Source organism: Staurois parvus, unplaced genomic scaffold (genome assembly GCF_062004578.1).
Source record: "Staurois parvus isolate SC_StPar_1 unplaced genomic scaffold, SC_StPar_1.0 ptg000665l, whole genome shotgun sequence".
In the NCBI taxonomy this organism is placed as follows: Eukaryota; Metazoa; Chordata; class Amphibia; order Anura; family Ranidae; genus Staurois; species Staurois parvus.
In genome coordinates, this window is record NW_028318461.1 from 222,306 (window position 1) to 344,201 (window position 121,896).

Genomic DNA, 121,896 nt, shown 5'->3' on the forward strand with positions numbered 1-121,896 from the left:
TGAAAATTCTCACTGATCTTTCAGTTCCATATAATCCTGTGGAGGTTCCACTAAAGCATTGAAATGCAGTCTTCCACTGGTTTGTCCAGAAAATATATAGAGAATTCTCTTTGGCAGATGGCATTGCAAACAAATTTTCAGATTCAAGCTCAACCAATCACAGCCATACCAGGAGCTGTGGGAGTAGCCTCACCAGGGTACAAAAAAGCTGAAAAGAAAAGCCAGGAGCTCAAACCTTGAGCTGCACCACCAAAAATGGAAATAACAGCTTCTTGCCAAGAGCAAGTCTGATGACAGTTGTGTTATCTTCTATCCTGTAGTTGAATACAGTTAGTGCACCACACCCATCTTTAATATTAAAGTGTCATGGGAGGCAGTGGAACTGGATAGGACCTGCAGCCTATCAGAATAGAAATGTGGCAATAGAAGCTGGCAATGCTGATTTAGGTTTAAAGGGGCAAACTTGGGGGCTGTCATTCTCATGCTTCCTTTCTGATGGCACACTGACTTAAAACAAGCAGAAAACTCCTGACTGTCATGCCTCTTCCAGTCACTGATGCTCAAAGCAGTGAATCAAAGATGAGGATGGAAGCCCAGAACCTGTTCCTTCACAAGCTAGAAAAGGCTGTCTCTATATTTTAAAGTTGCAAGGCTTTGCTTTGGTATCACTGGTAGAAGTAGGTGCCCTAGGGTATACCAACAGCAGACAGGGGGAATGTATCTCCTAACTATTATGGAAATGTCATGGAACACCCAGGAAGGCTCTCTAGTCAGTGGCTAGGTAAAGGAAATCCAGAAAATCTCAAGTGGAAGAAGTGGGATGAAAATTAGTATAGCTAATGGTTAGTATAGCTGGTTTGGTTACTAGAGGTTCCAGGATAAACCAGTAATGTACATTATTGTTCCCACAATCCATCAATATGCTACAAAACAAGATTACTAATTCAAAACAAAGCAGCATTTCATTGCATTTTTTCCTTGACGGAGTTCCTGGTCGACTATTTTATAAGCTTGCTAACAGTCCCCCAAAATGTTGTTTGGAAATTGTGGTTCTTTATCAAAAAATATAAAATACATAATTTTCTGATACAGAAGAACTGATTCATCTGGTATCCAGCATAGATAGATCGCTATGTAATACTAGGAGGCAGTGTTGTAGAGAGTGTTTGTCCCCGGATGTCACATCTTCTGAGATTGGCTCTTACACATTGTCAGGATCTGTTTAAGCACTTTCTGTACGTCTTCATCCATTTGGCTCTGAGGGGAGAAAACAGGAGAAGCTATGGTAAAGCAAGGATGAGTGAGAAATGTTCTATTCATGAAACACCCACCTTGCTACCCGCTATCAGGTCCTGCCCCCCCAGTGCTAAGCCTTACTCTTTAAAACCATGGCATCAGACCATAGCTAGGTGGATAACATCACTGTTGTGTCCGACACTGTCACTGTGTCACATGGTGATGATTACCTTTCCCTCTATAACTAGAAGTCCAAATCCTTTGGGGTACTGTTTGAGTGCCCCCAAAGTGCATTGAGCATGGGACCCAATTTGCCCTGGATCAACATCACGACTTGCCATGGTGCAGGCAGGCTGGCTGGTGTGTTAGGGGAACCTCTGATGGGAAATTAACTTCACCAAGGCAGCGGTGTGCATTGTCCCAAGCTCAGGTTTCCCACTGAAAAGCAACATTTACGTTCTATACATTTTAGACTGGGGTACCTGGGGATTTTGCATACTTTTAAAGGGTGCAACAACTCAAAAATGGTTGAGAAATACCGTCTTAGAGGAGACATCTATTGGGCAGAATAAAAAACCCAATTTATAATATTGTCTCTCCATGTAAGCTGTAGCTGATTTTGCCACTTTACATTGACATAACTTACCAGAGCAGACCTTGCAATTTTATGAGAATGGCAGCTACCATTTGCAGTTTTTCACACAGACATATTTTGCAGATACCCAATATTCCAAAGTCTTTACCTGAACTGCATACAGCAAGTGCATTCTGTAAATGGACACAATCTCTTGGTGTTGTTTCTATGTCTCCTGCAGCAAAAATAAAAAGGAATGAATACATAAGTATATTATTTTGTATATTTTTTATTATATAAAACCCAAGGTGTGAGTTTGCAGGTAAATAGTGCTGGACTGGGTCTAGACATCGTTGGTTACTAAAACTGCCTCCAGGTTTTATTGTCAAAGTTTAATTGAACAAGCTGAAATTAGAAGCTGATTGGCTACCATGCACAGCTGCACCAGATTTTTAACTGCAGATGAAAAATCTCATCCAACAGCACTGCACACACCTACTTATGTATATTCTGAGAGCAAGACCCTGTTGCTGTCAGAATAAACAAATCGGTGCTGCAGCTGAATGACATCCTCATTTCTCAAGCATGCTTTCTCCCCCTTTCTCAGATGGGTATTTACAAGCCGTTGGGGGAAGCCCCCGCAATTAGGTCGCACGGTGTCACATGCGCCAATTCCAAGATTGTACAAATGTCTAAATAGTGGCACGCGTGAATACAAATTGTTCATGTATAAGTGATACCCCATATGGAAAAAGGATGACACCAAGTCCCAAACTATCTTGCCACTGCTCCCCATGTAGTCTGGGCATCCAGGGGGCTATCTTTTCCCTCGTATATCCGAAACATATATGTATAGCCTGTTGCCCTCTCAAAGGTCTTATACATCTTGACCCCATATCTGGCATGCTTGCTGGGTAGCAAGTGTTTGAATGTGGGGAGTATAGACATCTGCAAATTTTTGGTTAAGGTGATTTACGAGGGGCCACATTTTGTGGAGCCAATCAAATTCAGGGTCACCCCGAGGATGACAGAGTGTGTTGTCATTGAAATGCATGAAACACATTATGCTCTCATATCTATGCCTGGCCAAGGCAGCAGAGAACGCGGGCATATGATGAATCGGGTCTGTGGACCAATTCAACCACAATTAATTTTTTTTAGTAATACCTATGTTGAGAGTTAGGCCCAAAACAAATTTTAATTCGGAAACCGTAATGGGCTTCCATGAGAATACTTTGGCAAGGTTTGAATTTGGGTTGGCGGCGATAAACTGTTGTGCATATAAATTGCTTTGATCCACAATCAATGCGTACAGATCTTCTGTGAAAAACTGCTCCAAAAAATCGAGGGGAGTAGTTAAATTTGCTATATCCACCTGAATTCCCAGTAGGGCACCAAAAAGTCCTCCAGTATGCAGTTTGGAACAGATTGCTATAATATTAGACACCTCTACTGTACAACAGCAGTTCTGGATGTGCAGTTAGGGCTCTTTCACATTTGTGGTGCCCTCTAAAAGGCGATCCACGCTTGGAATGCTTTTCAGAGAACATTTCACAGGCAGTGAGGAGGTTTTCTACTGCCTCCTCAAAACCTGATTTAACCTTGTAATGCCTACTGCTGTGCCACAATCTTGTGTATTGAATACTGCTGTAGCATGACCCCATTGGCCTTTATGGGTGAGTTTGATAAGCGGTACCACTTGACAAACTCTGCACCCCGAGATAAAATTGTCATTGCCATGAAGCAAAGCATTGTGGCTTTGGCATGCCCTGTCCAGCTGTAGTGTAAAAGTTTGGGTAGACGTCCGGGGGACAGTAAAATCATGGTTCAGCTGCCCATTTTACCATCCTCCGGCCGGCCATCTAAGAAGAACCCTTAGTCGTTGGGGTGTAAGGGAATGCTTTACATGGTTCCACCCACTGTCCTGAAATGAGGAAAAATCTTTCTATTTTTGGAATATGTGATGGAATGAGATGTGAATAATTTTTTCTATTCTGAAAAAGCCCTACTGTGCAATAAAAAGGAAGATGAAAGAGAAATTGGTGGAAACGGGGGTGAAGTTCCTCTTTAACAGTAAGATGATGCTGTGCAGAGTGCAGTAACTTAGAACAACCAGATGTCAGTTTCCGGGATAATACATACAGATAGGTTGGTACGAGTTACAGAATTTAGCATATTTCAAACCTTTGTCCTGATGAATAGATCTACAGTTGCAAGAAAAAGTATGTGAACCCCTTGGGATTACGTGGAGTTTTGCATGAATTGGGCATAAAATGTGCTCTGAACATCATCTAAGTCACAACAATAGAAGAACACACTCTGCTGAACATAATACTACACAAACATTAGATGTTGCCATGGTTTAATTGCACATAACATGTAAACATTCACAGTGCAGGGAGGAAAAAGTATGTGAGGCCCTAGCTTAATGACTTCTCCCAGAGCTAATTGGAGCCAGGAGTGAGCCAACCTTGACTCCAATCAGTGTGATGATATTGGATGTGTTGCTGACAGCTGTCCTGCCCTTAAAAAACACACACCTGTTTTGGGTTTACTGGTTTCAAGAAGCACTGTCTGATGTGAACCATGCCTCGCAGAAAAGAGCTCTCAGAAGACCTACGATCAAGAATTGTTGACTTGCATGAAGCTGGAGAGGGTTACAAAAGTATCTCCAAAAGCCTTGATGTTCATGTGTCCACGGTAAGACAGACTGTCTACAAATGGAGAAAGTTTAGCACTGCTGCTACTCTCCCTAGGCATGGTCGTCCTGTAAAAATGACTGCAAGAGCACAGCGCAGAATGCTGCATGAGGTAAAGAAGAATCCCAGAGTGTCAGCTAAAGACCTACAGAAATCTCTGGCACATGCTAACATTTTTGTTGACACATCTACAATAAGGAAAACATTAAACAAGAATGGAGTACATGGGAGGACACCAAGGAGGAAGCCATTGCTGTCCAAAAAGAATATTGCAGCACGTTTGAAGTTTGCAAAAGAGCATCTGGATGTTCCACCGCACTACTGGCAAAATATACTGTGGACAGATGAAACCAAGATTGAGTTGTTTGGGAAGAACACACAACACTATGTGTGGAGAAAAAAAGGCACAGCACACCAACATCAAAACCTCATCCCCACTGTAAAACATGGCGGAGGGAGCATCATGGTTTGGGGCTGCTTTGCTGCCTCAGGGCCTGGACAGATTGTTGTCATTGATGGGAAAATGAATTCCAGAGTTTATAAAGACATTTTGCAGGAAAATGTACGACCATCTGTCCACCAACTGAAGCTCCGCAGAGGATGGGTGATGTAACAGGACAATGACCCAAAGCATACAAGTAATTCAACAAAACAATGGCTGCAACAGCACAGAATACGCCTTCTGGAGTGGCCCAGTCAGAGTCCTGACCTCAACCCGATTGAAATGCTGTGGCATGACCTTAAGAGAGCGATTCACACCAGACATCCCAAAAATATTGCTACACTGAAACAGTTTTGTGAAGAGGAGTGGTCCAAAATTACTCCAGATCATTGTGCAGGTCTGATCTGCAACTACAGGAAACGTTTGGTTGAGGTTATTGCTGCCAAAGGAGGGTCAACCAGTTAAGTCCAAAGGTTCACATACTTTTTCCTCCCTGCACTGTGAATGTTTACATGTTATGTGCAATTAAACTATGGCAACATCTAATGTTTGTGTAGTATTATGTTCAGCAGACTGTGTTCTTCTATTGTTGTGACTTAGATGACGTTCAGAGCACATTTTATGCCTAATTAATGCAAAACTCCACGTAATCCCAAGGGGTTCACATACTTTTTCTTGCAACTGTAGTAGTGCCAACAGTTAAGATTGAAGCGCTACTCAGAGAAACAGATTCTAGCAGTGGCATCAGATCCTAATTTTATGATATGTGGGAGTGGGAGGAATTTAATTACAGAAAAAAATAACAAGCTGACATCATAGGACAGTGAAGTAGATAAGTCAGCACTCCGCAACACGGCTCTTATTTAAAGCCTAAATAACAAATGAAAAAACAAAAAACAGCACAAGCGTCTCTTGTGCTGCATTTTTGTCTATTAGCTGAAATCCTCCATCAATCTCTCCCTACCCCCGCCGCCATAATCTGCTGGTGTAGCAAGGGAGCTGGGACAGGCCCTCATCAAGAGTACCAACTATGCCTGTCCTTTCCACCCACTGCCTCTCATCATGGAAGCCATGCTAAAGCTCCTAGGAAAGAAACATGATCTATGAATGGAAGATGGGTGGATGAATGAAAGGTCCTCCTCCTTCATTCATAGAAGTTATTGTACAGCTGCTATGAATGGAGTAAGGGGGTAGAAAGGGCGGGTATACAGTGCATCCAGAAAGTATTCACAGCCCTTAATTTTTGCCACATTTTGTTGTGTTACAACCTTATTCCAAAATGTATTCTCTCTTGAGAAGAGGATATTAAGGGGGGATATGATCAACATGTATAAATACATCAGTGGTTCATATAGTGAACTTCGTGTAGAGTTATTTACCCTGAGGTCATCCCAGTGGACAAGGGGGTACACTTTATGTCTGGAGGAAAAGAAATTTAATTTCCAAACACGGAAAGGTTTCTTCAGAGTAAGAGCTGTGAAAATGTGGAATAGACTCCCTCAAGAGTTGGTTCTGGCCAGCTCAGTGGATTGCTTTCAAAAAGGACTGGATTATTTCTTAGATACACAGAATATAACTGGATACTAACATTTATAGGTAAAGTTGATCCAGGGATTATCCAATTGCCTCTCGAGGGATCAGGAAGGAATTTTTTTCCTGCAGGAGCAAATTGGATCATGCTTTGCTGGGTTTTTTACCTTCTTCTGGATCAACTGTAGGTATAGGATTATAACTTTTTTTTTTAATGGTTGAACTGGATGGAAAGATGAACCTTCGCCCCAATCTAAGGTCCAGAGTGCTCTGGAACAGGTTTTCATCAAGGATGTCTCTTTACATTGCTGCATTCATCTTTCCTTCAATCCTGACTAGTCTCCCAGTTCCTGCCGCTGAAAAACATCCCCACAGCATGAAGCTGCCACCACCATGCTTCACTGTAGGGATGGTATTGGCCAGGTGGTGAGCGGTACCTAGTTTCCTCCAGACATGACGCTTGGCATTCAGGCCAAGAGTTCAATCTTTGTTTCATCAGACCAGAGAGTTTTGTTTCTCATGGTCTGAGAGTCCCTCAGGTGCCTTTTGGCAAACTCCAGGCGGGCTGCCATTTGCCTTTTATTGAGGAGTGGCTTCCATCTGGTCACTCTACCTCACAGGTCTGATTGGTGGAGTGCTGCAGAGATGGTTGTTCTTCTGGAAGGTTCTCCTCTCTCCATAGAGAAATGCTGGAGCTCTTTCAGAGTGACCATCGGGTGCTTGGTTACCTCCCTGACTAAGGCCCTTCTCCCTCGATTGCTCATTTTGGCCGGGTGACCCGCTCTAGGAAGATTCCTGGTGGTTCCAAACTTCTTCCATTTATGGATGATGGAGGCCACTGTGCTCATTGGGACCTTCAATGCTGCAGAAATGTTTCTGTACCCTTCCCCAGATCCGTGCCTTGATACAATCCTGTATCGAAACATCTCAAGGATGATCAGTGGGAACAGGATGCACCAGAGCTCAATTTTGAGTGTCATGGCAAAGGCTGTGAATACTTATGTACAGTTGTGTTCAAAATAATAGCAGTCAGACATCACTAACCTGATCAATCACTGTTTTTGGTAGAAATGATATTTCTACATGGCAAATAATTTACTAGCAGGTGTAGTAGAGTAATAGAAATCCAACAGACCCAACAGTCATGACATGCATGCTGCTGATTCTGTTTAATTGAATCACTAATTGAAAGGGGCATGTTCAAAATAGTAGCAGTGTGGAGTTCTATTAGTGAGGTCATTCATTCTTTGAAAAACAGGTGGCAATTATTGCCTTTATTTAAGGAAGGAAGGCAGCAAATGTTGTACATGCTGGTTACAGTGCATTTCTCTCTGAAATTCTGAGGAAAATGGGTCGTTCCAGACATTGTTCAGAAGAACAGCGTACCTTGATTAAAAAGTTGATTGGAGAGGGGAAAACATATTTTGAAGTGCAGAAAATGATAGGCTGCTCAGCTAAAATGATCGCAAATGCTTTAAAATGGCAACCAAAACCTGAAAGACGTGGAAGAAAGTGAAAAACTACCATTCGAATGGATAATAGAATAGCCAAAATGGCAAGGACTCAGCCAACAATCAGCTCCAGGAAGATCAAAGAAGGTCTAAAGTTACCTGTGTCAGGAATGGACTGGCCAGCTATGGTGGGACTCACCTGCCTTTTGATCTGCAGTACTAGGGCTGGCCAGCGGGTGTTCCCAGCAATCCGAGACTCAACTTTGCAGCCAGCTAACACCTGTAACTGATTATGCTGGGGTATTTAAGGGATGGCCAGACCCACAGACTCTGCCTTGGTGTGTGTTTGTCCTGGGCCCTGTATCCTGTTTCTGTCCTGCATCCTGTTTCTGAACCGCTGCTGACTTCTCCTGCTCTGATCCCGGCTCGCTCCTGACCATCCCTCTGTCTGACCCTCTGTACCACGCTGCTTGCTACCTGTTCTGATCCCTGGCTTGTGACCCTGACCAATCTCCGCTTGCTCCCCCTGTACCTACCTGCCCTATTGATATTGACCCGGCCTGCCTGACGACGCTTGCTTGTATGTACTGTTATCTGTGGGTGGTTTGGTTTGGTTTGTTTGCACTGTATTATGTTTTAGTATTGCACTGCGTTTATGTTTGTATTGTTAGTGTTAATAAATTATATTGTTTATAACATATCTGAGGTCTGCGTTTCCCTGCGTCAGTCACACATCTCTGGTCACACCTGGGAGCCCTGACAACCTGTGAGTACTGTTACGACTAGAACACACCTATGTGAAGCCAAGCTATCTGCAAGAAGCCCCCGTAAAGTCCCACTGTTGAAAAAAAGACGTGCTGAAGAGGTTACAATTTGCCAAAGAGCACATTGACTGGCCTAAAGAGAAATGGCGCAACGTTTTGTGGACTGATGAAAGTAAGATTGTTCTTTTTGGGTCTAGTGGCCGGAGACAGTTTGTCAGACGACCCCCAAACACTGAATTCAAGCCACAGTACACTATGAAGACAGTGAAGCATGGTTGCGCAAGCATCATGATATGGGTATGTTTCTCATACTACAGTGTTGGGCCTATTTATCGCATACCAGGGATCATGGATCAGTTTGAATACATTAGAATACTTGAAGAGGTCATGCTGCCTTATGCTGAAGAGGAAATGCCCTTGAAATGGGTGTTGCAAGAAGACAACAACCCCAAACACACCAGTAAACATGCAACATCTTGGTTCCAGACCAACAAGATTGACATTATGGAGTGGCCAGCCCAATTCCCAGATCTTAATCCAATAGAAAACTTGTGGGGTGACATAAAAAATGCCGTTTCTGAGGCAAAACCAAGAAATAGAGAAGAACTGTGGAATGTAGTCCAATCATCCTGGGCTGGAATACCTGTTCACAGGTGCCAGATGTTGGTTGACTCCATGCAACACAGATGTACTGCAGTTCTCAGAAACAGTGCTTATACAACTAAATATTAATTAAGTGATTCAAAGGAAAGCAAAATCTTCAAACATTTTTCAGTTTATATAGTGAATGTTTGAATTTGTAAAGAAGAATACAAACACTGCTATTTTTTTGAACAGTCTAATATTCACTTTTCTTCAATTTTTGTAGAGGAACAACACAAATTTGATATATTTTTCTTCATGTTTTGATTTGGAATAGAATGTGTAGTGTTCCCAATGCAATTGTGTGTATGGAAATAAAAGCTATTAGAAGGATTTTGAGCTTTATTCACTTTTTTCAACACACTGCTATTATTTTGAACACAACTGTACATGTGATTGTTTTGTTTATTATTTTTAATAAATTGCAAAGATTTAAAAATGAACTTCTTTCACGTTGTCATTATGGGGTATTGTTTGCAGAATGTTGAGGAAAAAAATGAATTTAATCCATTTTGGAATAAGGCTGTAACATAACAAAATGTGACAAAAGTTAAGAGCTGTGAATACTTTCTGGATGCACTGTAGTCAGCTCCCCTTATGAGTGTCTGTCACAGCTCTGTTGGTCCCATTAACCCCCAACAGAAGACTATAGTAACTGGGGTAGGGGGGATTGGAGGAGGAAGATTTCAGCTAATAGAGGAGCCAGAAGCACAAGGGACACATCTGAGTCACGGGCCACAGCACACTACGGGTATGCCATTTCTTCAGAGCGCATGCACCAACTAAAAACAAATATCTCCTAAATGGTGCATGTTTAAAACGACAACAACCTCCTCGATCCCCTACAGTCCGGCTTCCGTCCCCTACACTCCACTGAAACCGCCTTACTCAAACTCTCCAATGACCTGCTAACCACCAAAGCTAATGGCCACTATTCAGTGCTCCTACTCCTCGACCTCTCCGCGGCTTTTGACACAGTCAACCACCCCCTCCTCCTCAAAAAACTACACTCCCTTGGCCTCAGAGATTCCGCTCACTCCGCTCGTCCTACCTATCACAACGCTCCTTCAGCGTTACCTATAACGCTACCACCTCCCCCTCACTCCCCCTCTCTGTTGGGATCCCTCAAGGCTCAGTCCTCGGGCCCCTTCTCTTCTCCATCTACACCTCCTCCCTTGGCCAACTCATACACTCTCACGGCTTCAACTACCACCTCTATGCCGACGACACGCAAATCTATCTCTCGACCCCTCGCCGCAACCCCTCAGTCTCCGCCCAAATCACAAGCCTACTGAACGATATATCAGATTGGATGTCGCTCCACTTCCTTAAACTGAACCTCTCCAAAACCGAGCTCCTAGTCTTCCCCCCAGCCCACACACCACCCCCCACTGACTTCTCCATTACGTCCAACAATGCCACCATCAGGCCCGCTCCGCAGGCCAGAGTACTTGGTGTCATTCTTGACTCCAATCTATACTTCCAGCCCCAAGTCCAATCACTAACAAACTCATGCAGACTCCACCTCCACAACATCGCCAAAATACGCACGTTCCTAACCACAGAAACCACTAAGCAGCTCATCCACTCCCTCATCATATCATGATTTGATTACTGCAACTCCCTCCTCACTGGCCTGCCTCGCCACAGGCTATCCCCGCTTCAGGCGATCCTGAATACAGCAGCCAGACTCATCCACCTTACCAACCGCTCCGTTTCCGCCACCCCCCTCTGCCAATCCCTCCACTGGCTTACGATTTCCCAACAGATCAAATTCAAAATCCTAACACTGATGTAAAAAGCTGTCCATCATACTGCCCCAAACTACATCACCGACCTAATATCCAAGTACCACCCTACACGCACTCTCCGCTCCTCACAAGACCTCCTTCTCTCTAGTTCCCTAGTCTCCTCCTCCCATGCCCGCCTCCAGGACTTCTCCAGGGCATCACCCATACTCTGCAACTCCCTACCCCAATCCATCAGACTATCACCTACTCTCCTCTCCTTTAGGCGCACCCTGAAAACCCACCTCTTCAGGGAAGCCTACCCCACCCCCTGCTAATTCCTGACCTCCTCCACTCGTCCTACCACTCCATCCCCCACAGCTATTTCCTCCTGTACCACTATCCCCTCCCTCCTAGATTGTAAGCTCCAAGGAGCAGGGCCCTCGAACCCCTCGTGTATCGCATTGTATTGTTATTGTACTGTCGCATGTTCTGTCTCCCATTGTAATGTACAGCGCTGAGCGAACTGTTGGCGCTTTATAATTACTGTATAATAATGTTTAGGAGATATTTATTTTATCTATAGGTAAGCTTTATTATAAGCTTACCTTTAGGTAAAAATTAACAAGGTGGGTTTACTAGCACTTTAAAGTGGTTCTAAAGGCAGCACATTTTTTACTTTAATGAATTTCCTGCATTATGGCAAAAATGTCTCATTGGTTATATTGCCCCCCCACCTCCCTAAATACTTTCCAGGGCCGGTGCTAGACTATTTTGCACCCTAGGCAAGACCAGCTACTTGCGGCCTCCCCCCCCACAAGAAAAAATAAACAATTTTAAAAACAGTAGAAAATATTAAATCAACAAAATGTGAAACTGCTACATTTCTTTTAATTTTCAAAGATAAGTGCCATATGATGCTGCCTGCACCAATATTAAAGACAAAATCTATATTAACCAAATATAAATTAACTGTATTATCCAATCAGACAGAAAAAAAAAAAAAAAAGAGACAGGGTTACAAAACTCCACAGTGATCAGCAGCCACCAGGGGTTTGCAGTAAGGGACTGAGTCTGAGAGGAACAGTGGAAGGAGCAGCAGCTCAGCTGCTACACTGGCCCCAGACACCCGGCATCTTCCTCTGTCCTTTCTTCCTCCCCCTCTACTGCCCCTCCCCTCAGCTGATGGATCATTCATGATGTGGTGGCGTCCACGCTCTTTTCAGATTGTGATTGCAGGTGCAGGGAGAAGATCCCCAGCCCACTGTCACAGGGACGGGGGAGCTGGGGGGTTCTCCAGGAGTGGGAACATGTTACATGTTCCACTCTCAGAATGGGTGGAACAAGCAACATGTCCCCAAAGGTGAACTGCTCCTTTAAGATCTCTGTTGTATCTCAGCTTGGGATTTCCTACAGCACAGGATGTTAGGAGCTCACTTTTTCCCAGTTACCAGTTCCTTTTTTCTGTGATTCAGCATTGAAGCTTTCCTCCATCCATATTCTTGGAACAATCTTGCAGGCTCACTCCTCAGCCTCAGTGGAACTCCATAGCCTAGCATGGCCTGCCAACCAGGTCCACTATGAATGTAGCTATAGCAGAGGGTAACAGGGCATGCTGAAACTTACAAATCCAAAACAAACTGTGAGCCACAGACGGAGGAGAGCTGAATTAAAGTGTGTAGCTCTCATCTCTTGTAAAAAAAGTAAAGCATGCTTGTTATACTCACTGTGGAACCTAAGGGGTTAATCCTCTGAATTGTGTAAAAAGGCTGTTTGATCCTGACTTCTCTGATCCTCCCCTTCTTCCAGTGCCCCCTCTTATCTCCTGATAAGACATATCGTGTGGAGACACTCTGCACATGCTTAGTTTGGTGTGTATTGCTAGAAAGGTTTTTCTTGGGAGAGCGTATGTGATCAGAACAGGGCCAATCAGCATTGTCCAGACAGAGGTCAGTCCATTTGCTCATAATACAGAGCCGTAAGAAACACTCTGCACATGCTTAGTTTGGTGTGTATTGCTAGAGAGTTTTTTTTTTTGGGAGAGTGCATGTGATAAGCACAGGACCAATCAGCACTGTCCAGACAGAGGGTCAGGGGTTCTGCAGCCTCATAAGACAGTCAGAGGAGAATGAAAACTTCCCCTACAAGTTTTTACCAGTGCTCAGCCTGATAGAAGTCGCAAGACTGCTCTAACTGCTGATGAGAAAAGGAATTTAGCAGTTTATATTTACTACAATAATTTGCATTTCCATGTTCTGAGTACTGTGGGAGACCAGATATAGTGAATGCCGGGTCCTGGGCTTAGTAACACTTTAACATTAAAGTGCATTGTAACCCAAACACATACAGTATATTATGAGTATGTTGTAATACTTTTATGATTATACTCACGTTCTTGTAATGTCAAAATGTTTAACCTCTTATTTATATGTTCTGCTTTAAATTAAATAAGGGGCATCCACAACTTTTTTCTTTCCTGGTGTGGCAGCACTCAATCAGTTCAGTGGAGGGGTTGTTACCTTTTCTTGCACCTTCCTGAGTAGGACTACAAGCATTGACACATTCTGATGTAGTCACCACAGTAAAACCACAATGATCAGCTGCTGCTGGAGCATCCACACATCCACAGTCAATTCCTACAAAAGGGTTGATGCAATAAAACTGGAGAGTGAACATCTGGTGCAGCTGTGCATGGTAGCCAATCAGCTTCTAACTTCAGCTTGTTCAATTAACCGCAGAAGTACTGCTATAGGGTGGCAGGGATGCGCAAAATCACACATATACCTGTATATACATGATTTACATCTCCATGTAGGGGGTACGCATGCTCCCTACCCACGCCGCTACTGGTTCCTCGGTATGTCAATCATGCCTGGCCGTGGACTCAGTGATCGTCAGTGGAGCTGACAAGGGAGAGCTCTGTGTGTAAACAACAGAGATCTCTCCCATCAGCACAAACATGCTGCTTTGCACTGCTCTGCACAGCACAGCAATACAAAGCAGCAAGTCTACATAGTAAAACAGCACACTGTTAACCCTTTGATCGCCCCAGATGTTAACCTCTTCCTGCCCAGTGTCATTAGTACAGTGTCAGGGCTTTTTACTGTACTGATCACTGTATTAGTGTCACTGGGGATGTCAGTGGAATTTAGTCAGTTCCCAACCAGTGTCAGAATGCCTGCTGCAGTCTCGCAGTCCCGCAATAAGTTGCTGGTCGCCTCCATTACTAGAAAAAAAAAATTCCAGCGTATATACCGCCATTTGTAGACGCTATAACTTTCACGTAAACCAATTAATTTACACATATTGGTGTTTCGTTTTTTAGCAAAGACATTGAGCAGAATACATTTTGGTCTAAATTTCTGAAGAAATTTTATTTGTAAAATTTTTTTACTGGATAGGTTTTATAGCAAAAAGCCAAAAATATTGTTTTATTTTCAAAATGATCGGTCTTTTTTTGTAGCGCAAAAAAATAAAAACCACAGAGGTTTTCAAACACCACCAAAAGAAAGCTCCATTTGTAGGGGAAAAAAATGACATAAATTTAATTTATGTACAGCGTTGCATGACCGCACAATTATCAGTTAAAGTAACGCAGCACCGCATTGCAAAAAATGGCCTGGTCAGGAAGGGGGGTAAATGCTCTGGAAGGCAAGTGGTTAAACTTTGACAAAAAAACCTGGAAGCTGGCTGGCTTCTGTGCAGAACTGCACCAGATTTTGCACTCTCCAGTTTTAGTAAATTAACCCCAAATGGTCTAACAGATGTGCACAGCACAGAGTGAGCAAATAATCAACCAAGTAAAGGGAACCCTGCATACATCTCTGTTCCATGTACAATGCTCTACAAACCTAGTATTCTATTGTGAAAGTCTATTTCTATTTAAGCCACTTGTGCAGATCTCATCCTAATATATTTACTTTCCTAGATACACAGGATATAACTGGTTACTAACATTTATAGGTAAAGTTGATCCAGGGAATATCCGATTTCCTTTCGGGGGATCAGGAAGGAATTTTTTTCCCTGCAGGAGCAAATTGGATCATACTTTGCTGGGGGTTTTTTTTGCCTTCCTCTGGATCAACCGTGGGTATAGGTTTATAACTTTTTTTTCCTTTTTTTTTTGGTTGAACTGGATGGACTTTTGTCTTTTTTCAGCCAGACTAACTATGTAACTATGTATGTGATTGTAATCTATTTCTTCTGTACTTATGGATCATGCTATACATCTATGCTGCAAAGCTTCTCCATTTCTTTTTTATACTTTCATTATATCAGCCTTTCAATCTTTTTACCCCAGAGGAACCCCTAAAAAATGTCCATATTTTACAGAAACAATTTATCAAAGATAAATGGGAAAAATGTCCCTGACATTGGTGGTCAATGGGAACAATGCCACCTTTTACATAGGTGGTCGGACAAGTGAAAATATCATTGGTGTCATGCTGCTGGCTCTGCCAGGTGGTGTTTGAACCTGGAACTGTGTAGGCACCATCAGATCAGGTCAATCAACTTAAGGAACGCAAAGCAACCTCTGGGAGGTACTCTAGGTTTCCATGGCATCCTGGTTGAAATTGGCTGCAGTATACTGTATAGGAGAGTGCTGTGGTCTCAGGACCTGGAAGCAATCCTGGGAAGCTATTTGCAAAACTGTCTTTATCCGTAGTGAACAAAAATAACATATTCAAGGTGGGAGTGCAGGGACCTGTCCCTATACTGCAGTACAGCACATACTCACTAAGTGCACTGCTCATACTGGCCAATCCACAGACTCTTCAACACCCACATAAGACATTTCTAAATGTGCTTAACCACTTAGCGACTGCCTGCCCACAATGCAGGCAAAGCTACGTACCTGTACGTTGCTACCTACTTCCCCGCAGCAGCACCTGCTGTGACTGTACATGGCAGGAGCCTGTCAACAAGTCCCAGCCAATAATTCACGGTCGGGGCCTGCTGATTGGCTGTGTAAAATCACAGTCCAGTGCTCTGTGTTGACAACCAACATAGAGCTCTGTACAGATGGAGCAATCTCTGAAACGTAGAGATCTATTAGTAAAATCAGCACACTTTACACAGTTAGGCACACATTTAACCCCTTGATTGCCCTAGATGTTAACCCCTTCCAAACCAGCGTCATTAGTACAGTGACACTGTACAATATTATAACTGATCACTGTTGTAATGTCACTGCTAATGTGGCAGTTATTCAGTCCCCCCCCCCAGTGTCAGTTAGTGTTAGATTGCCCTCTGCACTACTGCAGTCCCATTATAAGTTGCTGATCACTGGTGTTAGTAGTATAAAAAAAAATAATTCTAGTATACAGTATATCACCATACTTTGTAGGCCCTATAACTTTCACGAAAACCAATCAATATACCTTAATTGGGATTTTGTTTCTTTTAATCAAAGACATGTAGCAGAGTACATTTTGGCCAAAATTTATGAAGAAATTTGATTTACTACATTTTTACTGGATATGTTTTATAGCAGAAAGTAAAAAATATAGATATAGATTTTTTTTAATTTCGGTCTTTTTTCATTTATATCACAACCCCCCAATCCCCCCCCCCCCCGAAAAAAAAAAAAAAAAATGACCAGTGGTGATCAAATACCACCAAAAGAAAGCTCTATCTGTGTGAAAAAGGATATAAATTTTGTTTGGATACAGCAATGCATGATCACACAATTACTAGTTAAATTAGCGCAGTGCTAAATAGCAAAAAATTGCCTAGTCATGCAGGGGGTTAAATCTTCCAGAGCTCAAGTGGTTAAAGAACATCCACAGGTAGGTCTAAACTAAAAGGGTTCATTCAAACCACAACACACATCACAACAAATCTTACAATAACACACTGTATAGGCAGGCTGTGGTGCACTGCCTTGCCATTTATTGTGCATTGCACTACACATATACAGTACACTGCAGTACGCCTGCACTACAGTGCACTGTTGCAAACATTCTGCTCATTACATTTAGAAAAAACTATTTGTGCATTGAAAGTCTATTTCAAAAACATATGCTGAAGCACACTCCATTCTGGTGTCTGTGGGCCTAATAACCTCATGAACACAGGCACCTGGGATCACAGAATGTAACATTCAGGCATATTTCCCCCACCTTGGAGCCAAAGGTGCTGCATACAGCCACCCACAGAAGTCAATGATGGCACATGGGTAGACACTGGTACTTGCATAAATAAAATCATGTGTACGGACCTACGACCCTGGATGCATGATGATGGTTTCTGTAGAAATCCTCCTGCTCTTCGTTTTCACAAATCTAGAGGGGATCTTCACACACAAGCATCCAAGAAGTTAAGTCATGCAGCAGCATCAGAATTTCAGCACTGTGAAGAGGACCGGCATCAGTGAGGAGTGGATTTTTACAGGAACCATTCCCATGCAGGGCATGGGATAGACTTCTTTACAGGTAAGTAATATTCCTGGTGTTTTTTTCCCAAAGAATATTTTTTTCACTAAGCTTGAGCTTTAAAATGGTTATTAATGCACATTTAGAGCAGGGAGAATTATAGTGGATTGTGCGATTCTTAACTCCTGAACAAAATAAAAGATAAATCACCAAACATTGTTTATTATACCAGTACATTGATATACTGGGAGGAGCAGGAGGAAGAGGAGGAGGAGGAGGAGGAGGAGAAAAAGGAAAAGGAGGAGGAAAAGGAAAAGGAGGAAAAGGAAAAGGAAAAGGAGGAGGAAAAGGAGGAGGAAAAGGAGGCTCCTCTCCTGTACTAAAATTTCTTACTCTAATTTTACTGTACAATGAGCTCATGGAGGCTCAGTCTCATAATAATTTTGTAAAGCGCTCAGCAAACTGTTGGCGCTATATAAATCCTGTATAATAATAATAATAATAATATGCAAGCATTACCTAGTCTGGTCTTATTGCAAATGGAGTTTGCCTACAAACGTCCACTCCACCAGCCTGACATCCACCCATCAAGGCATTTGGATATTTGTTTAACTTCTGCCAGGAGCCAGCCCACGTCTTGATTCTGGGTTTAGGGGTTTTGAGATTAGTATGGAAGCCATGATCTGTTTGCAGTTCAAAGGGAAACACAGAGACCCAGTGATGATGTCATTGGATCTAAATAAGATATGTAGTGACAACAGAAAGGTTTTATTGCAACATTTATTTAGTATGTTGATAAGGGGAATAAGAACCAGGTAAGGAAAAATATAAACATATTAAACTTTTATTTTAAGTCCTGCTGAGACAATCAATACAGCTTCCTCCTCACAGTTGCAATTTTTTTTCTTGCTCTCAGTTGTCTCAGGAAACAGGTGCAAGTAGTTCAATTACATCTATATAACTGGATGCCTCAGCTGCTTGCTGCCAGACAATCACAAGAGAATTTAGATGATTATCTGCTTCATTGAAGGGAAAACTTGAAATCAAGACAAATCTGTATATGCAAGGAGAAACCTTTTAAAATCATTTTCAAGTGAGAAAAATAATTAAACATGTCATACTAAAGTTTTACTCCTCCAACAGTAGCTTCAGATGAGCCAGTATTTCATTGCCCGTAGACCATACACTTATGGAGGAATCAATTATTTCGATCTCCTTAGCAATACGCTTTTGCAGTGAATAACCTTCCCGCGGCATCGCAATATCTCCCTTCTTCAGGAAAGTTACCGGGCAAAGATCATTGCTGCCATCGCCAATATAAACTATTTTAGAATATTGAGCCCCATTGGTGGTCTGCTTGGCTACAAATTCTTCTAATACTTTCCTTTTACATAGGTTCTTGGGGCAGGATGAGCAGTGATGGACATGAAAATTCTGGACGGTGAGGTTCCCGAACCGATCAAAGGCTGCAGGGTTGGTAAATACTTGATCGAAAACGTTGTGAACATTTGCGTGCGTCAGAATCCAGTCAATAAAGATGGTATTTGAGTCAGAGATGATGATGCAATCGAAGTGATCCTTGTTCTCTCCAATAAAATGGAGAAGCTCAGTCATGCCTGGCGTATATGGTATGGCAATCATAATTCTTTTCATGTCATCTTCTCGAATACCCTGTTCTCCAAGGTAGGTGAAAATCCTGCCCATATACTCTGTCCATTTTCCCTTCTCATATGAATTTTGCAACACATTCGGGAGCGTTTTATCTGGGGCGCACTGGACAATCCATGTGTCGCTGTTATCATTTACAATTGTGTGGTCAAAATCAAAAACTAGCAGTGTCTTCATCTCTGTGACTGGGCTGATGCCTTTGAGTTGGCCTGCAGGAAAAGAAAAAACCACAACAAAGTAAACATGTTGTTGAATGGTTATCACTTTGTCTGTCACACAAGGTATAGAGCAAAATGCTTTAAATGCTTTTGTTACATGCCAAGCAGATTCTTTCAGTAGAGATGAGCTTGGGTTTGGTCTGAATCCGGAAGTAAAGCCTCGTGCACACATACCGAAACTCAGCCAGTTCAGCAGGACCAGCATGACCAGCTTCTAATGAACGGTCATGCTGGAAAACCAACATTTGATCTGTGTATTCTGATGGGAAGGGGGGGAGGGGAGAGAGTGCCTGCTGTCAGAATACAATAGCACTGCGGGGGAGATCTCTGCATCCACATCACTTATCAGGATGCAGGCATCTGTCACTTTGCTTTTCATTCAAACTACTGTCTAACCTATAAAAAAAAAACTGTGTGCATGTATACGCATCTTTCGCAGTTACTGATAGGCCAATAAGTTGCGGGGGGAAAAGTTCCCACCCTGCAGCTGCATGTATACAAAGGGATGGGAATGCGTACAACATCATTGACCTATCATGGCCTCATATGGGCCCTTAATCCTCATTGGTGGTTTTCTGACTATTTTTTAGTATCCAGCTGGATACTAGCAGTGACCTTAAAGCTGAATTACAGGAATTCCACTCCTTCATGAAACATGAAGGCACACTATGAGTTAAAGTGGAGTTCCACTCACCCTGTCAAAAAATAAAAGTCAGCAGCTACAAAAACTGTAGCTGCTAACTTTTAAAAAACAGCCACTTACCTGTCCCTCGGTCTCGCGATGTGTCCCCTGCAGCCCATTTTACCGGCCGTCCTGTATTCCAGGAGGCCGGCATCTTCAGTGTGGGCACCCGGCTGTGACAGCTTGCGGCTTCACAGCCGGGTACCCACTGCGCATGCGCAAGCAGCGCTGAGCTTCATGAATGGTCCTGTAGTCTTCTGGAACCTGTCACGTGTCCCAAAAGACTACAGGGAGGGAGGACACCTTCTGCTTCCGATCGCCTACGCCAGGGGTAGGCAACCTGCGGCTCTCTAGCTGTTGTAGAACTACATTTCCCATGAGGCATTGCAACATTAGAAAACTGACAGTTACAGCTATGACTTGCAGAGGCATGATGGAACTTGTAGTGCTGCAACAGCTGGAGAACCGCAGGTTGCCCACCCCTGGCCTAGGTGATTGGACCAGAAGTGGGAGCGGGTACCTGTCAAATTCGGGTACCAGCTCCCCCTGCCCCCCAAAGATGCCAATCCTTAATGGGGATCGGGGGAGCAGTCCTTAAAGCGGAACTTCCCCTTTTGGGTGGAGCTCCGCTTTAAGTCCAAGGATGTGTATGACACCTTCTGGACTTATCACTATTACTTATATCTGACAGGTTTATAGTACTCCTAGAAATCTGCTATTGCTGTATTTCCAGGAACCCAATACTCATCCTTCTGATCTCTGCATCTTTAACAGTCTAGTCGCTGCAGTTGCCTTGTCTGCCCCTCCTTCCTCCTGCACAATCATAGAATCCTTAGTATTATGTGAACACATTCACAAAATACAAAGTCTTCTGTGAATGGGAAGCAGAGGGGAGAGGAGGGCACAGCTGCTCTGTGTGCTTCTCTCCCCTCTCAGATCCCAGAGTGTCTCTCTGGCAGAGGAAGAAACCTGTCATCTGTAAATAATAAAGATAGATCCAGGATGTCATGCACCTCCTTGGACTCAACTCACAGTGTGCCTTCACTTTTTAAAAAGTGGCTGAAATCTTGGAATTCAGGTTTAACACAAGACCTATTAAGGTCCATTTAAAAAAAAAAACACCTGAAGAGAGACAGTTTCCAGAATGGTTTTACATTCACGACACAAAGAAATTAGGCATTTATAAAGGCCAAAGGGGGTTCCTACTAGACCAGGGGTGGGCAAACTTTTTGACTTGAGGGCCGCAATGGGTTCATATATTGGACCCGGGGGCCGGACTAGCTGCTGGCCAGCCCAGCCACTACCATGCCATCCATAGTAAGTATAGTAATATTCCCCCATAGTAATTCATCCCCCATATAGTAATTCATCCCCCATATAGTAATTCATCCCCCATATAGTAATTCATCCCCCATAGTAATTCATCCCCCATATAGTAATTCATCCCCCATATAGTAATTCATCCCCCATAGTAATTCATCCCCCATAGTAATTCATCCCCCCTATAGTAATTAATCCCCCATATAGTAATTAATCCCCCATAGTAATTCATCCCCCATAGTAATTCATCCCCCATATAGTAATTCATCCCCCATAGTAATTCATTCCCCATATTGTGTCAATTCACTTACCTTTGCTCCGCACGTTCCTCTCGCCGTGTTCCCGCGCCGTTTCGGTCTTCAGGGCGGACTGTGAGAGGAGAGGAGTTCGTCACGCTGCCCCGCCTACATCCTGACAGCCAATGTTTGCCACGCTCCGCGGGCCGGATTAAAAGGTCCGCCGGGCCGTAGTTTGCCCATTGCTGTACTAGACCCAAGATAGAAGTGGCAAAAGAGTGTACAGCTGGCCATTCACCAGTTGAATTTCACTCTAATATTTTTGCCTTGGGAACGTCTTTTCAATTTTAGTGGGTTAAACCAAAATTCATTTTCAAACCATAGTGATAAGAAATTTTAAAGAAGCAGGATGGATAAAAATCTTTCAAACTAAACTCTAACTGTGAATGTGGCTTTCATTCAGTGAAACAAAAACATACATATTGTAATAAACCTATTTTACACAGTTCTGGATGAAATTTAAAGGTATAGTTCACCTTTACCAAAAAATGCCTATGCAGGTAGATAAAAACAAACTGTGCAGCTCTGATGAAGTTGAATTAAGCCCTTCTTATATGTGTAGGCCATTTACTTACCTCATGTAGCCTGACTGAAAAATTCTCAGAGATTACATCATCCAATCCTGCCGTGTTTTCACTAGGATGTTGCTAAGACGCTCCCAGCTGTTACTGTTCACATCCACCATCACAGGAGTGAGATCTCAAACGCTTAGCTCAGACCTACTGGAGGAGATTTACTAGAGCTGGAGCACTCAGAATCTTGTTCAGTTGTGCACGGTAGCCAATCCGCTTCAGCTTTGACAATAAAACCTGGAAGCTGATCAAGATGGCGGCTCCAGCACCCGACAGCCGAATGAAGAATCAGCTCGGGGTGAGGATACCACTGGCCCTGGATACCTTACCTAAATACCCTAATATTAAAAGTCAGCAGCTACAGTATTTGTGGCACTGACTTTTAATTTTTGGGAGGGGACGGAACGGAACTCCTCTTTGACTTCAGCTTGTTCTGTTAAGCTTTGGCAATAAAACCTGGAAGCTGATTGGTTCCTATGCATAGATGCACCAGATTTTGAACTCTCCAATCTTAGTAAATAACCCCACTGTGTCAGGGGAGAGAAAAGAACATGTGAGGGGGTTTGAATCAGAGAAAGAACTCACTCCTGTGATGGTGGAGGTGAACAACAACAGCTGGACGTGTCTTAGCAACATCCTAGCAACAAAACAGAACAGGAAGATGCCTTCTCTGAGAGTTTTTTTACTCAGGCTTCTGAAGGTACCTAAATGGTTTACACCTATTAGGCCCCATCTACACGGGACACTTCTGAACAATGGAAACTGACTGCTGGAAAACGTAGGTTAAAAAATGTCTGTTTAGCCGCGTTTGCATAACGCATTTATAAGCGTTTGTGTTTAGAAGTATTTTTTAAAGATACGCACAGAAGAACCTCCCAAATGCCAAGAATACACAGAAAAGTGGTAAATTATTAACTATTTCAGACTGTTCCAGAGAAATACAGAGAGTAGAAGCAGAGACAGCAGTAGGTGTTGAGATTAGCTTAGGTGTGAGTTGCTCATTAACATTTCTTTTGTTTTCAAGGGTGGGAAAGGTGTCTGGTGGAGTCCGTCATTAAAGTCACCTGGCAGGGGGTCCTCATGAGGAATTTGAGGTGTGAATGTTCATTAACATATCTTTTGTTTCCAAGAGTGGGAGAGTTCTGATGTGTGAATTGGACGAGATTGGTAGGAACATCCTGTGTTCAGTGTTTTGTCCATCTGAGTACCTTGAAAACGCTTTGCATGCATTTTTCATGATAAAAAAAGACTCTGGACAGCATCGGTTTCAAACGCAAACCCTTATAAATGCGATTTGCCACGTTTACAAGCATTTTGCATTTGAAACGCTGATAAAATCGACTGCTGAACGCAAGTTTTCTGCGTTAAAAAAAACGACTGTAAACTCTAATGCCTGTAAACGAAGATGTGTACATGGACACATAGGAAAACATGAGGGTGAGTTCAGGGGCTGCTGAAAAAAATGCTGAACAGCTCCTAAATGTGAGTTTATCAACTGCAGTGTACATGAGCCCTAACAAAAGCATTATTCAGACCTATTCAGTTTGTTTTCATCTACACCTATGTGCCCCTTTCCTCCATAAGCAGTGTTTGGTAAAGATGATCTATGCCTTTCAGTGCTTTTGAACAAAATCATTTGACTCAGTGATAGCAATAATTTAACCATGTATTGCCTATTAATGTAGTCCATATAAACAACTGTGAAGTTCTGCAGCAGCGCACGTACAGTACAAGAAACAAGCACAGTATGTGTATACAGCATATGATCATTAGCATCTGACCTGGTAATCTATAACCAAAGCAGATCAAAGTACCTTAGGTAGACTGTAACCCTTGAATGATAATCTAACACATAGAAGATACCTGCTGCTTGGAATCATACAGCTCTGACTAATAAACATGGTATCAGTCATACACTAAAGTCACCGACGGGGATTCTACAATGACTTCTAATGCTAAAACAAAGTTTTCAGCTTGAAAATGCAGAACGTGTGCACCACAGGTATATACTTTTACAGCTACCCAAAAGGAATTCATGACAGTTCAGAATGTTTAATGACATGTTGCCATAACAACATTACATTGGTAATAATGATAATGTTTTCTAACCGATAACAGCAATAAATGTAACAACGTTTTGTAATATTACCTAATCATGGTGCACCACAACAGAAATACTCATACTGACTAGCATTAGATTAGACTTAAAGTGGAACTACACTCACCTCCTCTACCATGCTGTGATGTCCCAGAGCTTACCGCTGGACAATGACATCTTCAGCCTGGTGGTTACTGGGTATCAATCCCCAGCCACTTCTACTGGCCAAGCCACGATGACGTCATTCCTGTGAATGCGCAGGAGTCCTGTCATCTTGATATTGCCAAAATTCTTACACTGAGCTCCATGTCAACTAGATAGAAAAGGCCTCAAATGTGGCCCCTGACATCACCAAAGGGCCATTCACAATATTAACCTCCCTGGTGGTCTAACTAATCAATATTTTTGAATGTCAAAGCGGTACATTGTTTTTCATGGAAATTTGTTGTTTTATATTGTAGGCCTGTAATTCTTAGGAATAACTCACTTAAATCTGTCCAAACAAGAGTCTAGTAAACATCCCGGGTATGATAAAGTTTGAAACACGAAATCATAACTTATAATATAATACATAATTATAAAAAATAATAATATAATAATAATACATTTAAATTCAATAATATAATCAAACCAAAAACACTGAAATTTGAAATAGAGCGCCAAGTTCGTACATCACTGAGCTCAGTCACAGAATCGTTTTCAGTGTCTGATGATGAATTATCCCAAAAAATACCTATCGCTGAATTCTGCAAGCGATTCTAATTCACTAATCGCTGGTCTAAAACCGCTTTTGACCTAAAGGGACACTTTTTGGACGCCATGAACGTTTCTCACTTTCCAGGCAGAAAGAACAGTAAAAGTGCAGGCAGGGCACAGGACAAAGCACTAGGGACAAAATTTAGGTGAAATTGTTTGATACAGTAATGTATGTATGTAATCTTTTAAGATTACAGTGTATTGTGTGTATGTCAACTTTTTACTTTTTTTAATCTCCAGCTGGATCCGCCCCCGTACATCCCCGTGGGTCCGCATTTCTCTGTGCAGGTGGTGCGACTGCACGGATTTTTGTGCGGATCTGCAGTGGCACCACCCGCACAGATGTGAACCAGTGGTAAGATGGACTTAATTTACCAATTGAAGCTGAACTCCAGCTAACACTTTAGAAACAGTTACAGCAAAGTTTCTTTTTCCTGTTGGGATAAAGGTTTTATACAAATGAGTAAAAGATGACCACTGTGATCACCAATTTAACAGTTTCCCAAAACAGTCACATTCAAAGCGTTCCGTGAATGGTAACTGTCACAGGTGCTTGTGCTCTCAACCGCACTGGAGATCAGAGGCTAAGATGGCAGCTTCATTGGCAGTAAAGAATATGGGGGCTGAGTTCCTTTTTAAAGGAATTTAAAAAATAACGGACTTACTGGCTGGATCACCAGGTGAAAATAAAGGGAAAAAAATCCAAAAAAAGGAAATGAATGCAGTCACATCTAAGGACTGGTAAGCTGCAATGTATTACATTTGTGCCTTTGGGTTTCAATACACTCTAGGCTTCATGCACAATGGCTTGTGAAAACAATCAGCAGTATTTTCTGCCAGAATTTGGCAGAAAAAAAAACACCTATAATGCTGCAATATGTAGGCGTGTTTATGAGCATATGGCGTTTGCGTGTAAATGCATTGTACTGGCCAGAATATTAAAGTGGTTCCAAAGTGTCAAGGTTTTTTTACCTTTATGTATTCTATGCATGAAGGTAAAAAAACCTTCTGTTTGCAACAGCCCTCCTAACACTTACCTGAGCTCCCTCTTAATCCAGCAATGTCAATGAGAGCCTAGGTTGTCCAGGGACTCTCACACCTTATTGGCTGAGGCAGATTCGGGAGCCACTGGCTCCCGCTGCTGTCAGTCACAGCTGATCAGGAGAGGGAGGGGTGGGGCTAAGCTGCATATACACGCAGAGCCACGGCTTGGGAGCGCGCTTGCCTCCATAACAAACAGTTTGCTATGGAGGCACCTGACAGAAGGGAGGTGCCAGGACCACAAGAGAAAAGGAAGATCCAGGCTGTGCTGTGCAAAACCACTGTGCAGTGCAGGTAAGTATAGAAATGTTTGTTATTTGTATGAAAAAAAAAACAAGACTTTAACTCTGGGCAAATAAACCCAACCCAAACTCAACTCCGGGCAAATAAACCCAACCCAAACTCAACTCCGGGCAAATAAACCAAACCCAAACTAAACTCCGGGCAAATAAACCAAACCCAACCACAACTCCAGGCAATTAAACCCAACCCAAACTCAACTCTAGGCAAATAAACCCAACCCAAACTCAACTCCGGGCAATTAAAGCCAACCCGACCCAAACTCAACTCCGGGCAAATAAACCCAACCCGACCCAAACTCAACTCCGGGCAAAAAAACTCAACCCAAACTCAACTCCAGGCAATTAAACCTAACCCAAACTCAACTCCGGGCAAAAAAACCCAACCCAAACTCAACTCCGGGCAAAAAAACCCAACCCAAACTCAACTCCGGGCAAATAAACCCAACCCAAATACAACTCCAGGCAATTAAACCCAACCCAAACTCAACACAGGGCACATAAACCAAACCAAAACTCAACTCCGGGCAAATAAACCCTAACCCAAACTCAACACAGGTGCCCTGTGTTGAGTTTGGGTTAGGGTTTATTTGCCCGGAGTTGAGGTTTGGTTTGGTTTATGTGCCCTGTGTTGAGTTTGTTATTTGTATAAACCCAACCCAAACTCAACTCCGGGCAAATAAAAAATGTTCTTATGCAGTGGGGCTATGCCTGCACTGCAAGGGTTACTGCTTAATCATGTCTAGGGGAAAAAAAAAATATATACTTATCTGCTCCTCCCCAATGCTAGACCAGTCTCCGCAGCGTCTGCACCCCCACACTGCAGTGTTATAGGGTTCTGATGTCATCAAGACCAGAGCAGGGTCCACAGCCCTGCACTGGACATGCTGATGCCAAGGGACGGACCACTGTCCGGTTGAGGGGGAGCACTATCTGCTGGGGCAGTGGAGGATCAGATCAGTAAATCAGTGTCTGCTCTCCCCTAGACAGAATGAGAAATTAACCTGTACAGTGCAGGCACTGCCCTACTGTAAGGGATGATTATTTTCCTCTGGTACTGTTAATAATCAGTGCAGTGCCCATGATCCCAGCCATGGCCAGCAGAGGGGCGGAGGTCTGTGGAATCATCATCAGACAGGTGTTAGGAATCCCCTCCAGTCTAAAGGGGGAAGCACCCTAGTGATCAGGATGGTGAGGGATTGAGGAATTGTCTATTGATTCATCATAACCCTTCCAGAAGGTCTGCAGATTACACAGGGTTGATGGCACTCACCCAGATGAGATGATACAGGCAGAGCTGACAGTAATATGGATCTCACCCCCTCCTCTTCTCTCTCATCAGTTTGCTCCTTGCCAAGCACACTGGACTGTATTTGCCAACTCTGGCAATAATCCCCTCTTTATCTCCTAGGACCTAGGCTGACTACAGCCTCAGCTCTCTGATGATCCACAGGGCAAAGGTACTACAGTACGTCAATGGAGCATGTCCGCCATCTTTATTGTGGGCAAAGTACCAACACACAAATAGAACTATATTCCCAAACATAATGCCAGATCGAGTCATGATCACCCCGCCATAATAAATAACAATCCAGCGGCATTATTATCGATTTTTATCTTTTAGCTAAAGACTTAGTGAAATATAACCAGCATCGCTCTAATTCTATCCTTATGTCTCCTCGCTCGTTCATTGTGGTATCTATACTGTATGCCCCATTTTCAGTCTTGGCTCCACCCACCTTCTTCCGTCGAACGGCTGGCACGTGGTGTCCACCACTTTCCGCCCACTTCCGGCTTGGTAGCTAAGCAACGAAGACTCGTCCGTTGCCAGGCAACGAGGAGACGCGCCAACATCTTGGAAGTGAAGAGGAGCGAGCTGGGATCCGGGGTGATGGCGACGGCGTCCGCCCCTGTGGTTCAGTATGGCCGGAGGAAAGGCTCCAGCAGAGGACAGGCAGGTGAGCAGCTCAGGCTGGGCTCCATGCTGGCAGGGAAGAGGCACGGCTCTGGGCCCTGGAGAATGGAAGACATGGGGGTCACCTGTTCTATAGAGGAAAAATCATTTTTAGGCTAGGTTCACACCTCTGCAGTTTGCGTTTGATCCATTTCTGCAGTGCGTTTTGTGTTTTTACACACGCATTTTGCCACGTTATTGATGCGTTTTTTAATTATTTTTTTTTATTCTGCTAGGCAGATTTAAAACGCATAAAAAGTGGCAAAAAACGCATCAAAAACGCACTACATGCTTTTCAGCAGCATTTCCATTGAAGTCTATAGAACCAAAAACGCAACTTTTTGCGTTAAAAACCGCACTGGGTGAAAACACGGAGATGTGAACGTGTCCCATAGGAAATCATGGTAAATGGACTGTAGTGCGTTTCTGCAAAACGCTGCGGAAAATGCTGCGGTGTGAACCGGGTTATTGCTGATGTAGATCCGAAGAGTGATGGATAACTATATCTTCTGCTGGATGTTACCATATAATCCCCGCCTGTACTCCATACATAATAAACAGGACGCTCCACCCCTATTAAACACATGGATCCCGCCACACCCCGGCCCCCAGATCATATACAAGTGAATTCTAACTACTATGTGTGTGAAATGGGGGATCACCAAGTATTATCAACGTCTTCCTTCCCGGGACAATTCTCTCCTACATGGAAAAATCAGCATTTTTTTTTTTTAGAAAATTACTTAGAACTCCCAAACATTATTATTTTGTTTTTGGCACAGGCCCTAGAGAATAAAATGATGGGTGTTGCAATTTTTGTATGTCACGCAGTAAATGCACAGCAGTTTTTCAAATGCAATTTTTTTGGAAAAAATACACTAAAATGAATTTTAACCCTTTCCCACCCAGCCTATAGAAAATGCCAGCTGGACGTGTCTTTCAGTGATTCAAGGGGACGTCATATGACGTCCCCCTGGATCTTCGCCACGTTGGTCCTAGATCTGTCACCAGCTGTGTCCATCGGGCACAGCTGATGACTGATCTGTGTACCGGCCTGTTGCCAGTACCATGTGACTGCTGTGACCAATCACAGCAGGTCACATGACAGTTATAAACGATGGATGACTTCCTTTCATGCCATCCATTGTATACAATTGTGTTGCTAGCTGCAATTGGTCACAGTGATCACAAGGTACAGACTGGGCCAATCACAGCTAATCAAAACAAATAGAATGAATCAATTTCATTCAGTGAAATGCTTGTTTATAGCAACGAAATTCATTGCTATAAGCAATCATAATGTGTTAGAAAAAAATACTGATCACTGTGACATTGTATTACTCTGGTCACAGTGTGTTTTAAAAATCATAAAAAAAAGAAACAAATTATTGAAAACAAATTATTATTTTTTTTTATCCACTGTCAGTCAGTGTCTCTGATCACTACCACACCAGTTATATTATGACTCTGTTTTGCAGTGGTGACAGTATGACAGTATGTAAAAAAAAATTGTGAAAAAATAATAAGTAAAATGCTTGCTTAAAGCAATGAAATTCATAGCTATAAGCTGTGACGATGGCAGCGTCAGACCCCAGCCCTTCTCACCAAACTCGTGACCGAAGGACTAGCCAATCTAAAACTGCGCTGTCACGTGCTTAACAATGCCATGCCCAGCTGCACCCTGCACAAAGATTTTCCAGCTAATGGACCACAATCTGTGTGCCTGCAGCCTGAGAACGATTGTTACTGGGTCAGGTTAATTTTGCAATTAACCCTTCACACTGCCACCACCTCCTGTTTGTACAGAGAAAGAGGAAACTCGGCGATATCAGCAATAACACTATGATGTTTGAATAATCATTTGTATACACAATGTCACCGCAGACAGATGTATGCAGACGTTTTAAAACACACAGTAGCGCTCTTCAGAGGCAGGGAGTCTTAGTTCGCATTAAAGAGCTTTAGAAACAGTTCAACACTTTCAGAAAGTAAGATTTATTACTAAAAGGTCAAAAGAGTGCAATAAAAATATTTACAGAAAAAGATGTAGCCAATATATATATATATAAATATACAAAGAGCAATAACACAGCAAAGAGATAACAGAAAGAAGTTTAGAGAGAGTACTTGCCAAAAGTCCTGGGTTAGGCAGATCAAGTTTCCTGAGCAAAAGGGCCTTATCTCCCAAAGTTAGTTCCGATGTTAAAAGGGAGGATTCTTCAACCCTCTGTGCATGTAGCAGCCTAGACACTAGCAGATTAATATGCAGAAGCATCTGCTGAACGGCTAGATATGAAATATGACATATCTGCGTGGGACGGTTAAGGAGAAATGTTTTATTTATTTTTTTATCTACTGTCATCAGTCAGTGTCTCTGATCACCACCACACTAGTTATAAAAAAAAATTGAGAAAAAATAACAAGTAAAATGCTTGCTTATAGCAATGAAATTCATTGCTGAAGGGGTTCTGTGAGACTCCGAAACGTTGACTTGCTGTGACTATGTAAACCTTCATTAAAGCCTTTTCGGACCAACATTGGAGATCCTTGGTGTGCCGGTGACATTTCTCTCCTTTGCTGTGATTGCGGCACGTTTTACCACGTGACAAACGTGCCGCGATTGCGCAAACAAAATCACTGGATGTGCGACACCCAAAAACGGTATTAACCGTTTTTGGGCATCGCCTTAATATGCATTTTTAATCTGCCCAGCAACAAGTTGGCCAAGAAAAAAAACATTCAAAAAACACATCAAAAACACATTGCAAAAAGCACTGTAAAACGGACAAAATGCAAATTGCACACGTTTTACATTTTGATGTGTTTTACATTTTTAATTGTTTTTAAATTAAAAAACAAATTTGAAAAAATGCAAAATGCATCAAAAAATGTATAAAACACATGCATGTAAAAACACAAAACGCACAGCAAAACAGACAAATCACAAACTGCATTGGTGTGAACCAGGCATGAAATGCATTGAAAATGCAGCAAAAATGCTTCAGAAACACACGTGTTAAGTTTTTTATGAGTCATGCATGCTTTTTTAATTTACCAGCAACAAGTTGGCCCAAAAAAAACCCGCAAAATGCATTGCAAAACGGACAAAACACAAACTGCATTGGTGTGAACTAGAACCGAAATGCATTGAAAAGCAGCAAAAATGCATTAAAAGCACACACATGCTGTGGTTTTGATATGTTTTTTGAGTCACATGACCTATGAAAAATGCATCCTAAAAGCGGCAAAATCGCGGGTAAAATTGCAGGTAAAATCATGGCAAAATTTTGGGTAAAATCCTAGCAAAATCGTGTCAAAGTTCCATGTACAATCACAGCAACTTTCTGGGTAAAATCGCAGAAAAAGTTTGGGAAAAATTATTGCAAAATCGTGGCCAAAATCTCAACGAAATTCAGGGTAAAACTGCAGGTAAAATTGCAGCAAAATTCCAGGTAAAATCATGGGTAAAAACGCAGGTAAAATTATGGGTAAAATTGCGGCAAAATGCATTTGTTGCACGGAAAACCGTGCCGCGATTGCAGCAAAAGGTCCAGTGTTTTCAGGTGCCATTAAAATGAATGGCACCTGAACACGTGATCGCGTGTTTTCACATTACACAGCACGTTTTCAAATTTGAAACGCCCTGTGTGAATGGAGTCTTATGTCCTGATGCTTTGTTTCTGTTGTGTTGTGGCCGGGGATGTGATCACATGGAAGCATACAAGCAGCAGCGGCTGTAAGAAAAATAGGAAGAAGAGTTCTATTATTTGATTCCAGCAGATAACAGTGGATACACAATCTAAATCTGGGCATGTGGCCATATTTAATCTGGGATGAAAAACAGAATGTCAGGGCAGTTAGTCCCTATTCTGTTGTGACTGGAGGGCGAATGATCACGTGAGGATAGCAGTGGCTGCTGGGGAATGTGTGGGCATGTTTTCTGTTGAAATGGGTGCATACACATTCAACATGTACAGGCCCAGTGTCCCAGCCCTCGTTCACTATAATTCCCAAAGGTTGATGGGAAGTGTAGTTTCCTGAGATGAGAGGATATGATGGAATCCCGGCCTCCTTGGCAGAGCAGATGCTGTTATTTTTTGAATTACAGAGATGACTTCCTGAAAATTCAGTTAGACTTTTTTCAATGGCAAGGAATTTCACAAATGTATTAACTGTTTTGTGTAGGGGAATGTACTATTGGGTGTTTTTTTTGCCTATCAAGGAGTTCTTCTTGAAGTGGTAATGCACACAAACACAATATAACACCCAATTATTTGGTAAAATATGGTGTTACAGCGAGTCAATAGATACCCAACATGTCACAATTTAAAATTGCATACACTCGTGGAATGGCGCCAAACTATGGTATTTAATAAATCTCAATAGGTGACGCTTTGAAAACCTTAACAGTTTGCCAGTTTACACAGGAGATCTGGAGCTAGAATTATTGTCACTCTGCCAGTTGTGGCAATACCACACATGTGTCATGCGATCGCCATTTACGTATGTGTGCGGGACCAACACATACCTTTGTGCATGAGCACAGGGAGACAGGGGAGCTTTTATTTTTTAATATTTTGAGTGTGGGAAGATCGCTAGCTCCGTGCTCAGTCATGCGCGACTATGCGCCATCCTGGACCTGGGTGGCCAGCAAGTTAAACATCTCACAGGAACACATATGACCGGATGCCTATAGTCCGTGTTACAGTGTTACCCTGGCCAACAGAACCCCCACTTTGGTGGTGAGGAGGATCTGTCATGGGAGCCTTACCCGCACGCTCCGCTGGATTGGTAAGTAGAAAGCCCCCTCCCTTCCATCCCTGGACACGTGTTGGGGGTACTCCCTGGGGTGTTTTGGCCTGCAGGGTTCTCCTCCTCCCCTACAGGCCTGGGCTCCTGTACTACTCCACTCCCCCCCACCCGCGATGTGTTGGGTGTGGGGCAGCGGGTGTTCTATGCTGGGGTGTTCCCCGGGACCGCAGTACCTCCTGCAGTCAGGTTGCCCTACCTGTTTCCCTGGTGTGTATGCTGCGTGTCAGTCCCTTCCTCCCTCTTTGAGTCAGTTGTACACCGTGGGGCCGGGGGGGGCATCTGGTCTCAGCGAGATCTGAGAGAGATGCAGTCCTGGAAGATGTTTCTACTGCTGGCTGCTGCGGAAAGGGATAGTTCTGGATCCCCCTTCCTGGTCTGGGTGACAGTGTCTAACTGACCCACGGGTAACCACACCACACGGTCATGCCCTCTATAAATTTAACCTGGGGATTTGCGGCCTGTTTGGGCGCCATTTTGCCTGTGGGCACCCAGCCCTTAGTCATTTCCGCTCATGCACTGTGACGGAAGCGGAGGGGCGAGAGGCCAGCGCTTTATCCCGGGGGCAGCGCTGTGGGGGTGGGGCTCAGTAAGCAGCAGCTCAAGCTGAGCAAATGCCGGCGAGGCATATCAATAAGCCCTGTGGAGCCTGCCACACTGCTAAATTTGGTGGGGGTAATGCCCCCCCTCTACCTCCCAACCATGATTGGCTGTTTACGTAATGAGGGTGCTGGGGCTGTATATAAGAGACTCCCTCAGGTGGCAGCTGTGTAACTACAGCGGTGCTCAGGATACTTGAGCCAGTGGTTGGCATTTCGTGTCTTGCTGTTGGCTGACCCCAGTTGCTCTTTTTAGGTGTGCACTCCATGAAAGGAATACAGTGCAACTTCAGAACAAAGATCTCTCTGTGCCTAGCTTCCCCAGCGAAGTGCAGTGGCTTAGTGAATAGCCCTCCTCCTGGGTGTTACTGGGGTCCTCTTTGTGTTCCCAGTCAGTACTCTCTTGTGGTGATAGTACAGTTTCCACTCCCTTCAGACTAGGTCATGTATCTGTCTGTTATATAGAACCTGAGGTTTATGGTTAAAGCTTGGTTCTTCCTGTACTGCTGGGAGGGTCCCATCTAGTTCTGGTTATTCCACAACGTCCTGTATGCAGCATGCATGGGATGGCTGACGCATTACATACTGTTATGGCTCACATTGGTGGGTCCCTGCCTTTTGGGGACCTTCCAGGTTGTGTGGCAGTAGCAGTCACCCAGGTCAGGGTTGCTATCTGCAGCAGCGCGCTGCATTCAGTGTTAGTCCAGACCCTAGTACCTCCGGTTTCTGCTGTGAGGACCGTGATATTGCATCAGGTCTGTTGCCATATGAGTGTCCCCAATGGTTAAGGAATTCCCCTGCTTTAGGGACTCTGCAGGCGCAGTGTGGAGGCAGTGACCCATTGTAATGTTCATCGTTGCTGGGTCAGGCTTTCAGCCTGTTTTGGCCATGGCCCGGGTTTTTGCAGTCACCGGTCGCATGTGCCTGAGTCCTGCGATACACTTTATTTTAAGGCCTGTTCCCCTAGTGTACATGGAAATAGTGTGAGGATTCAGTATTTTTGGCGCGTCCCTCATGCAGCCCCCCCGTCTCTATCCTAATTTGTTTCAGCTGTGGGGCCTCAGCGGCTCCCTTGGCTAACCGTGGTGGGTGGGTGCCCAAACTTAAATCAGATTCCGGTGGACCTGCCTGCTGGGGCAACCATTTGAGTGAAGCTGTACTGGGTCTGATACCTTACAGGTATTAGTAGTCCCGTCCTCCTTCAGGTCATGAAGGAGCCCTCAACTCATCCCAGCACAAATACCTCACCCCCAAATCCCCTCCCAGCACAAAACCCATTATGTTTTAATAGTGTTATTGATGTCCAGGGTGCAGAGTTATAATCTAAAGAAAAAAATTTTTTTTGGCCTCCCTGTAATCAGGGAGAGCAGTGATCATTTGTAGTGTCTGTTCTAGGCTCAGCTACTCTGCATCCCACTGAATTCTGTGATATAGTGGGTGGAAGAGCTTTGACCCTGGCCTGTATATTCATGCTTCTTCAGCCAATCTCTGGTCAGGAGAGTGAGTGACCAGCAAGGGGCTGAGAGGGGTATAAATAGGCTGGGGTATGGAACAGCTTCCTATTGTTCCTGCTGGAGTAAGACCCAGCCTTAGGGTTGTGGCATCCCTGGGAGGCTACCTGCAACACCAAAGAAATCCATTTGGGGGTCCCAGCTCCTACTTGGGCTGGGGGACCTCTGGCCTAGCTTCCTGAAAGCATGCAGAAAACTCATCTGGGGATCCAGGACACAGGCAACAAGTACAGAAGCTGACTGGTACTGCAGGTGGCAACACAGTATACAGGGCACAGTGAGTACATGCCATATGGATTCCAGACTTTTCTTTGCCCTATATGGGAGAGCTTACAGCAATACAAGGATTATACTCCTGTTGAGGAGTTCCTATCTGGAATATATTTACCCTTCACATTCAAGAGGTAGTTCTCACTCTGAAGGAGAATATCAGGTTTAGAGTCCAACATTACAGTTTTCTTGGAAGTTTTTGGAGTATCCCAGGGCTCACTTTCAAGTACACTAAGATATGGGGTTGTGTTTTTCTATTGATACACACAGTGTAGGGAGACACAACTCTAGTCCCTGCATGTAAGGGTGACTCCACAGGATGCTGCAAGAGAAAGGAGGCACCCTAATACAGGAAATTTGGGGCAGCAGTTTAAACTGGGACGTAAGAATGGATTAGGGGCCTGTCCATACCATACCAGAACACGGCACAGGAAAGGCGTGTTCGGTGCATGTGTCCCTCACCATGCGCAACTGTACTGCCCTTGCAATCTGCTGTGGGTGCCAGTGTTATCTTAATGGCACATCAAACGCAGACTGCAAACACTGTATGTTTCCGGGCATACTACAGTACCATGCAATTTGATGCAGCCCATTTTTCAGAGTATTGCACTACTTTTTCTGCATTCCACAGTGATTTTCAGCCCTTTCAAATGAATGGGCTGCAAAATTGCACTGCATTGGAAAGCGTGGGAGCTTCTGTTGTGAACCAGCCCTAAGAGGTAAAGACATTGAATACTCAGTAACTGATTAAATCAGCTGCTCAAAGTACCTAAAAACTTAGGGTTTAATATCACTTTAATTCCAAGAGCTTCCATGTTATGTCACTACCAACATGTATAATCAACGCTGACTGTTTGGCATCAAAGATTCCAGTACTGTGGTCTCTGTTTCTGTCCTTATACTACTGTAAACTGTCCTAATAAATATGTACATACTCTAAAAAAAAAAGAGTAGCAATAGTCTTTTGTTTTTCTGAACTATAAAGAGTCTTGTGAGTCCTCTTGCACCCCCTTCCTTAGAGATTCTTACTGTGGACTCTTATTGTCAGTCTATTTTTTTTTTTTTCACAAATAAATTGCTGTCTGTCCTAATAAACTGAAAAGTCTGTAATTTCCACTGCAGCTGATAAGGTGACAGGCAATGGCGATTTAACAGTAAAGCCTGTGGATCTGCGTCAGGTCACTGTGCTTCCTAAAGCAGACTGGGAACGGATTGTGAATTACAACAACACATTGGAAGATGAAGAAAGGAGGCTTTATGAAGAACGGAAAGAGCAGGAAGCCTTGCACCTACAGTCCCAGGAAGTGGTGAAAAACTGGACTAACACCATATCTGTGAGTTGTTCTTTATGATATCATGAGTTATAACCATAGTTTACTTTATTCCCATGCTAAATATGAGCCCCGGATTCTGTAATAAGGGCCTGAAATCCATCTTCAATTTAAAAAGAAAGGAAAAGGAGGGGAAGTGCACCAATGTAAGTAAAGAAAACTAATATTGATTGAGAGAAAGCTCTATTCAAAAACTCTTAAAAAATGCATTCTCTTTTATTTGAGTTTGGGGTTCGCGATGACAGATGACATCCTTGGGGCATGAGGGGGGACAGAGGAAAGAAGAAGGGCAGCAGACTCTCTTAGATTGGGTGGAAAAGATGGCTCACACCAGCACCTGCAGAATGTTCCATGCTGAGGGTCTCCTCTGACAGCCAAAGCCCAATGCGGCATGTGTATCCTCCCAATTCCTAAAGACAGTGCACTGGTGCTCTGGGCAACATATTTTGGGGGTGGGTCTCCCTTTCTCAAGCTGCCATTTGCTTTGGATGTGGTTTCAAATATTCCCTTAAAGTTTGTGTACCTCAGGGGTCGCAATTGTGACCCGGCCCCTGCTCCAGGGGAGCCCATGCGTCCTTCCTGTCAAATTAAGTTTTGTGGTGGAGGCAATTAAAGGACCCGATCCTCTGTATGGCTCAGCCTGTGGCAGATGAAAGCCAGCATCTTCTCCTCTCCCTGCTTTCAGCTGCTGCATATAGGGAATCAGTTCCTCTAATTGCTCCCTGCCGCACTGCTCTCCGCATGTGTGTGCCTCCTGCCCGGACCCCCTCTTCTGGTTTCCTCCTCTTCTCTCCTGCCGGCTGTGGTGAATCTTATTTGAATGTAATGCTGGAAAGGGGCTAGTAAATATGTAATTTACTGGCCCCTTCCTTTTTTGTTTACCAAAGCTCTCCTCCCCATTATGAAAAAGAAAAGGTAAAAAATAAAAATATTGCAACAAATAAAAAAAAAAATAAAAATAATTAAAATTGTAAAAAATAATTTTAAAAAGTAATCTCATTCACACAGGTTCTCTGGCCCATGAATGGGCAGTTTGTGCAGCTGGAGCCGCCTCTTAGTCTATGGGGACGCAGTGGCTGTACAAACACACCTGCAGGTCCTAATTTGATAGGTGTGAAAGTGTGGGTGAGTGGCCCTGAATGCACACTGTCTTACACATGCACCCACATGCTGTCAAATTAGTACCCACAGAAGTGATGGAAATAACAGGATCGCAAAGGTCACACTTGTCACTGGGCCTTGGCATTCCACTACCGTGGGGGGCCCTAAGGCGGCAGGAAGGGGGCCTGCTGCAGAACATGGGAAAGGGTCCCCCTACGGGACCGAAGTAAAGGGCCCTGTTATGGGAGTAAAGGGCCCCGGATCAGTAGGAAGAGGTCAGGGGGCCCCTCCATGATTTTTTGCATCGGGGCTCTGAAGGATTTAGTTTTGCCTCTGGTGGGACTGTACCCTTTGATCCTGAGACTGAAATAGAACAGATTTTTTAGAAATCTATGGCCAGTCAGTCTTTAGATTTGAAGTCAATCGAAGGCAGGTATGTCCATGAGTGAAGCATAACTAAACCCATCAATTTGGGTTCGTTCACACCAGGATGCAGAGATGTCAGTTTTTCTGCACACGTCCTGCAAGGGCACAACAAAATCAATTGTTCTATATGTGTCCTGTTCACACCACAACACTCGTGTCACGAGCAGATTTTTTCTGCCCAGGAGTCTGCAACATGTATAAAATTCATTGAAGTGTGCACGAAAACTGATGTAAACTGATGTCTGTGCAAGCGAATTCTGCACGTCAGTTTCCATCAGTTTTTCTGCAAGCATGGCGTGAACGAGGCCTCAAAGCATGCCATGAATGCTAAGGCTGGCCATACTTAATACAATTTTCTGGAGAATTGTGCTTTAGATTTACCAAAAACCATATAATAAGAGGTCAAACCTAAACAACACTTTCAATTGTATTCAATTAGGCAGGCCCGTGCACTACATAGTTGAAGGTAAATCTAACGGAAATTGGGCAGAAATTGGACAGAAAATGTGAAGAAAATTGAATAGCGTATGGGCAGTCTTACTGTCACTCTCAACCGAACTGTCAAGCTATCAAATGGATGGTGTCATAACTGATCACATGTGCATCATTATGTCAACTGCAGATCAAACAGAGGATAAGATGGCAGTTTCCTTAGCTATAAAAGATAGACCTTAACACATTCTCTGCATCAAGGTAAAAATAACTCTTCTGAGTGCAGCTCCCCCCTTGAGCCCAATCTCAATCCAGAAATGTGTACGAGAGCAGGGGCTCTCTCTGCTCTCTCCCTCCTCATTGGCTCAGAGACAGCAGTGGGAGCCACTGGCTCCCACTTCTGTCAATGACAGCCAGTGAAGGGGGCGCAAGCCAGCACGAATGCGCCCATAGCAAGCAGCTTCCTATGGTGGGCACTCAGCAGGGGAGAAGAGCTGAGAGTGCTGCCAGGGGACTCAAGAAAAGGAAGAGTGGGGCTGCTCTTTGCAAAACAACACAGAGCAAGTATGACGTTTGTTATTTTTTTAAGAAACAAATATGGGTTTACAATCAATTTAAATTAAAGTAATACTAAAGGTTCAGCTTTTTTAAGATCCTCCTCTTCTTGGGTTTCCCGCTAGCGCTTCTGGCTCCTATTCCCTGCTGAGTACCCCCCCCCGAGCAAGCAGCCCTTACAACCACTTTAAATTATTTTCTGTAGTTTATTTATAAATTACATGTCTATTTCTGCAGTATGCAGACATGTTATCCAACAAATTCACTGCTGATTCTTGGGATCAATTTCACTAGTCTCTGACGGTCCACACAGACTTGGTTTAATGACCCCTCCCTAGCATTATGCTCACCTTTCCTTCACTCCCATACCGCATCTTCATTCAGTTGTTGGGACTGAAATAAAATGCCCAGTATGTCCAGCATGGAGGAGCATGTGATTTATTGCCCTGGCTCTTGTGACAATTCAATTCTGGCTCAGAGTCGGGAATAGATCTCAGCCTTGTGTAAGCTCTAACACCTATTCAGGGCTTCCTGGTGGTGAATAGAGTGGGGGATGGGGAAGAGTGGTGAGGGAAAAGTAAACATGTGCTGCAGAAGACAGAAGCGTTAAGCTGATCCTGTTGCTTTGCCTGCTTGGGCAGAGCACAAATTATCTTTTAAAGCAGGCCTTCTCTAAAATAACAGTTTTTCTACCTTGACCATCCTGCTTATTTAAATGCATATATTTTAAAAAAGATACCTTTTCTGGACTCGTACTACCAAATGATAGAGCATTGCTCATGTCATCTCTGCTTAAAGGGCTTATGGAAGGTAATCCAAACAGAGCAGGCAATTTGCGAATTCTACAAGGGTACCTGTATTATGGTTTTCCACCACAGCAGAGAACACTTGCTCTGTGTTCCAATATTATTTTGGCCTCGAGCAACATGGAACAGAGTCCGAAGTACCGGTTTCTGCAGGAGAGAGATTTCAACCCTTTACTGTTCTTCCCTTTAATGAAACCATTATTCAAAGAAAGATGTGTGCTACCATTGCTGACTGTCCCTTTTGAAACTAAAAGTTGCCTGGCAGTCATGCTAATCTTCTGACTGTAGTATTCTGTGAGCCTCTGATCTGGAACATGCATGCACGCCAGGCGTTCATGCTTCTACATGTGTGTTCTGGGTGAGTTACCCAGAAAATACTGCAGCCAGAAATTAGCTGGCCATACAATGGCTGAAATTTGTCTGCTCTAATAGAAACCTGCTGAATTTTGATTAGTGTGTGAGCCCCCCTGCTTAGGAGAAGTCAATTATTTTAAAGACTTCTGTAGAAGTGACATGTTGGAAAATTTTCCCGCCAATCAGCTGCAGCCACTGATCAGTGTATTCTTACAATGGCAGGTGCCACCCTCACAATACAATGTCCCAGTAGGGGAATTTCTCCATCCACTCCCTTTGTGTAGATGGAGGAATCTGTTAGGGCTGGTTCACACCACAATTTTAGATGTGGTTTTAATACATTTTCAATGCGGGCAGCACAGTGGCTAAGTGATTAGCACTTCTCCCTAGCAGTGCTAGGAATGTCAGTTCAAATCCCAACTATGGCACTACCTACCTGGAGTTTGCATGTTCTCCCTGTGCCTGTGTGGGTTTACTCCCACACTCCAAAGACATGCTGGTAGGTTAATTGGCTCCTGTCTAAATTGGCCCTAGTATGTGTATGTATGAATGTGAGTTAGGGACCTTAGATTGTAAGCTCCTTGAGGGCAGGGACTGATGTGAATGTACAACATGTATGTAAAGCGCTGCATAAATTGACACCATTACATATTTACCTGTAATAAATAAATGTGTTCCAGTGCTTTTTTTTTCCTCTTTTTTTTTTATTTTGGCACTTGAAAAATCTTAGGACAACAGTTTATTATGGGCATTCCAAAGCGTTTACATGTAAACTTGTAGGCTTGTTCAGGCAAAAAAACTGTGGCAGGTTGTACTTTGCTGAAAGCAGTGGAACTGACAACACTGGTGTGAACTAGAGCCAATGGAATACATAGCAATTATTGTACATGTGTTCCAGATAACTTTTAAAAGTCACTGGAGAGCATCTAGTGTGAACCAGGCCTTGTTTTGTTTTTTTTGTCTGAACCAAAAAGACAAACCATGTATTGCCAACTATAGCCTGGCAACTAGCATTCTCTGGATAGGTCAACAATGTCATCATACATATTTCTCTAGGGAGTATTTCCGCAGAAATTGTTTTTTTCATAATATTAGTAATGCTTCTGTTAGATTTTAAGAATAAAAACAATCATTGCTGTGTATTTATTATCATGAACACTATTTATTTTTTTCAATATCATTTAAAGGGCTTGAGGCAGAAGAGGCTAAAATCAAAAAAGCTTCGGGAGGAAAAAGAAGAGGAAGAGAAGAAGAAAATTGATTTAGAGGAGGCCCAATATCAGGCAGAGAAAAGGAGAGAGGCTATTGAAAAGGCCAGGACCAAGCAATACTATCAGACTGATAAAGTCAAGACGTTTCATGTATATAATTTGTTTCATGTTTCTTATATTTGAGTCATAGTGATCTGGTGTGCTGGAGCTTTGCTGGTTATTCTGAAGTCCACCTAAAAACTTGCAGCTGTTTTATTAAAATGTGTTACCTGTATAATTTACAGAGTGCGCTGCTACTTACTGAAGTTATAAAAGAGCGAGATGCACAGATGGAGCTCAAAAAGAAGATAATGAATATGAGCAATAGGCAAGACAAAGACTCTCTGGCAACCATGCAGCGAGAACTGGAAGAAAGTATTTATGATGATCAGCAGAAGGCGTTGCAGAGGATGACAGAAAAAAAGAACAACGCAAATGAACTTCTGAAACAGTATGTGAAAATGTACTGTTTTTTTGGCAGATTTTCTGTTGTATCTGCTGTGGATTTATTTGTTTTTTCAGTTTCCCAGCTATTGCTTAGCCTGTCAATATGTATACAGTGTTTTAAAGATCAGAGTAAGCATAAAAGGCTACTATGTTCAGTTCATGAGACAGGTACTCTTTGAAGCAGTTGAAAATCTTGGAATTCAGTTATACTAACTTTGTTGCAGTCTTCCTATGTTTCAGCTTTCATATGTGGTTCATTTCTCCCCAGGATGGAGGAGCACAGACATGTTGACGAACTAGAGAAACGCGCTAACTATAGAGAGGGTGAAGAAATCAGAAGACTGACCAGACTGTTTGAGTGGGAAATGGGCAAGCTGGCTAAACTGAAATGGGATGAGAAACAAGAAATAATGAAAGCCCATTTGGTCAGTAAATTACAAAAAAAAAAATAGAACAAATTTACTTTACATATAGGGCCCTTTTAGGAAGATATGGATGTCCACATTGCAATCTATTTAGTATTCCACCATTCCACAACTGAGGCTTTAAAGGACAACCATACTTTCTTAGGTAGCCCATACATTTTCATTTTTTTTTTTCGATCGACCTGGAGGTTAACCGCTTCCATACAGGGCACTTTTACCCCCTTCCTGCCCAGGCCAATTTTCAGGTTTCAGCGCTCTCACACTTTGAATGACAATTGCGCGGTCATACAACACTGTACCAAAACTAAAATGTTATCATTTTCTTCACACAACTAGAGCTTTCTTTTGGTGGTATTTAATCACCACTGGGGTTTTTATTTTTTGCAAAATTTAAAAAAAAACAAACAAGTTTTTCTTTGTTTCTGTTATAACAGCTTGCAAATAAATAATTGTTATTAATAAATTTAGGCCGAGATGTATTCTGCTACATTTCTTTAGTGAAAATAACCCAAATTAGTATTTATTATTTAGTCTGTAGGAAAGTTATAGAGTTCACAAACTATGGGATATATCTGAATATTGATCAATCCTGAAGTACTGACAGCCAATCTAATTTCTTGAGGTCCAAGAATGTCAGAATAGTACAGCTATCCCCCCAAATGACCCCTTTTTGCAGAGTGGACAGTCCAATGTATTTCATAAGAGGCATGGCGAGTTTTTTTAAGTTGTAATTTTTTGTCATAATTTTTCGGATAATGAAGAAATTAAAAAAATGATTTTCATTTTTTTTTTACATACTGTTACCAGTGCAGCATCATCATTAACGGGCATGGCGGTGATCAGGGACACTGACTGGTGACAGTATGGAAAACAAAATTTATATTTTTTATTTTTTTTTACATTTTTTTATTATTTTTAATTTTTTATTAAATTTTTTCTCTTTTTTTAACATTTATTTTTCATATTTCAATATGACCAAAGTAGTATAATGTTACCATAGTAACATTGTACTACTTTGGGGAAGTGATCAGTATTTTGTTTTTTTTTATACAATTTGCTTATAGCAAAGAATTACTTAGCTATATGCAAGCATTTACCTGAATGAAATCGATTCATTCAGGGTTTTTTTTTTGTGATTAGCTGTGATTTGGCCACGGCTAATCACATGACACAGCTGGGCTGTGATTGGCCCAGCTTGTGCATGTGATCGCTGTGACCATTCACAGTTAAACACACTTGCATACAATGGATGGCATGAAAGGAAGCCATCCATTGTATACAACTGTCATGTGACCTGCTGTGATTGGTCACAATCAGGTCACATGGTACTGGCAATGGGGCCGATATACAGATCTGTCATCAGCCGTGTCCGAGGTACACGGCCGGTGACAAATCGTGCCCTGCGGGCATGCGCACTCCGAAAAGGACGCCATATGTTGTCCACCCGGAGGGACCAGGTGTTAGCCTGGCTGCCATCTGGGTATAGGCCGAGCAGCAACGGGTTAAATGAAAAAAAATTATCTGATTCCTCCATCCACACATTCAATGTTAATCGGGGAATCCTCCCACTGTGCTATCGTATTCTGCTTGCGGGGAGCCTTCCCCACCATCAGAATACAATGATCAGTGTTGCCAGCTATAGCCAGCGGCTCTGATCATTTGGGAAAAACCTGATGGGCTAGTTGTACTCAACTCGATCAATAAATTGACTTGTGTACAACGAGGGTGCCCATATATGGATTGAAATTTGGTTGGTCCCTGCTGAAACAGCTAACGTTTGATCCATGTATGGCCGACTGAAGTGTGAAAACAAAGATAACAATCTATAGTCCTTTAGTTGAAATAGATCATATCCAAGTGTCTCTAAACAGACGTGATGAGTTTAGAAATATTTAAAATAAAGCTCACATATTTTATGACCGCTGATTTTTTTTTTTTCTATCTTACTATCTACACATGTGTATTGCATGTTGCTCGTGTTTTACATAATCAGTAATGACAATATTATGGTCACTTTACATTTTGTCCAATACTGAACCCTGCAGACTAAGACTGGGATGCCATTAAAGTTCATGTGCGTGTAAAGGCAGGCGTCCCAACACATTTGGCAATATAGTGTATGTAGAGCGGAACTGGGGATCATGATGTCACCACGCATGTGTGGCCATCATCGGGATCCTGGAAATGTATTATTAAATGGTGTTTTTTCTCCTAGGATTCACACTATGGCATCATATAATCTGAAAATAGAGTGTGTTTTGACTTCTCTAAGGCTGAGAGTCACACTCATTGTGGTAAGCGCATATACACTCACCGACCTCTTTATTAGGTACACCTGTTCAATTGCTTGGTAACACAAATAGCTAATCAACCAATCACATGACAGAAACTCAATGCATTTAGATATGTAGACATGGTGAAAAGGACTTGCTGAAGTCCAAACTGAGCATCAGAATGGGAAAGAAAGGGGAATTAAGTGACTTTGAACATGTCATGGTTGTTGGTGCCAGACGGGCTGGTCTGAGTATTTAAATAACTGCTGATCTGCTGGGATTTTCACACACAACCATCTCTAGGGTTTACAGAGAATGATGTGAAAAAGAGAAAATATCCAGTGAGCGGCAGTTGTGTGGACAGAAATGCCTTGTTGATGTCAGAGATCAGAGGAGAATGAGCAGACTGGTTGCTATGACATTCAGATGGTGAGGTCAGAATTTGGCGCAAACTACATGAAAGCATTGATCCATCCTGCCTTTTATCAGTGGTTCAGGCTGGTGGTGGTGGTGTAATGCTGTGGGGGATATTTTCTTGGCACTAGCATGGTGTACCTAATAAAGTGGCCAGTTAGTGTATGTGCCTTGGTGGAAAGAGCACTTGGGTGTTTTATATATGTTGAAGAACACTATTGTTTAAATCGGACTACACATTGATGGACACAGTTTTATGTTGGACTTTTATTTAATATTGTTAACCTTATTAGTGTGGCATATGCTTTAGATAGCTTTGTAAATGTAGGGTATGCCCTGTACCTTTATATGTGCTGCTGCTTCTTCTTTTTTGTTTCCAATCTACGTGGTAATTTCCAGTTTAATATACACATATAAAGTATTTGTCAAAATGTGGCCCACAGCTGAGGATGGCATTGCTTTTGTGGCCTGTCTTTGGACTTGAGTTTTATGTGCCTAGTCTATACTGCGCAGCAGGTACTATTCAGTACAACAAAACTATAATTAAGTGGGATTCACTGACACAAATTATTGAAGCTAAAATTATGAAATATGTGATATAAATATTGGAATACCTTTGGTTATTTGACAGGCACATGTTACAGACAGAAACTTGCTTAGAGAGTTTGAAAAACAGAAGGAAGAAGAGAATGATGACTTGGTACGTCGCTTCATTCTTGCAAAGAAAAAAATGTCCAACTTGAAAAAAGAAAGAGAGGATGAATTGCACAGGTGAGGATGTGTACAAGTCCTAGGCTGCAGAATGTAAGGACATAGAAAGAACATGTTTTAGAAAGAGATTCTTAACTTGGCTTTCTATGTTTTTTTTAAAAATTGGAAAACCTCAAACCCAAAATAAAATACCAGTAGGTTCATAGCTATCCAGGTTCTGAATACAACTATCTTTGTATGGTGGCAGATGAAAAAATGTGAATAAAATCTATATTAATGTAAATCATTCTTTTTCTAAAATGGCAGAATGGAGTGAAGGCATTTCTTGCTTTGTTCAGGACAGCCACATTTGCATTGCGGGGGTGTAAAAGTAGGTGTTAGTGCCTATGACCCCTGCACTGCAGAATAATAGGAAAAATAAAGCTTGAAGGGATTTTCCACATTTGTTCAGAAACTGGAAAAGCTCATAGTAAGTTTAATCAAATGTCAAGTGTCACCCACTTTTATACCCATGCTGCTCTTTTTATGTTGTTAATATCTCCTCCATTCACATTACATTCTCTAGTAGATACCCCCACTGTCTGCACCATGTTTTCTGACAGCTTTACCCATAATGTCCACTGTAGCTTCTCTTGCAGGTCTCCCCCCCACCTACTATTCACACTACTGTCTGGTAATGTATGTACCTGTTCACATTGTGTTCCATCCCGATATCTTTCCACAATACCATCTGGAATATCAAGCATTACACATGCTTCTATTCCCTGTATTTATTTTACAGTTTCTCAACACTATGTCCCGTCCCTGGTGCTTTGTCACAACATTTCTGTTCCAGTGTCTCTGGCTTGGTGAACCTCATTCTATACAATGCAATTTTGTGGCATATTGTCACCTTTTGTTCCCTGGCTGCCATACTCCAAATCAGATATTAGATACCACCTTACATTTTTTTTTAAGTATGTATCTTCTAAGCAAAGCTTCTTTCCACCAAATCACATTCCTTGAGGTATTTTGTGGTAATTGCAAACAGCTGCACAATCACTTCACACATCAAGGACATTGGTATGAACTGTCATTCTTCCTCAGGAGAGAGAAATGACAGTTTATATATGACCCGTCTCCCCACTCTCTGCTTCCCCCTCTGTTTATCCTCCCAGTCCATGAGAGTCCTCCTTTGTGTTGTTTCTCAATGGAAGACAATCAGCAGTCATCCATTTCTCTCTCCATCCAACTGTTCTCACTCTGCCTCTCCTATCCTCTGTCCATGTTCAGCTCCCACTCTACTTTTCTTCCCCAGCCACAATCATCCCTCTCTCTGCCTCCCAACTTGCTCCACTCTACCTATTCTCCCAATGGTCTATGGTCAGATCACATTTTGCCTCCTCTATCCACTGTCCACAGTTAGTTCCCACTTCCTTCTCTCCAATCTATGATACCTCTTTTGTGCTGCCATTCTTTTACATGTGTCCTAGTCCAGCTCTCTCCTAGCCTCATGTCTTTTTCCCCTATCCATGATCCTCTACATTCTGCCTTCCTTCTCTCTCCAGTTGTGGATCAGCTCACACATTCACCACTATCTTTTCCCCTCCATCAGTTACTACTCTGCCTCCCTTATTTTTCCGTTCCATGCTTGGTTCCCTTGACCCATGGCCAGCTTTTTTCTCCTCTCCATCCTCTGTAATGATCAGCTTCCACTGCACCTTCTTTATGCCCTGCTGGTCTACAACCAGTTGTCATTCAGCATCTTTTATCAACCTACCACGGAATCCACATTTAGGCATCATTCTACCTCCTGTTTCTTTCCCTGTGCTTTATGATCACCTACAGCTTTGCCTTTTCACCCGTGGAATCATGATCATGACCTCCCTTTCTTACTGCTGCGTTTCTAAGCTCCACAATCAGTTAACACACTAATCCCATAATTATGTTTTTTCTAAATATCTGAGTGGGCAGTGATGAATACCAGCGTGTTACAAATCACGCAAAGGCCAAAAATCATTTAAACTTGCTGAGCAAAATGAGACATCTCAGTGATTCTAATGTTTTCTTTGTTGGGGGCTAGGCAAACAGTGGAACGCAGGGATCGAATCACTGAACTGCTGGCGGCACAAATGAAACAGAAAGTTGATGATGAAGAGGAATGCATAGCAAAAGCTGTAGCAGAAATTGAAGCAAAAAACAAAAAAGAAACACAGGAAAAAGAAAAAAAGATAAAAGCAGATATCAAGGCTATCACTGAGCATAGGCTTGCAATGGTGAGAACACAACTGTTTATGATTCTGATTGTCGATTTTTGTATGATATTTTAAAATGTATATATCATTAGGTGAAAAAGTCCTTAATATCATTAGTCCATGATGTCAAATCAGTGCAAAAAAAGTGCTTCAGTGTCCAAGGACTTGCTGCTTTCCACCCAAGACACCACAAAGCGCTCTTGAGAAATCACTCCTTTCTGACAACAGGTGTGTTAGTATGGTAATGGATCTCACCACCGCTGGATCACTCGAATTGCGTTGACTTCTGATTTCGGGTCCGAAACTTAAGTCACGTGAAACATGAGATGAGTGGTCCGGTGGTGGTGAGAGCCATTACCATACTACCACACCTGACGCCTATCCATATATGCATATGATGAGCGTTTTTAATATATTTTATCTTGTGAGTGGCATTATATTCTTTGAATAAAGCATGTTGTATTGGTTACTGTACCATTGGAGATTATTTTTTTTTCATGATTATGATACCTAGTGGAGTGAGGAGTTTTGTGATGGTCAATACATCAAAGACCTTGGGTGAAGTCTCAAAGCTTATCATGGCAACCATGAGAGCAGGAGGCATGTAGGTCCAGTGAGTGTTTACCCAGCGGGAAGTGATTTGTCACGAGCACTTTGTGGTGTCTTGGATGGAAAGCAGCAAGTCCTTGGGCATTGGAGCACTTTATTTGCACTGTTTTGACATCATGGACTAATGACATTAAAATGGCTGTAAATGCTGAAGATTTTTTACCTTCATGCATTGTATGCATGAAGGTAAAAAACCTTCTATGTGTAGCAGCTCCACCAGCCCCCTCAATACTTACCCAAGCCTCATCGCGATCCAGCGATGTGAATGACAGCCTTTGCTGTCCTGGGTCTCTGCCTCCTCATTGGCTAAGACAGCAAACAGGAGCCATTGGTTCCCACTGCTGTCAACCACAGCCAATGAGGAGAGAGAGGGGGTGGCGTCAAGCCACGGCTCCATATGTGAATTGACACAGAGCAGTGGATGCCCCCATAGTAAGCTGCTTGCTGTGGGGGCACCCGACAGACAGGAGGAGCCAGGAGATCCTGCGGGGGACCTGAGAAGAGGAGGTTCTAGGCTGCTCTGTGCAAAACCACTGCACACAGCAGCTAAGTATAGACATGTTTGTTATTTTACAAAATAAAAAAAACCTTTAGGATCGCTTTAAGGTCTTTTTCACCAGATGACATATACATTTTGAGCATTGTTTGGATGTTTATAACCTACACCGCCACTTTGAAGGGTTTATTTCCCATTTTAGTGTTTGTTTGATTTTTATTTAAGGTGGCAGCAAGTACCGTATTTTTCGCTCCATAAGACGCACTTTTTTCCCCCAAAAAAAGGGGGGAAAATGTCAGTGCGTCTTATGGAGCGAATATGGAGCGGCCGGTCCGGTATTTCCACTGCCGCCGTGTCAGAATACCGGGCCGGCTGCTCAGCTCTACAGCGGGACCTTAGAGATGACTGCTGACCTTTGGGGAGGGAGGGGGAGCGGGTACCTGAATTTGACAGGTACCCGCTCCCACTTCCGTGGAGTTGTTCTTTCATCTTACCCGGCTTCTGTAGTGTGGGCATGACAGCCGGGTGTCAAGTGCGCATGCGCAAGAAGCGGTGCTTTTTGTGAATGGTAAGGCGGCACCTGGGACACATGACAGATCCCAGAAGCTGCCGGACCAATCACAAAGCGCAAGTGCTTCTCGCTCATGCGCACTGGGCACCCGGCTGTCATGCTGAGCGCCATTACAGAAGCCGGGAAGACAGCGCGCGGCTGGATAGAGGAACAGGTAAGATGAAAGAACAACTCCGCGGAAGTGGGAGCGGGTACCTGTCAAATTCAGGTACCCGCTCCCCCCCCTCCCGAAAGGTCAGCAGTCATCCCCTGTACTATCCGCAGTCTCTGGTCATCCCCTGTACTATCCGCAGTCTCTGGTCATCCCTGTGCTGTCCGCAGTCTCTGGTCATCCCTGTGCTGTCCGCAGTCTCTGGTCATCCCTGTGCTGTCCGCAGTCTCTGGTCATCTCCTGTACTATGTCCGCAGGCTCTGGTCATCTCCTGTACTATGTCCGCAGGCTCTGGTCATCTCCTGTACTGTGTCCGCAGGCTCTGGTCATCCCCTATACTATGTCTGCAGTCCATTAGTTCAGAATTTTTTTTCCTGTTTTCTGCCTCTAAAACCTAGGTGCGTCTTATGGAGCGAAAAATACGGTAGTTTGAGATTTGTTTTTTATATTCATCATGTCATGCACTCAAGTGCACTATTTAATTATGTAATACGACTATTTATTTATTTATTCACTAGTCTTTCAACATTGATTTACTTTTTATGTATTATATGGTATCCATTTAGTGCGATAGTTTTTGTACACATTTCATCTCTTTGTATTACCTGCAGAAAGGTGTAGATCTGAGGGAGTATGTTTGTCCTGAGCAGAATGAGTAGCAAGAAATGTAACTTTTAATAGCTGTTAATAAATCAGTTATAAATAACTTTGATCAAGGCCAAACTCCAGCCAAACCATAGTTAATTTTTTCATAGTTTTAGGAAAGTTAGATCTCACTCCATTAGAGCAATTGCACATGGACTCTGAAGGATCATATAGGCATCATAGATATTGCATTTCCTTTGCTGGGGTAAAGGCTATCAGTAGGCACTTTGACTTTGTTCTGAATGGGCAAGTGACAATGTCTCTGTAAGGGATTTTGCACTTTTACTAGGACAGTGATGTAAATAAGCAGTTTAAAAAGAGACACTGCTTGACAAATACCAATGACATACAGTCATGGCCGAAATTGTTGGCACCCTTGATATTTTTCCTGAAAATCATGTATTTCTCACGAAACGTATTGCATTAACACATGTTTTGCTATACACATGTTTATTCCCTTTGTGTGTATTGGGACAAAACAAAAAAAGGGAGGAAAGAAAGCAAATTCGACATAATGTCACACAAACCTCCAAAAATGGGCTGGACAAAAGTATTGGCACCCTTTCACAACTGCGGATAAATAAGAATGTTACAAGCATGTGATGCTCCTGTAAACTCACCTGGGGCAAGTAACAGGTGTGGGCAATATAGAAATCACACCTGAAAGCAGATAAAAAGGAGAGACGTTCACTTAACCTTTGCATTGTGTGTCTGTCTGTGCCACACTAAGCATGGACAACAGAAAGAGGAGACGAGAACTGTCTGAGGACCTGAGAACCAAAATTGTGGCAAAATATCAACAATCTCAAGGTTACAAGTCCATCTCCAGAGAACTAGATTTGCCTTTGTCCACAGTGCGCAACATTATCAAGAAGTTTGCAACCCATGGCACTGTAGCTAATCTCCCTGGTCGTGGACGGATGAGGAAAATTGATGAAAGATTGCAACGCAGAATAGTCCGGATGGTGGATAAGCAGCCCCAAACATGTTCCAAAGACATTCAAGCTGTCCTGCAGGCTCAGGGAGCATCAGTGTCAGCGCGAACTATCCGTCGACATTTAAATGAAATGAAACGCTATGGCAGGAGACCCAGGAGGACCCCACTGCTGACACAGAGACATAAAAAAGCAAGACTACAGTTTGCCAAAATGTACTTGAGTAAGCCAAAAGCCTTCTGGGAAAACGTCTTGTGGACAGATGAGACCAAGATAGAGCTTTTCGGTAAAGCACATCATTCTACTGTTTACCGAAAACGGAATGAGGCCTACAAAGAACAAAACACAGTACCTACGGTAAAATATGGTGGAGGTTCAATGATGTTTTGGGGTTGTTTTGCTGCCTCTGGCACTGGGTGCCTTGACTGTGTGCAAGGCATCATGAAATCTGAGGATTACCAAAGGATTTTGGGTCGCACTGTAGGGCCCAGTGTCAGAAAGCTGGGTTTGCGTCCAAGATCCTGGGTCTTCCAGCAGGACAATGACCCCAAACATACGTCAAAAAGCACTCAGAAATGGATGGCAAAGAAGCGCTGGAGAGTTCTGAAGTGGCCAGCAATGAGCCCAGATCTAAATCCCATTGAACACCTGTGGAGAGATCTTAAAATTGCTGTTGGGAAAAGGTGTCCTTCCAATAAGAGAGACCTGGAGCTGTTTGCAAAGGAAGAGTGGTCCAAAATTCCGGGTGAGAGGTGTCAGAAGCTTATTGATGGTTATAGGAAGCGACTGATTTCAGTTATGTTTTCCAAAGGGTGTGCAACCAAATATTAAGTTAAGGGTGCCAATACTTTTGTCCAGCCCATTTTTGGGGTTTTGTGTGACATTATGTCATATTTGCTTTTCTGCCTCTGTTTTATATTTGTTCCAATACATACAAAGGGAATAAACATGTGTATAGCAAAACATGTGTTAATGCAATACCTTTTTTGTGTGAAATACTTGATTTTCAGGAAAAATATCAAGGGTGCCAACAATTTCGGCCATGACTGTACATACACCAGTTAAAGGGTCTAAAAATTTCCATAAAATCAACTAGGTACAAGAAATGAAATATGTTATGTTTAATAACAGAGACGAAAAAAAGAAGAGGAAGAAAAAGAAGAGAAATTGAAGGCCGTACAAGCCCTTTATGAAATAAGAGAGGCAGACAATTACTTCATTGCTCAGCAGAAAGAAAAAATGAGACAAACCGAAGAACAGTGTAGGAAAGTGCAAACAATGCAAATCCAGCAGATGGTAAGAACCTACCTTTAAATTTACCAAACACAGCTGAATATATGACTCCACTTTTAGATGGATTTAATATAATTGGGTTGACCTACCAAAGGAGTAAAAACTGTTCACTTAGCAGTTTATATTACATTGTACCTGAGCTAAATATCTTGCACTTGTTGGCAAAGTCACTGGGAGGTCATTTATGAACACAATTGTTCTTTATTCCCACAAGTAACAGCCTGCGAATTTATGTAAATCATGTGCAGTTCCTGTTTTATCTTTTGTGGCTGAATATTCTGCAAGTGTTCCACCAATGTTTGTGAATGTTTTTTCAATTTAATGCATTTGTTGCAAGTGTTAAGAACTAGATTAAGTCTGAATTAACATAGGGACCTCTCCCATACTTAAGTGATATAGACTGCTTTTCATCTGAAAATGACTACCTAAATGCTTTTCTGACACCTATTTTTTAGGCAAATTGTGACAAGTCTGAGGCAAATTTGCTATACTTTTACAAAATGCAGCAGTGTGGCAAATCTGCCACTTTTACATAATCGGACAAAACAACAGGCGCAAAGCAACAGGATACAATTATTACACAAAGCACGACATTATGATAAATCTGTTCAATTACTTCGACAGGTTAACAAACTGGGAAGATAAAAAAATACACAGCAATGACTTTATTGATATATGTCCTCTACTGTACTTTCAGTGTCTAAATAGCAATAATTTAAATCTGCCTAAGTTCATGCAGCAAGCTGATTGGTTTGGATCACTGCCTCCTTTAGGGCTCTTTTCACATGGGACAGGGTCGTATAGTGGATCCGCTTGTTCAGCGGGGAATCACTCCGCTGATCAGCGCTGAGTAAGCGGATGACAGCTCTGTGTCACTTCCATTGCTGCAGAACAGACAAAGAGCTGCTTCCTCTCCTCAATGGGCGGTCAGATGAAAGCTGACCGTCTGTCTGTTTTCATCCGATCCGATAGACGGAAGGGGAATTGGATCCCCATCCATCCCTCTTTGGCGGATCGGATGTCCGTTTACACCCGCTGCTCCATAGAGAATAAAGGTTCCGATCAGGTCCACATTAAAAACGGGCAGGTGGACCCGATTGGAACGTTCGTGTGAAAGAGCCCCTAAAAGCCCATTGCATGCTCACCCACACAATCATCAGGATGAGAGGGAGATTGCACAATACAGAATTTTGTGACATTGGGCTGCAGTCCTCCAAATGCCCTATGGTGTAATTTCAGTCAAAACTTTGCTTTGAGGGCCTACCCATATCACATGCATAAGGTCGCTGGACAGCCTTACCCAGTGCAGTTACTCTACATAGACAGACCAAAAAGCTTTGTTACCTATAATGGAAGTTCACACCACTGTTCTTAGGGGGTGTGTGCTGAAAAAATACAGCATGCCGTAATTTTTGTTTTTTTTTCTTTTATAGCACAACCTAGTACGGTGCAGTCTTCTGCACAGTGTTGTGGCCAATAGAATGCTCCCTTCACTTTGCATACCGGTGGGCACACAGTAATAAATGCTGCTGGTGTGCATCAACCTTTTCTGTAAGTCCTGGATGGTGTACGGATCTCTGTCAGAATTTTATTGCTGCCTGTGGGGAGAATTATTCTAATTTCTTTCCAACAAAGTAAAAAATAAACAAAAAAAGATAAAGAACCTTTTTTTTTTTTTTTTTAGAGAAAAAGCCTTTCATGCCTGTCATTATGGAAAATTCTCCTGACTTCCTGTCCTGGTGACATCTTGCATGGCAGGGTGTGTTAAAGTGTCTCCAGGACACAAAAATGACACATTTTCAAATGTATCTAAATCCAAAATGTAATACAATGCATCTTACCATCCCTTAGATGAGGTGGCTTCATTACATAGTTATATAGTTAATCTGGTTGAAAAATTATACTAGCCCATCCAGTTCAACATAAAAAAACAGCCACACACAATTAGAAAACCTTCATATTCACTATCCTATTACCACACTTGATCCAGAGGAAGGCAAAAAATCCCAATAAAGCATGATCCAATTTGCTCCAGTAGGGAAATAAAATTTCTTGCTGGTCCCCCAAGAGCTAATCAGATGTTCCCTGAACCAACTTTACCTATACATATTAGTAACCAGTTACAGTGGATATAAAAAGTCTACGCACCAGTTAAAATGTCAGGTTTCTGTGATTTAAAAAAAATGAGACAAAGAAATAATTTCAGAACCTTTTCCACCTTTAATGTAACCTATAAACTGTACAAAAAATAAAGTAAAAATTAAAAAACTAAAATAATATGATTTTTAACAGGGGTATGTAGACTTTTTAAATCCACTGTATATTATGTGTATCTAGGAAAGAATCCAGGCCTTTTTTTAAAGCAATCCACTGAGCTGGCCAGAACCAACTCTTGAGGGAGTCATTTTCACAGCTCTTACTGTGAAGAAACCTTTCTGTGTTTGGAAATTAAAGCTCTTTTCCTCCAGACGTAAAGAGTGCCCCTTTGTCCTCTGTGAATAACTCTACACCAAGTTTACTATATGAACCACTGATGTATTTATACATGTTTATAATATCCCCACTTCATCTCTTCTTGAGAATAAATTCAGTTCCTCTAATCTTTCCTCAGCGCTGAGCTCCTCCATGCCTCTTCTGTGCACTTTCTCCAGTTCCCCGATATCCAAAACTGAACTGCCTATTCCAGATGAGGTCTTACTAATGATTTGTACAGAGGCAAAATGATATCTCTCTCTCTGCAGTCTATACCTCTTAATACAAGAGAGGATTTTGCTCGCTTTGGAAACTGCAGCTTGACATTGCATGCCATTATTAAGCTTGTGATCTACCAGAACTCCCAGATCCTTCTCCACCATTGATTCCCCCAGTTGTACCCCCCCTAGTATGTATGATGCATGCATATTCTTAGCTCCCAAGTGCATCACCTTACGTTTATCAACATTAAAGCTCATTTGCCACATAGCTGCCCAATTAAACAGTGCATTGAGGTCGGCTTGTAAATTGGAGACATCCTGTAAGGACATTATTCCACTGCACAGCTTGGTGTCATCTACAGAGACTGAAATGGTACTTTTAATCCCAAACATTATATTACTTAAAATATTATTATAAAGTAAGGGTCCCAACACTGAACCTTGGGGTACACCACTGACAACCCTAGACCATTCAGAGTATGAATCATTAACCACTACTCTCTGAATACAATCTTTTAGCCAGTTTTCTACCAATTTACATACAGATTTTTCCAAGCCTGTAGACTTTACCTTACACATTAGCCGTGTGTGGGGAACTGTGTCAAACGCTTTTTGAAAATACAAGTATACTATATCCACAGCCACGGGTTCCAAGGTCTTGGTCACCTCTTCATAAAAATAAATCAGATTTGTCTGACACCTTCTGTCTTAAATGAATCCATGCTGACTAAAATGTTTTCTAGCAAAAACTCACCTATGTGGTCTTTTATTAAACTCTCCAGTATCTTCCCAACTATGGAAGTTAAACTAACAGGTCTGTAGTTACTTGGTAAAGACTTTGACCCCTTTTTAAATATAGGCACCACATTGACCGTACGCCAATCCAGTGATATGCCAGTCATTAGAGTCTCTAAAAATTAGAAACAATGGCTTTGAAATGAGCGCGTTCAATCCTTTTAGGACATGTGAGTGTAAGCCATCAGGTCCAGGTGCCTTACTCACCTTTTATTCATTAGTTTTTTCTCTTTTCAGGATTTTCCCTTTATTCTAACAAGCTAATCCTGCAAGAAACACACATCGTGTCCCTTTTTGTCTACACTCACTTCTCCACTGTATCTTTAGAGACAGCCATGGTTGTCACACAGGCTGGACCTCAAACATGTCTGCCTTTGGTCATTTCCATTACTTGATGGATTGCAGTGCCATGTATGAAGTGTACTTTTGTACACTTCAATTAAAGTTTGTCCAAGAAAAAAAAAACGCAGTGTGATGTTCTGAATCGCTCACACTGCCCTCAAGTGCAGTCTGGAACACACAACTGCCAAAGAGGTAGAGCTCCCCAGCAGCTATCCTGCAGGTATTATCTGTACTTGCTGAAAATGTTCTTTGCCTAAAAGCAAATCGAATGCAGCCAACCCATTTAAGGACTGGTAAGCTGCAATATATTACAGCTATGTTTTGAGAAGCCAGCCAGATTGTATAATGTTAGTTTTCAAAATCTTATTTCCTGTTATTTGCTAAATTTAGGCTAAGAAGAAAGCCATGTCACAGGCAGAAAAAGAAGCAGTGATAGCTTATGCCAAACAAAATGAAGCTTTAATGATGAAGGAAGAGGATGATTTCCAAGAGTACGCCAAACAAGTGATTGATTCAGTCACCAACGCCGGATATAATCCATACACGCTGAAGAAAGCAGCTGAAATTGGTACTGGTGGTGGCCGGGGCCCAGTTTACCCTGACAGAGGAGGCATTCGGCCCAGCTACCTCGTACAGGACACCAGTGGAGTCCAGCTACCCACCTATCAGAATGACACTACCCAGCAAATAAAAGGGATCTATGATTCTGGGAATATCCAACAAGCTAAAAGAAAACTTGGTTTTACATACTGACGCAGGATTTTACCACATTAACACAACTGCACAAAGAAACGTGCACTGAGATGATATGGAGCCTACCAATGCTGATCTATCCTGAAAATACTGGTCACCTGGCTGTCATGATGATCCATTCATTTCAGTACTTTCTAAGGCACTGTCCTGGAACAAGTCAGCAGATAAATTCGTTCTGATCAACATGCTTGTTCCAGGTCAGTATTGATTCCAGAGACAATCAGGGAACTAGCATTTCCAAGAAAGCTGGAGTATCCGCCCCTGTATTCTCTCAGTACAAGTTTCCTGAGCCCTGGTTCACATTGGTGCAACTTGTCATGCGATTTGACAGTTCCAAATCGCATGACACGTCACAACCCATTGTCGGCAGTGGAACCATTCAAATCGGTGTAACTTCGATGGAGTCAGAGTCGCATCGATTTTGAAAATAGTTCCTGCACTATTTTTGGCGATTTCAGATGCAACTTACATAGACATTTGTGTATGAAGCCACACAGATGTCAGGCTAGTCGCACCTGAAATCACACTAATTCAAGTGAAGTAGCACGATTTCAAAGTCACATTCGGTGTGAACCAGGGCTTAGGCTACTTTCACACTGAGGAGTTTTTGAAGCGTTTGTGCGTTAATAAAAACGCGCCTGAAAAGCTAAATAAAAACGCTTCTCTATGTATATCTATGTATGTTTTCACACTGAGGTATTGTGCTTGCAGTGCGGTGCAAAAATTCCTGCTTGCAACATCTTTGAGTTTAAAAAAAATGCCCCAAAAGTGCCTCTTCCCATTGAAATCAATGGAAAGCGCCTGAAAAGAGCCTCTGAGAAGCATTTTTGGTGCAGTTTCTAAGCCACGTGTCCTTTAAAAACGTTAAGAAAAAGCACGGTAAAAACACCTATGTGTTTTTGCAGCCGATCAGTGTGAAAGTAGCCTTAGAGTTGTTGAAGAATAACTGTACTTTCTGACAGAGTACAGTTATTGTTTTTGCTTACCTCTAACCTTATCCCTCCCGCAAGATGTATGCTTTTTATCCAGTTGTTATGAGTAAAGTTCCACTTTAACTTCTATGCAAAGTCAAGCCGCATTACCTTCTATGAGGCTGTCTACTGTATTGCAAAATGGCCCCATACAAATCCATGAGAATTGACTGCACAGGTATAGCCAGAGGCAAAAAAAAAAAAAAAAAAGTTAGTCGGTACGTTTGAAGATTCGGGCAAGTATGTACGTGGGTCAGGTTAAATCAAGTCAGGAATGGTTGGTAAACAGGAATAACTCTAAAAGGATAACTATACTTTCTCTGAAAGAAAAAATATCCTTTAATGTATGAACAACACATAATAATTAGACCTAAAATGGGATTTGGTGTGGGGTTTTTTTTTTTGACGTTTTACCATTACATAAAGGCTAAATATTCTTCCAGCCATTGTGTGAAAAATATGCATAGTGTTTTATGTATTTAAAAGAATGCGGTCTTTTTTTTTTTTACTACCCAATCAGCAAATACTGTATATCAATATTAAAATGCAATAAAATATCCACACCCTTTCCAAGTATTTGTATTTTGATTGTGGGGCTAGAAAATAGACGTGTGTGGTTCATTTCCTTCTGAACTCGAACACATTTTTTGTTATTCGGATGTCTCCGAATTTCTGAATTACATTAGTGATGAGTCAGAAATAACTGGATGAAATTCGAATATAAAAGAACAAATTGGAATAGAAAAGAATAGAATAGACAAAGAAAATCAAATAAAATAGAATACAATAGAAAATAGAAAAGATAGAACAGAATCAAATAGAAAGAATATAATGATCTTTCAATAGTCACATTTCGAACAAAGTAAATTAAAATAGAATAGAACATAAAAGAATAGAATAGATTAGAATAGGATAGAAAAAAGAATATAACTGTCTTTCAAAAATTGATTAGAAAAGAATAGAACGGAAAAGAATAGAATAGAAAAAACAATAGAATAAAATAGAATAAATAACTGTCTTCTTAAAATTCGAATAGAATAAATTCAAATTTGAATAGAAAAGTTCAGAATAGAATAAATTAGAATAGAAAAGAATAAAATAGAACACAAACAGAAAATAAGAGAGTAGAATGAATATAACTGCCTTTCAAAATTAGAATAGAGTAAATTAGAATAGAACAGAATAGAAAAAACCAATAGAATAGAAAAAACTGAATATAACTGTCTTGCGAAATTTAAATAGAATAAATTTGAATAGAACAGAAAAGAATATTACAGAAAATAGAATAGAAAAGAATAGAATATAACAAAAAAAAAAAACCTACAGATGCACTGCTACCGATTCCGGCATTGGTGCGGATACCAAGCACTTTCATGAGTAATCGTGACAATACAGCCGTAACCTTAACTGATGCTTTGTGGTGCAATTTGCGTTAATGGACTCATGCACTGCAAAGATTAGCATGTGATTTGAACAGGAATGTGATTCTTGTCCAAATCGCATGCGTTTTCCCCACGGTTCCTGTGTGAACCCAGGCTTGTCACACAGGATCGGTGCGGGGAACCGCCCTGCAGGCATCACATGGTGTGTGTGGACTGGGCTATGGCAATCCTGGGTTCATACAGGCACAATGGGGAAACTGCATGCAATTTGGACAGGAATCACATTTCTGTTCAAATCGCATGCTATTCTTTGCGGTGCAATTTGCGTCCATTAACACAAATCACACCACAAAGTATCAGTAATGGCGAGTACTTGACCGAAAGTATCGGTAAAAAATAAAGGTATCAGTGCATCCCTAGAAAAAACAATAGAACAAAATAGAAAGAATATATCTGTCTTCCAAAATCTTAATTTCAAATAGAATAGAAAAGAATGAAATAGAATTAAAAAAAAAAAATTAGAAAAAAAATAGGTAGAATAGAACTGTCTCCCGAAATTCTAATTTCAAATCGAATAAATTAGAATAGAAAAAAAAAACAAAAAACAATAGAATAACAGTTTTCATAAATTTGCATTTCAAATAGATTAGAAAAATAGTAGAATAGAATAAAATTGAATATAACTGTCTTCCGAAATTAGAATTCGAATAGAAAAAAAAAATAGTACTGTCTTCCAAAATTCAAATAGAAAAAACTATAAAAAGAATAACCACTTTCTCAAATTTGAAAGGAATACATTTGAATCAATTAGAAGAGAATAGAATAGAAAATACTAGAATAGAAAAACAAACAATAGAACAGAATAAAATACAACCATCTTCTGAAATTCGAATAGAATAAGGCCAAATTGAATTAGACGCGAATCAAAACAAATTCTGAAAATGAATTAAACTAATGTAACAAAACAAAGTTTTTTAAATAACTAATTGAAACAAATGTTTTTATGCTACACATGCCTAGAAGAAAAGTAGCCATATTAATCCTAAACACATACACAATGGCCGCAAGAGCACATAGAAAACCATGGTTTTCATAGTACCACATTCTCACTACAATGGAGCAGAGAGGTGAGAAAAATTGCAGCATGCCTGCATTCTTTTGTACCACCTGAAGTCTCTGCACCACAGTTCTGAAGCCATGCATAAAAATGAATAAGATGTCATTTTCTGACATTCCAAAAAAAAAAATAAAAAAAAAAATAGTGCCTTATGCTGTAAAAAATTCCCCTGACCGACCCTGTACAGAACAGACAAGCTAAAAGGATCATTATAGCATGCAAGCTGGTGTGAGCAAGCCATATCTTGTACTGAACACAAGAGGTTTAAATGATTTCTTTTAACTACATACAGTGGATGTAAAAGGTCTACACACCCGTGATGTAAAAAAAAAAGAGACAAAGATAAACAGTTTCAGAACTTTTTTTCACCTTTAATGTGACGTATAAACTGTACAACTCAATTGAAAAACAAAACTGATATCTTTTGGGGGGGGGGGGGAAGTAAACATAAAAAACTAAAATAATGTGGTTGCATAAGTGTGCACACCCTCTTATAACTGGGTATGTAGCTGTGTTCAGAATGAAGCAATCACATTCAAAATCATGTTAAATAGGAGTCAGTACACACCTGCCACCATTTAAAGTGCCTCTGATTAACCCCAAATAAAGTTCAGCTGTTCCAGTAGGTCTTTCCTGACATTTTCTTAGTTGCATCCTACAGCAAAGGCCATGGTTCCAAGAGAGCTTCCAAAGCATCAGAGGGATCTCATTAAAAGCTATCAGTCAGGAGAAGGTTACAAAAGAATTTCCAAGCCACTAGATATACCATGGAACACAGTGAAGACAGTCATCATCAAGGAGAAAATATGGCGCAACAATGACATTACTAAGAACTGGACGTCCCTCCGAATTTGATGAAAAGATGAGAACTGGTTTGGGAGGCTGGCAAGAGGCCTACAGCAACATTAAAGGAGCTGCAGGAATATCTGGCAAGTACTGGCTGTGTGGTACATGTGACAAATATCTCCCGTATTCTTCATATGTCTGGGCTATGGGGTAGAGTGGCAAGATGGAAGCCTTTTCTTATGAAGAAAAACATCCAAGCCCGGCTAAGTCTCCCAAAAGCATGTGGGAAAATGTTTTATGGTCTGATGAAACCAAGGTTGAACTTTTTGGCCATAATTCCAAAACATATGTTTGGCGCAAAAACACTGCACATCATCAAAATAACACCATACCCACAGTGAAGCATGGTGGTGGCAGCATCATGCTTTGGAGATGTTTTTCTTCAGCTGGAACTGGGGCCTTAGTCAAGGTAGAGGGAATTATGAACAGTTCCAAATACCAGTCAATATTGGCACAAAACCTTCAGGCTTCTGTTAGAGAGGTGAACAGAAGAGGAGCTTCACCTTTCAGCATGACAACGACCCAAAGCATACATCCAAATCAACAAAGGAATGGCTTCACCAGAAGATTAACCTCTAGCCTACAGGGCACTTATACCCCCTTCCTGCCCAGGCCAATTTCCAGCTTTCAGCACTGTCACACTTTGAATGACAATTGCGCGGTCCTGCAACACTGCACCCATATGACATTTTTATCATTTGTGACAGAGCTTTATTTTGGTGGTATTTAATCACCTCTGGGTTTTTTATTTTTTCTTAAACCAAAAACCAGACAATTTTGAAAAAAAAAAGTTTTTTTCTTAAGTTTTTGTTATAAAATTTTTTAAATAAGTGATTTTTCTCCTGAACTGAAGTGCGCTAATGAGGCTGCACTGATGGGCACTGATGAGGAGGCACTGGTAGGTGGCACTGATGGGCATTGACAGGCATCACTGATGGGCACTGAAAGGCAGCACTGATACATGGCACTGATAGGCGGCACTGACTGGCAGCACTGATTGGCATTGATGGGTGACACTGAAAGGCAGCTCAGATGGGCACTGATATGTGGCATTGATGTGCACTGGTAGGCACTGACGTAAGGCAGTGATGGACACTGACAGCTGGCACTGCTGGGGCTACACTGATCATCAGTGCCCTGATGATCAGTGTACATGTACCCTCCACGGAAAGCAGATTACCGGCTCTCCTCTCCTCTCGAGCTGTCAGCGTGACAGCTCGAGAGGAGAGAAATGCCGATAACCGGCATTTCCCTGTTTACATGTGATTGGACACAGCTGATCACATGACCGAGCCAACATCTTCGGCTCTTTCCATGATTGGTGATCCGCTGTGTCCGAGTAACGCAGCACAGCGCACCGCCGATCACCACACTGCGCGCTCCCTGAGCCACGCATGCGCAGTGAAAATGGGAGGACGTCATATGACATCCTCTCAGAATGAGAGAACCACCTTGCGTCCGTCATATTACTATATGGCGGGTGGTAGGTGGCTAACATTTTGGAATGGGCCAGCCAGAGCCCAGACCTGAATCCAATCTAAAATCTGTGGGGTGATCGGAAGAGGGTTGTGTACAGGAGATGCCCCCGCAATCTGACAGATTTGGAGTGTTTTTTCAAGGAAGACTGGACTAATATTGCCAAGTCAAGATGTGCCATGCTGATACTCATTCCCAAAAAGATTGAGTGCTGGAATAAAGTCAAAAGTTGCTTCAACAAAGTATTAGTTTAAGGGTGTGCACACTTATGCAACCATATTATTTTAATTTTTACTTCCTTCCACCTAAAAGATTTCAGTTTGTTGTTCAACTGAGTTGTAAAGTTTACAGGTTACATTAAAAGGTGGAAAAAGTTCTGAAATTATTTGTCTCATTTTTTACATCACAGAAACCTGACATTTTAACAGGGGTGTATAAACTTTTTATATCCATTGTACAGTGGGTATAGAAAAGAATCACCCCTTTTAAAATAATCACATTTTGTTGCTTTGCAGCCTGAAATGAAGACAGACACAGTTTTTTGTTTTATCCAGCTGTATTTTTCTCAGTACAACTTAAAACATCCAAGTGGAAGATATAACACCAACATGTCAGAAAAAAAAATGAGTTGGAAAAAGGATCACCCCCTCCTAAAAATGACTTGTAAACTTGATCTAGTGTAGCTAATCACCTTCTCAAAAGGTACACAAAGCCATTCGACTTTCAACTGTAATCAGCTGTAGTCATTTTGATTAACTCAGCATAAAAAGAGCTTTCCTGGAGCATTTCAGTCCCTGGCAGTGCAAATGAAGCAAACAGTCAACTACAGTTAGGTCCATATATATTTGGACACAGGCACAATTTTAGTTTTTTTCAGGTAATTACCAACACATATTCAAGGTATAGTTATATAATGGATTTGGGCTGAATGTTTAATTTGAGGGTATGTACATCCAAATGGAGGAAGGGTTTAGGAATTACAGCTCTTAAGGTTAGCCATCCCTTCTTTTTCAAGGGAACAAAAGTAATTAGACAATTGAATCAAAAGCTGTTTCATGGCCAGGTGTGGGCTACTCCTTTGTTATTTCTTCATCAATTAAGCAGGTAGAAGGTCTGGAGTTGATTCTAAGTGTGGTATTTGCATTTGGAATCTATTGCTGTGAACCTACATCATACATTCAAAAGGAGCTGTCCATGCAAGCGAAACAGGCCATTGCAAGGATTCAAAAATGAAACAAATCCATCCAAGAGATAGCAGCAACATTAGGAGTGGACAAATCAACAGTTTTGCACATTCTGGGGAAAGAACGCACTGGCGAGCTCAGCAACATAAAAAGGAATGGACGTCCATGGAAGACAACAGTGGTGGATGATCGCAGGATCCTCTATAGGGTAAAGAAAAACCCATTTACAACATCCAGACAAGTGAAGGACACTCTGCAGGAGGTGGGTGTAATCATTGTCAAAGTCTACAATCAAGAGAAGACTTCACAAGAGCAAATACAGAGGGTTCACAAGGTGCAAACCATTCATAAGCCTGAAGAATAGAAAAGCCAAATTAGACTTTGCCAAAAAAAATCTAAAAAAGCCAGACCAGTTCTGGAAAAGCATTCTTTGGACGGATGAAACTAAGATTAATCTGTACCAGAATGACAGGAAGAAAAAAAGTGTGGAGAAGGCCTGGACCAGCTCATGATCCAAAGCACACAACGTCATCTGTAAAACATGATAGAGGCAGTATGATGGCATGGGCATGCATGGCTTCCAGTGGCACTGGCTGATTGGTGTTTATTGATGATCTGACAGAAGCAGCTGGATGAATTCTGCAGATAGAGATATACGGTCAGCCCAGATCCAGCCAAATGCAGCAAAGTTGATTGGATAGCGCTTCACAGTACAGATGGACAATGATCCAAAACACACTGCAAAAGCAACCCAGGAGCTTTTGAAGGAAAAGAAGTGGAATATTCTGCAATGGCCGAGTCAGTCACCTGATCTTAACCCAATTGAGCAAGCATTTAACTTGAAGGCAAAAATAAAAAGGCAGAAAGACCCACAAAGAACAACTCAAAACAGCTACAGTTAGAGCCTGGCAAAGCATCAGAAAGGAGGAAACCCAGTCTTTGGTAATGCATTCCAGACTTCAGGCAGTCATTGCCAGTAAAGGATTCTCAACAAAACATTAAAAATGAACATTTTATTTACGATTATATTCACTTGTCCGATGACTTTTGGTCCCTTGAAAAAGGGGGAATGGCTACTCTTAAGAGCTGTAATTCATAAAGCCTCCAATTTGGATGTACATACCCTCAAATTAAACCTGTAGGTCTCCAGTCTTTTCTGCCTAGTGTCTCAGGAGTATGGACATGAAGTTATGCTGGGACTGGTTGTCCCACAACTTTTCCTTTTCTTTATTTCCTGGACTTTTGTGTTCCTGCAGAGATCTTCTATCAACAGTGGGACTTGGCGATAGGCTGGATAATCTAGATCCAGTGGTCACCAGTCTGACCAGCGAGCGTGCGCAGACTGCCAGCTGTGCGACTATGCCCTACAGACCGTGGTGGCCAGCGAGTTAAAAGCCTCGTGGGATGCATATGACTTTTGGAGCTTTTAGTCTGTGTCACAGTGTACCCCTGGCCCACAGCCCCCACACTTCACTGGAGAGGAAGATCTGTCACCGAAGCTTCACCCGTACTCTCTGCTGGATTGGCAAGTAGTGCCCCTCCTCTCCAAGACACGGTGCAGGACACGAGTGCTTCCTGGGGTGATCAGTCCTGTGGGGTCCCCATCTCACCCACCTCCCTTCCCCCTTCATGCACCAGTGCCCTGGAAAGGGCGTGGGCTTAGCCCAGGTACCTCGCTCCTGGCTGGACCCTGGTAGTGCAGGCTCTCTCCTTCCCTCTGCGGTCTGGGACTCATCTGGGGCTGGAGGGGTCCTTGTCCTGCTGTGTGTGTGGGGGAGGGTTGTCCATTATGGTTTGCAGGCCTGCCTGGATCAGGGGATGCAGGGCACATTGCATGTGGCTGGGATGGCCAGTGGCCATGTTATTGTAGCTGCAGTGGCTTTATTCGTGGAGGTTTTTGGCCTTATGCCTCTAGTGCCAGACTCTGTGACCATTTTTCTGGAGATTTTTTGGCCAGTAGCCATTTTTTGGGGGTTTGAGTGGCTATCAAGCAATGGAGGCCAGCTGGGGGAGGTCCTTGGTGGCCATTTTCCCATAGCCTATGGCAGGGATTCTCTTAGGCACCACGAGCTTGTGAAGACAGGGATCAACACACACGCTGTTCGGCACGGACAGCAGGATACGTGGGCACCTTGGCAGCTCCTGGGGGTGGGGGAGAGTCCTCCCTGGGGGTCCCCCCCCCTTTTTGCGGCGGTGTCCAGCTGGGGGGACTGGTCCCATGGAAGCTCAGGAGCATGCTGCACCTAAAGGGCCCCCTCTGGAGGTTCCAGGTCCCTCAGCCCCCTAGATGCATTGTCAGTACAGTACAGGACACGGGAACTTAAGTTTTTAACATGAAGTATATGCAGCTACCTCTAAGTTATTAGACACAGGTATAAAAGGGAAATCTGCTCAGATATTCCTTATATAACCCCTCCAATTTCCAGCTAAATTCAGTTTTGTAAGTAATAGGGAGACCAGAGGGGAAGAACCCTTGTCTCATATAACCGTGCCTGCAACCAAAAAGCAGGAGGGTGTACTGGCACTTAGGACTTCTGGAAGGGCCCACAGAGAGTATGCCAGTAGTCTGAGTATGTTCAAGTACCACATTCACATTGGGCCAATTCTGTATGATAAGAATCACTGAAATCCCCTACATCAGGGGTGGGCAACTGTGGCCCTCCAGCTGTTGGTGAACTACAAGTCCCATCATGCCTTTGCCTTTGAGTGTCATGCTTGTAACTGTCAGTTTTGCAATGCCTCATGGGACATGTAGTTCTACAACAGCCACAGTTGCCCACCCCTGCCCTACATCTCAATCCTACTGAACAGCTGAGGGAGCATCTGGGAGGGACAGAAAACCATAGATTAGTGCAAACCAGAGCATCTACTGCAAAGGCCTGTGGCTCCCTGGACCTAGCAACAAACCTTTCCAGTTTGTTGTTGCATTTGGACACTAGAAGAGCAACATCTGGCATCCACCATATGTGGCAAAGGACTTGGAATACCCCTGAATGAAAAACCCATTCCCACAGATTCAGACATTGATGACCAAGAATGTGGATGGTGGACAGAGCTGCAACATGAAGTTCTACCCAATAGAGCATCATGTTTGCTTCCTTTTGAGCTGTGCCCGTTTGATGGCTGATGTAGACCACAATTGTGTCAATTTCAGGCTGGATTCTCATAGAGGGCCCTCACAATTGAAAGGTCCAGCATTCAAAAGAAAACCAAATTGCCCTTAGCTAAAGGATGTTGATGGGAAGACAGCTGCCTTTGATGACCAAGTCCCATGTACAGAGGGGATCCAGGATTCCACCCTGCCCAGTAGACCTACCATCCATTGTGAGAGCCCTCCACAACTTTGGAAGATAGGGGTTCCATGGGTTGGAAATCCACCATGCCAGCGAGAGTCTGGCCTGGTTGGTCAGACACATGGAGTGTTCCAAGGGCCAAGCCCGCTTGTCTCGGGTGCCAGAATGTTTTATTATAATGGTCTGGATTGAGACTAGGCATACAGTACAGCCTTGAAGGAGGCAATTATTAGACGCAGGACCCTCATGCACATTTCAAGAGAATTTCCTCTGACCCCCAAGAGTGTGGGAATGAGAATGGAGACACAGAAGTTGACCCTGTCCAAGCTCTTCTGCCCCAGGATAAAGTCTAACATCAGGCCCAAGTACTCTAGTCTGTGAGATTAATTCAGCAATTACATCCACAGGTTGAGGACCTAATCGAAGTTCTACAGAGGCTGCAATGTCAGCTCGACCTTGGCTGACAGGGAGATTAATATTTTCAGTAGGAGACTGTCCAAGTACTCCACAACCTGAATACCTTGAGCACATAGAGCTAGAGACAAGTACCTTGGTGAAAACACTGAAAGCTGTGGACAGGCCAAAAATGGAAGGATGGCAAATTGGTAATGCTGATCGTCCACCAAACGCAGAGTGCATTGATGGAGAGGAAAGATGGCAATGAGTAAGTAGGCATCCTGAATGTCTACTAAAGCCAGAAAGTCGCCCAGAGGAAGAGACCAATCTGGCAGTTTCCATGTGGAACTTCTGAACCCGTAGGAATAGAGTGAGTCTTCAGATCAAAAATGGGTTAGATTTTGGTTTGGGAACCATAGAAATGCAAGCATAGAAGCGTTGAAAGCATTTATCTTTTGGTAATGCCCCCTGCGACAGAAGCTGCTGGACAGCTGGAAGAACTGCAGTTTGCAGGGAGAGAGGAAATCTGAAACAGAGAGGAGGGAGAGTTCAAAACTTCAGTTTATAGCCCCTGGAAATGACACCCTGGACCCAAACGTCTGAGATTTCCTGGGATGAGAAGGCCGACAGACATCTCTACACGCAGAAATAGGGGCACCCCATCCCTGGGAAAAGGGATTGGAAACAAACTTGGCTGGTTTGGAGGGCCAAGTATTTCTAAGATAGCTTTTTTCCTTGTTTAGAATTGGAACTGGAGTACTAAGAGGGATGAAAGGCCTTTTCTGAACCTCGGGAGTAGACGGCGAAGTCTTCTTTTTCTGAAATAGAAGTGTAACTTTAGTTCCTGTGACCTCCTTGGTATTACCATTCAAGGTGTTTCTTACATGCGTGCTCTGCTGGTCAGCATTTAAGCCATAGGATCCTGCACATGTGAATGGAGAGAAGACTCATCCCAAAAGGTCTGGAAAAGCACATCCACCAAGCCATTCATACAGTAGTGTAAAGCAACAGGTAAGAAGTCTGACTATAGACTGAAACATCTGTTAAGAATAAACTGGGATACCAGGCTAGAGTCCAATACAATAGTATGGTAGATGGCAATAAAAGCAACAGCAGGTTCCATAGCAAGGCCCATCAATAAAAAGAGGGGCTTAAGGAGAGCCTCTAAACTTTTGTCCAAGTCCTTGCACACAGTATTATCCTTTTCACAGTTTGTGAGGGTCTTAAGATATGAGATTATTATTATAATAATACAGGATTTATATAGCGGCAACAGTATGCTCATCCCTATACAACATGAGGGCAGTCTTTCCGCTTTTGCAGGAAACTTCTCAATAGTATATTTCTCTACAAAGCATGTTGGGGTAAAAATCTTCTCTGGGCAAGGGCAGTCTCCATCCGGAAAGGCTTAGCAGGTGTTGACAATTTCAGGGACCCCATTCTGAAGGCTCTCTAACAGGAGTGTATAGCATCAATAAGGCCTTCTTCACATGGGCAATGATGCCCATATAGTGTGAACAGTACCTGTTAGGAGTGACTTGCCTGCACACCTGTCACATTAGGACCAGGGGCTGTGTCTGTGCAGTTGCCACATCCTAATGGACTTCCTGTCCACAGCACCTAGAAGTTAGAATATCTGCAATAAATGCCCATTCGGGATATACAGGCATCATCTCCCATGTGAACAAGGCCTTAGGGTAGCTATAGCATGGATATTTTAGCCAAAGGCTTCTCATCCTCATTTATATCACCAAAATGCAGGGGTCTTCCTCATCTTCCATCTTCTGTGGTAGTGCGTCTGCCTTAAGGGTAAACTCAGGCACTAACACAGGAGGGGAAACTTAGGAGTCACCATTGTGACCCCTGGTATCAATGGCATCTAAGAGGCCTACAATTCTGCCCACAGATGTGGAAAAAAACTCTCATCTTGATAAAAAGGACTAAGGGTGTGCAGTAAATGAGCTTTCAGAGTGCCTAGAGAAATACAGGGACCGGTGTAAATAAACAATCACCCCCCTTGGAGCCACGGGCTGAATCTGTGCTATCAAAGTCATCTGACCCTTTCCTTTTATTTGCTTTGGATCAGTTATGTACAGTGCAAAATGTTCCCAGGTCAGTACTTATGAACTCCACTGCTGTGGAGAGGATTTCCAGTAGCAAACATTGTAAGCTGCTGTATATCCAAGTAGCTTAGCTGACTGCTGGACCAAGAGTTGCTATCACAATGAACTAACACTCAGAAGAGGAACAAGGCAGAGGGCCAGCACAGGCACCTGAAGAGAGAAATAGCAACAAATGCATTTTTCAGTAGCATTCCTGGCCCTCAGTGTAACTATCACCTATAGTTGCAGCAAAGCTCCCTTTCTGGCAGCGGCATAGAGCTAGGCACCCTGGGCAGAGAAATTTTTAAAGGGCTTCCATCCTTCTCTTACCATTGGCAGATGTTTTACATTTAGGCAAGAATAAAAAGGATCAAACCTCTATTCTGGCTATACCACCCAAAGGGATCTTCAGGGACAGGGCTCTAACACTGGCAGACCTCGGCCCTTGACCCATATAGCATCCAATAGCTAACTCAGTGCTATGCACTATGCGCCAAGGTGAAAGGCCACACAGAATCCAGTGCCCTCATCAGGTACAGCCATAGTGATCCACCACTATGGTTGTACCTAATAATGGATTTACAGTGCCTTAAAAAGTATTAAAATTCCTTGAAATTTTCCACATTGTCATGTTACAAACAAAAACAAATATATTTTATTGGGATTTTATGTGATAGACCAGAAAATGGAAAGCATATGGTACAACTGCAAACCTACCAAGACAAGGCTTTCCACCTAAACTGACAGGCTGCGCAAGAAGAGTATTAATCAGAGAAGCAGCTAAGGGACCCATGGTAACTCTAGAGGAGCTGAAGAGATCCACAGCTCAGTTGAGAGAATCTGTCCACAGGACAACTATTAGTCGTGCACTCCCCAAATCTGGCCTTTATGGAACAGTGGCAAGAAGAAAGCCATTGTTGAAAGGAAGCCATAAAAAGTCCCGTTTGCAGCTTGCGAGAAGCCATGTGTGGGACACAAGAAACATGTGAAATAAGGTTTTTATAATAAATTCAATAAATTGCACCACCCTTTAGAGTGCTTAGTTTAGGTCTCAATGGAGGTCAACATGACGCTGGTATTAAATTATTACACTTAAACCAGCTTTTATGTTTTGGCTTAAACAAAACGCAGAACACCGCTTTACCATATGGAATTTGGCTCCAAAAACATGGCTACCGCCATGCGGAGCACAGGAAAATGGCACCTAATGATTCCCATATAAAAGAATGAGCGCTGTATCATCCAATCAATTCCCCCTGAAGCCATGTGACCCGATGGCGCAACATTTAGGGGAGGGGCTCTGACGTCACGATGCTCATGCAGAAGGAGCCAGACAGATACTAAGCAAGTATAGACTACTGAATTGCTAGCAAAGGTGTGGAGTATTTTAACAGCGTTTTTTACAGCATTTACATGAGTGCATTATAGTGTACTAATAAATGTTTTAAAAGAGGATAAGGCATTATGTTCCATTACTTAATATGGTACATGAACCAATGGAGGACGATCACTAAAGTGAGGGGATCCAAACCCTTTAGGATAATTATCCCATCCATCCACAGTCCACTTAAATGAGGTCATAAATAGCTTGTGTTTCTTAACAGTTTGGTCATATTTACCAGGTGAGAGCACAACTGGTGAAGGTGCACATATGGTTGTTATGACAACACATTACAGGTGAACCAAGGACTAGTCGATTTGTCAACAATACTAAGAAGGAATGTATGGTCACAGATGAAATATGGACACGGTTTTAATTTTAATAATTTTTTTCTTAGAAGAAAACCTGTTAAGAGTCAGCAAAAGAATTGAGACAGGGGTGGAGGTTCACCTTCCAGCAGGACAACGACCCTAAACATAAGCCAGAGCTACAATGAAATGGTTTAGATCAAAGCATATTCATGTGTTAGAATGGCCCAATCAAAGGCCAGACCTAAATCCAACTGAGAATCTGTGGTAAGACTTGAAAATTGCTGTGCACAGACGCTCTCCATCCAGCCTGACAGAGCTTGAGCTATTTTGCAAAGAAGAATGGGCAAAAATTTCACTCTCTACAACCCCTTGGGAAAAAGTATTGAATCACCACTACCGGAAAATGTGCATTGGTTATAAAAAAAAAAAAAAAAAAACACCCACAATCACAGACCTGCCTCAAATCTATTTTCATTTAACATTCCAACCTTCTGGCTTTAACACTTAAAAAAAGAAAGAAAACTGCAGTCAATTGCAACAGTTTTTGCAGATGTAACTGTAGCGAAAGGTGGTTCTACAAAGTACTGACTACAAATGCACACAACACTTTAGAAATTTGTAAAAAAAAAAAAATTGAAAGCCATTTATCATTTTCCTTTCACTTCACAATTATGTGCCACTTTGTGTTGGTCTATCACATAAAATCCCAATAAAATAAATGTAGGTTTTAACAACGTAACATGACAAAATGTGGAAAATTTCAAGGGGTATTAATACTTTTTCAAGGCACTGTGCATATACTTTAAGCCAGGGGTGGGCAACTGTGGCTGTTGGTGAACTACAAGTCCCATCATGCCTCTGCCTTTGGGAGTCATGCGTGTAACTGTCAGTTTTGCAATGCCTCATGGCACATGTAGTTCTACAACAGCTGGAGGGCCACAGTTGCCCACCCCTGCTTTAAGCCATAAATGGATGTAAGGGTTAGACTCTTTTGGAATTATATTTAAAATATCTAAACCAAGAAGAACAGATGAAGACTAGCATCATGGACATTTCAAAAACAGAACAAAATGTAAGATGTTTTATCCACAACTTTGACACAGACTTCGCTACTAATACATACATTTTACTCAGATAAACAGGATAGAAGAATCACAGCCATAGTTCTTTAAGTAACCAAAAAAGTCTCAATATCCAAATTTCATTCAACAGTTAATAATATGGTTCAATTGTATGCAAGCTTAAAAGGGTTTCCACATCTCAAAGAAGAGCAGAGTTCTATTTTAGACCTCTATATCCCATTCACCTCCTTTTTGTACAACTTAAAAGTCAGATTTCAGCAGTAAAACTGCTCTTGGAGAAATCCCATACCGATCATTAAGGTATAGCAGTTTCTTGCAAGGACAAGGCTAGCTATTGCTTTTAAGCTGAGTGTTTGAGGGTAGGTCTTCTCTTAAAAGGGACTTTCCACTTTATGAAAAGCTGTCCCTTAATTCAGCCTCCACCACACAGCAAACCTCATCTATAGAGGCACTCAAGAGATAATGTGCTGGACAAAATCAAAAGTGCATATATTTGACTGGGGAGCTATGCCAGATTTCATATGACATCTCTTCCTGCTAAAATCTAAACCACACCAACAGTCCAGATAAAGAAGCGGGGTGAGGGCTGTATCAAGAGTGTTCAATTTTGTATTAACAGGAAAACCCCATTAAGAGCAGCAAACAAACCACACTAAATTTATACAGAAGAAAACATTTAGAATACATTTCATACTATACATAGATTTTACCCAAGCCTTTAAAAAAATATTTGTAAACATACTTTAAACGTTTCTAATATGTTACGTATAGTCTTTTACAGGTATGGTGTAGGTGCTATTAGAAACGTGCCATAACATCATGTACCACAATATTTTATCAAAGCATGAACACATGCATTTTCTGGAGAGCTAAGGGAAAACCAAAACGTTTCAGTCAAGTAAATCTAAAGAAAAAAGGAAAAACCCTCAACCATTCAAAAATGCAAAAAAAACCAAAAAAAAAATTGTTGACAATGTTGTACACTTAAAATTCTTTCATCGAATGTTTATTAAAACATGGGCAATACAAATGATCCAAGCTGAGGATTATATAAGAAAGAAAAATTTGGACAAATGAAAGTCTGTAAAAAAAAAACGAACAAGTCCAAACATGTCTAACTGTATTACTCATTTTTATTGTCAACACTGTTGGGGCTGGACTGACTAATTCTTTGTTCCTTTGACCGGGATGTATGTCTTTCACGACTCCGGGACCTTTTACCGTTTTCTTTATCATGTGAATATCTTCTAGTCTTTTCCCTGTCGCCACTTTTCCCATGGGAGGATAGGTCCTCTCTGTAAGTGCTATGCACTGTGTTGGAGTCTGGACTTGTATGATTTCGGCTAGATTTTCTGGTTCGTTTACTGTCTGGACTGCTGCTCCTGGACAACTTCCTTTTGTGACTTTCACGCTCTGGGGACTTTTTCGGAGAGCCTTTAACTTCTTTTTTCGACGAGTCCTTGTTTTTGCTGTGACTGGCCTCGCGATCAGGAGATTTGGAGTCACCCAGGCTCCTACTTCGTTTGCTTCTGGACCTTTCTGGGGTTCTTTTTCGATCTCTACTTCTGGACCGACCCTTGGCTTTGGATTCTTTGTCTTTGCTTTTTCCGCGATCTCTACTTTTGGTTCGGTCATTATCCAGGCTTTTTGATGAAGCTCTTCTGTTTTCTTTGCTTTTGCTTCTCTCTTCAGCTGTGCTGCTGGATCTACGTTTTGTTTTCACAGATTCCCGTTCCTTACTCTTTGCTTTTTCATGTCTATCTTTGCTCTTGTCTTGTTCCTTGCTTTTACTTTTGCCTCGCTCCTTGCTTTTACTTCTGGCCCGCTCCTTGCTTTTACTTCTGGCCTGTTCTTTACTTTTAGCTCGCTCCTTGCTTTTACTTCTACCCCGTTCTGTACTTTTATCTCGCTCCTTGCTTTTACTTCTACCCCGTTCTGTACTTTTAGCTCGCTCCTTGCTTTTACTTCTACCCCGTTCTGTACTTTTCCTTCTCTCCTTGCTTTTACTTCTACCCCGTTCTTTACTTTTGCCTTGCTCCTTGCTTTTACTTCTACCCCGTTCTTTACTTTTGCCTTGCTCCTTGCTTTTACTTCTACCCCGTTCTTTACTTCTCTTTCTCTCCTTGCTTTTACTTCTACCCCGTTCTTTACTTTTTTTTCTGTCCTTGCTTTTACTCCTACCTCGTTCCTTACTTTTCCTTCTTTCCTTGCTTTTACTTCTACCACGTTCTTTACTTTTTATTCTTTCCTTACTTTTACTTCTACCCCTCTCTTTGCTTTTCCTTCTCTCTTTACTCTTACTTCTTACTCTCTCTTTGCTTCTCGCTCTGTCCTTGCTTTTACTTCTACCTCTCTCTTTGCTTTTACTTTTTGAAGTTTCATTTTTTGACTTGCTTTGTTTTGCTCTCTCCTTACTTCTGCTTCTCTCTTTATCTTTTTTTTTGCTGTCTGATTGTTTTTCTTTTTCTCTTTCCCGTTCATGTCCTTTTCCCTTGCTTCTTGATCTGGTCCGATCACGCTTGCTGTGCTTGGCATCTCTGCTGCTTTTAGCATTTTCCTTACTTTCACTCCGGCTATCAGACTTTGCTCTTTTTTTGCTCCATGACTTATCCTCTTTTTCATCTTTGCCATGTTTCTTAGACTCCCTTTCCTTGCTGCTTGATTTGCGATCTTTGCTTTTCTTCCCATGGTCGTTTTTTTTGCTTGGACTCTCAGATGGAGCCCTTTGGTCAGACAGTTTCCTCTCCCTTCCTCGAACTGGACTTTTTGGATTGTCTTTTTCATTCATTTCACTCCTGCAAAAATCAACAATTTGTAGAGCAATTAGCAGTGAAATCTGCACATTTAAAGGCTTTTAACCATGCTGGAGATCATCTGAGCATAATACAGATGTGTCCTTGCCTGCATCTGAGACTTATCACAAGATTATGGTGTACATTTTTCTGCCATCTCTATCCAAATGTAAAGCTTGATACTGCAAATCAGACAAAACTCAGACATGCTCTGCAAGCCCCAAAGGCTAAGCTACAATGTCAATTCTGACCTCTTGATCTTGAGTAGCTTAACTACTTTCATGCAAACAACTAATTTAAAACACATTCAAATAATCTTTCTACTGATGAGAATTTCAACAAGAGGCTCAATCATTCAGTAGCATTTAGCAATCATTCATTCAGCCTGTGTGCCTTAGCCCTAAGCAGTGGTCATTTTAGCTAAGTCAGGACAACAAAAATAAAGAATGAAAACGATCGTCCACAATACCCTCGTAAAGAGTAAACCAGTAATTAATAGTCCATGAAAACTAAAATGTTCCTAACCTCTTATACAAAGATTAGACATTACTACTTTTTCAAGTCATAAAACCAGATGTTTCTACTTTACACAACAAATAAAAATATTTGTGAAATAAGAGACTTATATGAACACTTTACTTGTTTTATGGTCATATCCCTTTTAAACACGTTTAAAAAGAATAGCATGCTGAATGACAAAACAAAATAATCTCTGCATCTCCAACAGAAAGTAGTGCATAGAGATGGAGCTGACTGCTTCATAGCCAGGAGAATTTGCTAATGAAATCCCAGAAATCGAAGATTAAATCTACCCAAAGCTAATATGTTAGTATTTGGTCTCATTTTATTTGCATTTTAGTTTGAACATAATAGTGTATTTTGTTCCCCCAATTTTTAAGTGGACATTTCCACTCCCTATGGCCCTTCCCAGCCACTGGGTCCTAGGCACCCTAGGTCCTAGGAATATTATGGCTGTAATTCCTTTATATCTAAATAAAAAATATTGCACCAGAACATAGTAGTGTATCTGTGAAAGTTTTTTTTTTTTTTTGTTTTTGAAGTGGTGCAATTTTACCAATGCAGTTCCCAGGTCTGCACAACAGCTTTTCCAAAAACAAGGTGACCCACCTTCTCTAGGAGGTATAAGTATCCAGAGGTGATCCAGCCCACTAGATATCACCTTCAAAACTGGAAAATACTACTTGGGTGGGCCTACTATTAAAAGCCCACTCCCTTCCCCCAGCATAATTAAACCACTTATTAGCACAAGTCGTCAATGGAACTCCCTAGGGGTGCTTCATCACACACTAGTAACAAAAAGGGGGGGGGGGGGGGGGCAAGAGGCACCATAAATTTAACGTATCGCTGAATGTATATTATCTGCCAAGTAACCAAAAGCCAGACATCAAAAAAGGGGAATGTGAAAAGAGATTCACAGAAAAAGCAATTACATAATGAACAGCAAGCGATACTTAGAAATTGCAAAAAAATGATGCTTTATTACAAAGATTGCATACAGGTGAAACTTGAAAAATTAGAATATTGTGCAAAAGTTAATTTATTTCAGTAATGCAACTTAAAAGGTGAAAACTAATATATGAGATAGACTCATTACATGCAAAGCAAGATAGTTCAAGCCGTGATGTCATAATTGTGATGATTATGGCTTACAGCTCATGAAAACCCCAAATCCACAATCTCAGAAAATTAGAATATTACATGCAATCAATAAAACAAGGATTGTACATAGAACAATATCGGACCTCTGAAAAGTATAAGCATGCATATGTACTCAGTACTTGGTTTGGGCCCCTTTTGCAGCAATTACTGCCTCAATGCGGCGTGGCATGGAAGATATCAGCCTGTGGCACTGCTGAGGTGTTATGGAAGACCAGGATGCTTCAAAAGCGACCTTCAGCTCTTCTGCATTGTTCGGTCTCATGTCTCATCTTTTTCTTGGAATGCTCCATAGATTCTCTATGGGGTTCAGGTCAGGCGAGTTTGCTGGCCAATCAAGCACAGTAATCCCACGGTCATTGAACCAGGTTTTGGTGCTTTTGGCAGTGTGGGCAGGTGCCAAGTCCTGCTGGAAAATGAAGTCAGCATCCCCATAAAGCTCGTCTGCGGAAGGAAAAGTGAAGTGCTCCAAAATCTCCTGGTAGATGGCTGCGTTGACCCTGGACTTAATGAAGCACAGTGGACCAACACCAGCAGATGACATGGCTTCCCAAATCAACACAGACTGTGGAAAGTTCACACTGGACTTCAAGCATCTTGCAGTGTGTGCCTCTCCATTCTTCCTCCATACTCGGGGTCCTTGGTTTCCAAATGAGATGCAAAAGTTGCTCTCATCAGAAAAGAGGACTTTGGACCACTGAGCAACAGACCAGGTCTGTTTTTCTTTAGCCCAGGTAAGACGCTTCTGACGTTGTTTGTTGTTCAGGAGCGGCTTGACAAGAGGAATACAACATTTGAAGCCCATGTCCAGGATCCGTCTGTGTGTGGTGGCTCTTGATGCACTGACTCCAGCCTCAGTCCACTCCTAGTGAAAGTCCCCAACACTTATGAATGGCCTTTTCCTGACAATCCTCTCCAGGCTGCGGTCATCCCTGCTGCTTGTGCACCTTTTTCTTCCACACTTTTCCCTTCCACATAACTTTCTATTAATGTGCTTTGATACAGCACTTTGGGAACATCCAACTTCTTTTGCAATTACCTTTTGAGGCTTTCCCTCCTTATGGAGGGTGTCAATGATGGTTTTCTGCACAACTGTCAGATCAACAGTCTTTCCCATGATTGTGATTCCTACTGAACCAGACTGAGAGACCATTTAAAGTCTCAGGAACCCTTTGCAGGTGTTATGGCTTAATTAGCTGATTAGAGTGGGACACTTTGAGCCTAGAATATTGCACCTTTTCACAATATTCTAAATTTCTGAGATTGTGGATTTGGGGTTTACATGAGCTGTAAGCCATAATCATCACAATTATGACAAATCACGGCTTGAACTATCTTGCTTTGCATGTAATGAGTCTATCTCATATATTAGTTTTACCTTTTAAGTTGCATTACTGAAATAAATGAATTTTTGCACGATATTCTAATTTTTTGAGTTTCACCTGTATGTAGACATTTAGGTAAATACCTCAGTTAGCCATCACCACAAGATGAGACAATACAACAAAGTATGACCTAAAACATGTAGTCCAGCAGGGGACACGGATACATACGCCTGTGCTGGGTGTACATCAGGCTGCACATATACCAGGACATATACCTAAATGTCTACATATGCAAGTTTTGTAATAAAGCATAATTTTTGAGGAATTTCTGAGTATCGCTTTCTGTTCGTTATGTAACCGCTTTTTCTGTGAATCTCTTTTCACATCCCCCTTTTTTGGTGCTTCATCACACAGCCTGGGCTCACAGTGGAACATTACATAGAACAGCACTCGCGCATTACAATACAATACAAGTCCTGTTCTTTGCAGCAGTGACGACGGCCCACCACTGAAACTGAAGATAGACCCTGCTTGTCACATGACTGGCTGAAAAACACCTAAATCTGAGGTATGCATCCTGGAATTTTTTTTTTTAACTTACTGTGGGGAAGGGACCCAACTGGAGGTGTGTTTTCACAACCCTAAAGGATACTTGAAATCAAACTTTAAAAGGACATACTTATCTCCCTTGATCCAGCGTTCTCCACTAGAATATCTCATCCTCTGGGTTCTCTGCATCTCTTGCCTCCAGTGTGGGGGAGTCTCACTTCTTCTAAATCGATCTCTAGATCTAGATCTTGATGGTGTACGGTAGCGCTAAAAAAAGAAAAAAAAAATATTTTTCAGACAAATCAGTAATTACAGTTATTTTGATTTTTAAGATGTAAGGGATCAATGCATACCTGGCTTATCCCTGTGGAAGAGGAAAATCAATGTTAGTAGCCACTGCTACCACAGTGATCCTCACTAATTTCCTGATCACATGCTGGGTGGCTGTCATCCTGTATAGGGATTACAGGGAATTGCTCACTCGCACAGGTGCCATTCAGAGAACTTGAAAGACCAAGTGGATCACTGCAGTAGCAGGCAGCTACTATTCTGATCATCCACAGATATCAGTGAGGGATGGAATGTGCATACATACAATGATCTGGACCAATGTAACTATGCAAAAAAATAAATTTTGCCTAAGCAGTGCCCTGAAAATAAATCTCTTTTGCTTTGAATTCCTCCTATAAAATAGACGTGCATTTGCTGACTTAGCATGTGAGGGTGAAAAGAGGGTAGGTGAAGAATTAAAGTATGTGGTGCCCATTCAAAGTTTGATGGAAGGAAGTCACGTAATTGGTGCTTCTTTGTTTGTGACCATGCTTAGACACTCTTGTTCTGTAGCCTAACAGCTGTAAATCTGCAGTGTAAGATAATTTAATGCATTACTGCCTCTGCATCATGGGTTTGTGAGCTGTGGCAATGTCACTCCGCATTCTCTGTTTCCTTGCCGAAGAGAAAGCCGTACCTGACAAACTCTCTCCTGCTTCTGCTTCATAGATTCATTGGACCTATACTTTTGACACTTAGCGCTGCTGCACATGCATTTTGGAGGCTTGACACCTCAGGTATCTGCCATAACATGTGGAAAAAAGTGGACTTGAGTGTTGCCAGAAAACCATGAACCATTTTCATGAATTTCACAAAACAATAGTGCAGCGTGAGGATAAATTAAAATATATGTACAATACAATAGTGCAATGCAAATATATCAAACTCGTGTCACCACAAACTGAAAAGAATAAAACAAAGGAATCCAAATGTGAAGCCAAAAACTGTGAATTCAGTGGTTCTTCAATTAAGAGAAATGACAGATGTAGATAGCAAACTTCTTAATGATAAACCACACAGCACCTCTGTGTACAACAGACGGAGGCTTACCATGATCATATGGCCCCCAATTAAGAGTGGTGAGCCAGCACTTATGCATCAATCCAGCTTTCCTAGAAACCACAGGTCAAATGATAGTACTGCTGCATTATATCAGATTGCTGTGCATATATATATATATATATATATATATATATATATATATACACACACACATATATATATACACACATATATATACACATATATATATATACACACACACACACACACACACACACACACACACACACACACACACACGCAGTTGGACATAGTATCATGAACAAGAAAGACAGGCTCTCCATAGTGTAATCCTAATTAAAACACCAATTTTATGTGGTAAATGCCCTTACAATGAAAAGATGACAACCAGGCACTTCATATCAAATAAAAATTTTCCAGAATCCAAGATGGCCATGGCGGGATCACATACTGGTAGTGGTGTGTGTTTCATCTCTGCTCTACTAGTTTTTTTCAAAGATTATACTGGCGCTGCACTATTGTTTTGTGGTGTTTATTATGCTAGCTGCTATGTTTTGTTAACATCCAACAAAGCCCTAGCGCAGATTTTTCCTTCTCATTTTCATGAATTGCACATACTAGCACAGCAGATTGATTGGCTTGGGAAAAAAAAAAAAAAAAAAAAAAAGATACAAAACATATTTAAAAAAGAAATGCTTACTCTGGGGCCTCTTCCTTTAATTTTTCTTCCAGACCTCGTTACCAAAAGTCTTCTCTGGTAAAGGGAATTGCTAAAGCACAAAAACAAAACACAAATAAAAAATAATGCAGGAAAGCAACTAAGGATGTGCAGTTTAGACAGTAAACATTATCAGTCTGCAGCTTTTCATATGCAAATCCATTATCCTTGGTGAAAGAACAAATAACTAAAACCACTTGCCTTTCCCTTTCTCGTTCTCTGTCATTGCCTCGTGCTTCTTTCTCATCAACTCTCTGTGGACTTCTTCTCATTAAGAACTTGTTCTCTGGCACAGTGGGGATCTCTTCTGGACGTACAGTGGATGTGACTTGAACCTCATCTTCATTTTCACTCTCAGAACTAAGGGACATTCGGGGTTTTGAGACAAAAAAAAAAATCCATAAGAAATGAAAAACCAAGCGTGTCTAAGAGCCATCTAGATATATTTAATAGAAAAATCATGAAGAGCTATAATCATACAAAAGTGCACTAACTTAGAGCAACTGGTTATTAAAATACTGCATATTGCTTGCTAAATGACTACACAGTCCTCTTATTCTTATTAAACCCCTTTAAAAAAAAAGGTCTGTTTATAACATGTTCATTCCACTAAGTCTAATACTAATCTAAGGAACAGCTTTGGTCCGTTCATAAAATAGGATATTATTTCAAAACTGAAGCCAATGAAACTGACAAAACACAAGCAACATGGACCTGTACTAAAATAACTAAAACATGGTAAAGGGGCAGCATAACCTTTAAAGGGGTGTGGAAATTTTTTTAAAAACTACTTGTTGAGGGACTAAATCGGGGCCCCAATCTACTTGTCCCTCATGAGAATCTACTTGTCCAGATAAAAAAAAAAAAAAAGTTTTAACCAAAACTGTATTTAAATCAGAGGTGATATTAGGAATGTCTGGGGCTTTTAAAAACAAAAGGACTTTATGGCGACTTAAACGTTTAATATTTTTAACATTGCGCTGTATATCTCCTCCTCCTCTCCCTGCCACTCTTCAGCCCCGCCCATGTTCACTAGCAGGGAGGGGAGAGACCTTGAAGTGTAAGGAGCATAGATTGGCTGCTCCTCAGGAAAGGGTGGATCAGGGCTTAACCTTAATCCCTTTCGTTGTCAGAGACGTTTTTGCATTTTTTGCACAAGTTTAAAAATTCATTTTAGGCCTGAAGATTATATAAAAACTCCTAACATTATATGTTTTCTGAAAGCAGAGACCTTAGAGAATACAATAGTGGTAGTTCCAATTTTTTATGTCGCATGATATTACTGTAAAAGTTCAGTAAAAAATACAAGTAAGTTAATTTTAGGGCACAAAAAAAAAGCAATAAATTACCCTATTTTTTGTAAACTATAAAAGATGAGGTTGCACCAAGTAAATAGATATCCAACATGTCAAACCTTAAATTTGTATGCGCTCGTGAAATGGCGGTGAACTTCAGTACCCTATTTTTTCTATAGGTCGACACTTTTAAAGCTCCTTATAGGTCATCAGTTTAGCATTACGGAGGAGGTCTGGTGCTAGAATCATTGCTCTCATTCTGGCGTGCGTGGCGATGTGTGACGTGTATCACAATCAACACTTTCATGCATAGGCGCCCCAGCACGTGCGTTTCAGAAAACACACAAGATGCAGCACACAGGAGTTATGGTGCACTTTCTGATACTGCACTAAAACTTCAGGACCTCAGTCTATGGGAAAGCAAGAAAACCACGGGTTAGCTGCACTTTAGGAAAAGTACAGCGGGGCAATGTGAAGTCACCCTAATTGAGCAGAGAGGTCATACTAAAAGCTTGTTAATTTGCACACAGGACTGCTTTCACACCTTTAAACTATTCTCTTAATAAAAGAGAAACTAGTACTCTGGTCAGTACCAGATATCCACAGAGGCAAGGATACATCATAAACATAAAAGTTTTTTTTCACAGGCAAGGCAGACATTTATCAAATACCAAAAAAAAGTAATGTTGGTATGGTAATGTAAAGTTTTTTAGATATAAATAGTTCTCAGCAGATTTTTTCCTCAAAAGTATTGTACCTTTTCTTGTTCTTTTTTCGCTTTTTCTTTCCCTTTTTCTGTTTCTTGGAAGTTTTCTTGTGCTTCTTTTTCTTCTTTTTAGATTTTTCTTCCTCTTCCGAGTCTGATGATGAATCAGAAGAGGAATCAGACCCACTTGAATCTTCTGTGTCACTGGAGGAGGAAGATTTGTGCCTCTTCTTCTCTTTTTTAGCTAAAACCAGCAAAAAACAACAAATATTAGATTTGGACGGCACGCAAATCGCAATACATCAAAAAGTTACGATGAACCATCCATTATGGCCATTACCTACAAGGCCAAAACCAGTGCTGAAGCCTGCCCTTCCCTAAATCCTAGAAGCAGTGTAAAGTTTTAGATAAGGCAGGAGGCATCTACTCCCCACTGAAGCTAGCAAGGTTTTATGCAGACAAACAACCTCTAGTACTGGATGGGGTCTCATACATTGCCTTGAAAAAAGTATTCATACCCCTTGAAATTTTCCAAATTTTGTCATGTTACAACCAAAAACGTAAATGTATTTTTTTGGGATTTTATATGATAGACCAACGCAACGTGGCACATAATTGTGAAGTGGAAGGAAAATAACTGGTTTTCAAAATTTTTTACAAAGAAATATCTGAAAAAAAGTGTGTTGTGCATTTGTATACAACCCCCGAGTCAATACTTTGTAGAACCGCCTTTCACTGCAATTACAGCTGCAAGTCTTTTTGGGGATGTCTCTGCCAGCTTTGCACATCTAGAGTGTGAAATTTTTGCCCATGCTTCTTTGCAAAATAGCTCAAGCTCTATCAGATTGGATGGAGAGTGTCTGTGAACAGCAATTTTCAAGTCTTGCCACAGATTCTCAATTGGATTTAAGTATGGACTTGACTGGGCCATTCTAACACATGAATATGCTTTGGTATAAACCAGGGGTCTCCAGACTTTCTAAACCCAGTTTACGGTCCTTCAGACTTTAGGGGGGGCAGGTCTGTGGCCATTGGGAATTGAAATTCTCCTGATGTCAGTGGGAGTAAACAATGCATCTTTGGTATTAGGGGGAGGAATAGTGCCCCATTGCTAGTGTCAGTGGAAGGAATAGTGCCCTATCAGTGGTGTCAGTGAGTGCCTCACCATTGGTGTCAGTGGGAGGTATAGTGCCCTGTTGGTGTTAGTGGGAGAAATAGGGCCCCATTGTTGGTGTCAGTGGGCCCTATTGTTGATGACAGTAGTAGGAATTATGCCCCATTCCTGGTGTTAGTGGGAGGAATAGTGTTTTGTGTCAGTGGGAGGAAAGATGCCTCAATGGATGGATAAAGGCAAAGGGCCACATCTGGCCCCCGGGCCGCAGTTCGGAGACCACTGATCTAAACCATTCCATTGTGGCTCTTGTTGTATGTTTGGGATTGTTGTCCTGCTGTAAGGTAAACCTGCACCCCAGTCTCAAGTCTTTTCGCTGACTGCAAATGGAACTCCTTATGGCTTTCTTTCAACAATGGCTTCTTCTTACCACTCTTCCAAAAAGGTCAGATTTGTGGAGTGCACGACTAATAGTTGTCCTGTGGACAGATTCTCCCACCTGAGCTGGTGCTCTCTGCAGCTCCTCCAGAGAGTTACCATAGGCCTCTTGGCTTCTTCTCTGATTAATGCTCCTTGCCTGGCCTGTCAGTTTAGGTGGAAGGCCATGTCTTGGTAGGTTTGCAGTTGTGCCGTACTCTTTCCCATTTTTGGAAGATGGATTGAACAGTGCTCCGTGGGATGTTCAAAGCTTGAGATTTTTTTTTTTTTTTTTTTAATATAACTTAACCCTGCTTTAAATTCATCCACAACTTTATCCCTGACCTGTTTGGTGTGTTCCTTGGCCTTCATGATGCTGTCTGTTCACTAACAAACCTCTGAGGGCTTCAGAGAACAGCTGTATTTATACTGAAATTAAATTACACACAGGTGGACATTCTTTACTAATTAGGTGACTTCTGAAGGCAATTGGTTCCACTAGATTTTAGTTAAGGGTATCAGAGTAAAAGGGGGCTGAATACAAATTACGCTTTTCAGATATTTATTAATAACAAATTTTGAAAACCATTTACCATTTTCCTTCCATTTCACAATTATGTGCCACTTACTCTATCACAAAATCCCAATAAAATACATTTACGTTTTCGGTTGTTGAATACTTTGACAATAACAGTTATCATGACATGTTTCATGTAGAGATGTCACAACACTCACATTTAGATTTTTGAACCTGAACAAGTTCTCCACAATTCTGTATTCTGACTTCTGCACTCGGTCTGCTAGAAGCATCAGTTTTTTGATTTTCAATCTCTCTTACCACTTCTTGACCGGATACGACTTGACCAAAAACAACATGGAGCCTGTAAAATTGTGGATGAGGGGTAACAATCAGTGAAATTAAAACAAATGTGTTACAACCAAACAAATCCAACCAATATTTACCCATCCAAGTGAGGTGTTTGCTTTGTTGTTCTGAGAAGGAAAATAAAAATACAAAATCAGATTTCTGAAACTCCACATTTACTGAAAAAGAAAAGGAAATTCAACTTTTTTGCACTTCTATTTACAAATATTAATATGCTGGAAAACTCTCCCTGGGTCAACGGCCACTACCAACCTTCCCCTCCAGGGTCAACTGCCACCCACATTCACACCAATAGCCAATCTAGATTTACGACTGTTAAATGAAAACTTTAGGGTGTATGTTTGACTGGCTTAGAGGATTGAAGCATATCTAAACCCAAAAACTGAAAAAAATAATATATGACATGCTACTGATTCTTATATATAGTGGCTACATTCATTTTAATTTTTTAGGCCAAAAACATTTTTTTAGCAAGTATGGAAAAAAAACAGGTGATCATGCCAGAAATGTAGCTTCCATGTCACTTCCATTACACTTGACTGAAAGAATTTCATATTTCTAGTGTAAACTACTGATTACTCCACCCAAATGTTATGGTGATGAAAAAAGGTAGACATAAAAAATACATGTGTTTACCTTGCATGCAACAGGAACTGAATATTGCATCAGGTATTGTATTACCCTAATGTTTTCTTGTAAAAACACGTTTTCTGGCAAGTTAACTGATTTTTTTTTTTTTTTTTTTTTAAGTACATGGACCCTTAGATTGGAAGCTTTTACAAGCAGGCCCTCCCAATCATCTTGTATTAAAATGTACTGTATTGTAACGGTGCTGTCTCCCTTTATATTGTAAAGCACTGCGCAAACTGTTGGCGCTATATAAATACTGAATAATAATACCTGCAGGACTGAGGGAATCGTGTATACCCTACAATGTCCGTGTGGGCTACAGTATATTGGTAGGGCCAAAAGACCTTTGTGGAAGCGTATAAAGAAACATATGCAGAACATCAGAAATGGCTATAAACACACACAGTATTTCCAGACATTAAGTCTCTCATCATCATAAACATCCTTGTGGTTTTTTTTAGTAATAAAGTGACACCAGTGCAGCGCTACAAACCAAAAACAACCTAAACACAAATATGTTAAAGAAGATCATTTAAATTGTAATAAAAAGTCCAAAAACTTTTCTTCTTTATGGTGCTCCCTTCCTCCTGTGATCACCAAGTGCTTCAAATACAAGAGTGCAATATCCACCACCAGATGTCTGCTCACTTACAGCAGTGTGACCTCACATAATATTATGTTTGTTCTAACTGAACTTTTGGTCCCACAATGGACTCTGAAGATCAACTTGATGGAATTAGCTGTTAACACCTTGTTCAGAATATAACTATCACCACAAATTCACCTCATAAAACACAGACTTTTATCATAGTCAATATACAGCTGTCATGTGACCCAGTTCTCTCTCAGCCCATCTGCAGGGAAACATCAATGGGAGGAACTTCTAGTCCAGTCCTCTGGTGCCAGTCACACTGCTTCCAGTGTTAAAAAAAAAGAAAAAAAAAAGTGTGACTGAAGGAAGGGAGCATCATACAGAAGAAACGTTTTTGGACTTATGACAAATTTAAATGATCTTCTTTAACACATTTGTATTTAGGTTGTTTTTGGTTTGTAGCGCTTGCACTGGTTTTACATTATTATTGATTTTGCCTTATATGAGATAGGGGTTGTGTGCAATAGCGCCTACTAAACTGTATTTTGTGGAACATTCTTTTTTGCATCGTATTCACTCATTGATTCAGTAGCTGCTAGTATTTCATTTCTTTTATGGTTTTTTTTTTTTTTTGTGATGTGATGTGATGAGATAACGTCTGCTTTGGATTCTCTTGGTCTCCTTTAAGATGGGTACTGTAATGTTGTATTGAGTCTATGACTTTATATTGTAAGTGTGGTTCTATTGGGTATTTTACCCTCCAATAAATAGAAGTGTTTTTCCTTTGGGCATTTACCTCTGCCCAGGGCTGCTGGCGGTGACTGACATTTAAATGGGATTGGTAATTAATTATTTTCCTGTGGAACCTACATGCACCGTTTCAACTTGCTGATGATCCTAGGCTGGAATTTTAGTATCACGCACATTGACCCGTAGTTTTATAGGTCAAAATTCAAGGTGAACATGTAATCCATATTGTGGATGTGCACAGTGGTGTGAGATAACCAGGACCCACAAGTGTTGTTTATCTTTTGAAGTGGAGTGGGACACCATCTTTATGTATGTGCACCTATTTATATCGGACTGCACTGTGGGACTTATCTGCATAAGAACTTGTTATATATTTCAGTTTTTAGTCATTTAAGGACTTTTGTGGATTAACTGTATACATTTAAGCCCTTTTTGCGCTTTGTTAGTAGGGCAAGCGGGTCTTTGCTGTACCTGCTATTCATTTCATATATTTCACTTTTATTGTACTATAATCTATTGGATTTTTGTATTGTTTTTATTTATGATTTCTTAAATCTGTATGCATTCTCACTTGATTACACATTTGTTTTAGCAGAGCATTAGTGTGTTACTGTCCCTGTGATTAGCTTTTGGAGTTTGGATTTGGTTTATTTTGTGTTATACAGTTGTGCTCAAAAGTTGGCATACCCTGGCAGAAATCGTGAAATTTTTGCCAGGTTATGAAAATGTTTGAACTCAACTGTATGCATGATTATTTGGCATTTTAAGTGTTGGATGGTAAGCAGTGTTTTTATTTTTAGGTAGATTTATTCAATTTGATCACCTGAGCACATAGGTATTTATTCACAAGTTGATCTTTAAGCAGCGCAGTACTATATGGTTTATTATAAAAATACATATTTGTAGTCCAGCCTGGCTGGCTACCAAAACTCTCGCCATAGATAAAGTGGAGGAGTAAGCATAGCCACAAAGGGACAGAAAACGTGTTATTCACAGAATTACAAAGGTGAAACTGAAGGGGAAAAAAAAAGCCTAAAAAAAAATTTAATGCAGTTACCTTCTTGAAGAAGGACTGGAAAGATGCAATATATAACATTTTTATCTTTGTGCATAGATATTCATTAGGCAATTCAGATGGTGAAATTAACCTTACTCAGAATGCTGTACAATTCTCTCCAAACCAATATGATATGCAAGATCTAATGATTACTGAGGGTGACCTACTGAAACCCTGACAGACAGTGGTATAAAATGAGGATTTGCAAAGGAATTCATTGAAACCTAGGTTAAATGTCACATGCTTGGTGTCACTTTCATTTTGACAAAAAATATTTTCACTTACGTGTGTGTGTGTGTGCGCGTGTGTGTAAATTGTGTTGGCTAAGAAACACATCTAAAAGGTTTTTGAATTTATCTACACTTCCCACTGATACCATCAACTGTGGAAGGAGCTCCACATCCCCATCACTCAAACCATAAGGAACCCCTTACACAGTTTAAAATTGAAATGCCTCTCATCCAACTTGTGTGCCATGTGTCTTCTTTAGAGACCGAAGAATAAATAGTTTTCCTCCACTGATACAGTCACCATTTAAAAGATATGTATATTGAGATCGTATCACCTCTTAACTGCCTCTCATCCAGAGAAAATAAGTTTAAAATTTGTAGTTTCTCATAACTGAGGTCCTCCATCCCACTTATTAGCTTTGCTTCCCTTCCCTGGGCTCTCTCCAGTTCAAGTACACCCTTCTTGAGGATTGATGACCAAATCTGGACTGCATACTTAAGATGTGGCCTAACCAGAGTTTTGTAATAATTACGATCTCTTATCTTTTGAGAAAGTACTCTTTTTCAATGCATAACAGTCTGCTAGCCTTGTTTACTGCAGCTTGGCAATGCATGCTATTTCTCAGTCTGATCTACACACACACACACACACGTCTATCTCTCTGGGAACCCCAGGTTCCATGCTACAGATCAGGACCCAGGAATCCTGGTTCCAGCACACCCGATTGCTATGATGGTCACTGTGCATCCTTGCCCCTGTGTTTTCTCTCTCTCTGAATGGAAAGAGAAATACATTGCATCTATGTCTCCTTTTTGGGGGATGAAAAACACGAACAAAAGTGTGTTTGAAAAAAAAATAACAAAAATAAAAAACTAAAAAGAAAACATAGGTAGTAGATCAATGGCTTGATCTACGTCAGTGCAAGGGTTAGTGTTTGGGTCAATGGTCAAGGTAAAAGGTTAGTGTGAGGGTTAAAGGTGGTCATGGTCAGTATATTGTTGGCAGGAGTTAAAGTTGTTTTAAATAGTATCAGCGTGTTTTAGGTAGTATAACAAAAAAAAAAGAAAAGTAAAATGCGCACTATTGTACTGGACTACGGATACAAACAACATACACATATGTGGTATCGCTGCAATTGTCAGGAGCAGGAGAATTTATTTTGGGTTGTTCTTTGATGTTATTTTATTGTAATAGCAAGACATATACAGCTAAATTTTATTAAAAAATTACATTTCTGTTTACCATTTTGGGCCCGTTTTCCTATAATAATAATAGAAAAAAAAAAAAAAATAGGTGATATCCTTTACCATTCACCACCAAAAGAAAGTCTGATTTATCCTGAAAAAAAACAAGGTGAAATCCACCTGGATGCACAAAGTAGTTTTACCCTTCATCACTAGAAAAAAAAAGGGGGGAGGGGGGAAACAAGCTTTTTGGTACAAGTATAAATTGCATTACTTGCTCTTGGATTACAGAGTTGGGAGATGTTAATCTCATTTTGCTCAATAGCTAAACTAAAAAAATGTATCTCGCTTCAGTGTAAAGCTTTTGAAAATAAAAAGATAGTAACAGAGCATGGCTCGTAATTTTGTTCTATTTCAATTATATAAATCCAGGTTCATACATACATAAAAAACTGTGAGCCATTGGTGTCCTTGCCCCGATTGGCCATGGACAGAAGGAATTCCTTGTTGTGTTGAACAGAGAAGTTCTCATCTAAAATGATAGAGAATCTATTTTAATACATATTGTCAGAAACAACTGAACAGATGCTAAACACATAAATACAGCAAACGTTTTTTCTATAGATGCCCTTTAACTAGTTAATGGATTGCCACTTTTTCATTAGGACAACTTAGGTTGAACTCTATGGTAATTGCTAACCAAAAAAAGGCAGGTGGCTCCTTCCTTTTGCAGCATCTTATGGAGCCTAAGCATCAAGGACCAGAGCTGTGTCTCCCTACACGGTGTGCATAAAAAAAACAAAACAAAAAAACAAACAACACACACACAGGCCTGTAACTTAGAATGGCAAGGCATCCCTCTACTCCTCCCAGCCAACAGACTGACTGGGGACAGCACTGTCCATTGTTAACTCTTTCCTGTTAAGAGCAGAAGTTCAGGGAAGCAGCATTGAGACATCAAGAACCAGCAGAATTGAACGATGTATATGGCAATTGCTGGGGTAATAATTTAAAAAAAAAAAAAATAGTATATTGTGGAATGTTCATTACTGCGCTCAATGTTAAGCTAAAAACCGCTGAGAATTTACCTCCACTTTCATTGGAAAAGGCAAATAATAAAGAATAATATAGTGTATACAATTGCAACCAAAGTCATATTGTAATTGATTAAAAATTACCTTTCCTTTTCAATCTGGAGCACTGCAATCTTCTGTAAAATGCAATATGGCTACCCGGAGGTGTTCTGTACACAGATGGTGTACAGAATGCCCCCCAGATATATCATTTCCTGCTTGTGTTACTACCTTACTGATTTTCCCAGAAGTCTGCACTAAGATTCAAATCAGATTTTGAGCATCCCCTGCAACAAAAATGTAATTTTTGGCACGGTACTCCCAAAGGGTAATCACGTCTCAAGGGATGGAGACCATGCCACTTTCATCATCAGAGCCCTGCAAGTTCAGCAGTGGATAGATAATTAAGAAATCACTCCCATTAAGATCACAGACTAACAGCTACTTCTTCAGAAGAACAAAAGATAGGAATCTGCAACAATGTTTGTTAAAATGCTTGCAATGTACATAGATCAACCAGAGGGGAAATTTTTTTTTTCTCAACAAAAGTATAGTTACTCTTCAATACTACTTTAAATGACAGGAACAAAAAATGTCACAAATCATTTTAAATATTTTCTTGACTAACCAATTGAAATTAGTTTCAATGAGTTTATTGGAGAGGTTTTCCCAATACTATTAGAATTCTGGAAGGAAATGCATTATTTCCTACATTTAGCACTGCAAACACTTGTTGTAAACAAAGTCTAGACTAGACTTGGCTTTGTTTCCACGATCTTTAAAATGGGCCACTTTGAAAGCACTTTTGACACATCTTCCAACTGCTAGGTGTGAGTGTACATGCCGAGAAATAGTGCAGTACGCTTCCAAGTTCAAACTTTTACCTGTGGAGACCTACTGCTACCCAAATATAATCACGTTCGTGTCCTCCAAGTGTAGGCATTAAAAATACTGTAATGAACCTTACATACTCTATTTGCTGTCAAGGTTTAAATATACATTTAAATCTTATTACCTTCAAAAAATCCTCCATATATAGATTCTCCTCCTCTTCCATTTCCTAATTAAAGAAAAAAAAACAAAACAAATGCATATAACAAATAAAGTATTTGGCATATAAATAAGAAATTAACACATCAAAAAAGAACAAACAATGGGACCACTTTAAGAAGAACACTTGTAGAGCAATCACTTCTCTACTAAAAGTAATGCTAGGATAGTGGCAATACCCCCCCTCCCATTTCCAACCTAATGTACCAATGATCAATGTTGCAGTTTCTTTTGAAATGAAGTGCCTTATTTCCTATGGCTCTATTAACCAGTTCTTAGAACAGTATTTACCTTAGCCCTACAGGTAAGTCTATAATAAATCTTACCTGTAGGTACCTTGGAAAGCATTTAAACCCATGTCGACTCTGGCAGATTATGTCATTCACAAGCACACTATGCTATGATCGTAGAGAGTGCTGTGCCGTGATAGTGACTCCTATGCGCATGAATGGGAGCAACATTATAGTGGCCCAGCCATTCAAGTAGCCAAACAGCATAAACCCAGAAAGAGGACTGGGTGAAGATGGAAACACTAGGAGCAATGAAAGCTCAGCATTGAAGGTCTTCGTTTTAGAGACAAGTCTGTCATAATGTGCAGTGCATACTAGCACATTATGCAACAGAACTCCTGGGGCTCGTTTAAAAAAAAATCATATGTAGAACCCATTCTGTATAACTCAAGTTCAAACATCGGAAAAAAAAAAACCTTGAGTATGTAAACCAAACATTTCATATTCCTTATATACGCCTGCTGTATCATGTACTTGTATGAAAATGTATCCTGTTCTCTTTGTATTTTGTAATTTGAATTAATTCCTTGGCGTTCCTGCCAGTCCTGCTTTTTTATTAAAAACTAACCACACTAGGCACAGCATTCAGTTCTCTAGCTGTGTTGTGAACTCAGCCTGCTCTCCCCCAATGAGACTTGCACTAACACATCCCCCCTGCACAGCCATTCCATGTAAAGACTAGTGTACTGCTGTTTCTCCACCCTCACCTCTCTATGCAACTGGGAACAGAGGGTATGTGATATTTCTCAGTCTCTTTCTGGGTTAAGGGCAAACCCCCTCCCCGCCGACTCCCACTGATTGAACATTTTGACAGCAGGTTTCAGCCAATGATACATGGCAGAGACCTGCTGATCGGCTGCGTCTAATCACAGCCCATCTCACACCCAGTCTCACTTAGTGTCAGATTGCCCACTGCACATCACAGATCCACTATAATGTGCTGATCACCTCCATTACTAGTATAAAAAAAAAAATAAAAAATTCCAGTATATATACACCCTAGTTTTTAGACAATATATTTTACACAAACAGCTCAATATACACTTGTTGGGATTTTTTGTTTTTACAAGACTTGTAGCAGAATACATTCTGGCCTAAAACTATGAAGAAATTAGATTTTTCCATTTTTTCTATTGAGTATGTTATAGCAGAAAGTGAAAAAAAATTTTTTCTCAAAATGTTTGCTCTTTCCTTGTTTATATAATAATAATAATAATAATAATAATATTAGAAAAACAAACCCAGTGGTGATTAATCACTTGCCCCCCCCCCCCCCCCCGAGGATTTACCTCCCTTCCTGACCAGGCCATTTTTTGCGTTACAGCGCTGCATCACTTTGACAATTTTGCAGTCATGCAATGCTGTACCCAAATGAAATTTACATAGGTTTTTTTTTCTCCCCACAAATAGAGCTTTCTTTCGGTGGTATTTGATCGCCTCTGCTGTTTTTATTTTTTGCACTATAAACCAAAAAAAAAAAAAGACCAACAATTTAAAAAAAAAAAAAAAAAAAAAAAAAAAAAACATTTTCAAATTTTTGTTATTAAACATGTCCAATGAAAAAAATTTAAAAAAAATCAAATGTCTTCATAAATTTAGGGCAAAATGTGTTCTACTACGTGCCTTTGCTAAAAAAAAAAAAAAAATCAATACGTGTAAATTGGTTTATGTGAAAGTTATAGCGTTTACATACATATATACAGTATTTCACAGAAGTGAGCACACCCCTCACATTTTTGTAAATATTTTATATCTTTTCATGTGACAACACTGAAGAAATGACACTTTTTCTGCAATGTAAGTAGTGAGTGTACAGCTTAACAGCGTAAATTTGCTGTTCTCTCAAAATAACTCAACACACAGCCATTAATGTCTAATCCACTGGCAACAAAAGTGAGTACACCCCTAAGTGAAAATGTCCAAATTGGGCCCAAAGTGTAAAAATTTTGTGTGGCTACCATTATTTTCCAGCACGGCCTTAACCCTCTTGGGCATGGACTCTTCCACTCCTCCATGACATCATGGGGCTGGAGGATGTTAGAGACCTTGCGCTCCTCCACCTTCCGTTTGAGGACATGTCTGGAGACATGCTTGGCCAGTCCATCACTTTTACCCTCAGCTTCTTTAGCAAGGCAGTGGTCATCTTGGAGGTGTGTTTGGGGTTGTTATGTTGGACTACTGCCCTGCAGCCCAGTCTCTGAAGGGAGGGGATCATGCTCTGCTTCAGTATGTCAGAGTACATGTTGGCATTCATGGTTCCTTCAATGAATTGTAGCTCCCCAGTAACGGCAGCACTCATGCAGCCCCAGACCATGACACTCCCACCACCACGCTTGACTGTAGACAAGACACACTTGGCTTTGTACTCCTCACCTGGTTGCCGCCACACACGCTTGACACCATCTGAGCCAAATAAGTTTATCTTGGTCTCATCAGACCACAGGACATGGTTCCACTAATCCTTAGTCTGCTTGTCTTCAGCAAATTGTTTGCGGGCTTTCTTGTGCATCATCTTTAGAAGAGGCTTCCTTCTGAGACGACAGCCATGCAGACCAATTTGATTCAGTGTGCGGCGTATGGTCTGAGCACTGACAGGCTGACCCCCCCATCCCTTCTACCTCTGCAGAAATGCTGGCAGCACTCATACATCTATTTCCCAAAGACAACCTCTGGATAGGATGCTGAGCATGTGCACTCAACTTCTTTGGTCGACCATGGTGAGGCCTGTTCTGAGTGGAACCTTACATGTTAAACCGATGTATGGTCTTGGCCACTGTGCTGCAGCTCAATTTCAGGGTCTTGGCAATCTTCTTATAGCCTAGGCCATCTTTATGCAGAGCAACATTTCTTTTTTTCAGATCCTCAGAGAGTTCTTTGCCATGAGGTGCCATGTTGAACTTCCAGTGACCAGTATGAGAGAGTGAGAGCGATAACACCAAAATTTAACACACCTGCTCCCCATTCGCACCTGAGACTTTGTAACACTAACATGTCACATGACAACGGGGAGGGAAAATGGCCAATTTGGACATTTTCACTTAAGGGTGTACTCACTTTTGTTGCCAATGGTTTAGACATTAATGGCTGCGTGTTGAGTTATTTTGAGGGGACAGCAAATTTACATTGTTATACAAGCTGTACACTCACTACTTTACATTGGAGCAAAGTGTCATTGTAATTTCTTGTCACATGAAAAGATATAATAAAATATTTACAAAAATGTGAGGGGTGTACTCACTTCTGTGAGACATTAAAAATGTTTTTATTAATGCTGGCAATCAGCGACTTATAGTGAGACTGCGTTCAGCATTCTGACACTGGGGGGAACAGACTTGGTGTCACTGACATCCTCAGTGACACCAATGCAGTGATCAGTGCTAATAAAAAGCACTGACAGTGTACTAATGGCACCAGACAGGAAGGGGTTAACATCTGGGGTGATCAAAGGGTTAACTGTGCTGTGTGTTTTACTATGAGGCTGTGTGTCAGCGCACACTTTCCACTGTAAGCACACTACTTTGTATGGCTCTGCTATGCAGAGCCATACAAAGCAGTGTTCAGGAGCTGGACAGGGGAGAGAACTGTATTGTTTACATACAGTTCTCTCTGCCGTTGGTAATGCTAGGTGATCATCGGGTAAAACGTTGCAAAGGGGTAAAACCTTTTAGAGCTCAAGTGGTTAAACTGTATGCTTGGTGTTGTTGTACAAGGTAAAAGTTTTCACATACTTGGGAAAATGTACTGCTTGTAGCATTCATCAAAGTGTGAAAAGGTCTTAGTATATTAGATTACCTTCACTAAAATCTCCTCCCTGAATCATAAAATCCTTTACTACTCGATGAAACAAACAATTTTTGTAATGCAATGGCTTCTGTGTGGTTTTTCCAATACCCTTTTCACCTAAAAAATAAAGAAAGAATAGAAAAGAAGTACATTTAACATTCATCAAGAATTATGGACCTTTTAATGGCTAACTATTGAAAAAAAATAGTGCACAAACCTTGTCCTCTGGCAAACAAACAAACAAAAAGAAGAAAATCGCCGGACACAAAACTATGCCGGGGTGTCTATGAAATCCCTAAAAATTGCAAGTACAAGAAAAGGGCATGCCATTGGTTAGCTGCCTGGCTATTGCAGATTTAATTTTTTTTCCTAATTTAATAATCTGAACCAAGTATCCAGATCAGAATGTTAGGCTAAGTTCACACTAGCTTTGTAGGCAGGCGTTTGAGGGGTGTTTTTAATGCTCCTCAAACACTTATAAAAATTATACACATGGCAGCGCACAGTGCTGTTCACACTAAAGCGTTAGCATTGGGGAAAGATTGACGCCTCATGTGGAGTCAGGAGGAGCCTTTCAATGCCTCCCATTCAAGTCTATGGTGAAGCTCCTCAAACGCCTGGCAGGCATTTGCGAGGTATTAATACCATATACCTCAAAAACGCACATAGGGCGTTTGGGGAGCGTTAAAAAAGATCCCCAAAAGCATGTCTAACATCTGTCAAACACTATAGGGGCGTTTGGGAAGAGATAGAAAGCAGTCAAGTGCGATGAGCCCTTAGAGTGCAATCACAACTTCTGATCTGCATATGTGCTTCAGGACTGAAGTTAATGGATTAGCATGAATGCCAAGCATCAGGATGTCAGCAAGCAAAAGCAGCCTGCATATTTAATTGCCCCTTTCTTTATAAGAGCAGTTCTAGGGCCATACATAATACTTTGTGATGAGCCTGTATTCACTCTGAACTTGGAAGTTAGCCTACGTTGCTGAGACACTGAGCTGTGAGCGCGACATTCTGTCCTGCAGCTTGACATACACAAAAGGGAAAATCTCCTGCCTGAAGCTCATTGGCCCAGAAATGACATCCAAATTCCAGGTTTGGACCAAACCCAAATTTTATCCCTAGCAATCCGTAAACTGCCAATCCTGTCCAGGTAATACTGCAACTTATCAGTTTTGTGCAATTCACTAAGGCCAGAATTTAGAAAGCACTTAAGGGCTCGTTCACACCACATTGCAGAGACGTCGGTTTTTCTGCATGCATTCTGCAAGGACACAACAAAATCAATTGTTCTCTATGTGTCCTGTTCATTCCACAACATTAGTATCATGTGCAGATTTTCTATGTGCAAGAATCTGCAATGTTAATAAAACTCATTGATACATGAAAAAAAAAAACTCATGTAAACTGATGTCTCTGCAAGTGAAATCTGCACATCAGTTTCCATCAGTTTTTCTGCACGTATGGTGTGAATGAGGCCTAAAAGGTCATTGGGAGTTTGTTTTCTGAGGTCTGCTGAGTGTACATTCCTTTCTACACACTCTCAGTATCACCACTCATGTAAGCGCACACAAGGCAGGCTTGAAACTGATAACTGAAAACATTAGCACTGACATTTTATTGAAATCAGGCTTTCTGTACACTAGATACAGCAGTGGTGTAGTATCACTCCTGCATCTCAGGGATTGTCAGATCACAGTCTATCAAAGGGAACTACATTACAGCAGGGCCTAAATGAAAAATCAAAAGACTAACCATGTATGATGTGCTCCATGTATGATGTGCTCCATGTATGATGTGCTCCATGTATGCATTTCCAGGCCAGAAAATTTCCACACTCTTCTACTACTTCAACAATCACATCTTATGTGTGTTTTTAAAAAAAAAAACAAAAAAAACTGTAGTGTTTCAGCAGTGGGATGGGGACTTACCATTCTGCTCCCAGAACAAAATCGAGCTGTGCTGAGCACTGCTCAACCATTCACAGGAAGCTTTATATTTTAATAATCCAATAATTCTGATTGGCTGAGGTGGAGATTGTGATGTCATCTACCCACCTCAGCCAATCAGAAGAAGCCTTGTAATTATTCAGAAAATAAAAAACACCTCCTGTGAATGGATGAGCAGTGCTCAGCCTGGCTCAATATTCTGGGAGCAGGATGGGAAGTCCCTATCCCGCTGCTGGAACACAGCATTGTACACTGTAGGTAGCAGATGCTACAAACAGTTTATACAGTGCTCACAATGGGCGCAGGTAAACAGTGGCAGCTCCCACACTGACTCACTGCAGGTTTTCTTTTTAAATAAACATATATGGGATGCGATTGTTGTAGTTGAAAAGTGTGGAAACGCTTTCTGGCCTGGAGATGCGTACATAGAGCATAACCAGCATGGTTAGTCCTTTTTTATCCAGACCCTGCTGTACACAACACTGCGCTGACTGCAGGTGTATCCGTTAATGAAGATTGGACTGCAGGTGTATCCATTAATGAAGCTTGGGCCAAACAAACTATTTTAATGTGAAAGAAAGCTGGAATTTGGCGTTATCACTTTCTAAATCACAAATTCTACCCAAGGACATATATATGACTTCACAATGACAATGCGACCAGCATTTTCAGAATGGGGTAAAACAATGAACCCAGGGATCTAAAGAAAATTTTACACCTCTACTTTAAAGACAAGTATGTACTTTTCATCTCAATAGACGTTGTCAAGAGGATCATCTGTCCCCATGAGATCATCCATTGAGACAAAATATACCCTGGGGCGGGGCGGAGATTTTGCTGAGGTCACCCACGCCTGCCTGGAGCAAACACCAGCAGCTTTTGTGACTTACAAGCTCATTTGTCTTTGAAGTTAAGTGTTTTTTTTAAATGCATTTTAATAAATCATCTGTACGTTATCTCACTATCTGGAGCATTATCCTTTTTGATCGAGTACACAGCGGATCACAATAAGGGATGAAAGGAGGAGGAGAGATACCGAAGTCTGTGACACTTCTTTTCCACCTAGGATGTTACAAGCATATGTTCAGCATCATCCTTTGTTAGACTACCTATAATCTGGGGTCTAACTATTCAGTAAGAAGCAGTGTGTTTTTTGTGGTGGTGGGCACGAGAGTGTCTATTTCACTACACACATGAAGGATTATTGTGGACATGGTTGTTCATCATAATTGGAATTTTATCATCAAAAGACTTTTTCATTGTTTGGTGATTCATGCATTTGGACTTAATATGAATATAGGTTGGAGTACATTTAAAAGTATAAGTGGCTCACTATTAGTATATTTTAACCAATAGTGCAACAACTCACATAATACAGTATATCTATATGCATGGGCACACCTTGAACAACTTAACTGCGATCGTGTTTAAGCAAAAAGTTTGCTCTTCAACTAATGGAAGACAGGCTGCACTATGGGTCCACATTGAGGATGTAGTCCTTTTATTCTGAGTCACAACGCATACAGAGACACTGTTCAATTGCTCATTGAGGGCAGCACACTCTATAGTTCCTTCTACAGCCTCAGTCAGTGAAACTACTGGCTGCTTTGAGGTATGGGAAGCAGCACCTGACAGTGCTCAGGTCTAGTAACCAATCACTGGACAAAACAATGTCACATGACTGTCAGCACACCCTTGAGCTTAAGACACCAGCCCACAATGGGGAGCACATGCAAGGTGAGTACTAGTGAGCACAGACATCAAGAAACCCTGAATGAGCAAGGTGACAGTGCCTCTTAAAGAGGTTGTAAGATCAAAATTTTTTTTTTTTTTTTTTTAAAAGGTAAAAGGATATAATTACCTCCTCTGTGCAAGGGTACTGCACAGAGTGGCCTCCTATTTTGCGGTCCCCTGCCAATGCTCTCCACTCTGCCTCTTCTCTGTGTGCCACCGTAGGAAGCAGCTTTCTATGGGAGCATACAAGCAGGCACGCACCTAAGCCAGGCTGTGTGCATCCATAGGCACACACAGAGTGACTAGGTCCTGCTCTCACCTCACTGGATTTGACTGACAATGGCTGGACCTGCAGACAGGCACAGTGCTGGATCAACAGCAACTGGAACGTGGGGTTTTTTTCTACCTCAATGCATAAATTGCATTAAGGTGAACTAACTTTTGATTTTAGAATCATGGGAATGGGTAGTCCCATTACCTAGCACATGTATGCATTTAAAACAAAGCCCCAGTTTAAAAAAAAAAAACAAAAAAAAAAACTTTCATATAAAAACACCTTAACAATGGAAAATGTATGGGATTTTTTTTTTGTTTCAATTAAAATTTAAAAGGATGCATTAACTAACCTGTGCAGAGACATCGGAAATTTTCACATGTTTTTGGACAGGTATCTGTAAACAGTTCAAAGACAACTCTTCCAACTGAAAAAAAAACAAGAAAAATAAATATTTTTATTCAGACTAAATCGAAAACATCAAGAACAAAGTGAACACCAGCCATTCTTTCTACGACTGCATTAAAAAAAAAACAAAAAAAAAAAACTAAAATTTGTGTATTTGAGTGAGGAACCGAACAGAGTCCAACAAGCCACTGCCTCATGTCCAGAAATTGACTTTTAACTACCATAATATTATGGATCCTTCTCCTAAATAAGGGACATCATGGTAAGCAAAGGACAAGAATAAGCCAATAGCTGCACCGGGAGGTGATTTTTTTTTTTTTCCTATTAAAACATTATTACTATAACTTTCTGAATGTCTACAAACACTTACACAAAGCTTGTAAGCAGCTCCCAACTCAAGTCAAAGTCTTTCTAGTGAATAGACCTGAAAAGGATTGGAGCCTCTGTCAAGTTAGTTTTTTAACCACTTGCCTACAGGGCACTCATACACCCTTCCTGCTCAGGCCAATTTTCAGCTTTCAGCGCTGTCGCACTTTGAATGACAATTGCGTGGTCATGCAACAATGTACCCATATGAAATTTTTATCATTTTTTGAGACAGATAGAGCTTTCTTTTTGTAGTATTTAATCACCTCTGCGTTATTTTTTGCTAAACAAACCAAAAATAAACTGAAAATTTTGAGAAAATAAAAGTTTTTTCTTCGTTTTTGTTGTAAAATTTTGTAAATAAGTGATTTTTCTCCTTCACTGATATGCGCTAATGAGGCTGCAGTGATGGGCACTGAAAGGCAGCACTCATATGGCACTGATAGGCGGCACTGACTGGCGGCTCAGATTGGCACTGATATGTCGCATTGATGTGGCACTGATGGGCACTGGCAGGTGGCATTGATTAGCACTGACAGCTGGCATTGAGCACTGACAGGTAGCACTGCTGGGGCTACACTGATCATCAGTGCCCTGATGATCAGTGTACACATCCCCTCTGAGGAATGCTGATTACCGGCTCTCCACTTGAGCGATCAGCGTGACAGATCATGAGGAGAGAAATGCCGATAACCAGCATTTCCTTATTTACATGCGATCCGCTGTGATTGGACAAAGCTAATCACATGACCAAGCAGCCATCTTCCAAGGGACACAGCGTGCCCCCGGAGTTGCGCCTGCGCGGTTAGAGTGGGAGGATGTCCTCCCAGAACGAGAGAACTGCCTTGCGCCCGTCATTTCCTTATATGGCGGGCGGGAGACGGTTAAGGTACAACTAAAGGCAAAACGTTTTTTTTTTTAGTTTGGAGTGGAGATTGATTTTAACACCTGTCACTTTTTATCGCTGTGTGCTTCCCCTTTAGGAATAGTTTTCGTTAATATGGCCTACTTCCTTGAAAAATTAATGCTTTACGAAGTTCATGAATTCTCAAGTCTATAAAAAGGTACTAGTAGAAATAGAATACTGTACTCCCCCTCTACCTACTAAGGGACCTATTAAGTAAATAAAGAGCAATATAGTTGCTTCAAGCATCAATTTGTGTTCCTGAACAAAAAAAACCCAAAAAAACCATACTAAAATGTAAATAAAAGATGAATTACTAAGCATATGGATATACAAAAATCAATCAAATATAAAATACAAACAAATCAAGTGAATGTGTATGTGCGTCATCCAATACGTGATAAATCTCAAATTTACTATTCCACAGTACCAAAAATCATCCAATTTATATTTCCACAAAAACACACAAACATTAAAAACACTCAGGGCATCAGTATACAGATCGATTTGCTTCCTATTCCTATGTCCTGGCTCCGACCTACGCATGTTCGTCAGGATGCACTGCAGAAGTCATGTGACACTGTGACAACACACGTGTTTTTAATACAGTGAGAATACTGCAGTGGACAATATCTGCGCAGTCAAATGAGAGTTCCTTTTATCTTTGCTTAAATAAACGGTCAAGAGATTTAGAGCACCATGAAATCGATTTTATGTTTTTGAGCCACCGTATATACTGGCGCCATAGGGACTAGAAATTGTGTTCCAGGTGCCTGGGCTTTTGTCAGTGAGATGCCTCAGTTTGGGGTGTGGGGTGGGTCTTGGATGGGTAGGTGGAGGCAGCCTGGGCCATGTAGGTCCTCCGGCCACAAAAGAGCTCTGCTCCGCCATCAATATGGGGAAAGCGATTAGCAGTGGCAGTGGGGATGATGCAGGAAGAGAGCGGCGCAGCAGCCGCTGATTTGGTGGAAGAAATGAGCAGCCAGCAGAGTGAAGTCCCTACTTGGGTTACTGCTGGAGCAGGCCCAGCTGAAGGAGGTGGTGGCCCAGCTCAGGGACATGGGGGCTATGAAGTCGGTGGTTTCCGAGCACCAGACTGCCCTGCTCCCAGGATGGAGGACATGCTGAGCTGGGAGCAGTTCAGAGATATGCTGGAATAGCTGGACCAGCAGCTAGGAGTACAAAGATGTAATCCCATCGGCCAGTATGTGTGGCCTGGACACAAACACCACACAGCCGGCCTGTTCACATGGCACCAACTTCATTCAACTTCCAATACAGGAAGCCTGCTGTACAAAAACATGGAGGCTGCAATTACTTAGGTTATTCAAGATGATCCCTAGGAGTATCATGTATCATAGCACTGGGGTAGATGGTGCACAGCGCATGCGGCATTTGAATTCAGGAGAGGTTGCTGTGGCACTCCAACCGCTGATGCCCAATATCTCTCTGTGAAACGCTGAGATTCACATGTTGCAGGTGAGCGGTGCACTATGGCATTGAGCTGGGCACCATAGAAAACAATGAGAATCTATTCATGGTATTTGAATCAGAGAGTGCGCTCTTGTAATGGCAAAGGTGGGTACCCGGTGTATTGCATCTGTAAAGATACACATCAGGGCTACATAAGAGAAGGGGCATTGTTGAAGAAAAAAAAAAAGCTGTGTTTAACCTACAGGGCACTTATACCCCCTTCCTGTCCAGGCCAATTTCCAGCTTTCAGCGCTGTCGCACTTTGAATGACAATTGCGTGGTCAAACAACACTGTACCCATATGAAATTTTTATCATTTTTTTTGACAGATAGAGCTTTATTTTGGTGGTATTTAATCACCTCAGGGTTTTTAATTTTTTCTTAAACCAAAAACCATTGAAAAAAAAGTTTTTTCTTAGTTTTTGTTATAAAATTTTGTAAATAAGTGATTTTTCTCCTTCACTGATGTGCGCTAATGAGGCTGCACTGATGGACACTGATAGGTGGCACTGAGAGGCAGCACTGATACATGGCACTGAGAGGCAGCACTGACTGGCACTGATGGGTGACACTGAAAGTCAGCTCAGATGGGCACTGATATGTGGCATTGATGTGCACCGGTAGGCACTGATGGGCACTGGCACGAGGCACTGATGAGCACTGACACAAGGCACTGATGGACACTGACAAGTGGCACTGCTGGGGCTACACTGATCATCAGTGCCCTGATGATCAGTGTACATGTCCCCTCCGCGGAAAGCCGATTACCGGCTCTCCTCTCGAGCGGTCAGCGTGACAGCTCGAGAGGAGAGAAATGCCGATAACCGGTATTTCCCTGTTTACATGTGATCAGCTGTGATTTGACACAGCTGATCACATGACCGAGCCGACATCTAAGCTCTTTCCGTGGGACACAGCGCACCGCCGAATGCTGCGTTGCATGCTTCCTGAGCCGCACATGCGCAGTGAGAATGGGAGGACGTCATATTACGTCCTCCCAGAACGGGAGAACCACCTCGTGCCCGTCATATTACTATATGGCGGGTGGGAAGTGGTTAAAAAAAAAACAAATCGTTCCTAACTTTTTTAGCTAGCTTCTAGATTTCAAAGCAAATTTGTCAAGCCATGCATATATGATTTATGCCACTGTGGAATAGTAAGTAGATTTATTTATGTTGGAAGACGCACATATTCATGTATGTCATTGTATTTTATATTTACGTTTGATTTTTGTACAGTGGATATAAAAAGTCTACACACGTTAAAATGTCAGCTTTCTGTGATGTAAAAAAAAAAAAATGACAAAGAAATAATTTCAGAACTTTTTCCACCTTTAACGTGACCTATACTGTACAACTCAACTGAAAAACTGAAATGTTTTGGGGGGGGGGGGGGGGGGGGGAGTGGAAGAAAACAAACTTTTTTTACATCACAGAAACCTGACATTTTGACAGCGGTGTGCCGACTTTTTATATACACTGTATATTCATATGCTTAGTAGTGCAGCATCTTTTATTTACAACTCCTGGCAAAAAGTATGGAATCCCCACTCTTGGGGGGAAAAAAATAAATAAATAAATAAATATGTCAGACATGCTTAAGAACTAATTTTCATTTAGCATTCCAACCTTCTGGCTTTAACCACCTCACTTGCCCTCCAGAGGATTTACCCCCCTTCCAGACCAGGCCATTTTTTGTGATAGGGTGCTTAGTTACTTTAACTGACAATTGTGTGGTCATGCAATGCTGCACCCAAAATGAAAATCTATGTGCTTTTATTCCCCACAAATAGAGCTTTCTTTCGGTGGCATTTGATCACCTGTGCGTTTATTGTTGTGATATAGATTATATATATATATATATATATATATATATATTTATTTATTTTTTTGTAAACACTTGAGAAAAAACAATATTTTTTACTTTTTGAATTAGATATGTCTAGTAAAAATTTTTTTTAAAGAATCAAATTTTTTCAGAAATTTAGGCCAAAATGTATTCTGCTACAGTCTTTGCTAAAAAAAAAAAAAATCCCAATATGTGTAAATTAATTGGTTTACATGAAAGTTATAGCGTTTACAAATGGTGGTATATATACACTGGGAATTTTTTTAAATTATTTTTACTAGTAAAAGTTAGATATCGGCGACTTATAGTGGGACTGCAGCGGGCATTCTGATACTAGAGGAACTGACTTTGTGTCACTGACATCCCCAGTGACACCAATAATTGATCAGTGCTAACAAAAAGCACTGACACTGTACTAATGGCACTGGGCAGGAAGGGGTTAACATGTGGAGGTGATCAAAGAGTTAACTGTGTGTGGTTTTACATGCTGGGCTGTATTTGTGCTTCACTGTAAGAACATTGATTTGCAGGGCTGTGCAGTGTGCAAGAACTGACGGGTCAAGCTGCACTGCTTGTTATAGGGGCACCAGACAGGAGGGAGGGGCCAGGAGCACTAGCGGGGAACCTGAGCGGGGACTATGTTTAGTATGACATGTTTGTTATTTTTAAGCAAAAAAAAAAAAAAAAAAAAATCTGCTTTTAATATCACTTTACCCCTTTAATCACCATCCTCCCACTGTGTGACCCATACATTTACCCCTTTATTTCCTCCTTCCTCTCTATATGACCTGTATGCACCAACCGTATCTAGTGCACAATTACCAAGCTCTATGTTTTAGACCCTTCAATATCACCATTCTTCATTTGCACAAATTGAGTGGTTACTTTTGGAAAAGGGGTCCTTTTGAGGAATGTTTGTAAAATCCTTGCATATTTATTTTAACAAAATGTAAGAGGCATTTTTTTTTCAAAATTTTTGTTCTTTATTTCTTTTTATGATAAAAACAGTGGTTATTAAATACCACAAAAAGTTCCATCTGTCTAAAAATAAAAAATATATAAGTCATTAGGGTCCAGTGTTGCATGAGTAAACACACAGTAATTGACAGTCAAAGTGTCACCGCACAGGAAAATTAAAGGTGTCCTGAACAGATGACGCTATTACATGTTTTCACTCAAGTGGCTAAGAAAATAGCAAGTAATTTGAAGCTGAACTCTGGTAGTTACACAAAACACACGCTTGCAGTATGAGCGGGGGGGGGGGGCTGAGTAGTAAGATGTACTATTTAACTTATTCCTCACTCTGACAGGCTTCTTCTCCCAGATGCCCTGGGTTGTGGGTGGGCCCTTGTCATTCTCACACAGAGTTACTGGAGAGACCACTGGACACCTTACAGCAGAGGTTTCCAAAGGACTGGTCACACAACTTGGAGGAAGCCCAGACTTAATGAGCACATAAACCTTGATGTGTGGGGGGCTATACTGCAACTGTATTTTTTGTGTAATTCCCAGAGTTCAGCTTTAAACAAAATCAAACCTAAACTCTCTTGGTAGATTAAGATGGGGAGGGGTTAGATTCTCAGTAATTTTTTGACTGCGATGCACTATCCATAGGGACTTGTTTCCTCACTTCTTTTCACCAGTACAGAAATTAAGGTAAAACTTCCCCTGACAAAATTTTATTTTTTTTTTGTAATTCTGTTTTACCTGTAACATTGTTAATTGATATATCAAAGAAACAACGAGGACGTTGAACTTTGATCCCCATGATTTTTACTCTGGAAAAAAAAAGAAATAAAAGAAAGTTACTATGCTGTAAAATAGGCAATGAATTACAAATCATTAACGCAAAACATAACACTAAACACAGAGCAATGCTAAATTAAACATATTCTTACTTACTCTAGAAACAACAAGCATCCAAAGTCACAGACATGCCAACCAAGAAACAGGATTCTATAACTACATGAATGCACACTAAGGATTGACGCTGCAATTCTTACAGACAACCTGCACCGAGAAATGTTTCATCTTTACAGACTTCTTCCAAGGTGCATACTTACATTGGTCCGCAATGGCAACCTGCACTGTTCTTCGACAGTCACTGCAATCCATGAGCTTAAAGCTGAACTCCAGGTATAATCTAAATTGCAAAGTTACATTGGTGCAGCTTGGACCAATGTAAGTATCCATCTTGGAAGTTGGTAAAGATGAAGCATGTCAGGATGTGGATGGGTGTAAACCGGGAGAGAGAGTTTACTGATTCAATGTACATACAGCGGTCATGTGAAGTATGTCATATGACATACTGAGCTTCAAGAATTTGATTCTCAATTTTTATGGAATATAGAGTTTTGGATTTTATTACACCATTTCTAAGCATTTTTCTCCTTACATGTCACGAGCTTACTAGGACAGTGAAAGCAGAGATGAAAGGAGAGGGGTTTGTTGAGAAGCAAATTTGGGTTGGATGCTGTTCTAAAGCCCTTTTGCCTATCTGAAATATGAGAGGCAATAGGATCTAGTGAGTTACACTGGACTGGGAGATATGTGGTAGTCACTGAAGGCACCATTGGTGATATGTTTAAAGTGGAAACAAGACACAGGAGTGGACTTTGTGTTTATAAAATGACTTCAAAGTTTCTTGGGACTGAAAGCACTCTTATGCTTTTTTTCTCTTTGAGCACAGTGGACTTTATTTTATATACTGTATATATTTTATTCACTTTTTTACACATTTCTTTTGTTTATATGTTTTTCACAGCACAAATAGTAATTTGAGCACTATATTATTCGATTACTTTATATTTGTTTGAATAGATGTTATAGAGGTTGAAGTAGCAGCAGTGTTTTTTCACATTTTATTTGGCTTTGAATTTTTCTTTCACAATCTGAAAACACAGAGAAAAAGTTCTATACGCTAGATTGCCAAAAGTATTGGGACGCCCCTCCAAATCATTGGATTCACATGTTCCAATTGCCTGCATGGCCACAGCTGTATAAAATCAAGCGGATACAAATGGAGAAACAGAAAAAGGGCGCACCGACCTAGTGCATTATCGTTTAAAATAATTTATTAAAGAAACAAAAATAGGTATCATACTCACAATGGACATAATAACACAGGCATGTCAAACTGAACAAGGTGAACGATCCAAACAACATTTGAGTCCATACGATGGAACCCTGGATGACCAACTGGCTAATGCGTTTCGAGGACACAACCTCTTCCTCAGAGCCTACCAGGGCTCCGAGGAAGAGGTTGTGTCCTCGAAACGCGTTAGCAAGTTGGTCATCCAGGGTTCCATCGTATAGACTCAAATGTTGTTTGGATCATACACCTTGTTCAGTTTGACATGCCTGTGTTATTATGTCCATTGTGAGTATGATACCTATTTTTGTTTCTTTAATAAATTATTTTAAACGATAATGCACTAGGTCGGTGCGCCCTTTTTCTGTTTCTCCATTTGTATTCAGTGTATTCGGACCACCCTGGTCTGTTGAGGGCAGCAAGCAGTGCATATTCCAGAAAATTCCAGAACATTCCTATTGGGTCTACTGAGTCCTTTCCTAACGCAGGAGTAAAGTGTTTGTTGTATAAAATCAAGCACCTAGACATGCAGACTGCTTCTACAAAAGTTTGTGAAAGAATGGGTCACTCTCAGCTCAATGAATTAAAGCGTGGTATCGTGATAGGTTGCCGCCTGTGCAACAAGCACATCCGTGAAATTTCCTTGCTACTAAATATTCCACGGTCAACTGTTAGTGGTATTATAACAAAGTGGAAGCAACTAGGCACAAGAGCAACTCAGCCACGAAGTGGTAGGCCACGTGAAATGACAGAGCGGGGCCAGAGTATGCTGAAGAGTACAGAAGTTGACAACTGTCTGCAGAGTCAATAGCTAAAGACCTCCTAACTTCGTGTGGCCTTCAGAGAGCATTATGGAAAAGGATTGCATGGCCGAAAAGCTGCATCAAAGCCTTTTATCACCAAATGCAGTGCAAAGTGTCAGATGAAGTGGTGTAAAGCACGCCACTACTGGACTCTAGAGCAGTGAAGACGCATTGGAGCGACCAAGCAAGCTGCTCTGTCTGGCAATCCAATGGACGTTTCTGAGTTTGGTGGTTGGTACTTGCCTGACTGCACTGTGCCAAGCGTAAAGTTTGGTGGAGGGGCGATTATGGTGTGGGGTTGTTTTTCAGGGGTTGGGCTTGACCCCTTAGTTCCAGTGAAGGGAACTCTTAAGGCATCAGCATACCAAGACATTTTGGATAATTTCATGCTCCCAACTTTGTGGAAACAGTTTGGGGATGGCCTCTTCCAGTTCCAACATAACTGCGCACCAGTGCATAAAGCAAGGTCCATAAAGACATGGATGAGCGAGTTTGGGGTGGAGGAACTTGACTGGCCTGCAAAGAGTCCTGACCTCAAACTGAGAGAACACATTTGGAATGAATCAGAGCAGAGACTGTGAGCCAGGCCTTCTCGCCTGACCTCACAAATGCGCATCTGAAGAATGGTCAAACCTTCCCATAGACTTACCTAAACCTTGTGGACAGCCTTCCCAGAAGAGTTGAAGCTGTTATAGCTGCAAAGGGTGGGCCAACTCAATACTGAACCCTAAGGACTAAGATCGGGATACCAATCTTAGTTCATGTGCGTGTAAAGGCAGGCATCCTAATACTTTTGGCAATATAGTGTGGATTGTTGTATACATACTTCACACTTGGGGGACTGCAGTAGAAACTAACAATCAATGTAGCTGGCACTAGTGACCGCATCGACATTTCAGGTCTTGTGCCAAGCACCTGCCCTACTTCACACTGACCACCTGGGATCATTTGTTCAGCATAGCCGCCATTCACAGAACGCTTTTTTTCCCCAATTAACACAAGGCATCCAATAATAGCATTTGTTTTATCGCCTCGTCACTGCCTGATTTAATCCTATAATGCCACACTAACATGGTGCAAAAGTGGTGCATGCCCACTGAACTTAATGGGTGAGAATGATGAGCAGTGGCCCATCATCCTGATGAAGTCATCTGCGTTGGGTGGGGCCCTTGGGAATGACAATCATGCACAGCAAGTGATTGGTAGAGTGGGACGGATTCAAAACAGCATATAGGAATGCTTTATACATGTATTACATGCGCTGTGAAGCCAGTCTGGCCCTCAGATGTTGTACAAATGTTTTCTGGTCAATAAATTTTTAACTTGTTTTTACACTATGGTATTGCTTCCTTCCTTTTATCTGTGTCATCGTGGCTGTTTGTCCGGAGCAGTGGTGATCCATCAGCTAAGGGTTAGCCATATTAACCCTAAAAGCACCATTTTAACCATTTGCTTTGATAGTGATGGTCATGGACATCTGGTAAGCAACGGATTTCTCTTGCCTTTATCCACTGGAACTGGTCTGAACACTGGGTTTGCTCCACAGTGGGATTGCTAGAGGATTCATATTTTTGTTGGATACTTTCCTTATGCTGGTGACCATAACAGGCAATACTGCACTTTAGACATTTCTTTTCTGGATTTCTGGGACTTTTGTTTTTATAGATTTCCTTTTTTGAGCTTTTATTTTTCTGGACACTATTAATTTTTGTGTATATGTTTCTTTTACTAATTATCCTATATTTATTTTGAAGATATTTGCACAAGGTTATTTCATATTATAGTTTAACACTGTTACTAAATATGTGATATAGCACTGCACTATTGTACACACATTTACTTTGAGCTTAGTATCACAAGCTTTTTTGGTGTCAGCAGTAAGGGTAAGTGGCGCTTCTCAAACTCTGCACCCTGTGTAAAAATCTCCACAACCGTGAAGCAAAGAATTGCAGCTGTGGCATGTGAACAACCGCATCTGGCTGTTATTTTACAGTTCGGGTAAGTGGCCAGGGGACCCAGAGGCTCATTTATACCAACCCTGACAGCCCACCTGAAAGAGAACTATTTCACTATTTCATGGGCACTTACATATTATTCCTAGGGCCAGCTGTTTGTTGTTTTTATACATTTACCTATTGCAGAACTTCCCAGGTCTACAATTAATATTGGGCAGAATGAAGTTCAGCCCTCCACAACAGTCCCGTTTCTCATGGCGCCCTTTACGAACATTTTTTTTTTTTTTTTTTAAAGTTAACCACTTGCCCTCCTGAGGATTTACCTCCCTTCCTGATCAGGCCGTTTTTTGCATTAATTTAACTGACAATTGCACAGTTATGCAACTCTGCACCCATATGAAATTTATGTCCTTTTTTTCCCCCCATGAACTGAACTTTGTTTTGGTGGTATTTCATCGCCTGTGCGGGTTTTATTTTTTATGCTATTAAAAAAAAATAAAATAAAAAGAATTTTGAGAAAAAAAAAAACAATATTTTTGACTTTTTGCTATTAAACATGTCCAGTAAATTTTTTTTTTTTTTTTTTAAAAGAAATCAAACTTCGTCATAAATTTAGGCCAAAATGTATTCTGCTACATAAACAAAAAAAAAAAAACCCACTAAAAACAGAGAAAATCAGCGCATACAGATCCCCAAATCCAATTGGCAAGGGGCACAAGATAAAAGTTCATAAAGTCCAATGTCATAAATGACATATAGTGGAAATGAGTCAATATAGCACTAGGGAAAGCTCTTGTAGCTGTAGCAGGCTCTGTGTGAAGATAAGGAAGAAAAAAGCGCTTCCAAGTGCAGTATGTAACAACATTTATTGGGAAGCAATGTAAAAGCACGCACACTGCGTAAAGAATAAAAAGGCTCAGGTAAGTGGAGTAATAGCAGAGTCCTTGCTGCAATGGCCGCATCCGCGCTAAGGGAGACTGTGGATGTCACAAGAAAGCTGGCCGGCATGTGAAGTCTCTGAAGATGGCATGTGGAGTGCACCTTGGAGCGCAACGTCGGCATCAGCGTGATGATAAAGGGGAGACCAGTATGCAAAGCAACGCATTTCGGAGCATGCGCTAAACCACTAGAGGGGGGAAGCATGCTCCCTTCTCAAGCTGAAGAGGGAGGATGTGGAGAAACATAAGGTAACATAGAAAAAGCAGCAAGGATGAATGCAGAGGAGTACAGCTGTCTAGTTAGAGCCACGTACAGCAGGAAAACCAAAAAAAAAAACCGACAACATGGGAAACATCCCCACAGTAATCTCCTCAAAAGGAAATCTACAATACCAGACATGCTGTGACATGCACTCCACGCACCCAGAACTAGACAATCGGGGGGGGGGGGGGGGGGGGGGGGGAGAGAGAGAAAAGCAGCAAGCCAATTCTATCCCGTTGGCAATAGAACCGTGTGTTAGTCCACCTCATGTCCTTCTCGGCCCTAGTTATCAACACCAAATTTAAGGGTAGCTGAGCCAATTCCAGTTTGGCGAGCGTTTCTATGTGGGTTGAGTTTATGGAGTTTGCTAAAGGACTGCAGTTCGGCATCTAATTTCTCTATATCTATCCGGCGCTCCCTCTTAATCAAAGAGATTTGTATTATTTTTCCCCAAATAGAAGCTTTATAGGCTGCCCACAGGGTAGCCGGAGATACATCAGCCGTGTCATAAAATATATACCCAAAGCAGTTTCTACCTCCTTACATATAACAGGGTCACTCAGAAGCAACTCAGATGCCAACGAAACGCACCCTGCTGCCCCTGAGGCTCTGATAACAGCACACATACCCGAGTGATCAAACAATGATGCTTCCCAAATGTAGGCTCTAAGCACTCCCGGGACGCTTATACTGGATAAAAATGTGATCAATGCGTGCATAAGTTGCATGTGGGGCTGAGTAATGCATGTAGTCCTTTCCAGTGGGGTGGGTTTCCCTCCAGATGTCCATCAATCCTAAAGAATTAATCATTTTAGCAATGGCTATACTCCGTTTAGGTGGCCTCCTCAGTTGCATAACCGACGGTCTAGATTTATCTAATCTAAAATGATATTGGAGTCGCCCCCGAAAACCACCGTACCTTCCAAATGAGGGGACAGAGTACATAACATATCCGAAAAGAAGGCCAGTTACCAATATTAGGGGCATAATATGTCACCAGAGAATACAAGTGGCCAGCAATGGTCCCTTTCAGAAAGAAGTAGCGCCCCTTAGGGTCCTTAAGCTCCATAAGGGGCAAAAAAACATCCGCTGTGCAAAAAGGTAAGCAACGCCCTTAGTCTTATCTGCAATTATGAGGACAAAATTAGGAAATTTAGCATGAATAAATGAGGGATTATAGGTGCCAGGAAAATGGGTTTCCTGAAGGAAAACCACATCAGCATGCTGCGAATGGTAGTACTGAAGGATTTTCCGCCGTTTAAATCAGAGAATTTAATTTCCTGGACGTTATGGGAACAAATTCTCAACTGTGTATTATTAGGAGGACACATAATAACTGGCCCAGAGAAGGACTCACATAATCAACTGACCACCACTTACCACTCCCACACTTGAAGGTCGCAGTACAGGAGACCAGTAGAAATCTCGGACCATAGAAAGAATCTGTAGGGGAAGAGGATCTCTGTCTCTGGACAACAGAAAAAGAGCAAACAGCAGAATGAGATGAAAGTACCAAGATAGAAAAAAACAACCAAACATACAGGCATACTACGGCAAATGGGGGAGGACCGGTCTACCCCCACCATCTGCAACTCAAAAAGGCACGGTCCCCGAACAAGGGACCACTGCCTGTGCCAGTGTCCCACAAGGCACAATGGAACAGGCGGGGTAGCGTGCCACCCCAGACCAGCCTACTAGCCACTATAATAGACACAGTCATTCAATGTCAAAGAACTTAATACCCTTAGGATCAAAATGAAAAAAAAAAAAAAATAAGGTCAGGTCCACCCTTTCCAAGGCCCTCCCCCCCACCACCACACCAGGCCGGCCCGGGAGATCCCAGCAAGGGCGCTAACCTAGACCTCAGAAACCCCGGGACCCCACCCCAAGACAGTTGGTGATCCCAGAACCAAGGAGGCCTCACCTGCGTCCACACATCTGAGAAAACCCAACCAAAATGCTCAATCTAAAAAACTTAAAAGTTAACATATGAGAACTACTCAGGTACCCCCTGCAGCACCAATCTCATGAGGAGACAGACTACAAGGCTGTGTAGCGGGTCTGGGCGCCGTCTTGGAATTCCCGGCTCAGAGGGATCCCGTAGAACAGTGGCGGGATCGCGTCTTCCACTCCATCCCCCCAGATCCAATCGGTGCTAGGGCTCTGTCTCGGGAGCTCAGTTCAAGGGCTGTAGGCGCCTTGGCAGGGTAACAGTGGCTGGCCTGAAATGGAGCTCTCGGCTTAGGCGGCCATCTTGGAGAGCTCTGTGCATGCGCCCACTCAATTTGATTTTTCAAATGTAGCCCCAGCAGTGCCACCTGTCAGTGCCCATCAGAGGTGACGGTCAGTGCCGCCTCTCAGTGACATATATGAGTGCTACCTTTCAGTGCCACCTACAAGTGCCTCATCAGTGCAGCCTATCAGCACCCATCACTGCAGCCTCATTAGCGCACATCAGTGAAAGAGAAAAATCACTTATTTACAAAATTTTATAACAGAAACTAAGAAAAAAAAACCCATTTTTTTCCAAAATTTTCAGTTTGTTTAGCAAAAAATAAAAAACCCAGGTGTGATTAAATACCACAAAAAGAAAGCTCTGTCTAAAAAAATTATAAAAATTACACATGGGTACAGTGTTGCATGACCGCGCAATTGTCATTCAAAGTGTGACAGCATTGAAAGCTGAAAATAGACCTGGGCAGGAAGGGGGTATAAGTGCCCTGTAGGCAAGTGGTTAAAGTAACGCAGAGCCATAACGCAAAAAAATGGCCTGGTAAGGAAAGGGGGGGGGGGGGGGTAAATGCTCTGGAGGGCAGGTAGTTAAAAAAAAATTAAAAAGTGTCCATTTCAGTTTGCGGCCAAGTGCATCCTGAATTTTCATTTCGGCACTAGTAGAGGCTACCTGTACTTGTAGTTCCCCCATTCACAGAACACTGAATGAATGACATGGCCAAGTGGGCAGAGCACCGCATACACCCGCGGTTATTTAAAATTTTGACAGCAGGTGTAGCAAAAGGATCCCTGGCTCGCTGTCACAACAGGAAAAGGGGATAGGGGGAACTGAAGCAACAGTAACAGGCAAATACGGCAGTAACATGTTAGAAAAGGTGAACTTATCCTTTAAAATACTTTTTTTCTGTGCTTTTACCTGCGATCCTTTAGGGCCTGTTCATGAGAAACCACGTTTTCGTGTGTTCCGCTTTTGAAAGCCCATTCACTTCAATGGGCTGCAAAGAGCAGGCACTACTATTACAAATTACGCCGTACCATGAGGTTTAAAGCTGCATTTCCCAGATGCATTTAGGGTGCCATTAACCAACTCTCACCCGCCATATAGTAATATGACAGATGCAAGGTGGTTCTCTCGTTCTGGGAGGACGTCATAGGACGTCCTCCCATTCTCACTGCGCATGCGCGGCTCAGGGAGCATGCACCGCGGCGATCGGCAGTGCGCTGTGTCCCTCGGACACAGCGGATCACCGATCACGGAAAGAGCCGAAGATGTCGGCTCGGTCATGTGATCAGCTGTGTCCAATCACAGCTGATCAAATGTAAACAGGGAAATGCCGGTTATCGGCATTTCTCTCCTCTCGAGCTGTCACACTGACAGCTCAAGAGGAGAGCCGGTAATCGGCTTTCCGCAGAGGGGACATGTACACTAATCATCAGGGCACTGATGATCAGTGTGCCCTGATGATCAGTGCAGCCCCAGCAGTGCCACCTGTCAGTGTCCATCAGTGCCTTGTGTCAGTGCCACATATCAGTACCTACCAGTGCACATCAATGCCACATAGTGCCCATCTGAGCTGCCTTTCAGTGTCACCCATCAATGCCAATCAGTGCCGCCTAACAGTGCCATATATCAGTGCTGCCTTTCAGTGCCCATCAGTGCCGCCTACCAGTGCCTCATCACTGCAGCCTATCAGTGGCCATCACTGCAGCCTCATTAGCGCACATCAGTGAAGGAGAAAAATCACTTATTTACAAAATTTTATAACAAAAACTAAGAAAAAACTTTTTTTTGCTAAATTTTCAGTGGTATTTGGTTTGTTTAAGAAGAAATGAAAAACCCAGAAGTGATTAAATACCACCAAAAGAAAGCTTTGTCACAAAAAAATGATAAAAATTTCATATAGGTACAGTGTTGCATGACCGCACAATTGTCATTCAAAGTGCGACAGCGCTGAAAGCTGGAAATTGGCCTGAGCAGGAAGGGGGTATAAGTGCCCTGTAGGATTGTGGTTAACAATTAAAGCATAGCTTTACCTTTTAGAACACATTACAGCTGTATTCAGGGTGTAACATGTTAATACTGCAGCTGCCCCTGCACCCTAACCCCCCCTCCAGGTCCCCACTGTGACAGCAGACGGGGGATCTTCTCTCCCCCACCCACTATCCCACTTTAAAAAAGATGTGACCATGCATGGCTCCACCCACCTGGTCACGGCATTCATTCACAGAATTCTGTGAATGGGAAACTACAACTACCATAAGCCTTTGTGGCTGACAGTTTGTATTTCTCAATGAACTACTTGAGCACTGGGTGTTCTAGATAGTTCACTGATGCTTCCTGTCATTGTGTAACTGCCTACCCATATGAGCAGACAGCTTATACTGACAGCCTGCAAGAGCCATGGATTGCACCCACAATCTGCTGATCATAGGTGCAATGCTTTACCGGCTCCTAATACAATAATAATTGAACTTTTTTCACAGCAAAAAGATGTGCGTTTATTTTTTTTGAAAGGTGAAATGATTCTTTAGCGTCACCTGTACGCATCTAGCAAGGATAGGAGTTGTGTGCAGTGCAGAAAATGCGATTCTAGTGTGAACCGGCCCTTAGGCTAAGTTGACATTGCTACGATCCAATTTTGATCTGATTTTCAGAGTGATTATCTGATGCAACTTGGCTGTAGTTTGCATATAACTTGCGGCCAAAATTGCCCTGGAACCACACCACCGTAGTGCAGGAACATTTTCCAAAAATCACACTGAGCTGAGTTGCATTGATGTGAATGGGCACCACTGAAAACTATGAAATTACCACTGTCATGTGATTCAAGTCACATCTGAAATCGCACCAGTGTGAAAGAGGATCTATGGTCAAAATGTCAAATCATAAATTAATTTCCACATTATATTTCAATTATTTCTAACCTAATCCTATTACACTGAGTATAAGTTGTCACTATGCCCTGTAAGTATCACTATTGTGTCACACAGCCTGCCTTCTGAACTACAGAGTGGATGAGAGGCGGGGTTATGGTAGGCGGAGTCAGTACAGGAATCAATGCTTGCAGGCAGCAAGGTGCCATGGGATATGTAGTCCTTAGAAATGGAAGCTGCAGGGAATCCAGAGGGTTGTGGAAAGAGATGGCCAGCAGACAGGCTGAACTCACAACATGAAAGGAGAACTTTCAAGCAAGATTATATTGGATTGTCACTAAGTATTCATTGTATTATTCCAATGCTGATGTTAGGAAGTATATGACAGGTTCTCTTTGAGGAGAGCAGCGTGCATGTACTGGAGAGCTGTGCTGGATGCGGGCTCTATGGTAGTCCCTCACACTGAGATCATGTGCAGGGATGGTACAGATCCTGGGCCCCCTGTGCCTACCTCTAGGTGCCCCCCATACAGTCCACACTCAGGAGCTGTGTGTACAAACCCTGACAGACGCCATATCCTCCTCCCCGTTCACTGTCCATCCCAGGGAGGACTCCCGGCCCGCACACCGCACTCACCTCCTCCCCAGCAGCCTCCAGGCCTCACTTCCGCCCCTTTTAGCGCTCACTGACCGAGCCTGGCGGTAACCGCGTTGGAGAAATGCAGGAACCCAACTCCGCCACCATCCAGCCCGACCCCGCCTCCCAGCTCACCAAACGAGCGCCGATAATATCGCTGCAGAACACAGCCGTACACTCTCTACAGGGAATATGGCCCGCCCAGCAAAAAGTAATGTGACCGGGCACAGCGGAAATACGTACCTTCGACGAGCAGCTTTTGCTGCCTGGGAACAGCCGCCTGTAGTTTTCTCGCGAGACCGGGCATGAGGCGCACGCTTCCTTGCCTGACCTTCAAAGGGCAAAGGTTTTACACATGCGCAGCAAAGCCTAAAAGCTAATGGAAACCCAGATCCAGGGGTAACATTTGAGTCTGAAGTGTTCCACAGCAGAAGGTTTTCTCAGCCAGTGTTCTAAAGTTTAACTTGTTCAGTTTTATTGCAAGAAATGTAAATGCCCATTAAGGAGCACGGTGTGTGGAAGTCAGAAAAATGGCTGCCTCTATATTTACATAGCTACCAGCATTTGGAAACCAGTATCTCTGTGTCAGTATGTAGACATAGGACACACCCCCTGCCACACCCCCTTAAAGAAGAAATGTACAAAAAAAGATTGGTTTAACCCAAAAGTGTTATGTTGTTTTTTTTCTACCATTACTATTCCTTTATATTGGATTTTGAAATTTACCAATGAAGAAATTTAGAAATTAGATGAATGGTTTAGCACTGTGAAACATTTTTTGAAAAATAAATAGTGCGTTTTATGTACAACTATATTGATCAAACCAAAATGAGGGACACATGAGGAGGAAAGGGGGACAGAGGGACTTTGTTCCAAATCAGGAACAGTCCCTTGGAATCAGGGACAGTTGGGAGCTATAGTTATAGCATCTACAAACTATGGTATAGACCAGGGCTTGAAAATGCCGCTCGCCAAATGCGAGGAGAAATTCCTCTGTGGCGAGCAGCGAGCACAGATGAAGCACGGAGCGATTGCACCTGCGCTCCAAGCCCCATTGTGAAGCTGAGTTCTGGTTTACAACTTCCAGTTTCCGGCTTCTGCGGCACCGCCGCTGAGGGAACAGGTGCAGGAGAGGTCTGCTCTCCTCTGCTGAGAGGAGACACCCTCTCCACCGCCGCGGGGGACTCGGAGGGACTAGGAGTAAGTACTGTATACATGTCCTATCACTATAATGGAGTACAGGGGAGCTGGGATATACATTACTGTATACATGTCATATCACTATAATGGAGTACAGGGGAGGGGGGATATACATTACACTGTATACATGTCATATCACTATAATGGAGTACAGGGGAGCTGGGATATACATTACTGTATACATGTCATATCACTATAATGGAGTACAGAGGAGGTGGGATATACATTACTGTATACATGTCATATCATTATAATGGAGTACAGGGGAGCTGGGATATACATACTGTGTAAATGTCATATCACTATAATGGAGTACAGGGGAGCTGGGATATATATACTGTATACATGTCATATCACTATAATGGAGTACAGGGGAGCTAGGCTATACGTACTGTATACATGTCATATCACTATAATGGAGTACAGGAGAGCTGGGATATACATTACTGTATACATGTCATATCACTATAATGGAGTACAGGGGAGCTGGGATATACATTACTGTATACATGTCATATCACTATAATGGAGTACAGGGGAGGGGGGATATACATTACACTGTATACATGTCATATCACTATAATGGAGTACAGGGGAGCTGGGATATACATTACTGTATACATGTCATATCACTATAATGGAGTACAGGGGAGGGGGGATATACATTACACTGTATACATGTCATATCACTATAATGGAGTACAGGGGAGCTGGGCTATACGTACACTGTATACATGTTATATCACTATAATGGAGTACAGGGGACTGGGATATACATTACTGTATACATGTCATATCACTATAATGGAGTACAGGGGAGGGGGGATATACATTACACTGTATACATGTCATATCACTATAATGGAGTACAGGGGAGCTGGGATATACATTACTGTATACATGTCATATCACTATAATGGAGTACAGAGGAGGTGGGATATACATTACTGTATACATGTCATATCATTATAATGGAGTACAGGGGAGCTGGGATATACATACTGTGTAAATGTCATATCACTATAATGGAGTACAGGGGAGCTGGGATATATATACTGTATACATGTCATATCACTATAATGGAGTACAGGGAGCTGGGATATACATTACTGTGTACATGTCATATCACTATAATGGAGTACAGGGGAGCTGGGATATACATACTGTATACATGTCATATCACTATAATGAAGTACAGCGGAGCTGGGATATACATTACTGTCTACATGTCATATCACTATAATGGAGTACTGGGGAGCTGGGCTATACGTACTGTATACATGTCATATCACTATAATGGAGTACAGGGGACTGGGATATACATTACTGTATACATGTCATATCACTATAATGGAGTACAGAGGAGGTGGGATATACATTACTGTATACATGTCATATCATTATAATGGAGTACAGGGGAGCTGGGATATACATACTGTGTAAATGTCATATCACTATAATGGAGTACAGGGGAGCTGGGATATATATACTGTATACATGTCATATCACTATAATGGAGTACAGGGAGCTGGGATATACATTACTGTGTACATGTCATATCACTATAATGAAGTACAGCGGAGCTGGGATATACATTACTGTCTACATGTCATATCACTATAATGGAGTACTGGGGAGCTGGGCTATACGTACTGTATACATGTCATATCACTATAATGGAGTACAGGGGACTGGGATATACATTACTGTATACATGTCATATCACTATAATGGAGTACAGGGGAGGGGGGATATACATTACACTGTATACATGTCATATCACTATAATGGAGTACAGGGGAGCTGGGATATACATTACTGTATACATGTCATATCACTATAATGGAGTACAGGGGAGGGGGGATATACATTACTGTATACATGTCATATCACTATAATGGAGTACAGGGGAGGGGGATATACATTACTGTGTAGATGTCATATCACTATAATGGAGTACAGGGGAGCTGGGATATACATACTGTGTACATGTCATATCACTATAATGGAGTACAGGGGAGCTGGGATATACATTACTGTGTACAGTTTTATATTTTGGACTCTTTATTCTAAAGAAAAATTTAATTTCATAAGCTTTAAGGGGGCGGGCTGGGGTGGGGTTTGGGGTGGGCCAGGGGTGGGGTTGGGGGCGGACCTGGGCAAGGTTGGGCGGGGCAACTGGTGGAGAGTAAGTTTTGTGACCGGCTAGTAGGTCTGGATTCAAAATTTTAACCCCTGGTATAGATACACTATATTGCCAAAAGTATTGGGTCACCCCTCCAAATCATTGGATTCAGATGTTCCAGTCACCTCCATGGCCACAGGTGTATAAAATCAAGCACCTAGGCATGCAGACTGCCTCTAC

The 121,896-nt window shown here is 41.7% G+C and overlaps 3 protein-coding genes across 6 annotated transcripts; 1 reads left to right on the forward strand and 2 right to left on the reverse strand.

The window, feature by feature from the left end:
• Window positions 1-18,201: 18,201 nt before the first annotated feature.
• PHOSPHO2 (phosphatase, orphan 2) lies at window positions 18,202-28,158 on the reverse strand. Of its 2 annotated transcripts, none has more exons than XM_089651875.1 (2): window positions 28,129-28,158; window positions 18,202-19,316 (listed from the first exon to the last, which is right to left on the reverse strand). In XM_089651875.1, the coding sequence occupies exon 2, from the start codon at window positions 19,282-19,284 to the stop codon at window positions 18,568-18,570; it is 717 nt and encodes a 238-aa protein (XP_089508001.1). In that variant the 5' UTR covers window positions 19,285-19,316; window positions 28,129-28,158; the 3' UTR covers window positions 18,202-18,567. The 2 variants fall into 2 exon arrangements, with proteins under 2 accessions (XP_089508001.1, XP_089508000.1); XM_089651874.1 differs by lacking the exon at window positions 28,129-28,158 and adding an exon at window positions 27,663-28,110.
• A 54-nt stretch (window positions 28,159-28,212) lies between these two features.
• CFAP210 (cilia and flagella associated protein 210) lies at window positions 28,213-59,113 on the forward strand. Its single transcript, XM_089651872.1, has 9 exons — window positions 28,213-28,347; window positions 36,655-36,866; window positions 41,725-41,898; window positions 42,033-42,238; window positions 42,503-42,659; window positions 45,978-46,117; window positions 48,120-48,312; window positions 52,830-52,994; window positions 57,212-59,113. The coding sequence occupies exons 1-9, from the start codon at window positions 28,281-28,283 to the stop codon at window positions 57,572-57,574; spliced, it is 1,677 nt and encodes a 558-aa protein (XP_089507998.1). The 5' UTR covers window positions 28,213-28,280; the 3' UTR covers window positions 57,575-59,113.
• A 13,968-nt stretch (window positions 59,114-73,081) lies between these two features.
• Window positions 73,082-118,702, reverse strand: PPIG (peptidylprolyl isomerase G). 3 transcript variants are annotated; one of them, XM_089651877.1, is made up of 14 exons: window positions 118,575-118,702; window positions 113,970-114,057; window positions 107,248-107,318; window positions 100,894-100,968; window positions 96,594-96,701; window positions 92,477-92,521; window positions 90,833-90,920; window positions 86,022-86,051; window positions 85,794-85,939; window positions 83,582-83,774; window positions 81,731-81,889; window positions 81,512-81,581; window positions 79,589-79,725; window positions 73,082-75,910 (listed from the first exon to the last, which is right to left on the reverse strand). In XM_089651877.1, the coding sequence occupies exons 3-14, from the start codon at window positions 107,306-107,308 to the stop codon at window positions 74,239-74,241; spliced, it is 2,784 nt and encodes a 927-aa protein (XP_089508003.1). In that variant the 5' UTR covers window positions 107,309-107,318; window positions 113,970-114,057; window positions 118,575-118,702; the 3' UTR covers window positions 73,082-74,238. The 3 variants fall into 3 exon arrangements, with proteins under 3 accessions (XP_089508003.1, XP_089508002.1, XP_089508004.1); XM_089651876.1 differs by lacking the exon at window positions 118,575-118,702 and adding an exon at window positions 118,332-118,537; XM_089651878.1 differs by lacking the exons at window positions 113,970-114,057; window positions 118,575-118,702 and adding an exon at window positions 118,332-118,537.
• Between the last annotated feature and the right edge of the window lie 3,194 nt (window positions 118,703-121,896).

Coding starts and splice junctions, on each gene's coding strand:
- PHOSPHO2 (XM_089651875.1), bottom strand. CDS start 19,284: ATGAAGACACTGCTAGTTTTTGATTTTGACCACACAATTGTAAATGAT.
- CFAP210 (XM_089651872.1), top strand. CDS start 28,281: ATGGCGACGGCGTCCGCCCCTGTGGTTCAGTATGGCCGGAGGAAAGGC. Junction 41,899..42,032: donor ATAAAGTCAAGACGTTTCAT/GTATATAATTTG, acceptor TATAATTTACAG/AGTGCGCTGCTACTTACTGA. Junction 48,313..52,829: donor CTGAGCATAGGCTTGCAATG/GTGAGAACACAA, acceptor GTTTAATAACAG/AGACGAAAAAAAGAAGAGGA.
- PPIG (XM_089651877.1), bottom strand. CDS start 107,308: ATGGGGATCAAAGTTCAACGTCCTCGTTGTTTCTTTGATATATCAATT. Junction 85,940..86,021: donor CAAACACCTCACTTGGATGG/GTAAATATTGGT, acceptor ACAATTTTACAG/GCTCCATGTTGTTTTTGGTC. Junction 79,726..81,511: donor TTAAAGGAAGAGGCCCCAGA/GTAAGCATTTCT, acceptor TTCTTTTTTTAG/CGCTACCGTACACCATCAAG.